This window comes from Hyperolius riggenbachi, chromosome 1, assembly GCF_040937935.1.
Source record: "Hyperolius riggenbachi isolate aHypRig1 chromosome 1, aHypRig1.pri, whole genome shotgun sequence".
Lineage (NCBI taxonomy): Eukaryota > Metazoa > Chordata > Amphibia > Anura > Hyperoliidae > Hyperolius > Hyperolius riggenbachi.
In genome coordinates this window covers 630,681,641-630,803,536 of record NC_090646.1, presented here as the reverse complement: position 1 = coordinate 630,803,536, position 121,896 = coordinate 630,681,641, and the positions used below count along the sequence as shown (strand labels likewise).

General features: G+C 45.2%; 1 protein-coding gene across 1 annotated transcript; it reads right to left on the bottom strand.

The window, feature by feature from the left end:
- Positions 1 to 662: 662 nt before the first annotated feature.
- IL7R (interleukin 7 receptor) lies at positions 663 to 95,109 on the bottom strand. The gene is made up of 11 exons (XM_068271841.1): positions 95,002 to 95,109; positions 48,469 to 48,595; positions 43,952 to 44,088; positions 39,879 to 40,014; positions 35,582 to 35,718; positions 28,327 to 28,481; positions 21,469 to 21,510; positions 12,767 to 12,932; positions 11,869 to 11,962; positions 5,602 to 5,674; positions 663 to 1,765 (listed from the first exon to the last, which is right to left on the bottom strand). The coding sequence occupies exons 1-11, from the start codon at positions 95,105 to 95,107 to the stop codon at positions 1,265 to 1,267; spliced, it is 1,674 nt and encodes a 557-aa protein (XP_068127942.1). The 5' UTR covers positions 95,108 to 95,109; the 3' UTR covers positions 663 to 1,264.
- Between the last annotated feature and the right edge of the window lie 26,787 nt (positions 95,110 to 121,896).

The window sequence follows — 121,896 nt, the reverse complement described above, 5'->3', positions numbered from 1 at the left end:
CTATCAGTAGACCCCTTCAAACTTGAACCCCTAGATCAGGGGTCAGGAACCTTTTTGGCTGAGAGAGCCATAAACTCCACATATTTTAAAATGTAATTCTGTGAGAGCCATACAATCAGGGCCGGCCCTAGACTTTTTGCCGCCTGAGGCAAACGTCGGAAAAATTGCCACCCCCATCCCCCCCAACCCGTGAGTGGGGGGCCACCGAGCTGGAGGGGGTAGCGGGCAGAAGGGGGTATTGGGCACAGCGGTGGGGAGGGAGTAAGACCCCCCCCCCTTGCCTGCATCCCCCTATCTGCTCTCCCCCTCCAGCTTTTAGTCGCTACAGGTAAGAGGCAGCGGGCGGGCACGACTAACCTCTTCCGCGTTCCAGCGTGCGTTCCACTGTCTCACTTCCTGCAATGCCGTCCACTTACAATACAGTGGGCGGCATTGCAGGAAGTGATGAAAATAGAACGCATGCTGGAACGCGGAAGAGGTGAGTCGTCCCCGCCCACTGCCTCTTACTAGTAGCAGCTAAAAGCTGGAGGGTGAACGCAGATAGGGGGACCCAGGCGAGGGAGGTGGGGTTCGACCCCCCTCCAAACCGCTGTGCCCAATACTCCCTTGCTGCCCGCTACCCCTTCCAGCTCGGTGGCCCCCCACACCCACGGGCAGGCGGGTGTCGTCCCCCCAGAAGTGCCGCCTGAGGCATTTGTTTCATCCCGCCTCATGGGCGGACCAGCCCTGCATACAATATGTTTCAAACTGGGACAGTGCGCATGTGCAGCAGAGGGCTCACATCCCTATTGCCATGGTGATGTGTACAGAGTTGATCCTCCGGGCAGCGGAAGTGTCAGACACAACTTCAGCTTCTCTTGGGTTTCAGTAACATCTGCAATTTCCCTGAGAGCCAGACAGAAGAAATACTGACTAACAGCTTGTACAATTGGCTAGCTAACTTGGGGGTTGATACACTTTGTAGGATGAGATCCTCTCACTTTGGCCCAATAGGCTGCCTGTCCAGTGACAGGCAGCCTATTGGGCCAACCAAAGTGTGGTGATCTCGTCCTACATAGTCACTGGACCTGACAGAGTGGGACAATTGGAGTGGCCATTCGTTTTGGAGGGAGCACAAGTAAGTTAGCAGTGCACGCTACAGCAGTAGCGTGCCTACTTTGAAAATTGTAGTTTAGTGAATCATCCCCTACTGATTTGTCTGTGAGCCAGATGTAGCCATCAAAAGAGCCACATCTGGCTCCCGAGCCATAGGTTCCCTACTGCCCTAGATATTAACGGACTGCTTTACAGTATTGTTTGGTGTCTTGAAGGCAGACATAGAAGTGGACATGGCAATATAAAAATCATCCCAGCAAAATCCTCTCAATCCATTGTTTGGCTGTTTTACCACATTGGAACTAGCTACTGACGTCACCGGACTGCCGCTTGCGTTGCACTTAGAGATCCAGTCACTAGAAGACAGTATAGCTTTCTCAAAATTTCCAGAATTCCCTTGTGAACTGTTACCCTGAGTTTCACTGGCAGTCATGTGACCCGAGGGCTCACTGCATGGTCCAATGTGGCTAAAATTAGTGAAAGGGTCTTTGCTGCCCACTTCTGGTGAGGTTGTGCCATTACATGTGTTAATGCCAAGCTGCGCTTCCCTTTGAGTAGTTGTTGAAAAGTTCTGAAAATTGTCTTCTGTCCTCACTTGTGCTTTCATATAATCTACTTTATTGATAAGATAGTTATCAAAATAGTCAGGGTTGAAGCTTATATGGATGTGCTGCAAGATAAAAAAAAAATACTGTTAAAGAGGCACTGTAATGACATATACCATGTTTCCACCTAAAGTAAGACATCTCCTGAGAATAAGCCCTAGCAGGAATTCCTAGCATGCTTGAAATATAAGCCCTCCCCTGAACGTAAGCCCTCCTGATCTGTTGTAAAGTTATAAGCAGCAGTAGCACTTCACCTCTTCCCAGGACACAACACTTATCCTATCATAGCTCTGGAGAGCCTGACTGAGAGTTCTCTGCCTGAAAGAAATAGACACTCTAGGTGGCCACTATTGGTTCAATTTCTAGCGAAAAATCGTTCGAGCGATCGGAAATTCTGATCGGACGAAAAATCGTTCACTATACCATCAACTAACCAATCATTGCCTCCTATCTATCACGACCAACAAGAAAATCCAAATTTTGGTTCGACGAAAATTCAATTGGACGATTGTTTTTATAATCATTTATTATCGATTGTGCCCATCAACTGAGATTATTTACAACCAATCCGATCAGAATTTCTGATTGCTCAAACGATTTTTCGCTAGAAATTGGAACGTTAGTGGCCAGCTTTACTCACATGAGCAGCAGAATCAAGTTCTTGTAAGTTAGAGTCAATATCTGCAAACCACAAGCTCTGTGTATGCTGCTTGTGTTTCAGCATGGCATCCTACCTAATAAAAAGGCAAGTGTCCCTGCATCCTGTCCCCGTGCCAGTGCTTTTGCGCTACTGCACATGTCCTGCACTGACACAGCCTTTGGGACAGGGTGCAGCATGGGCAGGAGGCCGGCCGAGCATGTGGTCGGCGAGCGGGCGGGTGCGCACGCGCAGTAGCGGGCGGGTGTGCGCACAGACAGATCTAGAGCCTGTTTTTAAATGGGCATGGGTCACTAGTGCAGTATATACATTTTGTATGGGAAAACTACCAGTGTTTCCCTAAAAATAAGACATCCTCTGAAAATTAGCCTTAGCACATCTTTTGGAGCAAAAATTAATACCAGACAGAGTCTTATTTTTGGGGAAACAAGATAGTAGAATAAACTACATTATTCAGGATGCCCACTTTTACATTATTATCCTGGTTTCAGCATCAGAAACAGCTCCTACATCTATATTAGTATGTAACAATGCCCTCCCTAGCCTAGGCTGTTTAGCTATGTAGAATACTCCAAGGGGAGGGGGAGGCACTCACATTCTCCATGCCAGGGGATGGGATCCAATATCCCTCTGGGGCGGAGGGGAGTTTAACAGGCTGGAACGTGGTGTGGTACCCAGGCATTCTCCCCTTTCTTCCACTTGTGCTGCTTTATAATGATCAACTGAACGACCCTATTTAAAATTTAGTTCTCTATGCCTTTTCAAACACGGCATACATAGTATCAAATGTATGGGTTCTGGAGAACTTGGAAAATAGTGATCACTACATAGTAACAATTGACCTGATACTTTGAGCAAGGGGAGCAAGTAAAGCCATACATTTTACAAAAGTCAACACAGGAGCTCACTAAATCTTGTAGACTGGGCATAGGCATTCTAAACAAAGGCCCAAGGCACTGGGTAGTTTTGAATGTGTAATATTGTATCCTATGTTTTCTACAAAATGCCTTCCTAAAGTCTATCAAAATCACCTGTTATATAGCTTTGAATCTGAGTTTGAAAGGGACCTCCATTTGGTCTACTAGTGCTTACTACTCAATAATACAACTTAAAGCAATCCTGAAATGGAAAAAAAACTCAGCAGAAATAAAGACCCTTTAAACTTTCCTGCAGTAAAACCTTATCAAAGCTGTCTCTCATTGCTTCTTGGCTGTTTAAGGGCTCGTTTCCACTATAGCGAATCCGCATACAGGCACCGCATGCGGATTCGCATAGGGCATAGGCAATACAAGTGGATGGGATTGTTTCCACTTGTGCGTCGTGCGGGTGCGTTTTGTTGTGCGGGGAAAATTTCTCGTGCGGCAGGAATGTGGGCGAATCGCCCGCAATGCTTTTAATAGGGAAATCGCATGCGGCTTTGTCATGCGGTTTTCCCCGCGATTTCGCATACGATTTCGCATGTAAGGCTATAGAACTTTACACAGGCAGTGACATGGTTAAATTCGCCTGCTTCCTAGCCATGCGAAATCGCATGCGAAATCGCAGGGAAAACAGCATGCGGAAACGCATCCGCATGCGATTTCGTCCGCGGTGGAATCCAGGCGATTCCGCAATGCAACAGTGGAAACGAGCCCTTAGTGCTTCAAAAAACAGGACTGTATTGGTCCAAGTTGGTCAAATAGCTCAGAGAAGCTCTTTTGCATGGATAACAAAATACGTTGTTTTTTTTAACTCTTCCTGTACTGGAAAACAATATGGAAAACAAAAGTTTGCCTTCTTAAAACAGAAAGTATTTGCAATTATTCAGGTTGGAGTGAGCATATGATGTCTCCCACAATGCATCACTGCTGAATATGCAAATGATCCATTGTTGTCCCTGTAAGCAAATCCGCTGGAATGCAATGATGTGTCAGCTTGTTAAATATACACAGCCACAATAATCCAACATACATACAGACTGTTTTGGATTGGATGATCTTTATCACTACATGGCTCTAGTCTATGGGGTAGTAGGACTTGAGGATCAACCAATCCAAAACAGTGTGTATGCATGTTGTTGGATTATTGTGACTCTGTATATTTAACCTCCCTGGCGGTACGCAGGGGGATTTTTAGAATAAAACTTGTTTTAAACAGAACCTGTACTTTAAAATTCTTACAATAAAAACGTACCATTCTATTCATTATGTTCTCCTGGGCCCCTCTGTGCTGTTTCTGCCACTCCCTGCTGCAATCCTGGCTTGTAATTGCCAGTTTTAGGCAGTGTTTACAAACAAAAGACATGGCTGCTAACCAGCTTGTGATAGGCTGAGAGAAGCTCAGTCTGTGACTCATACAGAGCCTGCAGGGGGCCTGGAGAGGGTCTGTATAGCTTCTATCCTATCACAAGCAGAGCAGCACATTCCAGCCTGAGTGCCTGAGCCTGACAAAGCCATCAGAGGAAAGAAGATTAGATTATATAACAGAGATAATACAGCCACTGTGCAGCTAGGAAAGGCTGCAGTAAGACAGAGCACATTAGAACAGGTATAGGAACTTATAGGATAGAAGAAATAAGGCTGAACATTTTGTTACAGAGTCTCTTTAAACTTCGTAGCTAGCACTAGGATAGCTACCTTTGTCCCCCAAGTCCCCGGCACCTATCTGCTCCCCCGCGGCAATATTTACCCAGCCGTGATCGGAGAGCTGCGGCTTCCCAATTAGCTTCACTCGTCGCCATATTGGACATGACGTCATCGACGTCATGACGTCATGCGCAGTCCTGATCCTCCCCATAGCGAAGCCTGGAGCTGATTGGGAGGTTGCGCCATCGCGGGATCCCTTGAGGGGCACAGGTAGCTAGCCAAGTGCTAGCTGAAGAATATTGAACACATTTTATGAAAAAAAAATCCTCCCGGGCCATGCGATCCCCTGCGGCAGCTAGCCTGATACTGTGTCGTGCGTACCGCCAGGGGGGTTAACAAGCTGGCACATTCTAGGGAATCTGGAAATGTCTTTAGTTTACAGGGACAACAATGGATGATTTGCATATTCAGCAGTGATGCATTGTGGGAAACATCTCGGAGCTCACTCCAACCTGAATAATTCTGTTTGAAGAAGGCAAACTTGTTTTCCATAGCATTTTAGTAAGGGGGCTTTTTGGTCTATTGTAGCCTCTTACACACTCCTGTTTACACACTCCTAGGAGTTCTGGCTCATCATGAGCACGTGCCTACAGTGCCTGTAAGCTGTGGACATACATACCTTTGGCTTGTGACATAATTTCTCCAATGCATTTTTATGGTCTGGAATTTCTGGCCAAATCACAGGCTTTATTCTGGGAAAACAAAATGCATTTAATATTAAAGTTTAAGCAATCCACTACCCAGTGGCGCAGCTAAGGAGCTGTGGGCCCCGATGCACTCTATACATAACAATTTATACAGCGCACCAAAACCTGCCAATGGCAACTACAGTGTCAGAGGTGCAAGAAGGGGATGGCGAGGAGTTTGTTAATGATTACCACTATTCAAAGTATCTGTAGAGGTGATTATTACCAGCACAGGACCAATAGAGAGCTAATACTGTGGGTGAGGGGTGGGCCCTTCAGGGCCCCTCTGGCCCAAGGGCCCCGATGCAGTCGCAACCTCTGCAACCCCTATTGCTACACCCCTGCCACTACCTAATAACATCTAGTACAGATGCCTCACTTACCTTGTTTTTGAGCTGAACTTGATTTCTGCAAAGGCTACAGAGGCTTTGGCCTATGGGGGATACAGCACTTGGGAGGGCTGCACATGCAAATGGAAAAGCCTGGTGCTATAGTTCGTGTGGTTAGCCATATGCTCAGATAAAATACTGTTGCTGGGAAATGGCTGTGCCATAATAACATGTCCTCATTCCAGGCTAGGCCTCTCCGTGAATCTTTGTGCGCATACACCACTTATCGTGGCTTTAACCCTTTCCCTGCCAAGCACGTACTAGGTACATCGTGGCTGGAAAAGGTTCCAACTGCCAGCAATGCAGCTAGTAAGTTATTTGGCTTTTTCTCCCCAGGGAAGCAGTGGAGAGAGGGGCCGACGTCTTTCTTACCTCCCTCCACATGGGCTCCCCTCCTCTGCCACCCTAAGTGCTGGAGCAGCGGTCGGTGTGTAATTACTAGCTTCATGCCGCATGCCTCCCGCCGGCAGCTGTCTCCTATCTCCTCTCTACTTCCTGTATGACTCACAGATACTGCACGGCTGCACTCCAGCATTGCAGGGGGGCCACAGGAGGGGGACCCATGTGGAGGGAGGGAGGGAGGATGATGTCGACCCCCTCCCCACAGTGGCACCTATACCTGCTATCTATACTGGAGTTCCTATACCTACTACCTATGCTGGGGCAATTATACCTGCCAGACTTGGCGCAGGATACAGCCGGTATATGGCTGATCCTGCTGCTGTACAAGTTCCCGGCCGCACTAAATACTATTCCCCCTCCAGGCTGCCATGGATGGTGGGGAATGAAATAATTAGGCTTCCAGCAATTGCTGGAAGCCGAATTATTGTGATTTAAAAGTGACTTCAGCTCCATCTTCTGACGGCGCCGGAGTTACTCTGTGTGCACTGCTATAGCTGTAATACCTATTACAGCCTATAGTGGCAGCAGTTGTGCCCAAATCTACATGCGCTGTAATTTAAGCACTCGACTGGTTGAACCTATATCTGGCTACCTGTACCGGCACACCTATTTCTGGTTACCTATACTGGCTGCACCTATACCTGGCTACTTGGACTGGGCCATCTATTTCTGGCTACATATACTGGCTGCACCTATATCTGGCGCACCTATTCCAGGCTACCTATACTGGCTGCACCTATATCTGGCTACCTGTACTGGTGGCACCTATTCCAGGACAAGAAAAGTGGGGTACCAATACATATCCAGTATCGTTGGATTCAGCAGAATCAGGGCGTAATTCTTCTTTGAAAAAAAACACAACAGACAAATATTTTATTTTTTCTTTCACCTTTTTTTTACATTTTTCACTCAAAAATGTTGTTATATCTCCAGAAAAGTACAACACTTTGTTTCAGTGTTCAATTGATTACGGAAATAAAAATATATAATATGTCCAATTTCATGTAGGTTTTCTTATCAAAAATCAAGTAAACCTAATGAGTGCAAAATGTCTAAAAACTGCTTGGCAGTAGGTGTTCGTTTTTAGGATAAATAGGCTGGCAGGAAAAGGGTTAAAGTGAACCCAAGGAGAACCTTGGGTCAAAAAACACCTACTTACTTTAACTAAAACTAACTATGGCTGATATTGTGGTGAAAACCCTCCCACAGTGTGATGTTAGGCCTGACATCTTACTGTGGGAGCCTTGTTGCATTGTGGGAAATAACAGCTTTTTCCAACTGCCAAGCAGTATAGCAAGTATCTCCCTCTGTGCATATGTATATCTACAGTATAAAAAAAAAAAAACTTTTAGCCTATCGCAATGTTAGTGGGTGTGGTTATAGATAATGGCAGTTGGTGCTGTCTAGTTTTTTTTCATGTCTTCCAGTAGTAAAGATGATAACCTGCAGGCTGATTGTGGATCAAACAATATGAACAAATTACATGGCGAATATCAATAATTTCTTAATCTCTCTTGTGTTTATCTAACTTCTCACTTTGCAATGTATTTATTTATTTTCTTTACCCCTTTTTTGCTAAAGTTCCTATTTAAAATTAGGATTTTTAACATTATGCATCTTTTACTGCCTCTTTTCAAGTTCAGCTGAACACACAATCATTTCCAGCTCCACTTTCTATGCTCTCTACAAACAAACTGTACCGAACCGAAGTGTAAGGAAGGTTATTTTAATGTACGTCGCCACTCAAAAAGGCTGTTGTGACACCACTACTTAAAAAAACATCTCTAGATCCTACCACACTCGCCAACTACCGCCCAGTCTCACTTCTCCCATTTGCATCCAAACTAATTGAACAACAACTAATTGATAAATAATGCAGAATTAAGCAATTATTTATCTGCTAACTCCCTACTTGATCAGTTCCAGTCTGGCTTTCGCTCCAACCACTCCACGGAAACGGCCCTTACCAAAGTGGCCAATGACCTCCGTACAGCCAAATCCAAAGGTCAATTTTCCATACTCATCCTTCTTGACCTGTCATCAGCATTTGATACGGTTTACCACACCTTACTCTTACAAATACTTTCAAATGTAGGAATAAAGGGCCTTGCTCTCACATGGTTATCTTCCTACCTCTCTGGAAGGTCCTTCACAGTCTCCTACTCAGATCAGATCTCTTCTCCTCATGCTTTGTCTGTCGGGGTTCCCCAAGGCTCTGTCCTTGGTCCCCTCCTCTTTTCCATCTACATGCGCGGTCTTGGTGACTTAATCAACTCATTCGTTTTTCAATACCACCTGTATGCAGACGATACACAACTCTACCTCTCGGACCCAGACCTTAACTCCCTCCTCAAGCGTGTTCCTGACTGCTTGTCTGCTATATCCTCCTTCATGTCCTCTTGCTTCCTAAAACTTAATATGAGTAAAACGGAACTAATAATTTTTCCACCGTCTCTGGCCACCTCTCTGCCTGAAGTAACTATAAATGTTAATAACACTCCCATCACTTCAGTTCCCAAAGCACGGTGCTTGGGGGTAATATTCGACTCTTCTCTCTCTTTATTCCTCATGTTCACTCCATAACCAGCTCCTGCCATCTCCAACTCAAAAACATATCTCACATCCGTCCCTTTCTCACTCAAGACACAACCAAAATGTTAATACATGCTCTTATAATTTCTCGTCTGGACTACTGCAATGTACTACTTTGTGGACTACCTTCTAACAAACTGGCCCCGCTCCAGTCGGTACTGAACTCAGCTGCTCGTCTCATTCATCTTTCTTCTCGATCTTCCTCAGCTGACCCTCTCTGTCAAGCTCTTCACTGGCTGCCAATTAACCAGAGGATCCAGTTCAAACTCCTAACCCTAACCTACAAAGCTCTCCACAATCTCTCTCCCCGGTACATATCATCACTCATTTCCAGATACAAACCCAATCGCAATCTCAGATCTGCACACGATCTTCTGTTGTCCTCCTCTAGAATCACCTCCTCACATTCCCGCTTACAAGATTTTGCACGCGCTTCACCCCTTCTCTGTAATCCCCTACCACAACACATCCGTCACTCTCCAACCTTTGTTACTTTTAAACGCTCTCTAAAAACTCATTTGTTCTGACAAGCATATGCGCTACCCTAGGCCACTTTCCTTTGTCCTAAGACCAAATTGCACTCCTACTAGGTATCCTAAAACACACTGCCTTTATATATTTTATAGTATACTACCCCTCCTCTTGTTTCCCCCCATTCCCTTTAGATTGTAAGCTCGCAAGGGCAGGGCTCTCTCCCCCTTTTGTGTCTTGGAAATCATTATACATTTTATTCATCATGTTACTTTTATCACTGTCATTACCACTTCTGTATTTTGTACTCTGTATGCTGTATCATTTTTTGTATTTTGTCACTAATTACAGTGGTGTGAAAAACTATTTGCCCCCTTCCTGATTTTATTCTTTTGCATGTTTGTCACACTTAAATGTTTCTGCTCATCAAAAACCGTTAACTATTAGTCAAAGATTACATAATTGAACACAAAATGCAGTTTTAAATTATGGTTTTTATTATTTAGTGAGAAAAAAACCCTCAAAACCTACATGGCCCTGTGTGAAAAAAAATTGCCCCCTGAACCTAATAACTGGTTGGGCCACCCTTAGCAGCAATAACTGCAATCAATCGTTGGCAATAACTTGCAACGAGTCTTTTACAGCGCTCTGGAGGAATTTTGGCCCACTCATCTTTGCAGAATTGTTGTAATTCAGCTATATTTGAGGGTTTTCTAGCATGAACCACCTTTTTAAGGTCATGCCACAACATCTCAATAGGATTTAGGTCAGGAATTTGACTAGGCCACTCCAAAGTCTTCATTTTGTTTTTCTTCAGCCATTCAGAGGTGGATTTGCTGGTGTGTTTTGGGTCATTGTCCTGCTGCAGCACCCAAGATCGCTTCAGCTTGAGTTGACGAACAGATGGCCGGACATTCTCCTTCAGGATTTTTTGGTAGACAGTAGAATTCATGGTTCCATCTATCACAGCATGCCTTCCAGGTCCTGAAGCAGCAAAACAACCCCAGACCATCACACTACCACCACCATATTTTACTGTTGGTATGATGTTCTTTTGCTGAAATGCTGTGTTACTTCTACGCCAGATGTAACGGGACACGCACCTTCCAAAAAGTCCAACTTTTGTCTTGTCGGTCCACAAGGTATTTTCCCAAAAGTCTTGGCAATCATTGAGATGTTTTTTAGCAAAATTGAGACGAGCCTTAATGTTCTTTTTGCTTAAAAGTGGTTTGCGCCTTGGATATCTGCCATGCAGGCCATTTTTGCCCAGTCTCTTTCTTATGGTGGAGTCGTGAACACTGACCTTAATTGAGGCAAGTGAGGCCTGCAGTTGTTTAGATGTTGTCCTGGGGTCTTTTGTGGCCTCTCGGATGAGTTTTCTCTGCGCTCTTGGGGTAATTTTGGTCGGTCGGCCACTCCTGGGAAGGTTCATCACTGTTCCATGTTTTTGCCATTTGTGGATAATGGCTCTCACTGTGGTTCGTTGGCAGGGGCGTAGCAATAGGGGGTGCAGCGGTAGCGACCGCATCGGGGCCCTTGGGCCAGAGGGGCCCCGAATGGCCCTCCCTCAACTACAGTATTAGCTTTATATTGGTCCTGTGCTCATAATAATCACTTCTATATATACTTTGAATAGTGGTAATCATTAACAAACTATTCCCCATCCCCTTCTTGCACCTCTGACATTGTAGTTGCCATTGGCAGCTTTTAGTGCGCCGTTTCAATTGCTATGTATAGAGTGCATGGGGGGGCCCATTGTAAAACTTGCATCGGGGCCCACAGCTCCTTAGCTACGCCACTGTTCGTTGGAGTCCCAAAGCTTTAGAAATGGCTTTATAACCTTTACCAGACTGATAGATCTCAATTACAGTACTTTTGTTCTCATTTGTTCCTGAATTTCTTTGGATCTTGGCATGATGTCTAGCTTTTGAGGTGCTTTTGGTCTACTCCTCTGTGTCAGATAGCGCCTATTTAAGTGATTTCTTGATTGAAACAGGCGTGGCAGTAATCAGGCCTGGGGGTGACTACAGAAATTGAACTCAGGTGTGATAAACCACAGTTAAGTTATTTTTTAACAAGGGGGGGCAATCACTTTTTCACACAGGGCCATGTAGATTTGAAGTTTTTTTTCTCACTAAATAATAAAAACCATCATTTAAAATGATATTAGTGTACACCATTGTCTGTATTATGTACCCCATGTTTGTTTCTTACTTTGTACAGCGCCACGGAATATGTTGGCACTTTATAAATCAATAATAATAATAATAGAATCCATCCACATTTGGAAGCCAAAACAATATTTTTGTCTGGAATTCTGATTTGGTTATAATGTACTATTCTCACCTGTTTTTCCAGAAACATTTAATCAATACGATGATGACAAGGAGTACAGCGAGCACAACTGTCAGGCACACGACGGGCAGGAGTATGTCTTCACCTTGAATACAGAGATGGCAGGAAAGCATGTGAATAAAATATACACATAACATGGTGATAGGTCTGGCGCACTTCTAAGCTGCTGACAATGGACATGAAACTTGCATGTAAGCCAGATCTATTAGATTCTGAATGATCATATTATTAGCGCTAACATCTTCTGTAGTTCTGTACATAGTACTTGTTATGAGTGTGGAAAATCACGGTGGCCACACTTATTGTAGGAAATTATTGTGGCCACACTTGTTATGGGTGTGGGAAATCATGGTGGCCACAGTTATTGTAGGTAATTATTGTGGCCACACTTGTTATGGGTGTGGGAAATCACGGAGGCCACACTTATGGGTGTGGGAAATCATAGTGGCCAAATTTGTTATAGGTGTGTGGGAATTCTTGGTTGTCACATTTGTTATGGGTGTAGGAAATCAGGAAGACTACACTTACTGGTATTTTGGATGTGGGAAATCATAATGGCCACACTTGTTATGGATGTGGGAAATCATAATGGACAAACTTGTTATGGGTGTGGGAATTCATGCTAGCCACACTTGTTATGGGTGTGGGAAATCACGTTGGCCACAAATATTATATGATCCCTGGTAGAAACATCCCTAGCCTGTGGGGTCACCACAGGAAGAAGGGATGTGAACAGAACATTGGGGATGGGTATTAAATTTCAGCTGAAAATTATTCCCCATAATTTGTAATTTGTTATATCTTAGGCTACATTAATTTTCAAGTAGTTTCATCATGAAACTTTGATAAATAAATTTTATTGTTGCCACTCAGCAAAAACTTTTGTTACCTTTATCAACCGTGTCCTTGACAGTTACAAAGGGGACCGTATCACTCCATTCACTCCAGGGACCATCATAGTAAATTCCATTTGGCTTAGATCTAACTCTTGCCTCGTACTGTGCTGAATTGTCCAGGTTCTTCTTTGGGATGTCTATGTCATTACCTTCAAAACACTAAGCAGTACACGTGTTTGGTTATATTTCACTGATTATTTGGTCTCTGAAGTACACATGATCATTGTTGCTTGCGAATGTTCGGCCAAAGCCATTTTTGCATTGAAAATGCTATTTTCGATTTTTGAGAAATTTTTACAAAAGAAGGCTTGTATTTTCACGTTTTTGAGATTTGCGAAAAAAATTTGTTATTTTACCACAAAAAAAGGGTGCAAAGAACAACAAAACAGAAAAACAATATTTTTACTGCAACAATTTTTACAGCGAAAATGCAAAAAAAATTATATTTATTCCACAAAAATTCTCGAAAAATTTGAAAAATAACATAACTAATTTTGGATGGAATTTTGCTCATCACAACACATCACAACCCAACCTGAACTCCAAAAATAAAAATGAAAAAACATTTTGAAAATGCATCCAGATGAACACTCTGGTTGTAAGGCATATGGAGCAGTGCTGGGCCGAAATTACGCATTAGCGTAATTACGCATCGTAATTCACTACAAATGCACCGTAAGCGTTACGTGTAAGGTTACGGTATTACACGTAATTAATTACGCGTAGACCGTAGGTTACGTTATTACGCGTAACAAATTATGTGTAAGACAGTAAACTCCTATTGAAATTACACAGTCTGCCGTAATCGCGTAATATTACGCTCCCGTATAATATAAAAAAGCCGATGACTTTAAGGGTTAATAGCAAAGCCCCTTTAAGTGCTAAGAGCCTCAAATTTGGAGAATATATTAAGGAGATCAGAAGGAATAAGAGGAAAAAAATTTTTCAAAAAGACCTTATAGTTTTTGAGAAAATCGATGTTAAAGTTTCAAAGGAAAAATATATACATTTAAAAACCCGCCGACTTTAACGGTTAATAGCAAAGCCTGCTTAAAATTTAGGAACACCAAATTCCCAGGGTATATTAAGGGGATCAGTGGGAATAAGAGGAAAATTATTTTTTTCAAAAAGACCTTATAGTTTTTGAGAAAATTGATTTTTAAGTTTCAAGGGCAAAAATGTCTTTTAAATGCGGAAAATGTCAGTTTTTTTTGCACAGGTAACAATAGTGTTTTATTTTCATAGATTCCCCCAAGTGGGAAGAGTTTTACTTACTTCGTTCTGAGTGTGGGAAATATAAAAAAAAAACGACGTGGGGTCCCCCCTCCCAGACCTCTTTAACCCCTTGTCCCCCATGCAGGCTGGGATAGCCAGAATGCGGAGCACCGGCCGTGTGGGGCTCCGCACCCTGACTATACCAGCCCTCATGGTCCATGGATTGGGGGGTCTCGGAAGGGGAGGGGCAGCCAAGCTTTCCCCTCCCCCTCTGAGCCCTTGTCCAATCCAAGGACAAGGGGCTCTTCTCCACCTCCGATGGGCGGTGGAGGTGGAGGCCGCGATTTCCTGGAGGGGGGGTTCATGGTGGCATCTGGGAGTCCCCTTTAAACCCCTTACCCATTTCCTTTAAGAGTTAAAAGTAAATAAACACACAAACCCTTAGAAAAAGTATTTTAACCTCTTGAGGACCATGGTGGTAAACCCCCCTAGTGACCAGCCTAATTTTACCATAATTGGCCACTGCAGCTTTAAGGCCAAGCTGCAGGGCCGTATACCTCTGCACACAAGTGATCTCCCCCCCCCTTTTCTCCCCACCAACAGAGCTCTCTGTTGGTGAGGTCTGATCGCCCCCCCCCCTGTGTTTTTTTTTTTTTTTATAAATATTTGTTTGTTTGTTTTTTTAATATTTTTTGCCTTTTTCTTTTTTTTTTATTCTAAATCTCCTCCCTCCCCCCAGCCGGCCAATCACGGCGATCGGCTGTCATAGGCTTCTGCCTATGAGAGCCGATCGCTCTCTTGTCCCCATGGACACGGCTGTCCCCAGTGCAGCGCTGCTGCTGATCGCAGCGCTGCACATGTAAATACACGGCGGTTTCGCCGTGTAACAGTCTCCCGAGCGGCGATTGCCGCTCGGAGACTGAAGGCGGAGCTCAGCTCCGCCCACCAAGCGGGAGATGCGCGTGCACCGTGCGCGCGATCTCCCGTAAACTGCTGCCCCAGGACTAATTGGCGTTAGCTGGTCCTGGGGCTGCCGCCGCGGCCACGCCTACTGGCGTGGCGCGGGCGGCAAGCGGTTAATTGAACAAAAAACATAACCACGAAAAAAGTCCTTTAATATTCTTAATTAACCATTAATACTTACCTGTCCCTTTAAAAGCCAGTTCCCACGCAATATCCTCGGAAATTGGCTAATCAGTTACAATGTAACAAAGTTATTACAATGTAACAACTTTGTTACTTTGTAACTCCACCGCACCCGACATCTTTCGCCGCTCACCCGCCGGCCGCCGCATACACTTACGCTAAGTCCCCGCCGGCTCCCGCCGTCCACTCCGCCCACACCTGTCACCCATATACATGCTGGCACCCATGGGTGCCAGCATGTATATAGGTGACATGTGGGAGAGGCGGGGAGGGCAGCGAGAGCCGGCGGGACTTAGCGTCCTGCACGGACCCGACAGAGCTCTGAGCTATATAGCTCAGAGCTCTCTAAGCATCTTTGTATTTGGGCTCCAAGGAGCCCCATCGGTCCTTAGCAGACCAATGGGGTTCCTTCTGATTTGAAGGAACCCCATTGGTCTGCTTAGGACCAATGGGGCTCTTTGGAGCCCAAATACAAAGATGCTTAGAGAGCTCTGAGCTATATAGCTCAGAGCTCTGTCGGGTCCGTGCAGGACGCTAAGTCCCGCCGGTTTCCCGCTGCCCTCCCCGCCTCTCCCACATGTCACCCACATGTCACCCACATGTGGGTGACAGATGTGGGCGGGGTGGACAGCGGGAGCCGGCGGGGACTTAGCGTCCTGCAAGGACGCGTAAGTGTTGCGGCGGCTGAGCGCCGAGTGATGTCGGGTGCGGCGTAGTTACAATGTAACAAAGTTGTTACATTGTAATAACTTTGTTACATTGTAACTGATAGAACATTTCCGAGGATATTGCGTGGGAACTGGCTTTTAAAGGGACAGGTAAGTATTAATGGTTAATTAAGAATATTAAAGGACTTTTTTTGTGGTTATGTTTTTTGTTCAATTAAAATACTTTTTCTAAGTGTTTGTGTGTTTATTTACTTTTAACTCTTAAAGGAAATGGGTAAGGGGTACAAGTACCCCTATACTCCTTTCTCCTGGGAGGGGGGGTGGGCATCTGGGGGACCCCTTTTTAAAGGGGACTCCCAGATGCCACCATGAACCCCCCCCAGGAAATCGCGGCCTCCACCTCCACCGCCCATCGGAGGTGGAAAAGAGCCCCTTGTCCTTGGATTGGACAAGGGCTCGGAGGGGGAGGGGAAAGCTTGGCTGCCCCTCCCCTTTCCGAGACCCCCAATCCATGGACCATGCGAGCTGGTATAGTCAGGGTGCGGAGCCCCACGCGGCCGGTGCTCCGCATTCTGGCTATCCCAGCCTGCATGGGGGACAAGGGGTTAAAGAGGTCTGGGAGGGGGGACCCCACGTCGTTTTTTTTTTATATTTCCCACACTCAGAACAAAGTAAGTAAAACTCTTCCCACTTGGGGGAATCTATGAAAATAAAACACTATTGTTACCTGTGCAAAAAAAACTGACATTTTCCGCATTTAAAAGACATTTTTGCCCTTGAAACTTAAAAATCGATTTTCTCAAAAACTATAAAGTCTTTTTAAAAATGTTTTTTTCCTCTTATTCCCACTGATCCCCTTAATATACCCTGGAAATTTGGTGTTCCTAAATTTTAAGCAGGCTTTGCTATTAACCGTTAAAGTCGGCGGGTTTTTAAATGTATATATTTTTCCTTTGAAACTTTAACATCGATTTTCTCAAAAACTATAAGGTCTTTTTTAAAACATTTTTTTTCCTCTTATTCCTTTTGATCTCCTTAATATATTCTCCAAATTTGAGGCTCTCAGCAATTAAGGGGGCTTTGCTATTAACCCTTAAAGTCGGCGGCTACCTAACATTGATCCATGCGTCAACTTTTCCGCTTGGGAGCATTGCCTTACGCATTAATTGCTAGTAGGAAATTATGCGTAAGGCAATAACGTAACAACCTGCATTACGGTATTCTTACGCGTAATTGCGTAAGGGCTATGCGTAATTACAGACATGAACCGTAGATAAATGTCTACGCCGTAAGCATAATTCCGTAATGCGTAATAGCGTAAAATTACGCGTAATGATCCGTAAGCGTAGTTTTTTCCATTACGCCCAGCACTGATATGGAGTTCCTCTCTTGCAGGAAGTGACATCATTGTTGGCAAGACCCTAGAGTAGTGTACTTGGGAGACACATGTTCAAGCTAGCCTTACTTGGGAGACACGTGTTCAAGCTAGCCTTACTGGAGGTCTTTAACTGTGTATGTTGAGGGGAGGGGAGGTACATCTGTGTCCACACAATGTTTTCATTGTAAATCGCATAGGACTGTATACTACTATTTCCACTAGATTGAGGGATTGGGGGCATCTTTGTTAAAGAGCACTTCTGGCCCAAAAAAAGTTTGAATGGCAAAACATACAGTATATGCAGTCTATGCACTGTGTACTGTTAGATGAATATATAAAGTTTACATCTGGTACATCGTAGTGGAGAGAACAGACTCACGTTTATATCTGTAGAAGCACTTCCTTCTTTCTCTTCATGCTGAAGCTTTGCTAAAGTATACCCTCAGCAGTGTGCCCTCCCCTCTAGCCTGGTCCCTCCCCTGCCCCTCCCTCCCTTGCTCGCTGCCTGCCTGGATCAAATTACATGTCTTTTCACAGAGAGGAGAGACAGGAAAACTGCTGCAGCCTGTCTTATCCTATCTGTTTGCTGCAATTGTTATTTCAGATGTCTGTCAGCCTGTCTGGATTAGATCACATGGACATGACGAGTGGAGTTTTGACATCAATCCCCCAGCATCCTTTGCACCTATGCAGGGGTCTAGTCCTGAGATAAGAGGTGAGTGGACACACCCTAAAAATCTCTGCGCCGCGCACCGAAAATGTGCATGGTCACGCAGAAGAATGTGGGCGTGGTCATGGGTAGGGCCAAATAAAAATGACTTTGGCAGTGGTGTAAAAGGTCTGCCGGGGAAGTTTGAGCTCTGCCGTAGTCTATCCCCCAAAAATAGATGTAACCTGACAGCATTTCACCAAAAATATATGTAATCTGGCAGAAGTTCCTCCAAAATACAGATAATATGGCAGTGCTTCCCCCAAAATAGACATAATTTGGCAGCAGCAGTTCCCCAAAATACACATAATCTGGAAGCAGTTCCCCAAAATACGCGTCACCTGGCATCGGATCACCCAAAATACACGTATCACCCAAAATACATGTAATCTGGCAGCAGCGGTCCCCCAACATACACAATCTGGCACCAGGTCCCCAAAATACACATAATCTGGCAGCAGCCGTTCCCCAAAAATACAGATCTGACAGCAGTTCTCACAAAATAGGTACCCCCAGTATAGCTAGCCAGGTCTATAGGTGTCCCCAGTATAAGGTAGCCATGTGTATAGTTGTCCCCAGAATAGGTAGCCAGGTGTATAGTTGTCCTCAGTATTGGTAGCCATGTCTATAGGTGTCCCTAGTATAAGTAGCCAGGTCTATAGGTGTCCTCAGTATAAGTAGCCATGTGTATAGTGTTCCCCAGAATAGGTAGCCAGGTGTATAGGTGTCCCCAGTATATGTAGCCAGGTGTATAGGTGTCCCCAGTATATGTAGCCAGGTGTATAGGTGTCCCCAGTATATGTAGCCAGGTGTATAGGTGTCCCCAGCAAAGCCAGGTGTATAGGTGTCCCCAGCATAGCCCGGTGTATAGGTGTCCCCAGTATAGCCAGGTGTATAGGTGACCCCAGCATAGCCAGGTGTATAGGTGTCCCCAGTATAGCCAGGTCTATAGGCGTCCCCAAAATAGGTAGCCAGGTGTCCCCCAGCAGGGGGAGCAGTGCAAAGAAGAGGGAAAGAGGGAACGATCATGGGCACAGTGGTGGGGAAGGGGGGACGTCACCTTGGGGTCCCCCTCCCTCGCTCTCCCCTCCAGAACTAAGTCTTGTGCGGTGGCTGGCAGCGGGCGTAACTTACCTCTGTCTCGTTGAGGCGCGGGATGGTCTCTCTGCATTTGCCGCTAGTCTGGTCTGGTCTAGACCAGAGCAGCGGCACCAGAACTCCCGGCGCTTGGAACGAGACAGAGGTAAGTTCCGCCCGCTGCCAGCCGCCACACAAGACTTCATTCTGGAGGGGAGAGCGAGGGTGGGGGAGCCCCAAGGTGAGGGCTTGGGGCCCCACCGCTGTGCCTATCACTCCCCCTTCTCTGTGCTGTCTCCCCTCCACACATGCTAGGGTGGACGACGTCCACTCTCTGAAAAAAGTAGGTGGACGTCGTCGACCCACGTTCACGCCCGACTCGACTGCACCTATGGTTAGGAAAGAAAAAAAAATCTTCCTGGCCCAATTTCACACTGGGGGCGGGGATTTCAAGACCATATGTGGAATACAGGCCCTGGGGGTGAGAAAATTACACTTTATTATGAGTGATTTTATATATCTTGGCAACTTTTTAGGTTTAAAGCAAACTGTAATTTATAATTTAGGTACCTTATTTTTCGCCTTAAAGTGGGGGAAAGGTCCCTGCTATTTTTGGATCGATTGCAAAAAAATGTGCATTCGCGACCGCATAAGTGTTTACACGATCGCAACGCGCAAATGCATAGAACAGGGGCTTTTTTGGTGCATCTTATATAGAAAGAAATACAGTACTCTTTAAGGTTTTGTTGACCCCTTCAGAGTTTTTTCAATGAGGTCCGGTAATGTGTAGTTCCGTCTGTGGTGAGAATGCCTGAATGTAACACTTTCCACATCAAATGAGACTTTTATGCTGGGCATACACGGCACGTTTATGCGCCGGCATCGAGCCAGAGGCTCGATGCTGGCGCATCACCGCTCGTGCGCGCGGATCGATTCCCGCTCGTCCCCACAGACACTTCCTTCTCAGCGCTTATCAGTGCTTCGTTTTTGCCTATTGTCCGCCCGCGGGGATCGAGTCGGGAATCAATCCACGTGATGATCGGACATGTCGGAAATTATCAATCGAGCCATCAGCGGCTCGATTGATAAGAAGAATCTGGGCCGTGTATGCCCAGCATTAAACCTGAAAACCTTGTAAAAATTTGACTATGTGTCCTGAAGCAGCCCTTATCATTAATTTAATAGCAGCCATTGCTGGTGGGCTACTGCTGCATTACTTGTACAGTCATACTCATACCTCCCAACTTTATAAGGTCAGAAAGAGGGACACTTAAGCCACACCCCAAATCACGCCCCTGCCACACCCCACCCCTAGTCATGCATACTATAATGATTTCATAAGAAAAATATGTTGTTTTATAATTCAAAACTCACTGGTCAATTTTACCCTGGTTTATTTTCCTTCAAATTAACATTTGAAAATAAGAAATTTATCAATTTAAAGGATGGAAATAAAGTTAAGAGCCAACTAAACTCATCTTTTTTGGTAGTAAAATACAAATATTTACATAAATCTGTACATGAGTCCTGAAAGACAAATGAGGACGAAAGAGGGACAGAGAGACTGGCTTCCAAAAGAGGGACAGTTGGGAGCTATGGCTAAGGCCACATATACACATCAGACCATAGTCTTTTGAAAATGAAAGATCACAGACCATTTTTACCCCCATCCATGTAGTATGAGAGCCATACCTACACAGTCTATTCTATGGAGCTGAACTCCCCATCAGATAAAAATCTTTGCAAGATGCTGCATACACAGATGCTGTACAGACACAAAAGATCAGTATCTGCCAAAGATCTGTTCCTGCCAAACATCCGTTCCTGCAAATTGCATTCATAGTCTATGAGATCTGCAGATCCTCATACACACCTTGTTTAACTGACATTCATCTGCAGATCAGACAATCCTCTGCAGATCTGAAAATCTATCCTAGTGGATCTGATCTGCAGATGAATGTCTGTTAAACAAAGTGTGTATGATGATCTGCAGATATCATAGACTATGTATGCATTTTGGAGGAATGGATCTTTTGCAGGAACAGATCTTTTGCAGATACTGATCTTTTGAATGTCTACAGCATCTTTGTGTGCAGCATCTTGCAAAGATTTCTGTCTGATGGGGAGTTCAGCTCCATAGAATAGACTGTGTAGGTATGGCTCTCATACTACATGGAAGGGGGTAAAATTGGTCTGTGATCTTTCATTTTCAAAAGACTATGGTCTGATGTGTGTATGAGCCTTAAGACTAAGTTGGTGTGGAACATAGTGCAAACTTTCAACTCTGGAACACAAGTTGTTGACCCTGAATATGTTTAAAGTAGTGTTTTATTTGACACTGATCAGAGAGCTCCTGCACAAGGTGGAACAAGCCCTGCCACTCAGTTCCTGCACATGACAAGCTTCTGGTTCCTGGGTGGGTGTGGCCTTTAATGCCATGGAAATGACCCCACCCCCTGCAGGAAATATACTGTCTTCTGCATTTAGATTACACACACTCACCGACTTGTGTTTTCCGCTGTTTATTGTTTCTTGACCACAAACCTGCAAGAAATATTATTTGCATGAGGTGGTTTTTTTCTGGGCATGAAAGTATTTTACAAAGGAAAAAACAATTTAGTTAGTTCTGTTGTAAAGCAAACCTGAAGTGAGGTTAAAAGCTCTAAACTAAACATGGCTGTATGTACAGGGGGAAGGTTCTCACTAAGCATGGTCAATAAGATGATAATAATTACAGCCTGCAGGCAATTTGAAAGCAAATTGCCTGCAGCTTGGAATTGGGCCAATTGGATTTGACAGGAAGTTCTGTTGATTGGACCAGTTCTAAGCTGCGTACACTTTGCCTTAAAGAGGATCTGTAACTAAAAAAAACCCCTGGGGGATCCTAATGAGGCTTTCCCCTCCTAACCTGCCTCAGGGATGGCTTCCCCGAAACCACAGCTGTGGCGCAGGCGTAGAAGCACCTGCAATATTTATCTACCGCGATCCAGTGCAGGGGCAGTAGTGGCTTTCTGATTGGGCTCAGGCAGAATTAGCTAAGCCCAATGGAGTTCGCTCTAATGTGCTGGAGCAAGTCGCCTCCCCCTGCGCAATAGAGCAGACCCGAAAGAGCTCGGCTATTTCTGACTGAGCCTGATCAGAAAGCCACTAGTGTGCCTGCGCTGGATTGCCAGTGTTCGGGGCTGCTAGCGCTGGATCCCGGAGGGTGAGGGTGACAGGGGAAGCCTCGTTAGGATCCAAAGGCTTCTCCCTCACAAGGTAAGTAGCCCCGAGGGGAGGAGGTTGGGGTGGTTTAGTTAGGGCCTGTCTGTGTTTTCTGCACAGGAAAACTGAGGACCAATGTTAATCAATGGACTAGTTCACACTTGAATGCGTTTTTTTTACATGCAGAAAAACAACTGACAGCAATGCAAAGCTTTCTCAGCTGTGAGTGCAAAACTGTGACAATTCATGGAAAAAAATGTATGCACAGGAAAACTGACAAGTGGAGACAGGCCCTTACAGATCCTCTTTAAGGGCTGGTGCACACCGAGCGGCTTTTTGGGCGTTTTCAGATCCGCTTGCGGCTGCGGATCTGCTTGGTCAATGTATCTCAATGGGGTGGTGCACACCAGAGCGGCAGGCGTTTTGCAGAAACGAAAAATGCCTGGGTGAGGCATTTTTTGGATTGCGGATGCGTTTCTGCCTCAATGTTAAGTATAGGAAAAACGCAAACCGCTCTGAAAAACGGCACTTCAGAGCGGTTTTGCAGGCGTTTTTGTTACAGAAGCTGTTCAGTAACAGCTTTACTGTAACAATATATGAAATCTACTATACTGAAAACCGCAGCAGCAATCCGAAAAACGCTAGCAAAACGCCTCATAAAAATAAAAAAAAGCGTTTAAAAATCTGCTAGCGTTTTGCGGATCTGCTAGCGGGTTTTGGTGTGCACCAGCCCTAAATCACCAAATCTCTGTGAATCTCTGTGGAGCACCAAATCTCAGAGAGTCTCTGGGGATTATCAAATTACCCTGAATACCTGTGGAGCTCCAAATCCCAGTGAATGTGTGTGTAGTACCAAATCTCAGTGAATCTTTGTGGAGCACCAAATAACACTGAATTTCTGTGAGGTACCAAATCACATTGAATATCTAAGGAGCACCAAATCTCAATGGATCTCAGTAGAGCAAAAAATCTCAGTGAATCTCTATGGAACATTACATCTCAGTGAATCTCTGTAGAGCAACAGATCCTGATAAATCTCCGTGGAGCACCAAATCTCAGTGAATCTCTGTGGAGCATTAAATCTCAGTGAATATCAATGGAGCATTATATCTCAGTGAATCTCTGTGGAACACCTATTCTGTGAATCTCTGAGGAACATTAAATCTCAGTGAATCTCTGTAGAGCACCAGATCCTGATAAATCTCCGTGGAGCACCAAATCTCAGTGAATCCCTGTAGAGTATTAAAGTGCCTACACACGCCATATTTTCACAAACGACTGGTCCGTCAGATCCTCGCGCTGGGCAGACGTTCTGCCGCTCAGCGGATCTGTCAAAAACAGTCTTATCACACGTCCTACTGTCGGCAGAGTGTCCGCCCAGCGGGAGGGTCTGACGGACGAGTCGCCTTTAAACCTCAGTGAATCTCTGTGGAGCACCAAATCTCAGTGAATCTATATGGAGCACAAAACTCAGCGAATCTCTGTGGAGCAGCAAATCTCAGTAAGGGCACTATAGCACCAAAAAGCGTTTTGCAGGTCATGTTTGTTTTTTAAAAAATGCTTCCATTGACTTACATTAAAATCGTGTTAACATTGCGGCAAAATTGTCGTGATTGTGGTTTTTCAAAATACCACAATTTTACCTCTTTGTAAGTCAATGGAAGCATTTGAAAAAAAAGAAAAATAATAATGTTTTTGGGTGTGACAGGGCCCTAAATCTATATGGAACACTAAATCTCAGTGAATTTCTGTGGAGCACCGAATCTCAGTGAATCTATAGGAGCACCAAATCTCAGTGAATCTCTGTGAGATGAAAGATATCCCAGGTACCATACTTATCTGGGGCTTCCCAAAGCCCCCTTGAGGCCCCTCAGTTCCTCGCCGTCTCCCCTGGTGGCTCCTGTCCCCCGCAATACGGCCCGAATGCCTGGCCCAGTCGCATTTCGTTGCCCATGCGCGGCCCGGCGGGCCAGGCTCGCTCTCCCCCGTCACACTCCTGTATCTAGGAGTATTCTGCGCCTGGGCAGTAGTACTGCACACCTTCCAGCCGCAGGAGCGCAACGGGGGAATGCACCTAGCCGGGCCAAACATGCCCAACGAATCATGACTCGGCCAGGCATTCGGGCTGTATTGTGGGGGACAGAAGCCACCCAGTGAGACAGCCAATGACTGAACAGCCTCAAGGAAGTCCCAGGTAAGTATAGACTCTGAGATGGCTTTCATCTCAGGTTTACTTTAATGCCAAGAGTTCTATTTTGGTCTCATCTGACTGCAGCACTTTCTCACAAGTCTTCTCTGAATCATATAGATGTTCAATGGAAAACTTAAAGCAAATCTGCAAGCGAAAAAAAAAGTTAAGAGTTACATACTTACCTCAATAGTGAGAAGCCTCTGGATGGTCCAAAAGCTTCTCAGACCTTCCTCGAGCCCCCCGCTGCTTTCCTGGAACCCTCTCCTTCTTTTAGCTGCGCTCTTATCCACGAATGAACACATCCGTACTGGGCATGCACAAGTAAAGTCCATGCATGCCCAGTAGAACAAAGATGCTGGTGTGCAGAGGAGGAAAACATATACGAGTGGCTTCTACTCATGGGGCATGCACAGAACTTACTAACGCCCAGTACAGATACGCTCATGCACGGCAGGAGTGCAGCCATCAAAAGCATACTCAACAAGTTGAACATGTTGAATATTTTTAGAGAGACTCAGTGCTGAAATGGTGGGCTGCAGGAGGATCAGAGAAGCCTCTGGACAATTGAGAGGCCTCCCATTTCTTTGGTGAGTATCTATTTTTTAATCATTGCCTCACTTCATGTACACTTTAAGTTGGGCCTCTGCATGTGCCTTCTTGAGCAGGGGGACCTGGTGGCCACTGCAGTATTTCAATCGTGGGCATAGCAGACATAACCAGGGGTCCCATGACAATTTTGCTGGGGAGCCTCCTGGGATCTAAACTAAAAAGCTCACCCCATGTACTTGTGGGTGGATTCGTGACCTTCCTCATTGCCATCCTCAACCCATGAAGTAAGATCTGGCATGGAGCTCCAGATCAAGGGTGATTGATGTTTATTTCATATTTCTATCATTTTTGAATAAACACACCAACTATTGCCACCTTCTCACTGTAATGATCGCTGCTGCAGCAGCTATTACTGGAAGTAGTAGTGCTGCAGCTCAGGCAGTTCTGATCTATTTCCATGCAAACTGCATAGCTTTGTCTGTCTTTCCCTGCTGTCAGCTTGTGACTGATTATCATTCACCTGTGTGGGAATCTGCATGTCTGCTCCCATTGGATGACCTCAGTATAAAGATCTGCTTCCTGCAGGGTTTCCTTGGGTTTTCATAGCTTCAGCTTAAGCCTGCCTTGCTGTCGCTTCAGCCCCCGATCGTGTTTCTTGTTCTAAAGATACTTTGCTGGTTTTGCATCATATATTGGTTCATTGCCAATATATATGCATACCAGCACGTTTATTATTTTCCTTGTATTTGTGTTACGTGATACATCAGTGTCGCTGATGTATACGTACACGAACTGTTTATATCCTGTGTTCAGTTAGTCAGTTTTCCAGCACGTTTTGGTAGTTTGCGCGTACCGTGAACACCCGTGCTGAGCTAGTTATCCTGTTCCTGGTCCTGTTTGTGGATTGCGTTCATCTCTGCGAGGAGATAGCGAATCCTTCTGAATCCTGTTCTGTTACTGTTTGTGGATTGCGTTCATCTCTGCGAAGAGATAGCGAATCCTTCTGAGTCCTGTTCCCTGTATTACTCCAGTCCTAGTCAGCGTTCCTGCTTATGTCATATATCGGTTCATTGCCGATATATACATATGTTAGTCAGACGTTACAAATAATTTCATTGATAGCTGTAATTGTAATACGCTAGGAAAACATACTTATTGTATATTTATCTGTGTTACGTTCATCTATCTTAATCCTGCTATTTTCTGACTATCCTGTCCTGTCTTTGTGAGGCACGCCATCGCCGCATCGCATTGGCTGCCTCATTCCAGTCTGTCTGGTTTTGGACGCTTGCTGTCGCTAAGTAGCCGCTAGCTAGCAAGCGTTCATTCTGTCTACCTGTCCTGATCTCCTCAGTTCTGGTTTGTGCGCTCAGCGCTACTTTGCGCTGAGACGTTATAACGAAAGCATTGTTTGTGGCTGTCAGATCTGCACCGGCTCTGTGCGCCACAATCTCCTATTGGAGTCAGTCCTCCCCTCCACTATACTAGGGATAGCCTGTTTCCTTGTGCTAGTGTGTGTACCTCCTCCACGCCAGCTCATGCGTTGCATGCGTTGCATGCTGACTGTGGAGAATACACCACCAAGCCTTACACTCACCAAGCTTCTTGCTAATGGTCTTGTAGCCCATTCCAGCAATGTGATTGCCTAAGATAAGATAGATAAGGTCTACAATCTTATCTCGAAAGTTCTTTGACAGCTCTTTGGACTTGCTCATGGCGATGGAAAGATTGTAAGAAACAAATTGACTCAGTAGACAGGTGCACTTTATATACGTAATAAGTTGAGCTCAGGAGTATCTGTAATTGATTGATTGTAAGTAACCTGTGTGCCATACAGGCTCGTAACCAATGTTTAGGAGATAGAATTCTGGATAGTTTGTAGGGGATCAAATATTTGTTAAAGCGGACCGAACTCAGAATGTCCTCTCTGCTCTAAAAGCTACACAACAGCATAATAACCAAAATATTTATTTGTTACACCTGACACAAATCCTTAAATACTGTATTTTTTGGACTATAAGACTCACTTTTTCTCCCCAAAAATTGGGAAAAAACGTCACTGCGTCTCATAGTCCAAATGCAGGGAGTTCCTGACTTGTGCACGCCTGTCAATACGAACCTCCAACCCACCGCAATGTCGGGACTCCCTGTACTGCGCCCATGCAGAGGAGGACACAGGGGGACAAATAGGGGACAGGGGGACACACAGGGACATAGAGGAAAACACAAGGAGGACAGAGGCGGTCACATGGGGGGCACAGTAGGACACAAGGGGGACACAGGGATACAGGAGGTGCAAGGGGGCATGAGGTACAAAAGGGGGAATATTCAACAAGATGCCCCTTCACCATGGATGCACCAGGTTTAGCATATATTTTTTCCCCTGGTTTTTGTCCTCTAAAACTAGGTGCGTCTTATAGTCAAGAGCGTCTTATAGTCCGAAAAATATGGTAAATCTGCACAGTTTCTACTTCCTGATTCATGGAAGCAGACATGTTGTTAACCTCCTGTGCTTTCAAATGACCTTATCTGCAATCTCTGCCATAGGCAGTCATGTGACACATGGGGAAGGTCAAATTACAATTTGTGATTAGACACAAATTAGGGGCAATTAAACAGGCTAAACTCTCTAAATACATACAGGGTGCATTTCTCTATGTATTTCTTCAGTCCTGTGCAAGAGTTCAGGTCCACTTTAAACTCAATGACTTGCAAATCAATGTATAACTTTTTATGTCATGCATTATTTTTCTGGATTTTTTATGTTGGTATTCTGTCTTTCTCATTTAAAGTGACACTGAAGCGAAAAAAAAACACCCAACTTATGATATAATGAATTGTATGTATAGAACTGATAATAAATAGACCATCAGTAGCAAAGAAATATTCTCATATTTTTATTTTCAGTTATATAGCTGCTGTTCTATAACATTGCATCATTCTCTTATATTTGCCCTTTAAAAATGACACTCTGTATTTGAAAGATGAAACAGAGCAGAGCTAATGGCCCTTTGAACTTCCTGGTGAAAAACCTTAAGAAACAAGAAACAGTGAGAGACAGGTTTAGATACGTGCTTCAGAAAATAGCATTGCTCTCTGACTAAATTAGTCGGAGAGCTCGGAGAGGCTCTTTTACATAGATAACAACTGAAGTTTCTTAACTCTTATTGTACTGAAAACAATAAGAGACTCATATCTGTGCTACTAATGACAATCTATTTCTTAGCTGTACTACACATGCAAATCATTATATCATAAGGTGATTTTTACTTCAGATTCCCTTTGATTTTCTTGTAAGTGGGCAGAGTCACAAATTTAACAGGGGATCAAGATATTACTTCCCCCGCAACGCATACAATGAGACACTGACTTGTGACCGCCCTTTATGGAGGTGAAGTGTGCAGACATTTACTCACCGGCCACTCTTTGCCATTCTTGCGTAAGACCACTTGATGTATCAGTGCTGTACGTAAATATTCATTTCCTTCATAAGGTATTCTGATATTTACCACGTAACTCTCCGATTCATTGTTATAAGTGATGGTGAGATTGGTCGGGCGATCAGGCATAGCTGTGATCACGACATAAAAATGTATAAAGTATGATTAACAGGCAACGTATAAAACAGCAGTGGATTTATATAGCTTTCAAGTACCTGGGCTGAATGACAGCTAAATAGGACTTGTGATGGAGCAAAAATATTTTGTCTGAACAGTAAATTTATTCATTAAAGGACAGCCGAGGTGATATGTGACATGATGAGATAGACATGTGTAACATGTGCAGTGCCAAGTACACAAATGTCTATGCAGTGTTTCTTTTTTTCTTTCTCTGTCTGAAAGAGTTAAACATCAGGTATGCAAGTGCCAGTTTCTGTCTGGGTCGGACTGGGTCAGATTATAGCATAACCCTCACTGATGAGTAATTACAGCCATAAAATACTTTCCTGTCAGTTAATGGCTTCTGAGAGCAGTAAATAGATAAAAAAAAGATCAATAGTTCATAGATTTTAGCATACTCCAATGAAGGTAAAAACTTAAAAATAGATTTAAATCTATATATATATATAGAGTAAGTGCCTCAACCTTCAAGCAAGAAGAAGAAGTAGTGCCCTGCCCCCAGGGCCGGTCCAAGCAAGAAGAAGGGGCTGGTCCAAGCAAGAAGAAGAAGTAGTGTCATATCACACCAAGGGCAAAGAGGAATAATTTGCATATTCAGTAGCAGTGCATTGTGGGTAACCACAAATGTTCACTTATAGCTGAATTATTGCAAATTTGCTTCTGTTTTAAGAAGGAAAATTACACCAAGCTTTGCTTTTTTTAGTAGGAGGGCTTTTTGGTCTCTTTTACCCTCCTATACATTCTTAGTAGTTTGGGTCACCCTGAGCTGCTTGGTTACTCTGTTGTACTGGTCCAAGCCCTATCTCATACAGCTTTATCAATCCCTGCTATGTACTGATGAAGACCAAATGTCTGAAATAGGCTGTCACATGTACGTTTGATATGACTGTGTAAAACTTAAAGCTATAGGCTTGATTGACTTACCAAGGGTGAAAAGGAATAATTTGCATATTTAGTAGCGGTGCATTGTGGGCAATCACAAATGTTCACTTATAGCTGAATTATTGCAGATTTTTTTTTTGTTTTAAAGAGAAACTTTCAGGCTGTAAAAGCTAATTTAAACCTCTATTCTCCTGTGTTAAACAGTTTAGAAGGAAACCAAAAGGCAATACTGAAGTTGAAAATCTCTCTTACTTTTGATGTGTGCTGAACAGCAAGCCTGTTATTCCCAAGCTCGTAAGGAGGACGACAGGCTGCATAACATACTGCAAAGCATTCTGGGGCTGCTTCTCCCCAGTGCACTACCTTGGGTCCTCCCCTCATTTCCCTATCACGCCCTAAGGCTGTGAGAAGTTACAGGCTCATGTTACAGCAGCCTAAACTCACAGCACTGAAAAATCACAGGGCACAAGTTCTTAGAGTATACTGCATGAGTCCGCTATTGTTCCTAGCCACATGGCTAATTAATATTCACTGCACAGTAGTATTGTCTGATCATGAACCATTAGGATCTTTTTTGTGAGTCGAATCATCAGGAAGCAGGGAGGACATGACATCACAATTGGCTTCATAGGAGACAGACAAACATGGAACCTGCCATGAGCTGTCAGGAGCATCATTCTCTGCAAATACTATATAAAAATTCTGTGAAATCCAAACGTGGACAGTGAAATGCATATGTAATGTAAGTACAGCCAATCAGGGCCGGATTTCTGCAAAGGCCGCAGAGGCCATGGCCTAGGGCGATAAAAAAAATCAGAATGATAAAAGGGCGGCAGGACCTGAGAGAGATAAGAGGCTGCATGTCAAAATAAATCATTTCTCCTGAAGCCGCCCTGCTTTGCTGCACACACAGTCAGAATTCCAGAGCTCTGTGCATTTTCCTTACTTCTTGGTGTGCGATGAGACAGAGCTATCGCCTGAACATACACGCTTCAGTTTAATGCCAGGGGTGTAGAGAAACATGGATCACAATGTAGACACCATTTCTGATCCAGTAAGGAAAACATTTTAACAGAATTATTTCCACTTTACAACTCAAGCTGGGCTAAACAATGTATTGCTGGTCAGACTCTGTTAATGACTTGAGCCATTCCTTCTCATCTCTCCCCCTGGATTGTAAATCTTAAACAGAAAGATAAGGGTTTTTTTTTTCTCCTTAGAGAGATTTATGACAGCCCGTTCTAAGCTAAATCTTAACCCCTTGCTGGCTCATTTTAAAAGGCAGCTGTAAGGCTTGGTGGTGTATTCTCCACAGTCAGCATGCAACGCATGAGCTGGCGTGGAGGAGGTACACACACTAGCACCAGGAAACAGGCTATCCCTAGTATAGTGGAGGGGAGGACTGACTCCAATAGGAGATTGTGGCGCACAGAGCCGGTGCAGATCTGACAGCCACAAACAATGCTTTCGTTATAACGTCTCAGCGCAAAGTAGCGCTGAGCGCACAAACCAGAACTGAGGAGATCAGGACAGGTAGACAGAATGAACGCTTGCTTGCTAGCTAGCGGCTACTTAGCGACAGCAAGCGTCCAAAACCAGACAGACTGGAATGAGGCAGCCAATGCGATGCGGCGATGGCGTGCCTCACAAAGACAGGACAGGACAGTCAGAAAATAGCAGGATTAAGATAGATGAACGTAACACAGATAAATATACAATAAGTATGTTTTCCTAGCGTATTACAATTACAGCTATCAATGAAACTATTTGTAACTTCTGACTAACATATGTATATATCGGCAATGAACCGATATATGACATAAGCAGGAACGCTGACTAACACTGGAGCAAAACAGGGAACAGGGCTCAGAAGGATTCGCTATCTCTTCGCAGAGATGAACGCAATCCACAAACGGTAACAGGACAGGATTCAGAAGGATTCGTTATCTCTTCGCAGAGATGAACGCAATCCACAAACAGTGACAGAACAGGATTCAGAAGGATTCGTTATCTCTTCGCAGAGATGAACGCAATCCACAAACGGTACCAGGAACAGGATAACTAGCTCAGCACGGGTGCTCACGGTACGCGCAAACTACCAAAACGTGCTGGAAGGCTGACTAACTGCACACAGGATATAAACAGTTCGTGTACGTATACATCAGCGACACTGATGTATTAACGTAACACAAATACAAGGAAAATAATAAACGTGCTGGTATGCATATATATTGGCAATGAACCAATATATGATGCAAAGACCAGCAAAGTATCTTTAACAAGAAACACGATCGGGGGCTAAAGCGACAGCAAGGCAGGCTTAAGCTGAAGCTATGAAAACCCAAGGAAACCCTGCAGGAAGCAGATCTTTATACTGAGGTCATCCAATGGGAGCAGACATGCAGATTCCCACACAGGTGAATGATAATCAGTCACAAGCTGACAGCAGGGAAAGACAGACAAAGCTATGCAACTTGCATGGAAATAGATCAGAACTGCCTGAGCTGCAGCACTAATACTTCCAGTAATAGCTGCTGCAGCAGCGATCATTACAGCAGCAAAACTGTCTGCAGTAGTATGAGATAGACAACTTCTCTATAATTATAATTGCAAATGTACTGTTGTATACTTTTGTATTGTTACATTCTGTTTTGTATACCAAAAGTAATAACATACACTAAAAATTAGAAACCGTGTTGGCAAACAGTAAAAAAAAAACATGTGAAAGAATCAGTACAATAAATAATATAAAATAAATGCAACAGATCTGTAATTACAGAAGAGCAGAGAGGGAGATGAACACTGCTCTTCTACTTCATGCCTGGTACACACCATGCAATTTCCCATCAGATAGACGGGTCGAATCGATTATTTCTGACAGGTCTAATCTGATTTCTGATCATTTTGCTAATCAACTTTGTATAAGTGATCGGAAAATTGATTCAACCCATCTATCTGGTGCGTACCAGGCATTAGGGACTCACTGCTCTGACAGGAAAAACAATCATTCTTCATTTTGAGTCACTAAAACAGGCATTTCCTCCTGCAAAAAAGTGATCGTTAGTCAGGGTGTTGGACAGAATGATATTGAGTGAAGGTGCATACACACATCAGACCATAGTCTTTGTTCCTGCAAAAGATCCGTTCCTGCAAAATGCATTCATAGTCTATGATATCTGAAGATCCTCATACACACCTTGTTTAACAGACATTCATCTGCAGATCAGACAATCATCTGCAGATCTGAAGATCCATCCTGGTGGATCTGATCTGAAGATGAATGTCTGTTAAACAAGGTGTGTATGATGATCTGCATATATCATAGAATATGAATGCATTTTGCAGGAATGGATCTTTTGCAGGAACAGATCTTTTGCAGATACTGATCTGTTGCATGTGTACAGCATCTGTGTGTGCAGCATCTTGCAAAGATTTCTATCTGATGGGGAGTTCAGCTCCATAGAATAGACTGTGTAGGTATGGCTCTCATACTACATGGAAGGGGGTAACATTGGTCTGTGATCTTTCCTTTTCCAAAGACTATGGTCTGATGTGTGTATGCACCCTCAGTGTGTGTGTGCAGCGGTTGGTGGTACCGGGCCTAGGGCACTGGGAAGTCCAAATCCGGCCCTGCAGCCAATATTTAGCTACTGATATATGTGTTTTTTTTTCTCTGAGACCCTATACCTAACAGCTCCTCTTTAAGAAGGCAAATTACACCAAGCTTTGATTTTTTTAGTAGAAGGTCTTTTTGTCTCTTTTATCCACCTATACATTCCGAGTGGTTTGGATCACCCTGAGCTACTTGGTTACTCTGTTGTACTGGTCTAAGCCCTATCTCATACAGCCTTATCAATCCTTGCCATGTACAGATGAGGACCAAAAGTCTGAAGCAGGCTGTCACATGTGGGTTTGATTATGACTGTGTAAAATTTAAAGCTATAGGCTAGCTATACACCAGTGGTTCTGGATGCTTACTAAGGGTGAAAAGGAATTATTTGCATATTTAGTAGCAGTGCATTGTGTGTAACCACAAATGTTCGCTTATAGCTGAATTATTGCATATTTCCTTCTGTTTTAGGAAGGCAAATTACACCAAGCTTTGCTTTTTTTAGTAAGAGGTCTTTTTGGTCCCTTTTATCCCCTATACATTCCGAGTGGTTTGGGTCACCCTGAGCTGCTTGGTTACTCTGTTGTACTGGTCCAAGCCCTATCTCATACAGCCGTATCAATCCCTGCCATGTACAGATGAGGACCAAAAGTCTGAAACAGGCTGTCACATGTGGGTTTGGTATGGCTGTGTAAAATTTAAAGCTATAGGCTTGCTATACACCAGCGGCTCTGGATGCTTGCTTGGCTTACTAAGGGTGAAAAGGAATTATTTGCATATTTAGTCGGCGGGTTGGCTAGTAATTTGTATTTTCCCAGTGAAATGAAATAAATTTGATTGACTTTTCTGGCTCTGCCCATTTTTCTGAATTTGAACCCCAGTCACCCAATGACCAACTGTACCAGGTTTGAGGCTTGTGCCATTAACAGTGCAAGAATGGCAGCAATTTTAGTATTCCCTTTGAAAATCAACAGGTGAATTTTGATTAGGTTTTTTTAGGCTCCACCCACTTTTCTGAATATTAATCCCAGTCACCCAGTGACCAACTGTGCAAAGTTTAAGAACCCTGCCATTAAGTGAAGAAGGGCTGTAGTTTACATTTTCCCAGGGACATCTGTTTTTGACTCCACCCAGTTTTTGTGACCTTGACAAACAGTCACCCAATGACCAAGTTTGTGAGCTTTTGGGTTCCTGGCATCAAAAGTGTATGAATGGAAGCAGTTTATCCAGCAAAGAAATCTGATTGGCTGTTTATGGCTCCACCCCTTCAGTGAATTTGAACCACAGTTACCCAATGACCAATTGTAGCAGGTTTGAGGCCTCTGCCATTAACAGTGTAAGAATGGCAGCAGTTTTAATATTCCCCTTGAAAATCAACAGGTGAATTTTGATTGGCTGTTGTAGGCTCCACCCACTTTCCTGAGTTTTAATCCCAGTCATCCAGTGACCAACTGTGTCAAGTTTGAGAACCCTGCAAAAACAGAATGGCTGAAATCAATCTAACAAATCTGATTGGCTGTTTGTGGCTCTAGTGAATTTGGACCCCAGTCACCCAGTGACTGACTGTATCAGGTTTGAGGCCCCTGCCATTAACAGTGTAAGAATGGTTGCAGTTTATTTTTTTCCATGTAAAAAATGTAGTTGTTGTTACCGCCCACTTTTTCTAATTTTGACATACAGTCACTCAATTACCAAGTTTATGAGCTTTGGGGTCCTTAATATCAATAATTTGTATGTTCTCATTGAAATTAAACAAATCTGATTGTTTGTTTGTGGCTCCGCCCACTTTCTGAATTTGAACCCCAGTCACCCAGTGACCAATTGTAGCAGGTTTGAGGCATCTGCTATTAACAGTGTAAGAATGGCAGCAATTTAAATATTCCCCTTGAAAATCAAAAGGTGAATATTGATTGGCTGTTGTAGGATTCACCCATTTTCCTGAACTGTAATCCCAGTCACCCAGTGACCAAATGTGCAAAGTTTGAAGTCTCTGCCATTAACAGTGTAAGAATGGCTGCAGTTTAAATATTCCCCTTAAAAATCAATAGGTGTATTTTGATTAGCTGTTGTAGGCTCCACCCACTTTCGTAAATCTTAATCTCATTCACCCAGTGATCAAGTGTGCCAAGTTTGAGAACCCTGCGATTAACAGTGTAAGAATGGCTGCAGTTTACATTTTCCCATTTGAAATGAATGGCTGACATTCGATTGGCTGTTTTATGCTCCGCCCACTTTTCCTAGATTTGTAACCTCAGTCACCAAGTGACCAACTGTGCCAAGTGTGGGACTCTGGCTTGAATACTGTGAGAATGGCAGCCTTATAAATTTTTTCCAGTGACATGAATGGGTGAAATCTGATTTGCTGTTTGTAACTCCGCCCAGGTGTGCAGGGGGGCGCGAGACCCCCAGAACATATCGTCCCAGGTAGTACACGCACGCACGCACGCACGCACGCACGCACGCACGCACGCACGCACGCACGCACGCACACACACACACACACACACACACACAAACACTGATTTTATATAGCATGATGTTTCATATGGTATATCTTACCAATCCTCTCTATAACATACGTCTTGCAAAATTTGTGTTCATTCCAAACCATGCAAACATTGTGATTGCTGAATAGGGGACGGTTGGTCCAAGGCTCACGTTCTTTTATTGGTGTCCAGTTCTCTGTACCAACTTTTCTGCAAACAAAAAATATTTTCACAAAGCTGTTACAAGATTTCAGCTACCAACAATAATTCTGATGTGACTTTATACTATGTGAAGGTGCCTTTTGGTACAGCAGGAGCTCTTTTAGCACTGAGCTTGCATTTACAGGAAGTTCCAAACTCCCTCTATTGGAATCATGGGAGGATTCAGTAAGATTATGATGAGCAATGGTACCCAGCACATATATTATCACCAGGCCAGGCCCTGTAGCTTGCTGTATGCTTGATTCAGTTATGCTTTAGTTTACTTGCAAGCGCTATGCATAGCATTATGTGCTGTGGATGGCTGAGCATTCTGGCCCAGCTACCGCAGTGCACAACAAAGCATTCCAAGGTGATAAACAATAAATAAGTGGGGAAAAAAACAGTGTGAGGCTCCACCCTTTTGTGCTTGCCCAACCCCTTACAGCTCAGTTAGTTGGCAGTCAGCTGAGAGAAAAACTCAGTAGGCAGTGAGGAAGGGATATGCCTTGCAAGGAGGGCAGATATTGTCTCCACCTCCTGACAAGAAACTGCACCCGTTGATGCAGTGTCCACTGCTGCATCTACCATGACGCAACCTGAGGCAATTATTTCAGAGCAGCACACCCTAGAGGTGGCAAACTGATAAGGGTCCTCTAATGACTGCATGTGCCCACCACATAGATAAGGAATTACAGCATACAAGCTTTGGAATTTGTTCACTGACCCTGCTCCTCAAGGTTCGTAAAAAAAAGAGACATCTGTCGCAATCTGCAGCAATGTTCTGATGACTTCATGTACAAATTTATAGGCAAAGCAGAAGACTTTATAGACTATCCCTTTCAGTCAGCCCTCTAAAGACATTACTTCGATGCATTAACACACAGGCTTATGACCTTATGGTGTATGATTACGGACATAAAGGAGAGGGTAATGGCAACCTGTATTACATCTCTGGAGATCAGAGTGATTGAATCGCCTGGAATCGACAGGACATACCGTATATACTCAAATACAAGTCGACCTCATGTATAAGTCAACTCCAATATTCAACCCTCTTAAGCTGGAATTTTTGATTGACTCAAGTATAAGTCTACCCAGCAAAGTTAATGGCTGCAAGGCTCAGGAGGAGTTAATGACAGCACTGCATACAGTTTTGCAGCCATTAACCCCTCCTGTCCCTTAAAGGGGAACTGAAGAGAGAGGTATATGGAGGCTGTCCTGTTTATTTCCTTTTAATCAATACCAGTTGCCTGGCAACCCTTCTGATCCTCTGCCTCTAATACTATTGGCCATAGCCCCTGAACAAGCATACAGCAGATCAGGTGTTTCAGTGGTTTAGACTTTAAAGTCAGATCTGACAATTCTAGCTGCATGCTTGTTTCTGGTTTTATTCAGATACTACTGCAGAGAAATACACCAGCAGGGCTGCCAGGCAACTGGTATTGATTAAAAGGAAATAAACAGGACAGCCTCCATATAGATCTCTCTTCAGTTCCCCTTTAAGTGCAGCCAATACCTCCTTTAGGCCCCCAAGTGCTGCAATTCACTCTCCCTCCTGCAGCCCAGTATTTCCCCCCTGCCCCTTTCCTTGTTAATTGCTGTGGCCAGGACGGTCAGACCTGTATTTTCTTGGCATTTCCTTTCCTTAAAGTATCCCTTACCACTGGGTAGATTACTGCAAATGGGAATGTCACTATTAGTACACACATTACTCAGTGTGCTTAGTGTTGCTTGTGACTCGTTTATAAGTCGACCTCTATACTTTTATGATGGAAATCCGACCTAAATTTCTAGACTTATACTCAAGTATACAGTATACAGTATTAACATATGTATGGGATCAAATGACCCCAGCAAATTTCTTAAAATTTGGGACAAGTGGTCTTCTTGGATAGCACCTGAACCTCAATGAGCAGCTGAATCCCCAGTATATTTTCAGTCTAACAATGGAATCTCTGGACCTGGTTAGATGGACTGGCATTATAATGCAGTCTTTTTGTACTGACGTTATTGAAGTTTTTCATTTTGTGGAGCGATTTACTTTATATATATATATATATATATGCTCTGTTCCTACTCAGAAGGCTCTGTTGTGGTTGTTATCAAATTGATTGACTGCTGTTGATGACATTTTTGTAAAGTGTAACGTTAACATTCATATATACATGAAATTGGATGTGGGTGGAGCCTAGCCTACAACAGCCATTAAAAATGCACCTATTGATTTTCAAGGAGAATATTTAAAGAGAACCTGTACTGAGTAAAATTATTTAAAATAAACACGTGAGGTGACATCAATTGAACATTACATAGTTATCTTGCCATCAGTTCCTCTCAGAAGCTCACCATTTTCTTCTGACAATAATCCCTTCCAGTTCTGACAACATTTTGTCAGAACTGAAATATATCAGTGTGATACAAGTCTGAAGAGCTTGTGTGAATGACTGGCTGTTAGGAGGACGACACATTAGCAAGCTAGTCTGTAGGCAGATAGGACATATTTTTGTATCCCTTAGTGTAGCGATGAACCATTCTCCATAGAAAACCATGGACAGACCAAAAGGTTATTTTAGGTTAGGACAACATGTTGTTTGCGCTGCGATCACACAGTGATCACGAGGGATGAATTATACTTCCACGTTGTGGATAGGCTGAAGGCCGAACACACCCTATCACAACAAGTACTGAGCATGCGTGGCACGTGATATGGTTATATAACATTGTGTTGCAATAAGCGCGTAACCCTGAATTAACTGTTTCAGGGATTGCACAACTTAACTAGAACTAGTCCTGTTCATGAAAATATTGACTATAAGTCATCCAACCGTAGTGAAGCTCATGCCTGTGCATCCCCAGGATGCAATAGGGAAAATGGGTGGAGCTATGAGTATAAGAAAGAGAGATTTCCCTTGCTCTGATGGGACTCTCCACTACTGACGAGTTGTGTGATGTTGTGTATGTGCTGCCTCCTGACGATCGCTGGTCCCCCGATACGGAGTGATGATGCAATATCCGGTAATGTATTGATTCTTTACTCTATTACTTATCCATGATTCACTGCTATACCTGTAAATAATGTAAATAATTGAATAAATATCCTAATACAGTGTGAAGTTGTAAGCTATGTATTTACCCGGCCTATAGGCTGGTGTGAGTCGAGTGTGAGGCCTTAGCAACGCCAAAAACATAGCAATACAATTAGTTGCTGTCAGTTACAGCTGAGAGGAGAGCTGATGTGTCCATGTTTCCCTATGGCTCAAGTGGGCGATGTTACAGTTTAACTGTGTGCTGACCAGGAAGCTGTTATGGTGTAATGGCCATTTTCAAAATGGAGGACAGAGAATTCCCTTGATCACAGTGGACAAACAGGATGCAGGAGAGGAGAAAAAGATTGAGGAGTAGACTACATGGGAGGTACGTATGACCTGTGTATGTTGATTTTCACTTTTAATCTTCAGTTCAGGTTTTCTTTAAACTGCTAACATCCTTACACCGTTAATAACTGAGGTCTCTAACCTGCTACTGTTAGTCATTGGATAACTGGGGATCAAATTCAGAAAAGGGGGTAGTGCCACAAACAGCCAATCAGATTTCTTTGCTTGATAAACTGCTTTCATTCTCACATTATTGATGCCAGGAACCCCAAAGCTCACAAACTTGGTCATTAAGTGACTGTGTGTCAAGGTTACAAAAAGTGGGCCGAGCCAAAAACACAAGGGCAGGGTTCTTAAACTTTGCACAGTTGGTCTCTGGGTGAGTGGGATTTACATTCAGGAAAGTGGGTGGAGCCTTCAACAGCCCACCAAAATTCACCTAATGATTTTTAATTGCTGCCATTCTTACGTTGTTAATGTTAGAGGCCTCAAACCTGGTACGGTCGGTCATTGGGTGACTGGAGTTTAAATTCACTAAGGGGCTGGAGCCACAAACAACCAATCAGATTTGTGTCATTTCCATGGAAGATTTTTAAATGAATGATGCTAAGGACCCCGAAGCTCACAAATTTGGTCATTGAATGTCTTTGCGTCAAGGTTAGAAAAAGTGGGCGGTGCCATTAAAACCAAATACATACCCAGGCAACATTGGGTCTTCAACTAGTTCTTAATAAAAACTGAAGATAAAAAAATATATATATATCAGAATTTCCCAGTGACATAAGGTATGCTTACCCTTCCAAGAAGCTGACATCTGCTGTACTTTCGGAAGGCCTCTGAGTAACATAGCAAATCATTTCGTATTTATACAAACGTATCTTGGAGAAACACTCAAAATTCATTCTCACTTCTTGTTTCGGTTGTTTTCTTTCTTAAAGACAATAAACATTATGTCTTTATCATTTGACCTAAGAATGCAAAGTAAGATACAATTTATCCATTGTGTGTGACATTGTGTGTGTAATGCAATGGAGCAGACAGCATTGGAGCCCCTGAACCTGAGCGGCCCATCATGGGCTCTCTTTCAACTGCTGTATTAGGTCTTTATTAGGGATATGGGGGTTGATTCACAAAGGTTACTTATTTTTCATCTTAACTGTTAGGAGTGCTAATGCGTGAGATAAACAAATAAGGAGAGATAATTCATGAGATAAATATATAAGGAGAGCTAAACCATGAATTATGTCAAATACGGAGAGCTAAACCATGAGTTATGTCAAGTAAGGAGAGCTAAACCATGAGTTATGTCAAATAAGGAGAGCTAAACCATGAGTTATGTCAAATAAGGAGAGCTAAACAATGAGTTATGTCAAGTAAGGAGAGCTAAACAATGAATTATGTCAAATAAAGAGATCTAAACTATGAATTATGTCAAATAAGGAGAGCTACACCATTAATTATGTCAAATACGGAGAGCTAAACCATGAGTTAAGTTAGATAAGGAGAGCTAAGCCATGAGTTAAGTTAGATAGGGAGAGTTAAATCATGAGTTAAGTCATTTAAGCAGAGATACATTGGGCTTGATTCACAAAAGAGTGCTAACTGTTAGCACGGCCGTTTTCGCTCGAATTTTCGCATTACGCGCGATTGCGAATTTTTTGCGCTAAACGATAACCTTTTCGTGCGCAAACACAAAAATGATATCAATTTCGCAGTACAATTTGCGTTTGCGCGCAAAAACTTTATCGTTCCGCGCGAAAATTCGCGATCGCGCGCAATGCAAAAATTCACGCGAAAACGGCCGTGCTAACAGTTAGCACTCTTTTGTGAATCAAGCCCATTGTGAGTTAATAAATAAGGCAAGATCATTTAACAGAAAAGCTTTGTGAATCAGGCCCTTGGTTGCAATGATCACTTCTATATGTACTTTAAATAGTAGTCAGGCCCGGATTTACCATAAGGCACTGTAGGCATGTGCCTACAGGCACCTGATGATGGAAGGGTGGCTCACTCCCCTCCCCTAGTGCCTCCCTCCCTCCTTCCCTATGCAGAGTCTCAAGCAGAGCATAAATCAGAGGTTACTCACCCAACTCTCTGCATTCCACTGATGAGATCTCTCTTTAGTAGTAGCGGCACCACTAGCTACTTACTACTACTGAGGGTACCTCTGGCTACCACCTGTAGCGATGACGGGAAAGGGAAATAAGGGAGAAGTGACAGTTGGGTTAGCCAGCACATCTGTGGCGAAGTTTGGAGGGTGTTTGTAGGGACATGGAGGGTGGAGTCTAGGGTACCAGGACATCTGTGCCTATAGGCTGCTGTGATGTAAATCGGGGGCCTGATAGTAATCATTAACAAACTATATACCGAAGAAGAAGGAAATCCTCTGGATCCTATAGAGGCTCCCCACGCTGTGCTCCAGTCCCTGTCGCTGACCGCGGACCCCCTCCCCCTGAAGATAAGGGCTTGTCAATCCTCTTCAAGCACCAGTGCGCCCATACTGAGTCTGCGCGAGTACGGCCGCACCTGCGTGGTCAGCTGGAGCTGCTCGTGCTACTGTGCAGGCGCTGTCGTTCTATCTCGGTTGTGTAAAAATCAATTCTATTCTTGCAGCGCTATGCTGAAGGAACCAATTGCAAGAAGAAGACATGTAATCCAGAATCCTTCCTCAAAAGGACAACTGAATTGGGAGGGCTATGGAGGCTGACATATTTATTTCCTGGTAATTCTTAAAAGGAAATAAATATGGTAGCCTCCATTTACCTCTCAATTCAATTATCCTTTAAAGAGTACTTGTCTAAATGTCTAAATGATAGAGGATGGGGAGGGGGTTGCAGGGTTAAATACTCACCTGTCCTGATGTCCTCCCTCCAAGCAAGTGATCACTCCACCTCCCATCAGATTTGGGCCTTGGTGATTTTCCTAAAACTGGCTACTGAGACTCTGGCGACAACCACCTGCATGGCTGCGGCTTGGCAGCCATGGCCATGTAGGCAGAGGTTGCCAAAGGATCTCTGGGAACATGGCCGCCGCCATACTGCAAACAGTACAGGACAGGTATGTATTTAACTCCGTGACCTCCTCCATCCATTCTCATTCAGACAGAGCCTGGCCTCAAGTACACTTTAAAGAGAGACTGAAGTCTCATAAAAACATGTTTTTATATTAAAAATCTCTTTAACATGATAGCCCTAACTAAAATGCTGTACCCCCGCAGCTGCACACTACCTAGATCCCCCGGGCAAACTGCGGGGAGCGCTTCCGTGAAGAGGCAGAGCTTTTGGCTGTAGCTCTGGCTCTACACGCATCCATCGCTGCTGCCTCCGCCCGCCCCCCTCAGTCTTCTTTCACTGAGAGGGGCGGAGGAGAGGCAGAGATACGCACGGATTGACGCGCATGGAAGCAGAGCTGCAGCTGAAAGCTCTGCCTCCCGGGGCAGCAAGATCCACAACCAAGAAAGTTGTGGATTTTGCGGGAGGGTAGTTAGGGGGGATTTAGTTAGAGTTCAGCCGTGGGGATACGGCATTTTAGTTAGGGCAATCATATTAAAGAGATTTTTAATATAAAAACATGATTTTTATGAGACTTCAGAGACTCTTTAAGGGCGGTGCACACCTAAAAGTACTAGCGTTATCACAAACGCTCAGCACTTTTAGAAGTGATTTTTCAAAGCGATTCTAGGCATGTGCCTAGCGATTTTATAGTTATGCCTAGCTATTTATGGAGCGTTTTTGTGTAGCATTTTTTTTTAGATACAGTACAACTGCTAGTGTACTGTTTGTTTTTTTACAAAAACGCTTTGAAAATCGCTCTGTTCTAGCATTTTTTAGAGCGATTTTCCACTTTCCTGTACTTAACATTGAGGCTGAATCGCCTCAGAAATCCTGCAGGACCTGCAATTGAATTTTGGGAAAAATCACATCGCTCTGGTGTGATCCATACAGAAACATTAGCCAAGCCCTTTTGAAAGCGCTGGCGTTTTAAAAAGCGCTCAGAAGTGCTCTGGGTGTGCACCAGCACTTAGATATAACTATTTTTGCTTAGGGAAGTTCTTCCTGCTCAGTCAGCAGGGTGATAGCCGAAACTATGAGACGATGTAGTTTTGGGGTGTCTTCTAACACAGGTTAGAAAAACATCCTCATCAAGGCCCATACACATACTAGACTAAAGTTGGCTGAGGCAGCTGATAATTAACAACCATCTCAGCCGATAATCAAGCATGTGTATGGCAGCCCCACCCCCAACCCATGAGCGATTGGCCCAGCGGATCAACTCACTTGACCAACGGCCAACTTCATTGTTCACGCCGCTCCCCACCCCCCACGTGACGTCATGCACGTGGGCTCCGTAGGTAATTTACAGAGATTGGGTGAGCTACCGGTAATTTACTTTTTGAACTGCCGATTCTACACTAAGTTAAAAGAAGGGGCTCAGCAAATGTATTTTTGAGCATGCTACAGGTACTCTTGTTTAGGAGGAGGCTGGTGTCCCCTTCTTTGACTTTATTCCTGGCACCCAGGAGGCTGCATGTACCAAGTCTTTATACCGGGGTTCTTTCTGCTGATTACAGGTCCCAGTTAGGGATAGTCAATGAGAGGCAAATAATTACGAGTTGATGTAAGATTATGCACATTTTGTATGCAAATTTATAAGTCCAACCGAATTTTACCTCAGCAGGATTTTATTGGTTCATTTTTAAGCTGCATTCATTTGCATACAAAATTTGCATAATAATGCATCAATTCGAAATTATTTGCATCTTGTTGACCATCCCTAGTCCCAATATGCCAGCAGACCACGATGGGACATGTAGCTCATGAGTCCATTATCTGCTCTTCAAGTCTGATGTTGCGTATTATATATCTTACCTATCTTTCTTATATCCAGACTCTTGCAGACTTTCTGCTCATTCCATATCATGCACACGTTGTGTTCCTCTTCAGACGTTTGGACAATTAAGGGCTGATGTTCTCCTCCTCTTGCACAATCTCTGTCCTTTGTTGTGCTGCAAAGATGAAACATTTTCAACAGCCATCATCTTCTGGCAGTCTCATAATCCACCCCTTCTACTGCACGTGCCATTTTTAAGGCCCCTCCACACTGCATGCACTTTTTTTCTGAAGTGCATGCATTTTGCCGATCACAATAACATAGTAATCGCAGTGCCATCTACAGAGTAGTGCGATCCATTTTTAACCCAATAGCAAATGTAGTTCCTGTTGCATTTTTCCTACATTTGCGATTGGGTTAAATGAATGGGAGCGCATTAAGGGGAGTACATATTATTTGGGCGCCGGACAGTTTGGCGCAGGACGAGCCGAATGACGGTTCTCCCTCCTGCCGCTAAACTCACCAGCGGCGTTAAATACTATTCCCCCTCTGATTTGTCGCAACTCAAGATGTAATTCGTGGTCTAGCAGCCGCCGGACCGTGAATTACCATTAAGCGTGGCGCACAGCATAGCATTGCTTCTATGACGGTTCCCAGCTTCGGCACTCGCCGCTCAGCACTGTGCGCCGAAATAACACTGTGCGCTATAATAACCTGCTTCGCATGTAGGATCGGTTTAAGCAGCAAACGGCCTCCCCCAACAAGCCCCCCCCCCCATAGATGGCTACCGCCCCCCCCCCCGGAGGTCTTCCCCCAACTGCTCCTCAGCCCTGCTCCTCCACCCGCCTGCCTCTTCTCCATGCGGGACATGTTATGTGTAAACCATGGGTCATGTAGAAGAGGCAGGCTGTGGGGATGAAGATGGATCGTGGATAGAGCATGGCGCCGGAACTGGTGAGTTGTTGCAATGCAGCCACACATTGTGCAGGGGCCTCAGGGCTCGGTAAGTATATTCTACCCTACAATGTTCTGCAAACCCCTCAAAACACTGTCCCCATTATCCGCCTCAGGACTTCCGGTTTCCTGAGTTCCAGATAACGGGGACTTTGCTGTAGTGGGAAGCCCCTGGATGGTCCGCAGACTTCACAGACCCTCCTCGAGCCCACCACTGTTGCCCAAGACCCTCTTCTTCTTTGTTACCACGATCCTGTCCACGTACGAGCATATCCATGCCGATCATGTGATTGGTATGGTCCATGCATGCCCAGTAGAACAAAGCCACTTGTGCGTGGAGGAAAAAGCTTTTTACTGGGCATGTGCAAATGGTACTCGCGCATGCCTTGTATGGATGCACTCATATATGGACGGTAGCCTGGCCACAGGGGAATATTCGGCAAGCCCTTTTTTAAAAATGTTTTTGGACTGACTATGGGTATCATTCATAAAGCATTTCCGCATGCGGAAATGCTTAACACCGGTGACTTTCCCGACCACTCAGCATAAGCCCCATTCATAAAGGCTCTTTCCGCATGAAAAGGTGACAGAGCGATACATTTCCGCCTTGTGCGGAGTTTTTCTAGATTAATCTAGAAAAAGTAACAAACACATCCATTCATAAAGATTAGAGCAAGCGGTATCCGGAAGGAAAATACCGCTTGCTCCACAGTAGCGATAGGCGGGCGGAATACATATAAATGAATGGGAGGGACCTCCCAAGCAGCATCAGACAGAGCAGCGCAGGGAGGGAATCGGGCAGCTTTTAAGTTTCCGCATGCCTACCGCCACGCTACCGCCAGCTTCCTCCAGAAAACCTCCGCACTTCTTCCGCAACAGGCAGACTTCTTTATGAATGGCCACCCAGAAGTCTTAATTACCGGTTGCGGAGAAGAACGGTGTTTTCCCGCACTACCGACAGCCTGTTTATGAATGATACCCTATATATATAATAGAGTAAGTGCCTCAACCTTCAAACAAGAAGAAGAAGTAGCGCTCTGCCCCCAGGGCCGGTCCAAGCAAGAAGAAGGAGCTGGTCCAAGCAAGAAGAAGAAGTAGTGTCATATCAAACCAAGGGCAAAGAGGGATAATTTGCATATTCAGTAGCAGTGCATTGTGGGTAACCACAAATGTTCATTTATAGCTGAATTATTGCAGATTTGCTTCTGTTTTAAGAAGGAAAATTACACCAAGATTTGCTTTTTTTTAGTAGGAGAGCTTTTTGGGCTATTTTATCCTCCTATACATTCTTAGTAGTTTGGGTCACCCTGAGCTGCTTGGTTACTCTGTTGTACTGGTCCAAGCCCTATCTCATACAGCCGTATCAATCCCTGACCCTGCCATGTACTGATAAGGGCCAAATGGCTGAAACAGGCTGTCACATGTGGGTTTGATATTACTGTGTAAAACTTAAAGCTATAGGCTTGCTTGGCTTACTAAGGGTGAAAAGGAATAATTTGCATATTTAGTAGCGGTGCATTGTGGGTAATCACAAATGTTCACATATAGCTGAATTATTGCAGATTTTCTTCTGTGTTAAGAAGGCAAATTACACCAAGCTTTGATATTTTTAGTAGAAGGTCTTTTTGGTCCCTTTTATCCACTAGAGATGCGAAGTTTGGATCTTTTCAATGATTCGGATGATTTGAATCGGATCATTGAAAAGATCTTTGATCCAAATCTCGGATCATTTTACTAGGGAAGCATTTGTGGGGGGGGGGGGGTGAAACGACTAGCAGGACAGGACTTTCCCTGCAGTGGACAGACAAAGAAGGGGAGGGGGGTGGACAGACAAAGAAGGGGAGAGGGGTGGACGGACAGAGAAGGGGAGAGGGGTGGACAGATAGAGAAGGGGGGATGGTGGACAGAGACCGGCAGGGAGTGAACAGAAGGGAGAAGGTGAATGAAGAGGGACGAGCAGAGAGCAGAAATGTTTGTTTGCACACAATACCCACATGCTGCAATCATATGCTTTACATATATTTCACCTACATGTGCATCTGTATACTCTGAATGCAAACGTCTCACAGTGAAAGAAAGCATTCCCCTTTTCTCACTTGGAACACATCATAAATTTAGGGAGAAGATAAGTGCAGCTGTATAGAGCAGAGTGCAGGAGGATCATATTGCACAGCAATCACAGTGCCTGTGTTCCAAGCTGTCTGCAGAGTTACTGAGCTGTGCTTCTCAGCCAAAAGTTTCCCATTTGTTCACAACTACAACAGCCAGCCTATAATCAGCAGCACATTGCAGCCAGTATGTGTGCTCCACACATATCTGGCAGTGGCACCCATATCCCCTCTCCCAACTACCTGTCCCTGCAAGGCTGGCTCCCCTCCAACAGAGCGATCCATCTCCGCTCTGCTTCCAGGACCCCGGTGCCTGCTGAGAGAGGGGGGCATGCCGCTCCTGGCTCCAACCCTTTTGATCCGAATCTGTTCATTTTGATGATCCGGATGATTCGACTCACAAAAGAGATTCGGATCAAAGATCCGAATCGTTCATGATCCGGACAACACTATTATCCACCTATACATTCTGAGTGGTTTGGGTCACCCTGAGCTGCTTGGTTACTCTGTTGTACTGGTCCAAGCCCTATCTCATACAGCCATATCAATCCTTGCCATGTACAGATGAGGACCAAAAGTCTGAAACAGGCTGTCACAAGTGGGTTTGATATGGCTGTGTAAAATTTAAAGCTATAGGCTTGCTATACACCAGTGGTTCTGGATGCTTGCTTGGCTTACTAAGGGGGGAAATGAATTATTTGCATATTCAGTAGCAGTGCATTGTGGGTAACCACAAATGTTCACTTATAGCTGAATTATTGCATATTTCCTTCTGTTTTAGGAAGGCAAATCACACCAAGCTTTTCTTTTCTTAGTAGGAGGTCTTTTTGGTCCCTTTTATCCCCCTATACATTCTGAGTGGTTTGGGTCACCCTGAGCTGCTTGGTTACTCTGTGTTGTACTGGTCCAAGCCCTATCTCATACAGCTGTATCAATCCCTGCCATGTACTGATGAGAACCAAAAGTCTGAAACAGGCTTTCTACATGTGGGTTTGGTATGACTGTGTAAAATTTAAAGCTATATGCTTGCTATACACCAGCGGCTCTGGATGCTTCCTTGGCTTACCAAGGGGGAAAAGGGGTAATTTGCATATTTAGTAACAGTGCATTGTGGGTAACCACAAATGTTCACTTATAGCTGAATTATTGCAGATTTCCTTCTGTTTTAAAAAGGCAAATTACACCAATACATTGTGCGACATTGCAGGAAGTGACGACAGTGGAACACACGATGGAATACGGAAGAGGTGAGTCATCCCCGCCCGCTGCCTTTTACTAATAGTGGCGGCTGCTACTGTGCTTAAGCAGGAGGGGGAGGTTCCTGCTGAGCTTAAGCTAGAGGTAGAGCACACATGGGGGACCCAGTTGAGGGGGGGGGGGGTCTGACCCCCCCCCTTCCCGCCGCTGTGCCCAATACCCCCTTCCTGCCGCTCTATCCTCTTATGCGGCGTATGCTACGCCGCGGGTCGGCTAGTAATATAATATATACCTACCATGCGGTGAACTCAACGTTGCCTGTCCTCTCAGGGGGCTCTGGTGTAATGCAGCAAATAAGCGTTTTTTGGGCCGTACTTAAGTTGGAATAACAGTCAAAGCCCATGCTTACTTCCTGTTCATCATCTTAAAGACATAAAACATATTCTGTTACTATGGTATCATTGAGTTTCAAATCCATCTTAATAACAATATTTCAGAATGTTATATACAAATGTACAATTTGAGTCCAAGACAAAGGAAGGTAATATAAACAAAAACAATCAGACTATATAAAAGTACAGAGGTTCTAAAATTAGTGGTAAGTAGACAAAAGGTCCGATTAAGTCTAATGACAAATACGTTTCAAAGGGAATTGTAACATCCAAAAATATTTTTTTTTTATTATATGTAGCTCTTGTTTTTTTTTTCTAAAGTAGGTTCCTAAATGTCCTCCATTTGTTTTTATTTTTATTTGGTCTGGGTGGCTTTGTCTAAGGTTAGAGAAACACCAAGCACAATTTTACCCCAATTTTTTTTTTTTTTTTGTAACTTAAATTTTTATTGAAAGGATCAAGGCATACACACAACAATTATACCATATAGAACATCAGTTAAATAACATACTCAGGAATATACAAGCTGTCAACATTAAAATATTGAAATTATCCTTCCAGTTTTTGTCATAAGATAAGCACATGACAGAAAAAGAAACAAACTAACAAAATCCTCCAATAAGTCCATTATATCCGGTACAAAAATTAAAAGAGACACAATGAAGGAGAGCAAAAAAAAAAAGGATATACATAGGTTAGTCAGATGAGATTTTGTGATTAATATCTCAATAGTCCCATACCTTTAAATAGGAACTCCAGTCATACAGCACCCCCTGAAAAAAATCTGCTTGGAAACCAATAATAATTTATTAAAAAATGGTCCACTTGATCACACTCACGTAGTCTGGGGCATCCTGCGCAGGCACAGTAATTCTGCGCCTGTGCAGAACGATCTAAGCCACGTGAGTGCGAACGCGAGCAGCATGGTCCGGCGCTAGCACAGGCACAGAAGATGCCAACCTGGCAAGGTCTGCATCTGAAACAGAGGGGACCCCGGGCCACCGGCTGGGAGCGGAGCTGCGGCAAGGGACACAAGGCCGGCAGGGGCTGGAGGAAGCCCCAGGTAACTAGATCCTATTTTTTTTACAACTTGAACCTTCCCATTAAATAGCTTAAAGGACCACTCCAGCGGAAAAAAAAGTAAACAGTTAAAATTTGTCCGAATAGTCCATCTCCTAATGGATGATTCTCAGGGTTTTCTTTGTTTTCAAAAGCATTTCCTGAGCAGCAGTTGCAAAGTCTAACTGACAAAATACTGTGCAAGTGAGTAGGGAGGCTGGCTAACATCTTACTGTTTTGGCAGTTAAACTGCCGTTCAAGAAATGCTTTTGAAAACAAAGAAAATCCTGAGAATCCCCCATGAGGAGATGGACTGGTTCAAAAGCTGTTGGTTCTGTCAGATTTTAACTGCTTACTTTTTTCGGTGCAGTGATCCTTTAACCACTTGCCAACCGCGCACTCATAACGCGCGTCGGAAAAGTGGAAGCTGCAGGACCAGCGACGCATATCTGCGTCGCCGGCTGCAGGCTAATTAATCAGGAAACAGCCGCTCGCGCAAGTGGCTGCTTCCTGTCAATTCACGGCGGGGGGCTCCGTGAATAGCCTGCGGGCCGCCGATCGCGGCTCGCAGGCTAAATGTAAACACAAGCGGAAATAATTCGCTTTGTTTACATTCGTACAACGCTGCTACAGTAGCAGCGTTGTACTAGATCAGCGATCCCCGGCCAATCAGGGGCCGGGGACCGCTGTCACACGATAGGCAGGAGCCTGTTAGAGGCTGCACAGGACAGATCCGTTCCTGTGCAGCCTCCGATCTCCGGGGAAGGGAGGGAGGAGAGGGGGAATCCTGCGGGGGAGGGGGCTTTGAGGTTCCCCCCCCTCCCCCCGCCAGCCACACGCAGGCAGGAGCGATCAGACACCCCCCCCCCCCCCAGCACATCATCCCCCTAGTGGGGAAAAAAGGGGGGCGATCTGGTCGCTCTGCCTGGTGTTTGATCTGTGCGGGGGGCTGTAGAGCCCACCCAGCACAGATCAGCGAAATCAGCGCTGGTCCTTAAGGGGGGGTAAAGGCTGGTTCATCAAGTGGTTAAGGCTCAATTCACAGTGAGACATTATGGTCCAGTGTTATAAAGTTATATAACGCTGTTTATCGCACTGCAATGTTAAGACTATGCGACGTTCACAGTGCGCCGTTAGCTTTGCACTGTAAATGTTGAGTTATGTTAAGGCACTGCTGCATATAGGGAAGCATACTTTTCATTGCCTGTATGCTTCACTGTATCTACTTTGTTTGACGTTAACCACTTGCCAACCGCCCACAGCCGATAGGCGGCGGCAAAGTGGACGCCGAAAGGACCGCAATACACCCAAGGGCGTTGCGTCCTTTCGGCATGCCGGGGGAGCGATCGCGTCATTGATGACGCGTGCTTCCCCCGGTAACTGGCTCCGCCCACCCGTGACGACAACCCGCCGGCCGTTCGGAAGCGCCGGCGGGTTGTTAACCCCGCGATCGCCGCTACAAAGTGTATAATACAGGCTGCCTCCTGCCCTGGTGGTCCCAGTGTCCGAGGGACCACCAGGGCAGGCTGCAGCCACCCTAGTCTGCACCTAAACACACTGATCTGCCCCCCCGCCCCCTGATCGCCCACAGCACCCCTCAGACCCCCCCCCCCCCCTGCCCACCTCCCAGACCACTGTTTGCACCCAATCATCCCCCTAATAACCCATCAATCACTCCCTGTCACTATCTGTCAACGCTATTTTTTTTTAAATACCCTAAACTGCCCCCTGGGGACTCCTGAACACCCCCCCCCCTCAGATCCCCCCCCAGACCCCCACCACCCATCAATCACCCATCAATCACCCCCTGTCACTGCCACCCATCAATCAGCCCCTAACCTGCCCCTTGCGGGCAATCTGATCACCCACCCACACCATTAGATCGCCCGCAAACCCGCCGTCAAATCACCTCCCAAGTGTATTGTTTACATCTGTTCTCTTCTCTAAACACCCACTAATTACTCGTCAATCACCCATCAATCACCCCCTATCACCACCTGTCACTGTTACCTATAAGATCAGACCCTAATCTGCCCCTTGCGGGCACCCAATCACCCGCCCACACGCTCAGATTGCCCTCAGACCCCCCCTTATCAATTCGCCAGTGCATTAATTACATCTGTATTTCCCTGTAATAACCCACTGATCACCTGTCAATCACCCATCAATCACCCCCTGTCACTGCCACCCATCAATCACCCCCTGTCACTGCCACCCATCAATCAGCCCCTAACCTGCCCCTTGCGGGCAATCTGATCACCCACCCACACCAATAGATCGCCCGCTGATCCGACGTCAGATCACCTCCCAAGTGCATTGCTTCTGTTCTCTCCTCTAAACACCCACTAATTACCCATCAATCACCCCCTGTCACCACCTGTCACTGCTACCCATCAGATTAGACCCCTATGTGCCCCTAGGGCACCCAATCACCCGCCCACACCCTCAGACCCCAGCCCTAATCACCTCACCAGTGCATTGCTTGCATCTATTCCCCCCACTAATCACACCTTGAGACACCCATCAATCACCTCCTGTCACCACCTGTCACCCCCTAGCACACCTACCCATCAGATCAGGCCCTAATTTGCCCCGTGTGGGCTCCTGATCACTCGGCCAAACCCTCAGACCCCCTTCCAATCACCTCCCCAGTGCATTGATTGCATCTATTTTCCACTCTAACCACCCCCTGAGACACCCATCAACCACCTCCTGTCACCCCCCTAGCACTCCTATCCATCAGATCAGGCCCAATACAACCTATCATCTAAAAGGCCACCCTGCTTATGACCGGTTCCACAAAATTCGCCCCCTCATAGACCACCTGTCATCAAAATTTGCAGATGCTTATACCCCTGAACAGTCATTTTGAGACATTTGGTTTCCAGACTACTCACGGTTTTGGGCCTGTAAAATGCCAGGACAGTATAGGAACCCCACAAGTGACCCCTTTTTAGAAAAAAGACACCCCAAGGTATTCTGTTAGATGTATGACGAGTTCATAGAAGATTTTATTTTTTGTCAAAAGTTAGCGGAAATTGATTTTTATAGTTTTTTCACAAAGTGTCATTTTTCACTAACTTGTGACAAAAAATAAAGTCTTCTATGAACTCACCATACACCTAACGGAATACCTTGGGGTATCTTCTTTCTAAAATGGGGTCACTTGTGGGGTTCCTATACTGCCCTGGCATTTTAGGGGCCCTAAACACTGAGGAGTAGTCTAGAAAACAAATGCCTCAAAATGACCTGTGAATAGGACGTTGGGCCCCTTAGCGCACCTAGGCTGCAAAAAAGTGTCACACATGTGGTATCGCCGTACTCAGGAGAAGTAGTATAATGTGTTTTGGGGTGTATTTTTACACATACCCATGCTGGGTGGGAGAAATCTCTCTGTAAATGGACAATTGTGTGTAAAAAAAAAATCAAAAAATTGTCATTTACAGAGATATTTTTCCCTCCCAGCATAGGTATGTGTAAAAATACACCACATAACACATTATACTACTTCTCCTGAGTACAGCGGTACCACATGTGTGGCACTTTTTTGTGCCCTAAGTACGCTAAGGGGCCCAAAGTCCAATGAGCACCTTTACGCTTTACAGGGGTGCTTACAATTTAGCACCCCCCAAAATGCCAGGACAGTAAACACCCCCCACAAATGACCCCATTTTGGAAAGTAGACCCTTCAAGGTATTCAGAGAGGAACATAGTGAGTCCGTGGCAATTTTCATTTTTTTTTGTCACAAGTTAGAAGAGATGGAAACTTTTTTCCATTTTTCTTTGTCACAAAGTGTCATTTTCCACTAACTTGTGACAAAAAATAAAATCTTCTATGAACTCACAATGCCTCTCAGTGAATACTTTGGGATGTCTTCTTTCCAAAATGGGGTCATTTGGGGGGTATTTATACTATCCTGGAATTCTAGCCCCTCATGAAACATGACAGGTGCTCAGAAAAGTCAGAGATGCTTCAAAATGGGAAAATTCACTTTTGGCACCATAGTTTGTAAACGCTATAACTTTTACCCAAACCAATAAATATAGGCTGAATGTTTTTTTTTTTTGTTTTTTTTTTGGTACTTAAGATTTTTTTATTGAGGAAAATGCGATACAAGAGAATATACAGTAAAAGTATACATATACTCAAGACATGAAAAGAGTCCGAATTACAATTGTCCTCAACAAAGTTTTTCTTTTTTTGAGAGAATAAAATCAGATAGTAAGTAATAGTATACGTATGCACATAAGTACCGTTAACATGTTGTAACATAAACCTTAACACTATATTAATTCTGTTGGATAAGTGGCTATTACACACAGGCATTATCAAGCACTTCCCCTCTCCCCCCCCTGGCCCCCCGCAAGCCTTCTCCCCCCATCCCCTCCATATTCGTCTAGTCGGCCGGATCTTTCCGAAAAGGGAGGTAAAATCTAATCAAGAATTGCTTCTGCCATAACAACATTAATATCCCAGAAATCCCACACCTTTTCAAAAGCAGGCACTGTGTTATTTTTAGTAGCTGTTAGGTAGTCCATATTCCTAAGGAATTCAATCTTGGATCCGACTCTGTCTAATGTCGGGGAGGCTTTAGATCTCCAAAGGGCTGCTATAGTTAACCTTGCCGCGACCAAGATAATGTTAGCCATTTTCTGCGTGGATATTCGGATGTTTGGGATAGGGAGGCCTAGCAGTAAGGTCCAGGGTTCATATGGGACCTCCTTGCGGATGGTTTGGCTCACTAGTTTATGGACTGAAAGCCAAAAGTTCTCAATTCTAGGGCAGAACCAAAATATATGCTCTATTGAGCCCTTGTGACCACAGCCTGTCACGGCCCTGAACGGAGAAACAGGGTTTGACCACAGTTTGCAGTATACAGACACTGGAACCAGGAATTAAGGTGCAAAATAATGTTTTATTGCAAATGCAATAATGCAAGCATACATAAAAGCGTGAATGCAAATATCATACCACATATGCACAGCACACAATATATACACAAATAACCCGGGAAGCAGTGACAAAATATATATAACACCTAACTATCTAACTATCTATTTACAAACGGTGTGCACGAGATATATATGTACAAGCAATTATATACAATAACGCGGTATTAAAAGGAGCAGGCAAAGACAGGTCAAAACACATATCAGGGTCAGCAGCGGTAATTCAGATATATCGAGGTACAAAGGAATGAGCAGAGGCAAAGTCAGGACTAGCAAGGTTCAGCAACAGGAAATCAGATCAAGGAACAGGTTACAAGGAATAGGTTACAGGACTCAGATACAGGAGTGACCAGGAACTCAGACCTACAGACATAGACGTTCTGGCAATCGCTTGGAGGAAGAGGCAGTCTTAAATAGAAGCAGGATGCAGCTGGTGGTAATTAACCAAAGTCCCATAGAGGCCTCTGCAGGGCAGACACAGAACTGCAGTTCCTTAGTACAGGCAGCACACAGCCACCTGCTGGTGGAAGGTGGAACTTCAAGGCTGCTAAATGTCCACAAAGCCCTCTGCTGGTGGCACAGTGAAAGTCCAAAGTTCTCCAAGTAAAAGCTGCCACCAGCAGGCAGGAGAAGGCAATGCATTATTCCTAACATTACCCCCCCCTGAAGGAGCGGCTGCTGTGATAAAAATGGTAAATCTTCGAGCAGGAAGGCAAGTCGGGCGAGAACCTGTACAATGTCAGGCAGGACCCAGAAAGTAATAAATAATGAAGTAGACAGCAAAATGCCAACCTGGGTGGGCAACAATGCCACCCAAAGCCAGACCAGCATCTTTTGGACCGTGAGCAGAATCCCAGGAAATTGGAACATAGACCGGAAACCATCAAACAAGGTATCAGGTTGGCAGGTTTCAGGAAAAGTGGCGGACTGGCAGGTATCAGGCTGGACAGGAGACTGGACAGGATCATCAGGCTTGGCAGGAAACTGGGCAAGATCAGGCTGAACAGGAGACTGGCAGGCACCAACAGGCTTGGCAGGAGACTGGCATGCATCACCAGGCTTGACAGGAGACTGGAGAGGATCATCAGACTGAGCAAGAAACTGGACAGGATCACCCGGCTGAGCAGGAGGCTGGACAGGATCACCAGGCTGAGCAGGAGGCCGGACGGAAAACTGGCAGGTACCAACAGGCTTGGCAGGAGACTGGCAGATATCAGGCAGGACAGGAGCATCAGGCTGGGCAGCAGCAGAAATCTGTGGAGGCTGGGCAGCAGCAGAAGTCTGTGGAGGCTGGGCAGCAGCAGAAGTCTGTGGAGGCTGGGCAGCAGCAGAAGTCTGTGGAGGCTGGGCAGCAGCAGAAGTCTGTGGAGGCTGGGCAGCAGCAGAAGTCTGTGGAGGCTGGGCAGCAGCAGAAGTCTGTGGAGGCTGGGCAGCAGCAGAAGTCTGTGGAGGCTGGGCAACAGCAGAAGTCTGTGGAGGCTGGGCAACAGCAGAAGTCTGTGGAGGCTGGGCAACAGCAGAAGTCTGTGGAGGCTGGGCAACAGCAGAAGTCTGTGGAGGCTGGGCAGCAGCAGAAGTCTGTGGAGGCTGGGCAGCAGCAGAAGTCTGTGGAGGCTGGGCAGCAGCAGAAGTCTGTGGAGGCTGGGCAGCAGCAGAAGTCTGTGGAGGCTGGGCAGCAGCAGAAGTCTGTGGAGGCTGGGCAGCAGCAGAAGTCTGTGGAGGCTGGGCAGCAGCAGAAGTCTGTGGAGGCTGGGCAGCAGCAGAAGTCTGTGGAGGCTGGGCAGCAGCAGAAGTCTGTGGAGGCTGGGCAGCAGCAGAAGTCTGTGGAGGCTGGGCAGCAGCAGAAGTCTGTGGAGGCTGGGCAGCAGCAGAAGTCTGTGGAGGCTGGGCAGCAGCAGAAGTCTGTGGAGGCTGGGCAGCAGCAGAAGTCTGTGGAGGCTGGGCAGCAGCAGAAGTCTGTGGAGGCTGGGCAGCAGCAGAAGTCTGTGGAGGCTGGGCAGTAGCAGAAATCTGTGGAGGCTGGGCAGTAGCAGAAATCTGTGGAGGCTGGGCAGCAGATTGCATAACATCAGGTGAAACAGAAGGCAGGAAAACTTCAGACAGGTTAACAGGTTGGGAAGCTTCAGACAGGGCAACAGGCTCAGTAGTTTCAGGCAGGGCAACAGACTGTATAACTTCATGGATCTGGACCTTTGGCTTAGCATTTGGCTGGGCCGTTGGCTGAGCGCATGGCTGAACCGTTGGCTGAGCACTTGACTGGACCTTTGGCTGAGACCCTGATACAGTTTGTGTGAGCTGGCACTGAGACTGTGCGGACTGGGCCTGTGCGAGCTGGAACTGAAACGGTGTGGGCAAGATACTAGGTTCTGTAGGCTGTATGCAGGTTTCTGTATCTTGAGGCAAAGTCTCTACCAGCAGAGAGCGTGATTCTGCAGACTTAGGACTACATTCTGCAGGCTGGGTGCAGGTTTCTGCAGACTGGATGCAAACTTTTGCAAATTGGATCAGAGTCTCTGCAGGCTGGAAGTGAGGTTCTGCAGACTGAGGCAAAGTCCCTGCAGGCTGGAGGCAATATTCTGCAGACTGGGAACAAGGTTCTGCAGACTGGATGCAAAGCTCTGCAGACTGCGAGCAGGATTCTGCAGGTTGATTTGAAGTCTCTGCAGACTGGAGGCAAGGCTCTGCAGATGAAGACAGAGTCTCTGCAGGCTGGAAGCAATATTCTGCAGACTGGGAACAGGGATCTGCAGACTGGATGCAAAGTTCTGCAGACTGTGAGCAGGATTCTGCAAGCTCTGCAGACTGTGAGCAGGATTCTGCAAGCTGTTTTGAAGTCTCTGTAGGTTGGAAATGAGTTTTTGCAGACTGAGCACAAGGCTCTGGAGACGGAGGCAAAGTCTCTGCAGGCTGGAGGCAAGGCTTTGTAGACAAACAAACGGCGGGACCGGATTCTGGAGCATATAAAGTCTGCAAGAGTTGTGAGAGGAAGGCAAGAGTCTGTATAACAAGTGTCACAGGAACATTAACTGGAGGCTGCACAAAACAGGAGTTGGATGGAGGCTGCACAGGAGGCGAGATGACTGGAGGCTGCACGGGAGGCGAGATGACTGGAGGCTGCACGGGAGGCGAGATGACTGGAGGCTGCACGGGAGGCGAGATGACTGGAGGCTGCACGGGAGGCGAGATGACTGGAGGCTGCACGGGAGGCGAGATGACTGGAGGCTGCACGGGAGGCGAGATGACTGGAGGCTGCACGGGAGGCGAGATGACTGGAGGCTGCACGGGAGGCGAGATGACTGGAGGCTGCACGGGAGGCGAGATGACTGGAGGCTGCACGGGAGGCGAGATGACTGGAGGCTGCACGGGAGGCGAGATGACTGGAGGCTGCACGGGAGGCGAGATGACTGGAGGCTGCACGGGAGGCGAGATGACTGGAGGCTGCACGGAAGGCGAGATGACTGGAGGCTGCACGGAAGGCGAGATGACTGGAGGCTGCACGGAAGGCGAGATGACTGGAGTAATGGAAGCTGTAGGAAAGTATTTGCGTCTGGTTTTGGTGACCACTCTGGAAACTGGAACAGCAGGTTCTCTTGATATAACTGGATACTGCCAGGACCAAGGTGTGGATCTGATAGCGGTTTGTAATGTTGCTGATTTTACAGGTTTTTTAACTATTGCAGGTTCTGAGTTCTGGACACAAGAAGAGATACATGGAGAATGAGCAGAAGGAGGAGAGTGGAAACAGGAAGAAAGGATTTCACGCCAGGCAGTAATCAACATAGAAGCAAATTCACGCTTACAGAGCTTATGCAGCATCAATGACTCAGTTGCACGAACACAGGCAGACACATACAATTCCCCCTTCTCAAAGTAAGATTCATAAAACCCTTGTTTGTCTCTCTTTAAATAACCATATAAGTGATCAATCTGATCAGAGTTAAAAATGAAATCAAATTGTTTTGTAATGGGCGATTGGCATTTAAGCTGTTTAGTAGCTGTGGGCTGAGGATTCTGAATGTGACAGACATTCGGAGGGTTAACTGAAGAATTTTTTACTGGCAGGACTTCTAAATAGGCAGCAATTAAGGCAGAAGCGGATTCATACTTGCAAAGCCTATGCGCAATCAATGTCTCAGTTGCACGTATACAGGCAGACACAAAACCGTCACTTTTCTCACAGTAATACTTAATAAATCCTTCTCTATCCTTTCTCAGAAAATCAAACAAATCATCAATCAGTTCAGAGTCAAAAATAAAATTAAATTCTTCTTTGCTTGGAGACTGACTTTGCAGCTGTTTAACTGCAGTGGGCTGGGAGTGAGTGGCATTCAGAGGGTTAACAGGAGGTGTGCATAATGACAAGATTTCTGAATATGCATTGATCAAAGCATGGGCTGACTCAGGCTTACATTTTCTGTCAGACAATAGACTCTCAACCGCACATTTACATCCAGAAACAAATGCAAAGCTTTGCTTAACCTCCTTGGCGGTAATCCCGAGCTGAGCTCGGGGTATGCCGCCGGAGGTCGCCGCTCAGGCCCTGCTGGGCCGATTTCAATTTTGTAAAAAGCAGCACACGCAGCCGGCACTTTGCCAGCCGCGTGTGCTGCCCGATCGCCGCCGCTCCGCGGCGATCCGCCGCGTGCAGCGGCGAAAGAGGGTCCCCCCAGCCGCCCGAGCCCAGCCGGAACAAACAGTTCCGGCCGGCGCTAGGGGCTGGATCGGGCGGCTCTGACGTCCATGACGTCACTCCGCTCGTCGCCATGGCGACGAGGAAAGCGAAACAAGATAGGCCGCTCATTGCGGCCTATCTTGTTACTTTCGATTGCCGGAGGCGATCGAAAGTACGCTTCCGGAGCGCCCTCTAGTGGGCTTTCATGCAGCCAACTTTCAGTTGGCTGCATGAAATACTTTTTTTAATTTAAAAAAAACCCTCCCGCAGCCTCCCTGGCGATTTTAATAGAACGCCAGGGAGGTTAATGTAAAAGTCAAAAAATGCTTTTCTGTCTCTCTTCAAATAACTATAGTACATGTTAACTTGTTCAGAAGTAAAATCAACCTGGACAGGACTTATAACAGGTAAGGCAGGAGCTGTGGAACCTGCAGAGATAATTCTCTGCCATGCATTTAGCAGAAGGGAAGCTTTCCCATACTTGCATATTCCCTGAGTGATCAGGGACTGGAGGGAATCTATGCAAGCCTGCACGGTCTGTTTACCTTTGTTTGAGTAATGATCAAGAAAATATTCCCTGTCATCCTCAAACAAGTTAATCAAAGCTTCTATGGCATAATTATCAAAAGGTGGATCATAATCGCTGACTATACCTTGGTCAGAATCAGGTTGCATGCAAACATTTGTCATTTTGGGGTATGCAAGATCATTCCAGATCCTGGCTAAATTTGCAATATCTTGTGTACAAATTATTCCTAATTTGACATAACTATATGTCTGGCTAATCAACTGCTGCAATTCAGCTTTAGAGAAATCAGCAAAATCTGCACGACACTCAGCTTCATCCTCATCAGCAAGCAATGCATAATAATCAATTTGTTGCAGATCCATTTTTGGTCATAACAGCCAGGTATCAGTGTGCAGTATAGCTGCAGTGGTCAGTGTATATATGGCCAGAACGTACTGTCACGGCCCTGAACGGAGAAACAGGGTTTGACCACAGTTTGCAGTATACAGACACTGGAACCAGGAATTAAGGTGCAAAATAATGTTTTATTGCAAATGCAATAATGCAAGCATACATAAAAGCGTGAATGCAAAGATCATACCACATATGCACAGCACACAATATATACACAAATAACCCGGGAAGCAGTGACAAAATATATATAACACCTAACTATCTAACTATCTATTTACAAACGGTGTGCACGAGATATATATGTACAAGCAATTATATACAATAACGCGGTATTAAAAGGAGCAGGCAAAGACAGGTCAAAACACATATCAGGGTCAGCAGCGGTAATTCAGATATATCGAGGTACAAAGGAATGAGCAGAGGCAAAGTCAGGACTAGCAAGGTTCAGCAACAGGAAATCAGATCAAGGAACAGGTTACAAGGAATAGGTTACAGGACTCAGATACAGGAGTGACCAGGAACTCAGACCTACAGACATAGACGTTCTGGCAATCGCTTGGAGGAAGAGGCAGTCTTAAATAGAAGCAGGATGCAGCTGGTGGTAATTAACCAAAGTCCCATAGAGGCCTCTGCAGGGCAGACACAGAACTGCAGTTCCTTAGTACAGGCAGCACACAGCCACCTGCTGGTGGAAGGTGGAACTTCAAGGCTGCTAAATGTCCACAAAGCCCTCTGCTGGTGGCACAGTGAAAGTCCAAAGTTCTCCAAGTAAAAGCTGCCACCAGCAGGCAGGAGAAGGCAATGCATTATTCCTAACACAGCCTCTCCAACATCTATCTGACACAGTTGGGAAGATACCATGGAGAAGCTCCGGGGTGCGGTACCACCGGAACATAAGTTTATATATGTTTTCTTTCACTGTCACACATATGGACGTTCGACGGGCATTGTCCCAGATCTTTTGCCACTTAGCAATGTTCATCAGTCCTGGAAGACCATTTTCCCATTTGATCATATACAAATGAGGAGTGAGGGATTCCACAGGGGTCAGAGTCAGAGCTTCATATAGTAAGGAGATCATGCCCTTCTGCCTTTCCGTAGTTCTAGATAAATGTTCAAAAAACGTTGGGGGGGAAAATGTTAAAGTGTGAGAAAGGCTCAGGGCATAATGCCTAATTTGTAAATAATCAAACAGTTTATCCCCTGATATCTTGTATCGATCTTGGAGGGCCTCAAATGAAAGAAATTTATAAGAGGGAGGGGGGCATATATCTAGGAGATAATCCACCCCCAGATTGCTCCAGTAGGTCCGGAATGTGTTAGAAAGGGATCTAGCAAACGAAGGGGAGCCGGTCACTGGGGTTAGTAAAGAAGGGCTTGATGACCAGTTTACATCTGGCATATGCAGCCGCCATAGTGTAATGGTGAATTTTACTGACGATAAAAAAGTACGGAAGGAGGGATTTATCTGATGTGGGTGCCTCCATATGAAAGCTAAGGGGGAGTAGGGGTCAGGGGCGTAGCAATAGGCCCTGCAGCGCCTGCGCCCGCGGGGGGGCCCGCCCCCACCCCCCCTGGGGCCCGCTCGGGGCCGTTTTTTGGGGGCTGGAGGGGTGGCAGCATGAGGGTAAAGCCTTGCCCACAGTCGGCGGGGAGAGGGGAAGTTCCCCCCTCTCCCTCACCTCGGGGCTCTCCCCTCTGCGCTCCCCTCCAGCTAGTCAATGTGTGTGGGCAGCGGGCAGCGGGCAGCGGCGGCGGGATACATACCTTCTTCCTTGCGTTCCATCGCCGCCTTCTAGCGGCTGACGTCACTTCCGGAAGCGGAAGTGACGTCAGCCGCTAGAGCGAGAAGGCGGCGATGGAACGCAAGGAAGAAGGTATGTATCCCGCCGCCGCTGCCCGCTGCCCGCTGCCCACACACATTGACTAGCTGGAGGGGGATTTTCAGGTGTCTGCTGCCCACATTACGATTTTCAGGTGTCTGCTGCCCACATTACGATTTTCAGGTGTCTGCTGCCCACATTACGATTTTCAGGTGTCTGCTGCCCACATTACGATTTTCAGGTGTCTGCTGCCCACATTGTGATTTTCAGGTGCCTGCTGCCCACATTACGATTTTCAGGTGTCTGCTGCCCACATTACGATTTTCTGGTGACTGCTGCCCACATTACGATTTTCAGGTGCCTGCTGCCCACATTACGATTTTCAGGTGTCTGCTGCCCACATTACGATTTTCAGGTGTCTGCTGCCCACATTACGATTTTCAGGTGTCTGCTGCCCACATTACGATTTTCTGGTGACTGCTGCCCACATTACGATTTTCTGGTGACTGCTGCCCACATTACGATTTTCTGGTCACTGCTGCCCACATTAGGATTTTCTGGTCACTGCTGCCCACATTGCGATTTTCTGGTCACTGCTGCCCACATTACGATTTTCAGGTGTCTGCTGCCCACATTGCGATTTTCAGGTGCCTGCTGCCCACATTACGATTTTCAGGTGTCTGCTGCCCACATTACGATTTTCTGGTGACTGCTGCCCACATTACGATTTTCAGGTGCCTGCTGCCCACATTACGATTTTCAGGTGTCTGCTGCCTACATTACGATTTTCTGGTCACTGCTGCCCACATTGCGATTTTCTGGTCACTGCTGCCCACATTGCGATTTTCAGGTGTCTGCTGCCCACATTACGATTTTCAGGTGTCTGCTGCCTACATTACGATTTTCTGGTCACTGCTGCCCACATTGCGATTTTCTGGTCACTGCTGCCCACATTACGATTTTCAGGTGTCTGCTGCCCACATTGCGATTTTCAGGTGTCTGCTGCCCACATTGCGATTTTCAGGTGCCTGCTGCCCACATTACGATTTTCAGGTGCCTGCTGCCCACATTACGATTTTCAGGTGTCTGCTGCCCACATTACGATTTTCAGGTGTCTGCTGCCCACATTACGATTTTCTGGTGTCTGCTGCCCACATTACGATTTTCAGGTGTCTGCTGCCCACATTGCGATTTTCTGGTGTCTGCTGCCCACATTACGATTTTCTGGTGTATGCTGCCCACATTAGGATTTTCTGGTGACTGCTGCCCACATTGCGATTTTCTGGTGACTGGCTGCTGCCCACATTAGGATTTTCTGGTGACTGATGCCCACATTGCGATTTTCTGGTGACTGCTGCCCACATGGCGATTTTCTGGTGACTGCTGCCCACATTGCGATTTTCTGGTGAACTCTACCCACATTACGATTTTCTGTCCCACATTACGATATTCTGGTGAACGCTGCCCACATTACGATTGTCTGGTGAATGCTGTCCACGTTACAATTTTCTGGTGACTGCTGCTCACGTTATGATTTTCTGGTGAACTCTGCCCACATTATGATTTTCTGGTGAACTCTGCCCACATTATGATTTTCTGGTGAACGCTGCCCACATTACGATTGTCTGGTGAATGCTGTCCACGTTACAATTTTCTGGTGACTGGTGCCCACATTACGATTTTCTGGTGAACTCTGCCCACATTATGATTTTCTAAAGGCCCACATTACGATTTTCTGGTGAACTCTGCCCACATTACGATTTTCTGGCCCACATTACGATTGTCTGGTAAAATGCTGCCCAATTTACAATTAATTTACAGTGAAACGCTGCCCCATTACGATTATTTGGCACCTATGGGGGGGGGGGCCCCATCCAAATATTCGCAGGGGGGCCCAGTGATTTCTAGTTACGCCCCTGGTAGGGGTGCATAGTTTCTTTTTCTAGAGAAACCCATCTCGCATGCGGAGGTCGTTTAGTCCATTCTACAATTTGTCTGAAATGGGACGCTAGATAATATGCCTTCAGGTCGGGTACCCCTAATCCACCCCTTTCTCTGTCTGCCATCATTACCTTACGGGACACTCTGGGCTTTTTATTCCTCCAAATAAAGCGAGAAAAATCAGTTTGTAGGAGTCGGAGGGACGTCAGAGGAACTTTTACTGGTAGGGTCTGGAATAAGTATAGGAGTTTTGGTAGAGAATTCATTTTTAGGGCATAAATACGTCCTATCCATGATATAGGGTACTGCATCCATTTTTGAAGATCAAATTTTATTCTTTTAAAAAGAGGGGTGAAGTTGAGCTTAAATAATTTATCATATGATGAAGCAATATGAATCCCTAAGTACTTGATGCTCCGAGACTGCCACTTGCATGGAAAATTTAACTTGAGCAGCTCGACTGACTCCTGTGGAATATTCAGTGGAAGGGCTTCCGTTTTGTCTGTGTTTACTTTGAAACCAGAAATCTGTTCGAAGTGGGACAAGACCTTTAATACGTTTGGCAGAGATATATGGGGTTGGGTTAATGTGAGCAATACATCGTCTGCAAATAGCGACAATTTGTACTCTGAGTCTCCTACCCTGATACCCCTTATATCCGGGTTAATTCGTATTGTCTGGGCCAGGGGCTCTATGCTTAAAGCAAATAAAAGCGGGGAAAGCGGACACCCCTGGCGAGTCCCATTTTTTATTGTGAAAAAGTTAGGGGGGGAGTAAGGTAGTTTCAATGCGGTGGATGGATTAGAGTACAGAGATCGGATTGCCGTGAGGAATGAGCCCCCAAAACCAAACATCTCAAGTGTCTTGAATAAGAAAGGCCAAGAAAGGCGGTCGAAAGCCTTCTCCGCGTCCAAACTTAGGAGCAGAGAAGGCTCCCGACCGCGTCCCATAATCTCAAACAGGTCAATGGTTCTACGGGTGTTATCTCCCGCCTGGCGGTCTTTTACAAAGCCCACCTGATCCCAGGATACCAAGGATGGCAGGATGTCATTCAGCCTATTAGCTAGGATCTTCGTAAATATTTTTAAGTCAGAATTCAGTAAAGCAATGGGTCTGTAACTCTGTGGCTGCTGAGGATCCTTGCCCTCCTTGGGGATAACCGTAAGAAATGATCGTTGAAGGGAGTCAGGAAGGCTTTTCCCCTGTAGAACCAAATTCGTTAGCACCACCAAACGAGGGGAGAGAGTTGACGAAATTTTTTTATAATAAAGATAAGGGAAGCCATCGGGTCCCGGGGATTTTTTACCTGGAAGGGACTTCAGGACCTCTAGTACCTCTTCTAGTGTAATCGGATCGTTTAATAACTTTAATTGTGCCTCTGACAGCCTGGGAAGGGACAGGGATGAAAAAAATTCTAGCATTTTCTCTGAATGGTTTTCTGGAGACAAACTCTGAGGGAGGGAGTACAGTTGCTTATAATAGTTTGCGAAAGTTTCTGAGATTGCTAAAGGGTCTGCAGTTATGGTACCATTAGGTAGTCGCATAGAGTGTACTATCCGCGAACTTTGTTGCTGTCGAAGTTTTCTAGCTAAGAGAGTATGTGGCTTATTCCCTTTATCATAGTAATGTTGTTTCAGCCATGTTAAGGATTTTTCAACCTGGGCTAACTGCAAACCATTGACTTTTTCTTTCGCTACCAGAAGTGCAGAATAATGTCTCCGATTAGGCCTCAGCTGATGCAGAGTCTCAGCTCTACGCAGCCCAGCCATGGCCTCCTGGAGAGCCTTAGTCTGCTGTCTTTTACGCCAGGAAGCCTCTGAAATTATGAACCCTCTTATAAAGGCTTTATGGGCCTCCCATAATGTAGAAAACTCCGTCACTGAACCCTCGTTTAGTTCAAAAAATTCCGAGAGTTTGTCTTTTGTGCGTTGGACAAATGACTGATCGTTCAGTAGAAACTCATTCATGCGCCAAGTTGATTGTTTAATGTATTTAGAATTGGGGGATAATTGGAAGGTAATCGGAGAGTGATCCATCCATGTCATTGTCTGAATTTCCACTTTACCCAGGAGAGGCAGCAGGGATCTACTACCCAGGAAATGGTCTATTCTGGTGTATACTGAATGTGGGGATAAATAGAAAGTGTAACCTCGTTCAGTGGGATGTGTCACACGCCATAGGTCCAGGAGATGGTATTCTCTTGATGTTTGTCGGAAAAGGCGGGATAGGGAGTTTATTTTACGTTGAGATATGTCTGCCGCCGGTGCGGATCTATCTACACAAGGGGACATTACCATGTTGTAATCACCTCCCAATAACCAGGGCAAACTAGACATGGATTCCGCCTTGGTAAGCACCCTGCGGAAAAAATTTATTTGATCAGTGTTAGTGGCGTACACATTTCCTAATAAAAGTTCCATCCCCTGAATCCGAGCATGTAATAAAATATAATGTCCCCGAGGGTCTATAACTGAGGTGAGGATTTGTACTGGGGCATTACGATGGATCAATATAGCCACCCCCGCCCTCTTAGTCGGGGCTGAAGCATAAAACACCTGTGGATAATTCTGGGATGACAAGGACGGATGGTCCAAAGCTTTAAAGTGTGTCTCTTGCACTAAAATCACATCTGCATTTAAACGTTTGGCCTCTCGTTGTAGTAAATGTCGTTTACGGGGGGTGTTTAGGCCTTTAACATTTATTGATACTATACAAACCATTCAGAGATTGGGGGGTATGGACCTGCTATAATACAGTATATCTAAGGGGGAGGAGAGGACGGAAAGTCCCGAGCCAAGCCTGTGAAAGTAAGAGTTAGTAGCATCCAACAGTATAACTATAAACCAAAATAGGAACAAGAACCAGGAACCCATTTCTGGGAGCACCATCTGGAAACCAGGTGGCCATGACTGGGGTTTATCACCATCATACCAAGTCATGGAGAGACCAAAAAAGTTATCACACACTGAAGCAACAAATCTAAAAATGAAACAAAAAATAGTCCCGCCCAGAATCATTGCTGGGTCGCGGGGTGGTCTCCATAAGAGGGGTACCATGCCGTAGACCAAGGACCGAGAGTCCAAGGGGATCAGTCCCGCCCGGACCATTCAGATTCTCATTGCGGAGATCAAGGAAGATCAGGGAGGCCTTTCCTCCCAGGGAGAGCTGCTCCATAGAGGGGAGGAGTTCTGGCTTCTGGGGTGCGAGGACAGTTTTTGGGGGACCGTTTCCCATTCAGTTGTAGGTCTAATACGTGGGGGCTTGGGTGATGCAGCTAGCTCAGATATAGACGCTTCCCCCCTAGGAGATGGAAGGGCAGCCGTCTGAAGGCCTAAGGATTTTAAAAAGGCGTCTGCGTCATCAATATCCTGCAGTACAAAAGTACGGCCCGCTTTAGTCACAATAAGTTTAAAGGGGAAGCCCCATTTATACAAAAGTCCCGCTTCCCTGAGGGCATGAGTAATTTGTCGCAGGTTTCTCCTCTTTGCCAATGTAATTGGAGATAAATCATTGTAGATTGAAAGTGAGTCACCCTGGAAGGATATTAAATGCTGATTCCGTGTGGCAGTAGTTATCAACTCTTTTGACTCGAAGTAGTGCATACGGAGAACTATATCCTTTGGTGCCTGTGAGTTTCGAAGTGCGGAGCCTAAGGCTCTGTGAGCCCTGTCCATTCTCCATGTTTCAGGTTCCTGATCTGGTACTAAAAAGTTGAACAGGTCTACCAGGTATGGACGGATGTCAGCTGCTTGGACTGTGCTAGGGACCCCCCCTAATCCTGAGGTTTTGCCTCCAGTCCCTGTTCTCATGATCTTCCTGAGCCAAGCGGAGGGATTTAATGTCAGCCTGTGTTTGTTCGTGTTCGTCAGCCAGTAGATTATAGTTTTGAACCATCTCATCTACTTTCTTTTCCAGGGCATCCGTGCGCTCTCCAATACCTGTCAGTTCGTTTTTAAGCTCTGATACTGCTGCATTTAGCATGGTGTTAATAGTGGTGAGGAGAGATGACCTGTGTTTTTCCAGGGCCTGCTCAAGCATGTCTGCAGTGAGGTGGGTTAACTGGGGTTGTTGTGAGGAGGTCTGGCTCGGGGAGGGTGAGGAAGGCACAGAGTCTACATCCCCTAAGACGTTTTCCCCCTTGCTAGGCTGGGGTGACCTGCTACTCACTGTGGCACTGCGTAGTTCTTGTTGTGCAGCCGCTTTCTGTGTCCCCTGGCGGCCGGCGCCATCTTGGCTCTTGCGCACACCGTCTAAGAAGCGGTCTATGCGTGCTGGCTTTGCCTTCTGGGCGTCCGTTTTTGCTGCCTGTCCCCTCTTCATCATCTCCGCAGGCTGTGGCTGTGGTTCCCCGGCCGAGACGAGCGCTTACTGTAGCGGAGTGCGGGGATTAGATCCGGGCGTGAGCGGAGCTCCCCTAGTTAGCGGCCATCTTGGTCTTAGCCGCGCATGTGCCCTCCATGTTTTTTTTTTATCAAAGACATGTAGCAGAATAACTTTTGCGCTCAAATGTATAGGAAATTTTAATTTATTTGAAAAATGTCAGCACAGAAAGTTAAAAAAGTCATTTTTTTGACAAAATTCATGTCTTTTTTGATGAATATAATAAAAACTAAAACTCGCAGCAGCAATCAAATAGCACCAAAAGAAAGCTGTATTAGTGACAAGAAAAGGAGGTAAAATTCATTTAGGTGGTAGCTTGTATGACCGAGCAATAAACCGTGAAAGCTGCAGTGGTCTGAATGGAGAAAAAGGCTCTGGTGCTTAAGGGCAGGGCCGAGCCTGGGCGGGTGCTGCGGGTGCAAGGCACCCAGGCGCCTGCCTCTGAGAGGCGCCGCCCGGCCGCCGCTCTCCCCCTGTGGCCGCCGCTCGCTCGCTCCCTCCCTCCCTCTAGCCGCCGGCGCCGCGTCAGACCTCGATCAGGCGGGCGGGCGCTAGGACCTAGCACGCCGCACTGATATGCGGAAGTGACATCACTTCCGCATATAGAGCGGGTGCGCCTGGCGCCTTCTTACTGGTCGGGTCGCCCGCTGATTGAGGTCTGAAGCTGCTGCAAGGTGAGGAGGGAGCGGCGGCGGCAGAGGCAGCAGCGGCGGGAGGGGAGGATTGGGTGCGCTCCTGTCACTACCTAAACGGGGACCCTATACCCCCTGGCTACCTATCCTGGGCACATATTACCCCCTGGCTACCTATCCTGGGCACATATTACCCCCTGGCTACCTATCCTGGGCACATATTACCCCCTGGCTACCTATCCTGGGCACATATTACCCTCTGGCTACCTATCCTGGGCACATATTACCCCCTGGCTACCTATCCTGGGCACATATTACCCCCTGGCTACCTATCCTGGGCACATATACCCCCTGGCTACCTATCCTGGGCACATATACCCCCTGGCTACCTATCCTGGGCACATATACCCCCTGGCTACCTATCCTGGGCACATATTACCCCCTGGCTACCTATCCTGGGCACATATTACCCCCTGGCTACCTATCCTGGGCACATATTACCCCCTGGCTACCTATCCTGGGCACATATTACCCCCTGGCTACCTATCCTGGGCACATATTACCCCCTGGCTACCTATCCTGGGCACATATTACCCCCTGGCTACCTATCCTGGGCACATATTACCCCCTGGCTACCTATCCTGGGCACATATTACCCCCTGGCTACCTATCCTGGGCACATATTACCCCCTGGCTACCTATCCTGGGCACATATACCCCCTGGCTACCTATCCTGGGCACATATACCCCCTGGCTACCTATCCTGGGCACATATACCCCCTGGCTACCTATCCTGGGCACATATACCCCCTGGCTACCTATCCTGGGCACATATACCCCCTGGCTACCTATCCTGGGCACATATTACCCCCTGGCTACCTATCCTGGGCACATATTACCCCCTGGCTACCTATCCTGGGCACATATTACCCCCTGGCTACCTATCCTGGGCACATATTACCCCCTGGCTACCTATCCTGGGCACATATTACCCCCTGGCTACCTATCCTGGGCACATATTACCCCCTGGCTACCTATCCTGGGCACATATTACCCCCTGGCTACCTATCCTGGGCACATATTACCCCCTGGCTACCTATCCTGGGCACAGAATACCCCCTGGCTACCTATCCTGGGCACATAATACCCCCTGGCTACCTATCCTGGGCACATATACCCCCTGGCTACCTATCCCGGGCACATATACCCCCTGGCTACCTATCCCGGGCACATATACCCCCTGGCTACCTATCCCGGGCACATATACCCCCTGGCTACCTATCCCGGGCACATATACCCCCTGGCTACATATCCTGGGGACACTGGCTGTTTGTCATTATGTGCATTTGCTGGTGAAAAGCAGTCTCTTGTTATGTGAATTTGCTGGTGAAAAGCAGTCTCTTGTTATGTGCATTTGCTGGTGAAAAGCAGTCTCTTGTTATGTGCATTTGCTGGTGAAAAGCAGTCTCTTGTTATGTGCATTTGCTGGTGAAAAGCAGTCTCTTGTTATGTGCATTTGCTGGTGAAAAGCAGTCTCTTGTTATGTGCATTTGCTGGTGAAAAACAGTCTCTTGTTATGTGCATTTGCTGGTGAAAAGCAGTCTCTTGTTATGTGCATTTGCTGGTGAAAAGCAGTCTCTTGTTATGTGCATTTGCTGGTGAAAAGCAGTCTCTCGTTATGTGCATTTACATGGGGAAAAGCAGTCTCTCGTTATGTGCATTTACATGGGGAAAAGCAGTCTCTCGTTATGTGCATTTACATGGGGAAAAGCAGTCTCTCGTTATGTGCATTTACATGGGGAAAAGCTGTCTCTTATGTGCATTTAGTGGGGAATTTTTGTCAGTAAAAATAATCTTTTGTCAGTAAATTTTTAGGTATTTGTCAGTAAAAAATAACGTGAAAGGTTGGCAACACTGGCAGGCTGTGTGGCGCAACGGGAAAGATACAGGCAGCCCACCTTGGGCTTGGCAGGGGGGAGGAGCCGATGTCAGCGAGCGAGAGTAGGGTGGCCGCAGGCAGCCATAAATACGCAGTGTGTGACTGCGTCGCACTCGCAGAGCCTCTCAGCCTGAGTCAGTCCAGAGACTAGCAGACTGTCACTCGCAGGAAGCCAAAGCCAGCCAGGAGCAAGCCCATGGAAGAGGGGTAGGAATGGGGTATCACATGCATGCGTAAAGAGGTGGAAGGTGTGGGTGTGATTAGGAAGGACATGGGTGTGGTTATGTGGTTGGGCGTGGTTAATTTAACCACTCCCATAGGCGCCAGAGAAAATCTTGCACCCAGGTGCCAGGCACCCCAGGCTCACCCCTGCTTAAGGGGTAGAAAGACTGTGGTCCTCAAGTGGTTAATGTGCGTTAAAACTTTTTTGTGTTGTAATTTTTCGTTGCGACTTTTACATTCCACTGTGAACCCAGCCTGGAAGGCTTTAAATAATTCAATTTACTCATTTCCTTAAAGTATATTGTGGGGAGGAATGTGAGCAAACCGCACTGGTTGACCAGAAGCATTCAACCATACCTCAGGAATTCAAAGATAAGCGATTCACTAGCACTGAGTTTTCATGGTAATAAGCCAGTTTACAAACATTTTTTAGAGGCTTAAAGAGAACCTGAACTGAGAATAAAAAGTCAAAATAACCATATACAGGTCATTCTTACCTCCTGTGTAGTCTACTACTCAATCTCTTTCCCCTCTCCTGCGTCCCATTTGTCCACTGTGATCAATGGAATTCTCCATCCTCTATGTTAAAAATGGCCATTACCCCATAACAGTTTCCTGCTCCGCACACTGGTAAACTGTAACATCACCCACTTGAGCCATAGGGCAACATGGACATTACCTTGCACATTCAGTTGTAACTGACAGCTGCTGATATATAACTGACAGCAATGAGTATATTTCAGTTCTGACAAAATATTGTCAGAACCGGAACGGATCACTGTAAGAAGAAAATGGTGAACTTCTGAGAATAATAATAAATAATTTTCCTTGCTTCAGGTTCCCTTTAAAGTAAACCCGAGGTGAAAATAAACTGATGAGATAAATAATTATATCTATCCCCCTACTCTTAAAAATTAAATTTTTTTAAGAATCCCAGGGTTGTCTTTAATATTTAAACATTTGCAAAGTAGGTTGAATGTTTTACTATATCTAATCAGTGGCGGCCTATGAAGTGTCCCAGAGTTAGAAAAAAGGTCAATAGTTCATGTATTTTATCTCTTGCTGCCCTCAGAAGTTGTATTCTGCCAGGAAGACTTTTATGGCTCTAATTTGCATATCAGTGATATTTATTATATTCCCGACAAGACAGAAGCTGTCACTTCCATGCCTAGAAATTAACTCTTTCAGGCAGCAAAATAAAACAAGTCAAACATCCTGGTTATTATTACCATGTTTTGCACTGTACATACACATGTTTACCTCATCGTGCCACATGTCGACTTGGTACACTTTTATTAAAGCAAACGTGAACTGACAGAAGACCAAATATGAGGTGGCTTCTTCTGAGCCCATATACTCTGTGCCATTTGAAAACAGCTGTAAAAAGCTATTTCCCACAATGCAACAAGGTTCACAGACCAGAAACTGCCAGGACCATGGTCCCCACAGTTTCCTGTGGGAAGGGGTTTCACCACAATATTAGCCATACAGAGCCCCCTGATGATCCGTTAGTGAAAAGGAATAGATTTCTCATGGGAAAGGGGGTATCAGCTACTGATTGGGATGAAGTTCAACTCTTGGTCACGGTTTCTCTTTGATAATTTCTTTTCTTTATCTGACAAGACATCAGTCAGCCTCCAGCTGACTTTGAGCAGACTTTACACCAGGAAAGCTGCAGGTCCTGATGGTGTGTAAGGATGTGTGCTCCAGGCCTGTGCTGGCCAACTAGCAGAAGTATTTACACAAATATTCAATTCTCTCTCTCTTTCCTTAGTCCCCTCATACCTGAAATCCACAACCATTGTGCCAGATCCAATAAACCTAGGATAACCTTAATGACTACAGGCCAGAGCCATGGAGACCAGGGAGGCAGATGCAGGGCCGGATTTGTACTTTCCAGTGCCCTAGGCCTGCTGTCACCAACCGCCCCACCACCACCACCAAAAAACATTCTGTAGAACACTCTGACTAGCGATCACTGGTTTGAATGGGCTCATTTCAGTTGTGCTGCTCTGCCTCCCATTGAACAAATATTTTCTGTAATTTGCGCTCCTGCCCGAATGTGCACAGCAGCCGATAGTGTTCTGGGCATGCATACTTGAGAAATGACGCTGATGTATGACCGGTACTTGTCAAGAATGCATAACACTGTACCGGCCTCGGTTGCTGTGCACATCTGGGCAGGAGCGAGAAATTACAGGGAGCGCGAGTGGCCAGAGCATGCGCTTCTTTGTCCTCTGTGCAACTGGCTGTAGTCGGAGCCACAAAAAGGTGGCAACTGGCAGGGCAGTGCAATGGAGAGAAGCCCATCCAAAACAGAGACCTACTTTGGATGTTCTGTTGAAATTAGAGTGGACCTAAACTCAAAACTTCCTCTCTGCTCTAAAAGATATGCAACAACATAACCTTTAAAGAAAAAAACATTTCTTTGTTACAGCTGATACAAATCCTGCAATAAATCTGCAGTGTCTACTTTCTGCTTTCACGGAAGCAGACATATTTTTAACATTCTGTGCTTTCAAATGAGCTTAGTTGTTGTGGCGTTCAGGTGACACAGGGTAGAGATCAAATTACAACTTGTGATTAGACACAGATGAGGCGGAATTAGACAGGCTCTCTAAATACATACAGGGTGCATTTCTCTATGTTTTACTTCTGTCCTGTGCAAGAGTTCAGCTCCACAGTAAATCATCTGAATGACATTAATTTATATTTGATGAAAAAATCTCTGCAACTCTTCTGAATGCTGAATGTACATATGGTGGTGTGCTCTAACATATTGACAGTATACAGGAACAAAGTCTGAAGAAGGCTTATTAGCAGAAAGCTTACTCGTTTTCTTTTAAACCAATAAATGGTATCATCCTGATTAGAAACTCTCTGCTTTCGCTGATGGCTAAGATGGTGCAATGCTCTAATGCTACAGGAAAGCAGAAGGATGCCAAACCATACACACTAGCATAGAGGTAGTAACAGCTCAGGTGACAGTGTAGCAGTGAAAGGGAAACAGCATTTTTATTCCTGCAGTTCTCACAGATGGTAGGAGCTGAAGGACAGAAAATGAGTCAGGAAAGAGTTAACTGAAACAGAGAAGAGATCACTGGCTAGGAAGGAAAAAAAAGAGAAATGGTCATAAATTAGGGTTAGATAAGAAAAGAATTAACAACTGCTGGGGTCAGTGTCACAGCTGTAAAGAAGAAGGTGAAGAAACTAGTTGAGCACACTGATGTTTGTTAATGCCTGCATTAAAACTCAGCGGAACTTAGTTCTATCTGCTTTGTAATGAAAATCCCTGGCATTTCTCACAACAGCTTGTATCATCATACATTGTCATCAGGCGACAGCAAATGCTGATTGTCATAACACATCAGGAAGTGAGAGAGAGATGCAGGTATTGGGGAACTCTGGAATTCAGCTATTAGTGCAGAACAGGGCGCTGGCTGGCTGCGCTGTGGGACCTGAAGAGATGTTTTACTTTGACATATGACCTCTTCTATCTCCATGTCTTGCCGCCCTGATCTTATCTGATTTTATCGCCTTAGGCCATGGCCTTTGTGGCCTTCCCAGAAAACCGGCCCTGGGAAGATGGTCCTCCTGTGTGTGTCACTGGATCCTAGAGAAGTGACCTACTTCACCCCTGTGCTGTGCATGAGCCCGCTCCTCACCCCTCCACCACATCGCCCCAGACAGTGACCCACCTCTCACGCCCCTAAAAGCAGGCCTGCAGTGCAGTCAGGGAGAAGATAGAAGATGTGTTGACTATGCAAAGGAAGATATTCTCGCTTTATTGGCATCTCTATAATTTGTGTACAGATTTCTGAGTCATGACTTTCCCCAAAAGGGACTTTCTCTGAAACAGCTGTAACAAGTTAGTGAATAATTGCAAACCTATCTATTCATCTTCACTCGCAATGGAAAATCTGACAGGGCAAACAAAGCTTTTAAACATCATTGAATTACCACTTTAAAATATGTTTTACATTATAGTTCAGTGATGAATCACTGTTTTTGTTTCATCAATGTTGAAATGCTTTTATTTCGGTGTATGTGTGACAGCGGGCAGCAATTTTATGAAGTGCCTGTCTGAAGTATCATTATGTTAGGGCTGCGCTCAGCAGCAGAAGAAAATACCACAAACTGCAGCAAAAACTGAGATGAAAACCAGGAGTATGAAAAAAGAAAATATTCACTGTCAATAAGTGCAAATGTATACAAATGAGTAATGGCAAATTCCCTTCGAAACCAGCATAAGACACAACGATCCTAACTAACTATACAAAATATACAAGTATATATACAGATAGGGATGCTTATTCGGATTTCGGGAATTGAAATTTCCAATCAGAAATCTGTATTTTCATCGGTGTTCGATCGGAACTCGGAAATCAGATTTCTGCAAAATACCCCATTACCACAATTCGGTAGTTTCAGACCAGTCACAGAACTCGGAAGAATTGGGCCAATCAGAGGATGCAGAAAACAACTTGGAAATATTTGGCCAATTAGGGAATGTAAAAAGTTACTAAAAAAAGGCATTTGTTCCCCAAATGTCTCCCTGGATAGTATTTTGGGTCCTTCAGATAGTAGGATTAGGTAGCACTGGTGCCCCCATGCTCCCTCCCAGTGCCGGTTCTGTCATGAAGCAAGGTGAAACACTTGCATCAGGCACAGAGATTACAGGGGCAGAATTTTTGTACTGGGAGCAAAGTGAAGAGGTCATCATTGGGGAAAAGCAGCTTGTTGTGCTGTGTGAGGAGTCTGACAGTGGGTGAGGAGAGGAGAGACAGGAGAGCAGCAGTGTTTCATTTGAATTAAATGAATCAGAGTAAATTGTTGGATGCTGTGCGATCATTCCAAATTGGGAAGGGGGAGGGGGCGCATCCTCACAAGTTTGCCTCAGGCAGCAAAAAAGTCTAGGACTAGCCCTGCTCCCTCCGATAGTAGTATTAGGTGGTATTTGTTCCTCAAGCCTCAGTATTAGTATTGCCAGCCATTGTCATGTCTATGACTTATTCTCATACTGCAATGTCATGTCTATGAGTTATGTCCTGCTTTTTCCTCTTCGCAGCTGCCACGTGACCCACGGCTGCTGTGAAGAGGAAGGAAGCAGGACAGCGTTTCCCTGTAATGGCGATATACATCGTCGCTACAGGGAGTCGCTGTCCTGCTTCCGGAATGCCGCTCCAGGACCCATGCCGCCTGATGAACCTGCTTCACCTGGCGCCATGGGCCAACCGCAACTGCAGACATCTGAAGTAAAACGTAGACTAGATGCCCAGAGATAGATATAATTAGGTGGAAGACAAAAAATTAGCATTGGGCACTATTCTTCTTTTGCTCCAGTTTTCTTTGCACCTGTCTTAAAAAGAAAAGCAGCAGCCCCAGTGAGTCCACACAGTTAGTTATGGTTATTTCCCTTTTGCTACTTCCTGTAACACGCTTGTACATAACGGAAAGTCCTCCTCTGCTGTGAATGAAGTCTTGCAAGCAGAAAATCTATTACCAGTGATAGACACAACTGTCTACTATTGTAACCATAATGAAATGTCTCTTAAAGTGAAATGCCTTTAAAAAAAACAACTAAAATGCTTTAATTTTTCTATTATTCTTTTTCACTTCAAATTAAAGTGAAAAAAGCAAAACAAAAACTGATTGTAAACTCAAATTAAACTTCTCCAGAACACTGGCTACCACCATAACAACTGTACTTTCTCTGGAGTGTAGACTCCATAGAACTTCCCAACTTCCTCCATGATGAGTAACTAGCTGTACAGAGCAGGAGCCCTTGTTATTCCTATTAAACCCAGAATAATCCAGTGATTGGAAATGGCTTAGGACGCACGTACATTTAAAAGCACCGCATGTTAAAATGATTGCAAGATGTACTCAACACAGGGGCGTAATGCTAGACCCTGCAAGAGATGCAGCTGCAGGGGGGGCCAGGAGCCACGGGGGCCCCGTTGGATAGAAGTTTCTTTTCCTTGTCCTGAGAGACTGACAACTAAGGAATTGGAGAGAAAAAACGTACTGCTCTCTGCTCAATTGTTCTAATGACTGCATCTGCTCAGTCACTGATAAGGAATCATGCAAAGTTTTGCTGACAAAGAATTTTATACAGTCCCTATTCAGTGTGCAGCAGACTCTTGTGTACAACGCCCAGCCCCCAACCTCTCTACCAAGTGCTGTGTACTGTAGTGATGCTGGAGGTGTCTGCAGAGCCAGTTCTGCTCCATCAGAGATGGACGGAGTGGGTGTAATAAGCTGAGGCTGGGAGCACACTCGGCGGTCAGTTTTCTGTATGCATTTTCTGCACACCATGTGTGTCTGTATGTGTGAAAACATGCATGAGTTATCACAGAAGCTAATGTATTTGATAGAGAAAATGCATGCAGTGCTTCACTGCTGTCTGATTTTATCTGCATGGGGGAAAACACATTCAAGTGTTCACTAGCCAATTGAATAACATTGGTTCTCAGTTTACTTGTGCAGAAAGTGTGGGAGAGGGGACCCCATCCAAAGTTTTGCAGGGGGGCCCAGTGATTTCGAGTTACGCCCCTGACTCAACAGTAAAATATTGGTAAATGTACCAATACTCTACTATGTGCTTTTATCGATTTTCTACTATCACTTACCCTAACCCAACTCTCACATTACCTATACCCTACCTACACCCAACACTAACTCCCTTCCCTACCTACACCTAACACTAACCCTTTCCTTATCACCTTTCTCTCCCCCGGAGGCAACCCTCCTGTCCCCAGTGTTAGAATGTAAGTATACTTGAATTCTAGGCCTCAGGTACTAAAGTCTAGTAAAGACTTGAGATGCAGGGTCTCGAGAGAATGCTATCCTGCTGTCTACGCTTGCTAATTAGAATACTAGCTTCATGTCTGTATGCTGTAAATATATGTGATGTACATAGGACATGGGAAAGACTGCTTATACTCTGAAGGAATCAACATGTAACACACGATGCCTGATTGCTGAATAAACCCCTTAACCTCCCTGGCGTTTTGATTATGCGCAGCCGCATGGCTGTGCATGGTTTTTTAAACCTAATTTTTTTTTATCATGTAGCTAGCCTAACGCTAGCTACATGATACCCCCCTCCCTTCCGATTCTTGCTGATCAAGAGGGACAGAGATCCCAGTAATGATAGGTGATTCTGTGCCTATATCAAGCTCCACTGTGCCCACAAAGTCTGCCTGATACTGCTATAAAGAGGAGGGGGGGGGGGGGGGGGGGTGTCAATGACTGCCTAGAACTGTTTTCTGGTGAGGAAGTATTACATACACAATTTAGCATGATTGATTTATGATGATTAGGGCCCTTTTTCAAGTTTGAGCAGCACCACCCCCTCTGCACAGCCCTGCTCGAATCCCTCAATCCTTTGCTGGATCCTGCAGAACCTCATTGACAAGGACCTTGTCAAGTAGTGCACAGGGCTGCTCACTCGGGCTCTGCTTTTTCCACCGAGCCTGAGGGACTACATGCTACTACACAGGCGCAAGGTGCTCTGAACCTACGCAGTGTGGCCACGCTCGTTCACGAACAGAACCGATGCCCCAAACTTCACCTGAGATCCTGTTGTAATATGTCACTATCCTGCTTATTGTTGATAATTCTGCATAATTTTGTATCATCTGCAAAGGCGACTACACTACTCTTTATACCTTGATTTAATAAGTACATTAAAAAAGCAATGAACCTAGCACTGACCCCTGTGGTACCCCACTGCTAGCAGATTCCTACTTTGAGTATGATTTGTTTGCTACCACTCTTTGTGGTTGATTCACTATAACAAATAGCGTGCCTTATCAGAGTTGACACGCCTTACCAGAGTAGCATAGCGAGCGATACAAACTTATGCCTGCTAATTGGCAATGACAAGAGCTCCACTCGTCCTGCCCTGAGCCCCTGTGGGTCCAAGCTCTTTAAAGGACATTAACCCCGCAGTTTGATTGGCCCAACAAAATAACAAATACAAAATTAAAGACTAGCAAAGGTCTGTTGTTTCTTAGACAACTAATAGATAATGAATACATTTTACAATCTGACTAATTAATTGTATGGAATACTGGGGGGGGGGGGGGGAACAAAGACAACGGGAGCCCAAATAGTGCAGTATGTCACGGAAAAAATGAAAATTCAAAAAGGGGGGGGGGGGTTGGGGGAAGGGTTGACAAAGGAATACTCACAAAGGTGGGTTGCACAAGGGGCGCCCCAAACGCGGCTTGATAGACAGAGCGGCACTTTACTTGGCCTGAGGAAGTGGGCTGGGTCCCAAGAAACGCGTTGCCAGTGCTTAATTATTATTACATTTCTTTTTCTAAAGTGATTTGTCGTCTATGAGCTAAGCCACCTCCTCCTTTCAAATTTTATTGTTTTTAAAGTGTTTTCTATACCTATTGGGCGCCTCTTCACCTCCTGTTGACTAATTAATTGCCAAATGTAATACTCTCCAGTCTCACTATTATAAATGCCATTCAAGCACAGTTTACAACAACAACATTTGTAAAGCGCTTTTCTCCCATATTACGCAAAGCGCACAAGCAAGTCTCAGACCAGTAAATTGTTGGGATGGGTTGTGCTACAGAGTAAAATCTACATATTCAATGTGTAGCCTTTTAATCGACTTTAACACTGGTCTTTCAATGTGGATTTGAACACTTACAGGGATGGAGCTGTCTCCATTGGGTGTGGTAAGGATTTCCAAAGGGCAGGAGCAGTATGACAGAAAGCTCTGGGTCCAATGGCTTTGAGGTGGACGTCGTTGAGGGTGACCATGACCAAGTTATTAGATCTGATCCGAGGTTGTGGGAGGAGTGCTGCAGCTGAAACATTTGATTTCTGAAATGTAAGGGTGGCCATACACTGGCCCGATTCGCGGCCGTTTCGGCAGCAGATTCGATCCTGGGATCGAATCTGCTGCCAATCGTTCGCGCTAAACGCACCCGCCGATCCGATTTCCTCCCGAAATCGGATCGGTCCGTCGATCGCGCCGTGCGGGAAATTACCCTCGATCGCCCGCGGGTAGGGAGCGCGTTGCTAGCGGCGGCCGATCCGATCAGGTATACATTACCTGACGCTGGCTCCCGGGCATCTTCTCCGCGTCTTCTCCGCATCTTCTCCGCGCTGCACCCGCTCCATCCCGGCGCTTCCTGTCACTGCAGTGACCAGGAAGTTCAAATAGAGGGCGCTCTATTTGAACTTCCTGGTCACGGAGTGACACAGGAAGTGCCGGGATGGAGCGGGTGCAGCGTGGAGAAGATGCGGAGAAGATGCCCGGGAGCCAGCGTCAGGTAATGTATGCGCGGGGGGGGGGGGGGGGGGGACAGGCGGCAGCGGCGGCTCCACAGATTGTGATCGGTTTCAGGCTGAAATCGATTCACAATCTGTTTGCAGTAAAGGCAGCCATACGATCCCTCTCTGATCAGATTCGATCAGATAGGGATCTGTCAGCTGGTCGATCTAATGGCAAATCGACCAGTGTATGGCTACCTTAATTCCCTATCAATTAGAGCACCCAGACTGCACACAAGCAGAGCTACTGTATTTACATGAGAGCTCCCAATCCTCAGTGGTGCTGATTCAGAGTGAAACTGATTTTATGTCAAGGTCTGACCTCCGACGACAAAAATCTCAGTTTTTTCAGTGTTAAGTTTTGGTCAGTGGTCATTTATCAACTCCTATAGCTCAGCTAAGCAAGTGTTCATTTTTAGGGTAGCCACTTGAAGGATATCGGTTAGTATAGCTGAGCATCTTCAGCATATCAGTGGTACATTAGATTAAACCACGTGTCGATCATTTTTAGAATGCCATTTGTGAAAAACAAAGAGTATGGAATTGAGCCCTATAAACCCCATATTGTAATGAAACATGGTTGGACAGAAAGGAAAGATTCCAACGATACTCTTTGTGTTCTGCTAGACAAGAAGGATCTGACCAGCGTTTTCAGGGCCATACGTGCTGATGTCAGCCATACGGGCAGTGTTTGCTATAAATCTTAGATTTACTGAACACAGTACCCATTATCACAGGGAATCCCTGCGCCAACATGAATGTGAACACTGGCACTGTGTCCTGGATATTCCAACCTTAACGCATACTTCCCAACTTTTTGGGATGAGAAAGAGGGACATTAAGCCACACCCCTACCACATCCCTGACCATGCCCCGTCACACCCCTAGTCATGCATACCATAAAGATTTCATAAGAAAAATATGTTGTTTTATAATTCAAACGACACTGGTCCTTTCTATCCTGGGTCATTTTCCTTCATATTAACATTTTACAATTAGTAATGTATCAATTTAGAGGATGAGAATAAAGTCAAACACATTTTTTTAGTAGAGAAGTATATATATTTACATAAAAAGAGGGACAAAGTCCTGAAAGAGGGAAAAATGAGGAGGATAGAGGGACAGGGCTCCCAAAGAGGGACAGTTGGGAGCTATGCCTTAAGGCCAGCGTCTTAGGCATTTTTTGGGCTCTGCTGTGCTTCAAGTGTACCAGAGATGACATACTTACATTTTTATACATACCTGGGGCTTCCTCCAGCCCCATGACCACTGATCGCTCCCACGCCGCCGTCCTCCGCTGCCTGCAGCTCCAGTATCATGTCCCATAACTTCTTCCAGTCGCGGCCAGTCTGACGTAAATGAAGTGCGCTATTTACGTATCTCTCCAGCGGCTGCTGGAGAGATACGCAAAGAGCGAACTTCCTCTTGCACAGACTTGCCGCGACTGGCTGAAGTAACGGAACCTGATACTGGAGCTGCAGGCAGCGGAGGATGGCGGCATGGGAGCAATCCATGGTCATGGGGCTGGAGGAAGCCCCAGGTATGTATAAAAACTTAAGTATCTGTCATCTCTGGATTCCTTTAAAGTAAACCTGTACGAAAAAAGTGCTCCTGGGGGTACTTACCTCAGGAGGGGGAAGCCTATGCATCCTAAAGAGGCTTCCCCCTTTTTCCCAAGTAGAGGGGTCCAGCGCTGGGACCCCCAAGATCTCCTTTTCTGAGCTGCACACATGTGCAGTAGCGGCTCTCCGCTCGGGCTCTGGTGGAAATACCCGAATCCGATCCATTCCACTTTACTGGGCAGGCACTCAAATTATTGTGTGAGACTGTTCTGGGGAGCCAGCGCTGGATCTGGATGTCTGTGGAGGAGGGTGATAGCCTCATTAGGATCCAGTGTATTTGCTAGAGAACAGAGGCGCCAACAGGATAAAAAGTGATAAAAACTTTAAACTTGCTACGGAGGCAGTGGTGGACTTACCTGCGGAAAGCAAACCAAAAAACAGTAGCTCGGTAGAAACATGAATAGCGCCTCTGTGTTTCTACCGAGCTACTGTTTTTTGTCCCCTATTCTATTGCCTGATGAAGCTGGCTGTGCCTGCGAAACGCGTTGCATTTCTTGGGGTACTCTTAATAAATCCAATTGTTTGATTCAGACAGTTGTTCGTGTCTGCTTTCCGGAGGTAAGTCCACCACTGCCTCCGTAGCAAGTTTAAAGTTTTTATCCTGTTGGCGCCTCTGTTCTCTAGCAAATACACTGTGTATACACCCTGGTGGAGGGGTGACCTACCCCTACCTTTCCGATCTACAGAGAGCGACATCTTAATCCTGAGTGAGGACAGGATGGGAGGGGGCGAAAATTTTTACACTCCTGCCCTGGGAGCAACGTTGTCTAGAAGCCGCCCCGATACCATAAACTTTGTATTAAATGTTAAAGGATACCCGAAGTGACATGTGACATGTTGAGATAGACATGTGTATGTACAGTGCCTAGCACACAAATAACTAAGCTGTGTTCCTTTTTTTCTTTCTCTGGCTGAAAGAGTTAAATATTAGGTATGTAAGTGGCTGACTCAGTCCTGACTCAGGCAGGAAGTGACTACAGTGTGACCCTCGCTGATAAGAAATTCCAACTATAAACACTTTCCTAGCAGAAAATGGCTTCTGAGATCAAGAAAGAGGTAAAAAAGGGGAATTTCTTATCACAGCTTAGTTATTTGTGTGCTAGGCACTGTACATACACATGTCTATCTCAACATGTCACGTGTCACTTCGGGTATCCTTTAACATTGAGTCTCAAGCAATCATACTTATCAAGCATCAGCAGATCCCTGTCTGTGCCAGATAACCAAGACTCTACTGTAATTACTTCAGAGAATCTGAGGGATCTTGCCATATACTTCCAATGGGGCTGTGGGTCTGGGTACAGACAATAGATGTTTATTAGATGGGTAAGGCATTATATGAAAACAGTGATGACAGGTGACTGCAGTAACATGCATGCTTGCTCAGCTGGCCAGCTGCTCACTCTCTATAGAGCAGAACTTGAGAAGGGGATTTCCAGCTGCAGGGGAAGTACAGGAGGAACTAGTCGGGTAAACCTAGCCTGCTAATTCTAAAATCCCCTCATAGTGCGTTCCAGAGAATGGGCACAGCTCATGCAATTATAAGATTATTTCCGTGTCTGACCACAAAATGATTGATCCCAATGTGTACATAGCATGACAGCAAATAACAGTATGTGCCGCCGGCAACATGTAACATTACAGGGTTAGCATTCAGGTGCCAGATCGTATCAACACTGCTGGTGCTGAGAGCTTTTGGCCGATCGCAATCCTATGGTTTATGAAGTTTTCAACACTCACAATATCCTTCCCTCTCACACAAATTCTTCTCTCATACTAACTTTACTCTCACACTAAGGGCCTATTTCCACTAGCGTTTAGGATGCAAGGCGATCCATTCTCTCACATTAACTTTATTCTCAACCCCACCCTACTATCACACTAGCCTTATTTTCACATTAACCTTATCCTATTACAAATCCTACTCTGTCACTAACTCTACTCTCACACAAACCATTTTCTCACACTAACTTCATTCTCAAAAACACCCTACTATCACACTAGCCTTAAAGGACACCTGAACCTAGATGGATAGTTGCCTGGCATCCTGTTGATCTCTATGGCTGTAATAGTATCTGAGTCTCAGACCTGAAAGAAGCATGCAGCTAATCCAGCCAGAGCCAGACTTCAGTCAGGGCCATCCGATCTCCATGCTTGTTCAGGATATATGGCTAAAAAGTATTGGAGACAGAGGATCAGCAGGACAGCCAGGCAATGTGCATTGTTTAACCACCTGAGCGGTCTGGACGAGCTCAGCTCGTCCAACACCGCCGGAGGTCGCCGCTCAGGCCCTGCTGGGCCGATTTTCATCAAATAAAAAGCAGCACACGCAGCCGGCACTTTGCCAGCCGCGTGTGCTGCCTGATCGCCGCCGCTCTGCGGCGATTCGCCGCGAGCAGCGGCGAAAGAGGGCCCCCCTAGCCGCCTGAGCCCTGCGCAGCCGGAACAAAAAGTTCCGGCCAGCGCTAAGGGCTGGATCGGAGGCGGCTGACGTCAGGACGTCGGCTGACGTCGATGACGTCACTCCGCTCGTCGCTATGGCGACGATATAAGCAAAACAAGGAAGGCCGCTCATTGCGGCCTTCCTTGTTTATTCTGGGCGCCGGAGGCGATCGGAAGATCGCCTCCGGAGCGCCCTCTAGTGGGCTTTCATGCAGCCAACTTTCAGTTGGCTGCATGAAATAGTTTTTTTTTTATTTAAAAAAAACCCTCCCGCAACCACCCTGGCGATTTAATCAGAACGCCAGGGTGGTTAAAAGGAAATAAATATATCAGCCTCATATCCCTCTCAGTTCAGGTGTGCTTTAAAGAGACCCTGTAGTGACATGTAGTAGAATGCAGTAAATTTATTCAGAACTAGCTGATGACCCGGCGTTGCCCGGGTATGTATTTGGCTGGTGTCGACTCCACCCACTTTCTCTAACACTAACCCATAGAAATTAAACAAATCAGGTTGGCTGTTTGTGGCTCCGCCCTTCTCCAGCAGTTGAACCCCAGTCACCCAATGACTAACTGTATCAGGTTTGAGGCATCTTCTATTAACAGTGTAAAAATGGCAGCAATTTATATATTACCCTTGAAAATCAACAGGCAAATTTTGATTGGCTATTATAGGCTCCACCCACTTCCCTGAATATTAATCTCATTCACCCAGTGACCATCTGGGCAAGGTTTGAGAACCCTCCATTAACAGTGTAAGAATGGCTGCAGTTTATATTTTCCCAGTGAAATTTGTATTTGCCTCTGCCCATTTTTATGTAACCTGGACACACAGTCACTCAATGACCATGTTTGTGAGCTTTGGGGTCCTTGGAATCAATAATTTGTATTTTTCCAGTGAAATGAAACAAATCTGATTGGTTGTTTGTGGCTCTGCCCCCTTTTCTGAATTTGAATCCCAGTGACCCAATGACCAACTGTACCAGGTTTGGGGCTTGTGCCATTAACAGTGCAAGAATGGCAGCAATTTTAATAATCCCCTTGAAAATCAACATGTGAAGTTTGATTTTTTTTGGGGGGGGGGAGGGGGGGAGGGCTTTGCCCACTTTTCTGAATATTAATCCCAGTAACCAACTGTGCAAAGTTTGAGAACCCTGCCATTAACAGTGAAGAAGGGCTGCAGTTTTTTACCCAGGAAATCTGTTTTTAACTCCACCCACTTTTTGTAAGCTTGACACGACTGTGTGACCAAGCCAATGACCAAGTTTGTGAACTTTCTGGTTCCTGGCATTAAAATCGTGTGAATGGAAGCAGTTTATCCAGCAAAGAAATCTAATTGGCTGTTTGTGGCTCCGCCCATGGCCGGATTTCAGGCAAGGCCATATAGGCCATGGCCTAGGGCACCAGGAAAGCAAGGGGCGGGCTGTAGGCAGAAGGATGGTAGTAGCAGTTAGCCTGCTGAACGTCCATCCTGCTACACAGAGTTTGCACATAGCGGTGGGTGGCTACCAACAGCCAGATCTGGCAATCAGGGGATGAAGGGGCAGCAAAGGGCACTTACAGGGATTTCCGAGCTGCCTGTCTCTTACTGAATTTGCCAAGGAGCTTACAATCTAATCCCTGCCATCCTGCCACTAACTGTCCTCAGTGGAGCTTATAATTTTATCCCAGCCATCACTTCACTAATTGTCCTCAGAGGTGCCTACAATCAGAACCCTGTCGTGTTGGAGGGGGGGGGGGGGAGTTTAGGATACTGTTGTCAGGGGGCAGCTGGTGATAGCGGGCCTTGGCCGGTAAAAAATTCAAATCCGGCCCTGGCTCCGCCCCTTGAGTGAATTTGAACTCCAGTCACTTAATGACCGACTGTAGCAGGGTTGAGGCCTCTGCCATTAACAGTGTAAGAATGGCAGCAGTTTCAATATTCCCCTTGAAAATCAATAGGTGAATTTTGATTGGCTGTTGTAGGCTCCACCCACTTTTCTGAATATTAATTCCAGTCACTCAGTGACCAACTGTGTCAAGTTTGAAAACCCTGCCATTAACAGTGTAAGAATGGCTGCAATTTTCCCATGTAAAAGGTTAGTTATTTTTGGCTCCGCCCACAATTTCAAACCTTGACATATAATCACTCAATTACCAAGTTTATAGGCTTTGTGGTTCTTGGCATCAATAAGTTGCATTTTCCCATTGAAATTAAACAAATCTGATTGGCTGTTGGTGGCCCGTGCCCTTTTCAGAATTTCAACCCCAGTCTCCCAGTGACTGACTGTACCAGATTTGAGGCCTCTGCCAGATTGTAAGAATGGCAGCCATGTAAATAATCCCCTTGAAAATCAACATGTGATTTTTGATTGGCTGTTGCAGGCTCCAATCACTTTTCTGAATGTTAATCCCAGTCATCCAGTGGCCAACTGTGTCAAGTTCGGGAACCCTGCCAATAACAGAATGGCTGGAATCAATCTGATTGGCTGTTTGTGGCTCCGCCCCTTTAGTGAATTTGGACCCCAGTCACCCAATCACTGACTGTATTAGGTTTGAGGCCTCTGCCATTATCCGTGTAAGAATGGTAGCAATGTAAATATTTCCCTTGAAAATCAGTAGGTGAATTTTGATTGGCTGTTGTAGCCTTCAGCTTCACCCATATTTCTGAATATTAATCCCAGTCACCCAGGGGTCAACTGTATCAAGTTTGGGAACCTTGCCATTAACAGTGTAAGAATGGTTGCAGTTTATATTTGCCCATGTAAAAAATCTAGTTCTTGGCTCTGTCCACTTTTTGTAACCTCTACAGTCACTCAATGACCAAATTTGTAAGCTTTGGGGGCTTGGCATAAATAATTTGTATTTCCCAGTGAAATGAAACAAATCTGACTGGCTGTTTGTGGCTCTGCCCCTTTTCCAAATTTAAACCCCAGTCACCCAGTGTCCAACTTTACCAGGTTTGAGGCATCTATTAACAGTGTAAGAATGGCAGCAATTTAAATATTGCCCTTGAAAATCAACAGGTGAATTTTGATTGGCTGTTGTAGGCTCCACCCATTTTCCTGAATATTAATCTCAGTCACCCAGTACCTAACTGTGCAAAGTTTGGGAATCCTGCCATTAGCGGTGTAAGAATGGCTGCAGTTTATATTTTCCCAGTGAAATTTGTTTTTGGCTCCACCCACTTTTTGTAACCTTGACACACAGTCACTCTATGACCAAGTGTGTGAGCTGTTAGGCTCCTGGCATCAAAAATGTATGAATGGAAGCAGTTTATCCACTAAGGACATCTGATTGGCTGTTTGTGGCCCCGCCCCTTTAGTGAATTTGGACCCCAGTCACACAATGACCGACTGTAGCAAGTTTGAAGCCTCTGCCACTAACAGTGTAAAAATGGCAGCAGTTTGAATATTCCCCTTGAAAATCAATAGGTGAATTTTGATTGGCTGTTGTAGGCTCCACCCACTTTCCTGAATCTTAATCCCAGTCACCCAGTGACCAAGTGTGGCAAGTTTGAGAACCCTGCGATTAACAGTGTAAGAATGGATGCAGTTTACATTTTCCCATTTAAAATGAATGGCTGAGATTTGATTGGCTGTTTTATGCTCCGCCCAGTTTTTCTGGATTTGTAACCTTGGTCACCAAGTGACCAACTGTGCCAAGTGTGGGGTCTTTGGCTTGATTACTGTGAGAATGGCAGCCTTTTCCATTTTTTCCATTGACATGAATGGGTGAAATCTGATTTGCTGTTTGTACCTCTGCCCACGTGTGCAGGGGCGGTGCGAGACCCCCAGAACATATCATCCCAGGTAGTAAGGGATCTGTATAGCAAGTTTCGTTCAAATCGGTCAAGCCGTTTTCGAGTGATCGCTGCACATACACACACACACACATACATCTGATTTTATATATATAGATACCAACCTGTATGGTAATTTTTCTGGTTTCAGCATCAAAAACACTTCCTATATTTCTATATTGCTGTATATTGAATGTAGCTCCGCCCTCCCAGTGATGTTAAAAGGAACTCGAGGTGAGAGATCTATGGAAGCCGCCATATTTATTTCCTTTTAAACAATACCAGTTGCCTGGCAGTCCTGTTGACCTTTCTGGTCAGTAGGATCTAATTCTGGGAGTGAGAATACCCCATGAGATATTTTAGATATTGATAGATGGCTCGACAGATAATTTCGGATACGTCCGATTCCATTTAGATCGTTTTCCTGATTGATTTTCTCATAGAAGTGAATAGAAATCAATCAGAAAAACAGAATCAGAAAATTGATCGGAAAACTGATTGGCCAGTAAATCTGCCCAAAAAACCTTGTTGTGTATTCCCAGAAGTAATCATACACCTGAAACAAGCAGCTTATCTTGCCAGATTTGTCATAGACATCTGATCAGCATCCTTGGTCAGAGACTAAATGTATTAAAGGGACTCCGAGCACCTCTCATGGGCACGCCTTTAAGCCAGACGACTTCCAACAAAGTCGTGCTATGACCCCTCTGGAGGAGCCTCTTGCAATGGCCATGCGTGTCACTTCCTCTTCCTGCTTCATTCGGTGATGCACTTCTCTAATAGAGAAGACAGGGGTGACATAGCCAAGATGGCAGCCAGGATTTTTAAATTGAAATTGAACGAAAACTATTTGGTGTAGAATAGCACTAGGTACAGAAAGGTATGCATCTTTAAGTACTTTGCAGTACTCGTCAGAGTCTTAAAGAGACTCTGTAACAAAATTTTCAGACTTATTAGGCTGGAATGTGTAGAATGTGCAGGACTGCTTGTGATTGGATAGAAGCTATACACACCCTCTGCAGGCCCCCTGCAGGCTCTGTATGACTCACACACTCTGCTTATGTGAGCCTATCACAAGCTGGTTAGTTTGTTTGTAAACACTGCCTAAAAAGGGCAATTACAAGCCAGGATTGCAGCAGGGAGTGGCAGAAACAGCACAGAGGGGCCCAGGAGAAAATAAGGAATAGAATGGTATGCTTTTTGCTGTAAAAATTTTAGAGGACAGATTCTCTTTAAAGGCATGCCTATGAGAGGTGCTCCGAGTCCCTTTAAAAGGCAGAGGATCAGCAAGACAGCTAGGCATTGTGTATTGTTTAAAAGGAAATAAACATGTCAGCCTCCATATTCCTTCTCACCTCAGGTTCTTTTCAATTCAAAAATTACAATTAATATTTCTGATTGATTAATTTATAACATTTGAAAAAAACTGACCAATCTATCACACGTCTGTTCAAATTTTCCCCAATCATGAACATTTATATCATGAAGATTTAAAACTCTAAGAAAACCAACAAGAAATTCACAATCTATCCAACACCCAAACAATATTTCATACGTCAAAAATGATCAAAAAAATCAGCCACTCTTATAAAAAAGAAAGGGAAATTCTTTCTTGGGTGAATTCTTTTTTTAAAAAATGCTTTTGATTTTTCTGTACAACTGATCGCTTTTATTGAATTGCCGTAAAATTTTATTAAATCGTGTGGCTACCTTTACCTTTTAAGGTGGCGACACACAATACAAGAAAATGATTTAATTTTATAGCAATATGAGAAGAACAATCGGTTGTACATCGAGTGAGATATCTGATCTTTTTTTTTTCAATTTTAGTTGATCTGAAAGTCAGAAAATCTGATTTCCAATCGGTTTTCCGATTGATTTTCCATAGAAGTGAATAGAAAAATTGTTCGGAATCAGATTGGATCTGTTTGAAATAGTCGATCTGACAGTAAATCTGGGCTGGTGCACACCAGAGCGGTTCTGAAGTGTTTTATAAAACGCTTGCAGGGGGGAAACCGCTTGGCTAATGAAAGTGAATGGGATGGTGCACACCACAGCGGTTCGTTTTTCCTCCAAACGCAAACTCCCGGGCTGCAGCATTTTTTAGATTTCTTAGGCGTTTCTGCCTCAATGTTAAAGTATAGGAAAGTGGAAAACAGCTCTGAAAAACGCTAGATCAGAGTGGTTTTCCGGGTGTTTTTGTTACAGAAGCTGTTCAGTAACAGCTTTATTGTAACAATATTTGTAATCTGCTACACAAAAACGCTCCAAAAACACTAGGCATGTTTAGAAAACTTCTCTAAATATGCCTAGAATCTCTCTGAAATCTGCTTCAAAAACCTTTAGCGTTTTGTAGATCTGCTAGAGGTTTTTGGTGTGCACTGGGCCAGAAAGTTGTATCATGTGTACCTAGCATAAAACAGACAGACACCTGTCCACAACTCAGGTGTGACGGCTGGGGTGGGATTGGAGAGACAGAGAAGGGGGAATAGCTTATAACAATCCTTTACTCAATTTTTCCCAAACTTTCCCCCTTAGTATTCTCTTGGGAGATCATTTTTTAATTGTTTTCTTACATTCAGCTCTTTGCAGATGAAAAAGTACTAAAAAGTAGGTGAAAAAGAACTATCAAAATTAATTTAATTATTTCCTTGCTTGCTGGGGGCTTTACAGGCATTTTACTGACAAACTATGAAAATATCACCTAGTCGAAATCTCATGAGAAATTATAAATTGAATAGAGAGCTCCTGCAATCTCTGTACATGAAGAATCTCCGCTCATGTAAATGCAGTGCAAGAACCCTCAGTACGGTCAAGGTCAACTGTTTTTTTTTTTTCAGCGCATAGCATCCCACAATGTTTATTCATCCAATAGGATGTTGGATTCAGGGAGTGACGTCACCAGGGGGGTGCGGTAGGTGCGGACCGCACCAGTTGTCACCAGCAGAGGCGGTGACCCCAAGGTCCAGGTTAAGGGAGAGTGGAGTAAGACTATGTAAATATAGACCACTTTTAGCTACAAATAAGTATTATTGGTTTTGTTTCAAAGTAAGAGGGATAATAATTCAGCACTCAAGAGGCTTGATTCACTAAACCGTGATACCTCAAATATCACACCTTATGAAATTATATCACACCTTATGAATATATCACACCTGGGGCCTGATTCACAGAGCGGTGCTAACAATTAGCACGCTGGTGAAAAGCCCTTTATCACGCTTAAACTCAGTTTAGGCATGATAAGAGTAGGTGTGATAAGTTTAGGTGTGATAAGTTTAGGTGTGATAAGTTTAGGCATGATAAGTTTAGGTGTGATAAGTTTAGGCGTGATAAATTTAAGCACCAACTGGGTTAGCACCGCAGTGCACAGCTGATCAAAAGTTTTGCGATAGCAAAGTCTGGTGCAGTTCGCATAGAGTTTAATGGCGCTGCTTTGCGTGCGGGACTTTGCACGCGATCTAAACTTATCTAAACTTATCACGCCTAAACTTATCACGCCTAAACTTATCACGCCTAAACTTATCACACCTAAACTTATCACACATAAACTGGCTTTTCACCAGCGTGGTACAGTGGTTATCACGCCTAAAGTCTGTAACTGGGTTAGCACCGCTTTGTGAATCGAGCCCCTTGTCAAAGTCAACGTGCCTTATCAGAGTAGCATAGCGAGCGCTACAAACCTATGCCTGCTAATTGGCATTGGCATTTAGCCTGCCCTGAGCCCCTGTGGGTTTGTAGCGCTCGCTATGCTACTCTGATAAGGTGTGATACATTTTCATAAGGTGTGATATACTTTCATAAGGTGTGATATCTTTGAAAAGGTGTGATATCTTTGATAAGGTGTGATATACTTTCATAAGGTGTGATATCTTTGATAAGGTGTGATATCTTTCATAAGGTGTGATATTTGAGTTATCACGGTTTAGTGAATCAAGCCCAAGATGTGCTAAAACCCACAGTCTCTGCACCTAAGACTGACAATGGGCAAAAAATAGGTTTTGGGTCAGTAACCCCAGTAGTCATAAAAGAAGCTCTTTTCTTGAAAACGTTTTAAAAATCCATAGAGGAACGCTATGCATAGCAGCTTGGCTAATGACTTAACAAAGGGCAATCACCCAAAACAGCGGCTGTTGCCTGATGCGCCGGCTTCTTCTCATTCCTCTATGGATTTTTAAACGTTTTCAAGAAGAGCTTGTTTTATGATTACTGGTGGTGCTGACCCAAAACCTTTTTTTTGCTTTTTTTTTTGTTTAGCTTGTTTAGGTTGGAGGATTATTGGGTAATAGAGGAGTGACACCATGAGTTTCCACACTGGGTGACACCAACCCTAGGGACACCTCTGGATCCATGGTCACCCCTGGGTAGACCCCACAGCAGCACAGGGCCGGATTTACCATAAGGCACTGTAGGCACATGCCTACAGGCGCCTGATAATGAAAAGGTGGCTGATTCCCCTCCCCAAGTGCCTCCCTCCCTGCTTCCCTATGCAGAGTCCCCAGCAGAGTGTAAAATGAGAGGTCGCTCACCCAGGTCTCGGCATTCCACTGACCAGATCTTCCTCCAGTCGGGGCACCTCTAGCTACTTAATACTTGGAGGCACCCTTGGTTACTTAATACTGAGGATAGCTCTGGCTACCTAATATTAAGAAGCACCTGTAGCTACCTATGATGGGCAAGGGAAGTAAGGGAGAAGGGACAACTGGGACAGCCAGCACACTTGCGGCACGGTTTGGTGGGGGTTTGTAGGTTCATGGAAGGCAACATCTATGGACCCAGGACATATAGGCTCCTGTGATGTAAATCCGGGGCCTGCAGCAGCAGCAGCAAACATTGTGTGATACTCATCAAGAAACAGTGAGATAGAGGGGGCAAGTGGGTATGACCCGGTTGAGCACAAATCACAGATAATGAGTATTATATCAGAAAAACTTTATTCATACAAATATATAGATATCATAAAAAAGACCATAACATTTAAAAATGTGCCCGCCCCGCACCCCCAAACATCCTCCCCACCAGGATGATCAGCTAGCTAACCTGACCCTGCTATCTAGTGTATACCAAAATCCTGATTGATAGAAAACAAGGTAACATGCCCATCATTTTAGATGGAACCATTATTGTGAAGAAACACTGGATGTCAATCCTCTGACAAATCACATCCGCTGCTTTGCAGACACTACAGAAGCACATCAACAGCACATCCAGTGCGATCAGTCTGTAGGGTAATGATCCAGTTAGTTGGCAGCCATGCACCTATAGTTCCATGTGAGGTGGAGTTAGTGTAGCAAAGACATAGCATCAGCAGTTCAGCAAGCGTGACCCATCCAGCCTTGCACAGGCTTGCAACAAACAGGTCAGGTAAACATGCAATGATATGGTTAATCTGTCTGGCACCAGCCTGATTCACCAACAGCGTAGTTCCATGCAAAAAGCCAAAGCCAAAATTCAGCGCGGTTGCTTAGCCACAGCCGCTAGTCATGCAAAGATGTTGGTCCAGCCAAAGGATAAACACATGTGTCACAGGATACACCCTGTGTCAGAGCGGCCTGCTCCGTGTAGCTGGGATGCAGATATGAGAATAGCATCAGGCAGGCATGCTGAGCAGAGTTCATGTCCCAAAGGGACTGGCTTACGTGTCCCAAGAGTGGCTGATGGGGTCAGGCTGGAATACTGGTGTGTCCAGAGAGTCCACAGAGTCCAAAGACTATCACTGGGTTCGCGTGTGGGAGGAAGATAGAGGCCGGGACGCAGCACATGCGTCCTCGACCGGTTTCGCGGACTTCCGGCTTCCACTGGAGGCTGTGCGTCACTTCAAAACCTTCCCCGCTTGGAGCTCTTATCCCTCCGGCGCCGGCCAGGCGTCACCGATGGGCCGGCCACGCCCGCCCAGGCGGCCAATGCCAGGGCGGATGGGCGGAGCAGGCAGACACGACGGCAGGTCACCATAGCAACCCGCCGGCGCGTCCGCCACACCCCGCCCAGCCGCCCGAACGCCGCAAACGGGGCGAGCGAGGCGGGCGGACAACACGGCAAAGAGCAGCCGGTCCAAAAAGGACCACGCACCGCCCCCAAGCCGCGACATCCACCAGGCCCCATCCGCCCCAGGCGGCACCACCAGGGGGGACGGGCGAGGCCGGCGCAGCAGCGAGCCAAGGCCGGACAGAGAGGGGAAAGAGCCCCACCAAGGTATCCAGATCAAACAGCAAATATAGAAAATAAATAAAAAATGAAAAATGCATGATGAACCCCAAAGGAAACTTAACAAAACGAAAACAGAAAATAAACCTAACTTAGGTAACAAACGGATTGATGGTTAATATTAGCCCAAATCTAGAGTTTAAACAAAGAGGTATATCTACTTGCACACCTCCTTATATTATAGATGCACAGGGCATCTCTAATCGTACAGATTAGAATTTAAATTTAATAATCAGGGCTAGACAATGCAAAAAATTGTGATGATACTCTTCAGTAAATAGGGGACTTTAGTGAGATAGTAATAACAATAATAATTCCAGTATCTGCATAGCGCTTCTCGTCTGTCGGACTCAAAGTGCGCACTCAGCAGCGTTAGGGGGTCTTGCCCAAGTACTCCTTAATGAATAGATGCAGCTTACTGAAAAGGAAGAGTCAAGGTTTGAACCCAGGCTGCCTATGTCAGAGGCAGAGCCTTTAACCATTACACTATGCAGTCACTAGTAGCAGAGCCTCCTCCTCAGTATAGCACACACCACACATGAGGCACCTACCTTTTAGGTCAGCATCGTCTCCGCTTTGCTCCATGGTTTGCTCCACGGTTTGCTCCAGGGATGAGCACACCAGTAGAAGCAGAACCGCCACTGCTGTGATGTGCATTGTGTACCGTGACAGGACGAATGGTGCTTCTGCTGATCTGCTGCCAGTAAGCACTTCTTACTAACCACAGAAACCTGTATTTACCAATCAAGTTGAAGGAGGGAGGAAACTACAAAGAATGGGGGGGAAAGATGCTGAGAGAGATGAGTGTCTGATGAGCAGCACAGATGAAACTCATCACACCACACAGCACCCTCGCACTGTAAAGAGAACCAGTAGCATCATGCCAGTGGCGTAGCTAAGGAGCTTTGTGCCCCAGTGCAAGATTTACATTGGATCCTCCAAGCATTCTATACATAACAATTCATATGGCGCAACAAAACCTGCCAGGGACATCCACAGTATGAGAGATACAAGCAGAGGAGGGGAACAGTTTGTTAGCCTTTTCAGCCGCGCGGACGTGAGCTTCACGTCCGCAGCGGCAAGTGCTAGAGCCGCAGGGACGCGCTAGTCACGTCCCTGCAGTTTGGGTGGTCTGCAGGCGATCGTGCGGGCAGATGTCCGCAATCGCGCTGCTGCTGCTAGCAGAGGGGATTGGCTGCAGGGGACTAAAGTCCCCTGTGCCAATCCGAGCATGTCCGCCGAGAATAAACACTGTTTTTGTTAAAAAACAGTGTTTATTCTGTAAATGGAGCCGCCGCACTATCTCCCGCCGCGATTTCCGCCGGTTTCCGCCGCCCGATCATTAAATTTATGAATGGAAACAATGTTTCCATTCATAACTTCCCCGCCGCCGCTGTGATCGGAGGCTTCCGATGGAAGCCTACGTCACTTCCCTGGTTACAATGTAGTGATACATTGTATCCCCCATTAGCGTACTTTGTACGCTAATGGGATATTTGCTCAGTAGGGACATCTTGTGGCCAAATAGTATAACACACCTACCGAGTTTGGGGAATAAAAATAAATGGTTATTTATGTCAAGAGGACATAAAATTAATAAATATTGGGCTAAAAATTTGTGATGCATGTAAAACTGAAAAAGTGCACCTTTATTTCCAAATATAATATTGTCACCATACATTACACTAGGGGTATAATTTTAACGTTTAAATAACGAAGGCAAATGGCCAAATACAATGTGTGGATTTTAGTTATGGTAGCATTAATTATTTTAAAACTGTAATGGCTGAACACTGAAAAATAATGCATTTTTTTAATTTTTTTCTTATTATTCCCATTATAGTACAGTTAGATTAAAATAATTCTTAGCATAATTTACCACCCAAGGAAAGCCTAATTGCTGGCGGAAAAAACAAGGTAAAGATCATTTTGTTGTGATAAGTAGTGATAAAGTTATTGGGGAATGAAAGGGAGAAGCGCTGACAGGTGAAAATTCCTCTCGTCCATAAGGTGAAAAATACCCGCGGGCTGAAATGGTTAGGGACTACCACTAGTCAACGCATATATAGAAGTGATCATTACCAGCAGGGCTGGATTTTTAATAAGACACTGTAGGCTTGTGCCTACAGGCACCTGATGATGGAAGGCAGTCACTTACCTCCCCTAGTGGCTCCCTTCCTCCTTCCCTCCTCCTTCCCTATGTTATGCAAAGTCCCGAGTGGAGTATAAATGAGAAGTTACTCACCCAACACTGCATTCCACTGAAGAGATTTCCCTCCAGTAGAGGGCAACTTAATACCAGGGCCGGTTCGCACATGAAGCAAGGTGAAATATTTGCATCAGGCGCAGATATTACCGAAGCATGTTTCTACTGTGTTTACACTAACAGCATGCAGTCAGAGTAGGAGGAGAGCGAGGTGAAGAGGGAATCATTGGGGAAAAGCAGCTTGTTGTGCTGTGTGAGGAGTCTGACAGTGAGGAGGGGGGAGGCAGGAGGGTAGCAGTGTTCCATTTGACTTGCACAGCAGAAGGAAGGAGGTGGCACTGCTGTCCTGACTGAGGAGGAATGGAGTGGCTGAGGCTGAGCAGTTTTTTTTTTCACAAACTCACAGCCAGCCAGTGTGCTATTGTGTTGAGCTGCAGCATGTCATGTGAGAACATTAAATGAAGCAGAGTAAATTGTCAGGTGCTGTGCGATCATTCCAAATCAGGGGGGCGCACCCACACAATTTTGCCTCGGGCAGCAAAAAGTCTAGAAGCGGCCCTGCTTTAATACTGAGGGAGGGTACTTCTGGCTACCTAATACTAAGGGGCACCTCTAGCTACCTATGATGGATAAGGGAAGTGAGGGAGGAGTGACAGCTGGGCCAGCCAGCACACTTGCAGTGAGGTTTGGTTCATGGAGGGCGGAGACTAGAGTGCCAGCCTGGACATCTGTGCCTATAGGCTCCTGTGATGTATATTTGGCCCTGATTAACAGCACAGGACCGTTGAAGTGATAATATTGCCATTGAGGGAGGGCCACTAGTGGGCCCCTCCAGTCCAAGGGCCTCTGCATCCCCTATTGCTACGCCACTGCCAGTGGCTCTGTATTATAAAGATAAGTATTATTTACAGAGTAACTTGCTTTGGGCAGGTCTGCATTCACACATTTACATTTTTTGACCCCCCAAGGTCAACTTTTGACTTTTTTGTGCGCTTACTTCCACCTGCCATGTGCAGCCTGTATTCCATTTGCCCCTCACCATGTATAAAAGCTCCCACTCATTCCAGGTGCAGCCCCCTCTTCCATGTGCAGCTTTCCTTTGATGTGCAGCTTTCCTTTGATGTGCAGTAGCTTCTTTTAAAAGCTCAAACACCAAATTCATTTCTGTGGTGTTCACACTCTGGCCTGTAGATGGCACTGTTCTATTGGTATTCCTGCATAAGATTATCTAGACTTTTGTGGATTGTTTGTTCCTGTTTCGGCCTGGCTGCAGACACGGAGGAAAGCCACTGCTGGAAGCAGGAAATTTGGGCGCTCGTATCGGCGGAAGTGTGTGGGCACTGCCGGAGGCGCCCATTCATATATCGGTCAAAAATAAAATACAGCAAACGTCCTCTAATTGTCGCCATGATTTGCATTGTGGGCGCCCCGCTGCCCGATATTGATCAGGTGCCACAGGCGCCCAAATGTCCCACTATAACCATTGAATGTGCTTATGGCAGCACCGGAAAATTAGTGTATTTGTGAGGTTTTTTAGCTAGCAGAAAATATTGGTATTTATTACCATTATTTTACTATAAATAAAACTAGTTTTAGTTAGTCTGCATCTGTGACTACTGAACACAACAATTTTGCACTTAAGTAGCTAGAGGTGCCCTCGAGTGAAGGGAGATTTGGTCAGTGGAATGCCAAGAGCAGGGTGAGTAACCTCTCATTTACACTCTCATCAGGACTCTGCATAAGGAGGGAGGTGCTAAAGGAGGGAAGCAGCCGCCTTTCCATCATCAGGCACTTGTAGGCACGTGCCTACAGTGCCTTATGGTAAATCCGGCCCTGTGCACAGTGATAGGAAGCGCTCATTGACAAGCGATTGGTTTCTCTGTGCTGGTGCAGTTTGGAGCTTGTCCCTGCAGTTCTGCATCACACAATGCCACTAAGGGGAACTTCCTGGTTTTAGCATGCGACTGGAGAATCCCATTGAATATGAAGAGGGATGAGGAACAAGGGGGACTACGAAGACAACGAGAAGCGCCACAAAACCTTTGAAAAGCTATTCTATCCCACCATCTTCATTCTTTTTTTTTTTTTGTCCTCAGTTCAAGGGTACTCAGGGTACTTTAATAATCATTGCTTAATCATTAGGGCGAAATTACGTGGAACGAGTGATGTGCAGACGCGCTATAGGAAGCAGTGTGTGCTGTTCAGTGTTCATAGAGAGGGGAGCAGGGACAATGGAGCACTGTACAAGCAGGAAGCTTCCAGCACAAGGCAAAGTACAAGTGGGCTTGTATGTCACTCATCAGTTAGCAATGGGTGGGGAAGGATATAGGCAGAGAGGCTTCATTCATCTATGTTGCCTTCTCTTGCCGATGATCTGCATGCTGCTCTCCACCCTTCCACTTTCACAGCTGAAATTTGAGCTGTGAAGGAAGAAGTGTCAGGAAGATGGAGAGTGGCGTGCAGAACATCTGTGAGAGGCAGTTTTGTATTGGGGTTTTTTTTGGTGGTGGGGGTGGTTAAAGGAGTTCTGCGTCTGCCTACGTAGTTCGCCGCGGCCCACGTGGCCGTGATTGACAAAGGTGACCACTAATAATACAATTTTCTGAATGATTGATTATGAATGATTCTTATTATGAACGATCGTAAATGGTCGTTTGGGACCACAAATGGACAAAAATCGCCTAACCAATCCAATCAGATTAATGAAATCTATATGAATTTCGGTTCGATCCCGTCAATCTGATCGGATTGGTTAGGAGATTTTTGCCCAGGGCTGGGCCGAGGCAGAGGCGAGAGAGGCTCCAGCCTCAGGGCGCAGTATAGGAAGGGGCGCACAACTCACTCAGCTAGCATTCCCCTATTGTGTTTGAAGCAGAGAGAAATAAGAAAAGGGAATACATGGCAGCAACTGCAAGCCGGATAACTAGAGATTAAGGTGTTCGGGGCCCTGGGGCGCCTCTTAGTCTAATAGCAATCAGGGATGGAGGGGCGCACTTTGGTGTCTCAGCCTTGGGTGCTGGAGGACCTTGTTCCAGCTCTGTTTTGTCCATTAGTGGTCCTAAACGATTGTTTATGATCATTCATACGAAGAATCGTTCGTAATCGATTATTCAGCAAATTGTCTTGTTAGTGGCCCCTGTAATAAAGGTGGACTTTAACCAGTGGCATAGGGATCACCATAGCAGCTATAGCAGCTGCTATGGGGCCCCTAGTCAAGAGGGCCCAGTGGAAATGGCAAGCAGGGATCAGTGGGCTAGGTAATGCAAGCAGAGCAAAGGGGAGAAGTTATCTATACTGGGTCTACCTAATACTGGGGGCCCCTCTAGCTATTTATATTGGGGGACTATTACTGGAAGACCCTCTGACTATCCATATTGCGGGGCTACCTAATATTGGGGGTACCTAATTCTGGAGGCGTGTCTCTGGCTGACTTAAACTGGCGTGTGTGGGAGGGCACACAGGTGTCTTATTTTTTTGTGGGGGAGGGGGGCAGAAAATATCTTGCTATAGGACCCCATAGTTTATAGCTACACACCTGACTTTAACACCTGGTAATCTAAACTGTTTGAATGCAGGAACCAAAAGCACAAGGAACACCGACGTCAGTAAGTCGAAAGTATTTTTAATATCTTTGTTTGGTTTTGGGTTTTTTTTTTTTTGGTTTTTGGTTTTTTTTTCTTTGTTTTTTGTTTTTTTGCTTTATTTTGATTAACTTTTTTTTTTGTAAACAATTATGCCCTATTTTAATTTTTTTTTACCTAAATACATGATTGAAAAATCATTTGGCCAGTTGTTTATTCCCTGAAGTATAAATATCTATACATATCTAAACACTTTGCCTCTGATCACAAATGTATTTATTTAATTAAATATTTATACATACTGTAACTGTGCAATTTTGTGCACTTGCAATTCTGTTTCAATGTGTCAGGAATAGGTAATTATGATTTCAAAATTGAATTGATTTTGCATAATCCATTGGAAAAGCCAAAATCTTTCAAAAAGTGCTTTTGGTTTTTAAGAAAATTGTTTTTAAAAAATTCAAAGAAAAAATGGTAAAATTACATTTTGCTGTGGTACACATATATAAAGAGATCTGCATAGACATTTTCTGCATTTTAAAAAAGGAAACGAGGGCTGAGTGTTTATTTGGTTGTGTGAAGACAGAGAGAGCTTTCAGTTCCCTCCTTCACATCAAACCTCATCAAAGGAGAATTGCAAGTTACATTTTTACACTATATGTATTGGGATTGTATAGCAACTTCCTACCATGCAAACACTTTGCATGTCTTGCTGTAAACAAGCTGCAAGTCCACGCTGCTCACAATATCACTTTTTTTTTAAGATGATGCCTAAAAGGGAAATTCCTTTTTTGTCCTAAAATTTCCCTAAGCATCAGATTAAAGTGAACTTAACCACTTCACCCCATAGGGGTTTTTACCTTAAAGAGAACCTGTACTGAGTAAAAATATTTAAAATAAACACATGAGGTAACTTCAAATGAACATTACATAGTTACCTTGCCCTCAGTTCCTTTCAGAAGCTCATCATTTTCTTCTGACAATAATCCCTTCCAGTTCTGACAATATTTTGTCAGATTTGAAATATATCAGTTGCTGTCAATAAAATATCAGTTGCTGTCAGTTATAGCTGAGAGGAAAACTGATGTACCAGGTAATGTCCATGTTTCCCTATGGCTGAAGTGGGCGATGTTACAGTTTAACTGTGTGCTGACCAGAAAGCTGTTATGGGTAATGGCCATTTTCAAAATGGAGGACGGAAAATTCCCTTTATCACAGTGAACAAACAGGACACTGGACAGGAGAAAGACACCGAGGAGTAGAATACATGGAAGGTAAGTATGACTTGTGTATGCTTATTTTGACTTTTAATTTTCAGTTCAGGTTTTCTTTAACAGACAAGAGCAATTTTCACCGGTCAGTGCTCCTCCCTTTTGTTCGCCAATACATTATTACTACTTATCACAACAAAATAATCTATACCTTATTTTTTTCACCACCAATTAGGCTTTCTGTGGGTAGTACATTTTGCAAATAATTTTTTATTCTAAATGCATTTTAACAGGAAAAATAAGGAAAAAAAATGGAAAAAAATCATTATTTCTCAGTTTTCGGGCCGTTATAGTTTTAAAATAAAACGTTCTCCTGTGGATAAAACCCACACATTTTATTTGCCCAGTTGTCCTCATTATTAAACCATTTAAATTATGTCCCTATCACAATGTATGGTGACAAAATATTATTTGGAAATATAGGTGTTATTTTTCAGTTTTTTTTTTTTTTTTTTTTTCAGTCCGGTCCATAATTACAAGGCCCTAGTACTAAAGCCGTAGTAAAGTAATAGTAATATACCCTCATAAAATATAGAATAAAAAAGCTGAGTCCCTAAGGCAACTATTTATGTAATTAATTTTTTTTAAACTGCCTTTTTTTTTACAAGTGTTTTTTTTTGGGGGGGGTGGCGTGTGTGTGTGTTGGGGGGTTGCTTTGGAAGTGTAAGTTATTAATTATATTAATATTTAATACGTGTATGTGTATGTATGTGCCTGTATGTGTAATTTTACTTTTTGGCCACTAGATGGCGCTAGTGAACACTCTTCTGCTTTATAGGAAGTGTTCACTTTTTTTTTTTTACATTTTACTAACTATGACCAGGGCAGGATTTACCATAAGGCACTGTAGGCACGTGCCTACAAGCTCCTGATAATAGAAAGGCGGCTCACTTCCCACCCCCTAGTGCCCCCTCCTTCCTTCCCTATGCAGAGTTCCGAGCAGAGTGTAAATGAGAGGTTACTCACCTCGGTCTCAGCATTCCACTGACCAGATCTCCCTTCAGTTAGGGGCACCTCTAGCTCCTTAATACTGAAGTTCCTCTAGCTACCTAATACTTGGGAGCACCTCTAGCTACTTACAGGGAATCTGAAGTGAAAATAATCTTGTGATATAATGAATTGTATGTGTAGTACAGTTAAGAAATAGAACATTAGTAGTAAATGAAAGAGCCTGATATTTTTTCCAGTACAGGAAGAGTAAAAAAAACAACTTCAGTTGTTATCTATGTAAAAGAGCTTCTCTAACTTGCAACTCAACTTGCATTGGAGACAGTCCTACTTTCTGAAGCACTTATACATCAAAGAAACAGTGAAAAACAGCTTCAGATAAGGCTTTACTGCAGGGGAGTTCACTGGGTCATTAGCTCTGCTCTGTTTCATAGTTTAAAATACAGAGTGTGGTTTGTAAACTGTAAATTTGACCCTTTTCTTTACTATTAATGTTCTATTAATTATCCCTACTACACATACCTGACGTGTTTCTACTCCGCCACCATTGAATCGATCCTCTGCTCTTCCATCTTGGACTGGTATCCAGGCGCCACCATTGGTGACAGGCATAAACTACAGAGGGTCATTAGGTCAGCAGCAGAGAGGATCATTGGAAGGCCCCTCACCCGCCCTTCTATACAGCTCCAGATTTCGCTCTTTCAGCACTGAGGATTGCCAGCTACTCCTCTCACACAGGTCACTGCTTTTTAAGCTCGCTTCCATTGGACCGGAGGCTACGGGCCATTTTCACCTGAACCAATAGACACAGGAACTCTCTTTTTTCCTTGGCTGTCAGCCTCCTGAACTCTCTTCACATACTGCCCTCCCCCCCTCCCCAAGCAACCAGTCAACCTGCCCACTTGATTAGCTGATCAGACTTTTTTTTCTGTGCTACCTCTTGTGAACTTTTTGTATTGATTGACTTTTTTGTATGATGTATACTGTGTTTAGTTTTTTAAATTGCATGTTGTGAATCTACTTCCCCTATCTATCCTCTACTTGAGCTATGTATTGTGCCAAACCCATTTCTGAGCATGACCCTGTCATGCTTGGTGAAATAAATGATTCTGATACAATTGATTATATCATACTTTTTTTTTTCGCTGTAGTGTCACTTTAATATTGAGGGTACTTCTGGCTACCTAATACTAAGGTGCACCTGTAGCTACCTATGACAGGTAAGGGATAGCAAGGGACAGGTGATAGCTGGGACAGCCAGCACCCTTGTGGTGCGCAGGGGTTTGTAGGTTCATGAAGGTTGAAGTCTAGGGTTCCGGGACATCTGTGTCTATAGGCTCCTGTGAGGTAAATGCGGGCCTGTCTGGTTGCCAAACCCAATTGCAGGCACAACCCAGTTGTGCTTGGCGATTAAATAGATTTCTAAATCTAAATGGAAAGCCACAGATTTGATAGGGTTGATCTGATTATACTAATGGATAGAATTTTCTATGCTAGTGTTGAAAACCTAGACTGTTATAATGCAGTATGGGAGAAATGAATAGACTTTCGGAGCTCCTGAATTAGGGATTTTTTATGTCTGTTACTACTAGGACTTCACATTTTTTCATCCCTTGATTTAATCCTGAATATTAAGGTTTTATTGCATGCTTTTTGGCTTGGCTGTTCTCTGTTCCATCTTTGAACTTTGCTATTGGTTGTTTTTAGAAATCTGATGTAACTGCAATTGTATACTATTATGCTGTGTTAATAAACTCTTCATAGTTATATTAAAAAATGATAAATGTTTACAGTACTAAAATAAAACCAATTAAAATGGGTTTAAGTGTTTTTTAGGAAAAGTATCTTTGTATTTCGGTCTGCAACCAGCTAAGAATGAGATACCACACAATTCAAAAAGTTGGACAAAAGGGGGAAATTATGAAACACTTGTTCCACTGGGCTAAGTCCTATATTTACCATATATATACTCGAGTATAAGCCGAGTTTTTGAGCCCCAAAAAGTGGCCCAAAAGTGGGGGTCTCGGCTTGTACTCGCGTCATGGTCTGAGCCAGGGCATGTGCGCACTAGTATAGTAAGGAATTGCGTTCCCCCACGTGTCCCCCGGGCTAATTGCAGAGCAGCACCTTTACACAGGGAATCGGAGTTCCCCCACGTGTCCCCGGGGCTAATTGCGGAGCGGCACCTTTACACAGGGAGTCGGCGTACCCCCACGTGTCCCCCGGGCTAATTGCAGAGCGGCACCTTTACACAGGGAATTGGCATTCCCCCACGTGTCCCCCGGGCTAATTGCAGAGCGGCTTCTTTACACAGGGAATTGGCGTTCCCCCACATGTCCCCCGGGCTAATTGCAGAGTGGCACCTTTACACAGGGAAGCGTTCGCTTACCGATCTGTGCTGAGAGGAGTGAAGCTAAATCCCGTCGGCAAGGATCCGTAAGTGAACGATTCCCTGTGTGTAAAGGTGCCGCTCTGCATTTAGCCTGGGGGACACGTGGGGGGACGCCGATTCCCTGTGTAAAGGTGCGCTCTGTAATCAGCCCGGGGGACATGTGGGGGAACACCGATTCCCTGTGTAAAGGTGCGCTCTGCGATTAGCCCGGAGGACACGTGAGGGAACACCGATTTCCTGTGTAAAGGTGCCGCTCATCAATTAGCCCGGGGGACACGTGGGGGAAGGCAATTACTTCTGTATACTGCACTAGCTTGTGCGCACATGGGTGGAGGAAGAGACACTGGTGAGAGGGAGGAAACTATCACAGGCGCATACCACTCCAGCGAGGAGAGATTTTGTATATAGCAGCATCATCAGTAGTTCGCTGTGCATCATTTTGCTTATGTCGGGGTCTGGGGCCACTGCTAGAACATACTGTATGCATACCCGCATGTGGCATCACTGATGCCTGTATGTGAACTGATCTTTTTTTAGGCCTGGGTAAATGGGGACAAATGGTCTCAAAATGCCCATGATTAGTGGGGTAGTGTGAGAATCTGCTCAGCTGCCTGTGCAGACAGGCAGCTTTTTGACCACTGTTCAGGTCTGCATTCTGCAGGTCTCTTTAAGAGAGACCTTTTGTCAGTTCTGCAGCTTGCTGCAGAGGAATTTGCATACGTTTATCATGCAAATTGCCTAGCCACATCCATTGTGGGCTTGCTCTATAAGTACTATCTGTTTCCCACAAGGCTTGGCTGGGCATAAGGACTCCTTCCTGTGAAACACTCCTGGAGGAGTGTCAGCCATGCTCTTTGTTTGAAGATCAGCTTAGAGTAATTCCTGGAACTTGCACTAGGCAGGTTTCCCTAGTGCAGTTAGGATTGTTTATCTGTTTTGTTTGTCTGTTGCGATGGTCCTGTCCCAGCGACAGGAAATCGTTCTGTGTGTCTGGGTGCTAACCGCAACAGCGGTTGTTGCTGGTAGCCCCTTCTGATCTGTTTCCCTGGATCGTGCTGGCCTCTTTTCGCTAGTACTGTGGATCCTTCTGTTCTGCCTCCCTGGATCGTACTAGCATCCTGCGCTAGTGCTGTGGATCCTTCTGCCCTGCTACTCTGTACCTGGATCGCACTGGCATCCTGCGCTAGTGCTGTGGATCCTTCTGTTCTGCCTCCCTAGATCGTACTAGCATCCTGCGCTAGTGCTGTGGATCCTTCTGTTCTGTCTTCCTGGATCGCGCTAGTCACTTTCGCTAGTGCTGTGGATCCTTCTGTTCTGTCTGTCTGAATCGCACTTGCCCTAGCGTTAGTGGCAGTGGATTCCTCTGGTCTGGATCTTGGAGCTAACCTCGGCTGCGGTCGGTCGCTGCTGGTTACTCCTTCTGTTTGTCGTGTGCTTGGATCACACTGCTCTGACAGCAAGAGCAGTGGATCTTTCTGATACCTGGTTTGCACTGGCTCTGACGGTAAGAGCAGTGGTTCCTGTTTGATCGATTCTCGTTGTCTGTCTGTTTGCGTGCGCTTGCTGGTGCCTGCAGTAAGGTAACCGTGTAGCAAGCGCGTTTGTGTGGTGTCTGTCTTGTCTTGGTTAGTTAGGCGTGCTTGTCTCTATTGTGCTTATCACGTGGAGACCGAGCACGAACGCGTGCACTGTTGCGAATGAGTGCGGTGCTCGCGTTCAGTTAGCGTTTGTTATTTTCCTTGTTATTCTCATTGTATTATTTGCTGTGCCTTTGCTAACCTCGTATTCTGTTCTGATCTGCCTTGTGTCACGTCTGGCGATCGCACCTCTCGCGGTCGCGTTCCTAATTTCATATCTGCTGTTGTGTGTGCACTGTCGCGGGGTGGCGACTAGGTTGGCGCACACACATACAACCTGTCCCTTTGCTCGTTCTCATTCGCAATAGCCTCTCTTGCGATTGCGTTCTGCGCTTCGTACAATTCCTGTCTGGCATTTGTGGAGGTACAGAGGATAGGTTCCTCTGCACTCCCCAGCGCCATCTGCCGACAGGAATTTCCCTCTACGGGTGCGTAGCACCTTTTGCTGGGTTCCTGCAAATATACGCTTGTGGAGGATTTCCGCCGTATCAGCGCACGCGTTGTGTGCTGATCACGGAGAAAGTTCCACAATCGTTACAGTATGACCAGCCCAACCAAAATTCCCAGTGTAGAGGGAATTTCTGATTTGTACGATTTTGTCGAGTTTGGGTCCTGTGTCTTTAAGAGCTTTAAAAGGCTAAACTCAGAGACCAAAGCAGAATTTCTTTCTGAATGTGTGAGGTTTTGTCTGAATCCCACCTTTCAGATTACTGATCCGTCCACATCGGCTCTTCAGTTTGCCTATGTGCTCTTAAAAGACGATTTGTTCACCTGGGCGTATGATGTGCTAAAACACAACTCTTGGAATGGTAATCTGTATCAGTTTCTTGCAGTGATATTCTCTCATTGGTTTAAACTGCCTGGCTTACCACCTGCTCTGATTGAATGTGTAGCTGCTGATAAGTCAGCTGATCTTTCCCTTCCATGCAAAACTTTTCAGTATGACAATCAGTTCAATGTGTCTGTTGCCACTTCAGGTTTTAAACAGCAGATATGCAAAGTGGCTAAAAAGAGAAAAACTAAAAAACGCAAGCATAGCAAGCGGAATAAAACACTCCCTATTGATGTTTATAATGATGTTGTTCCGTCTCCGGCTTTTTTGCCCCAATCCAAAGCTTATGTGGATCCTGCTATAGGTAGGATCGCACACTATATTAAAGCAGTTAAAATCTGTTCTTGTTCCTGAACTCCACCCATATGGAGATTATCTAGATACTGGCCTGTTTGAACCCTCATTTGCTTCCTGGGATGTTGGGGCCTTGCTGGAAGAATTCGATTTTGATTGGAAAGCCTTTTGCGATTTTTACATTGCAAAAAGCGAAGATGTCTTGAATGATTGTCTCGATTCTATGTACCTTTTGATTGATTCCGATGAATGCGACGAGAGTGATGTGGATCTGGTGATTTATGTGTGGCAGACGATTTTGGATAACTTGCACACACACCAACCAATTGATTCCAATAAAGAGACATCGTTGTCGGATGATTGTTCCTGCCTTTCTGGGGTAAAGCATGAGGGCCCTTTTCCACTAGCAATCGCTAGCGTTCACGCTGAACGCTAGCGATTGCTGAATCGCAATTACCGGTGATTCCCGGCGATTCCCCAACGTTTGCGGCCGCGATTTTGCTATGCTATGCACTGCATAGCAAAATCGCGGCAAAAGTCGCTCCGCGGCGCGATCGCGATCAAGTAAAAAATGAATCGCGGTAGTGGAAATTACCTACCACGATTCCTATGTTAAAAAGCAAACCATAGCGATTTTAAAATACCTACCGCGATTTCTATGTTAAAAAGCAAACCATAGCGATTTTAAAATCACTAGCGGTTTGCGGTTTTGCGATTAAGCAGTCGCAAACGCCCTAGTGGAAAAGGGCCCTGAGAGTCTTGACTTTGCGCAATCTGAAATGAATGAGTGTACCACTGTGGTTGATTCCTGTGCGAATCCTGAAGGATTCTCTCCTGACAGTGTGCAGTTTTAATCTGTGCGATCTGATGCCTGTCTCTCGAATGTTCCTGCAGATTGTGATCGGCATGAGCCTGCCGGTTTCCTCAAGGATGTGTGGGATCCTTTTTCATTTAGAAACAGATCTTTGAGATCTTCCGTCTGTGACCCTGCTATGGGGAAAATTTCTCGACTATGCAGCGTCAAAAGTAAAATTAATATGCCTAATAAAGTTTATCCTGTTGATGTCGCTATTTCTTCTGCTAATGAGTCTCTGTCTCACCCTGTTTACACCTGTAAGGGCCCGTTGCCTGGTGACACTTGCTCCAGTGTTTCTGTTCTGAACACCTTACAGTCTGCTCCGCAGATAGCGGAGGTTTGCGCTATGGAAGCGTCAGTTTCACAACCTAAAGTGATTTTTGATTCGCAGGTTTTGCTTTCTGACTCCTCGGATTCGACATTGTTAGCCGAATCTAAGAGTGAGACAGCGCCTCGGTTTTGCGAATCTGATGCTGAACCTTCTTTGCCTTATTCAGAGACGCTTTCTCTGAACCTGTACCATGAATGAAAACATGTTTTCCTTTCACACTTACGTTTGTGAGCCCCTTTCTTGCTCTGAGGGAAGTGCTGATTCTGCACCCTGTACTCTGGATGACTCAATGTGGCCTTGCTTAGAATTCCCTGCAGTGTCCCTAGAGGCTCGTCTAGGTATTGCCACTATACTCACCTGTTTTTCTGCAGTTTTGGAGTTACAGGCTAGTTTGACTGCCACACAGAATTCTGGGTACAGTGAGAATGAAGTTAGGGAGTCAGTGTGTGTTCCAGTAAATATTCCTGTACATCCCGCTAATTATGATGAAGTTCAGTCTCAGGTTATGGTGGAACCATTCCTGGGACATCTGCCCTGCCTGCAGGAGGTATTTAATGTTCAGCCCTGTAACATGGATACTTTAGAATCCTGCTTAGAAAACCTGGAAAATGATGTTCCTGAGGTCTTGTTTGATGTTCTGGAGGTCTCCGAGTTCCTCCCAAAGGGTGCAGAACTTGTAGGAGATGTCTCCTGCCCCCCAAGTCCTTCTGAGGTGTTGCCCTCTTCCGTAGGCATTGCTGCCTTGCTGGCTACCTTTTCAGCTCTGGTGGAGCTTCAGTCATGGGTAGTCAATGATGAATTTCTGTCAGATACCATTACAGTCATTGAGATCTCTAAGCCTGAGACCGAGTCTTCTTTTGAAATACCAGTACCTGTGACCTCTACTCGTGATGATTTTCTGCCCGGTCCTGGTTTTGGTCTGGTCGCGCCGGACACTGAGGTGGGCAGTTCCCCGACATGTCCTGAGGTTTCTCCTGTGCTGGTGTACCCCAGTGTGCTCTGTGACCCAGAAAGCCCAAGTGTGCCTCGGTTACCAGCGTACTAAGATGCTTCCTCGGTGGAGACATGTTCTGATTTAGCCTGCCTGCTTGCATGCCCAGAAGTGGTCTCTGAAAGTCCTGATCTTGATGGGTCTCCTGCTAATTCTGAATCTGGAACTGTCATAGGTTCCATGGGGGTGCTTGGTAGCTCTCCATGTGAGCCTGGTGAGCATTCTGGCTTCTTGGAATCTCTGCGGAGCTTCAAGGCGTTCTGGGAGATTCCGAGAGAAGTTTTGCTTGGTACCCTGAATACGATCAACAGCGGCTTTTGTTTTGAAAGAAACACTTCGAACAGGTTTTGTGGCAGATTTGGTATTTTCGGACGCTCCTTGGAAGGTGGTGGGTATTGTCTGGAGGGTGTCGATGGCTTCTTCTCTGGTATCCACAGTCCTGATGGGTGTTACGCTGAGACTTGTAGTGCTGATGGGCATGTTTCGGTGGCTTCTGTTTCCGATGAGGTCGGTTTCGGGTGGACTGACTCTGGAATTGGACCTTGTCGGGCTGTCCCGACCTTCATGAGTCTTCTTTTAAAGTGGTTTGGAGATATCAGTTTTGAGGGTCGTCTGGAATTCGACCCTAGAAGGGGGGGTACTGTGAGAATCTGCTCAGCTGCCTGTGCAGACAGGCAGCTTTTTGACCACTGTTCAGGTCTGCATTCTGCAGGTCTCTTTAAGAGAGACCTTTTGTCAGTTCTGCAGCTTGCTGCAGAGGAATTTGCATACATTTATCATGCAAATTGCCTAGCCACATCCATTGTGGGCTTGCTCTATAAGTACTATCTGTTTCCCACAAGGCTTGGCTGGTCATAAGGACTCCTTCCTGTGAAACACTCCTGGAGGAGTGTCAGCCATGCTCTTTGTTTGAAGATCAGCCTAAAGTAATTCCTGGAACTTGCACTAGGCAGGTTTCCCTAGTGCAGTTAGGATTGTTTATCTGTTTTGTTTGTCTGTTGCGATGGTCCTGTCCCAGCGACAGGAAATTGTTCTGTGTGTCTGGGTGCTAACCGCAACAGTGGTTGTTGCTGGTAGCCCCTTCTGATCGGTTTCCCTGGATCGTGCTGGCCTCTTTTCGCTAGTACTGTGGATCCTTCTGTTCTGCCTCCCTGGATCGTACTAGCATCCTGCACTAGTGCTGTGGATCCTTCTGTCCTGCTACTCTGTACCTGGATCGCACTGGCATCCTGCGCTAGTGCTGTGGATCCTTCTGTTCTGCCTCCCTGGATCGCACTGGCATCCTGCGCTAGTGCTGTGGATCCTTCTGTTCTGTCTTCCTGGATCGCGCTAGTCACTTTCGCTAGTGCTGTGGATCCTTCTGTTCTGTCTGTCTGAATCGCACTTGCCCTAGCGTTAGTGGCAGTGGATTCCTCTGGTCTGGATCTTGGAGCTAACCTCGGCTGCGGTCGGTCTCTGCTGGTTACTCCTTCTGTTTGTCGTGTGCTTGGATCACACTGCTCTGACAGCAAGAGCAGTGGATCTTTCTGATACCTGGTTCGCACCGGCTCTGACGGTAAGAGCAGTGGTTCCTGTTTGATCGATTCTCGTTGTCTGTCTGTTTGCATGCGCTTGCTGGTGCCTGCGGTAAGGCAACCGTGTAGCAAGCACGTTTGTGTGGTGTCTGTCTTGTCTTGGTTAGTTAGGCGTGCTTGTCTCTATTGTGCTTATCACGTGGAGACCGCGCACGAACGCGTGCACTGTTGCGAATGAGTGCGGTGCTCGCGTTCAGTTAGCGTTTGTTATTTTCCTTGTTATTCTCATTGTATTATTTGCTGTGCCTTTGCTAACCTCGTATTCTGTTCTGATCTGCCTTGTGTCACGTCTGGCGATCGCACCTCTCGCGATCGCGTTCCTAATTTCATATCTGCTGTTGTGTCTGCACTGTCGCGGGGTGGCGACTAGGTTGGCGCACACACATACAACCTCTCCCTTTGCTTGTTCTCATTCGCAATCGCCTCTCTTGCGATTGCGCTCTGCGCTTCGTACAATTCCTGTCTGGCATTTGTGGAGGTACAGAGGATAGGTTCCTCTGCACTCCCCAGCGCCATCTGCCGACAGGAATTTCCCTCTACGGGTGCGTAGCACCTTTTGCTGGGTTCCTGCAAATATACGCTTGTGGAGGATTTCCGCCGTATCAGCGCACGCGTTGTGTGCTGATCACGGAGAAAGTTCCACAATCGTTACAGTATGACCAGCCCAACCAAAATTCCCAGTGTAGAGGGAATTTCTGATTTGTACGATTTTGTCGAGTTTGGGTCCTGTGTCTTTAAGAGCTTTAAAAGGCTAAACTCAGAGACCAAAGCGGAATTTCTTTCTGAATGCGTGAAGTTTTGTCTGAATCCCACCTTTCAGATTACTGATCCGTCCACATCGGCTCTTCAGTTTGCCTATGTGCTCTTAAAAGACGATTTGTTTACCTGGGCGTATGATGTGCTAAAACACAACTCTTGGAATGGTAATCTGTATCAGTTTCTTGCAGTGATATTCTCTCACTGGTTTAAACTGCCTGGCTTGCCACCTGCTCTGATTGAATGTGTAGCTGCTGATAAGTCAGCTGATCTTTCCCTTCCATGCAAAACTTTTCAGTATGACAATCAGTTCAATGTGTCTGTTGCCACTTCAGGTTTTAAACAGCAGACATGCAAAGTGGCTAAAAAGAGAAAACTAAAAAACGCAAGCATCGGAATAAAACACTCCTTATTGATGTTTATAATGATGTTGTTCCGTCTCCGGCTTTTTTGCCCCAATCCAAAGCTTATGTGGATCCTGCTATAGGTAGGATCGCACACTATATTAAAGCAGTTAAAAAATCTGTTCTTGTTCCTGAACTCCACCCATATGGAGATTATCTGGATACTGGCCTGTTTGAACCCCCATTTGCTTCCTGGGATGTTGGGGCCTTGCTGGAAGAATTCGATTTTGATTGGAAAGCCTTTTGCGATTTTTACATCGCAAAAGGCGAAGATGTCTTGAATGATTGTCTCGATTCTATGTACCTTTTGATTGATTCCGATGAATGCAACGAGAATGATGTGGATCTGGTGATTTATGTGTGGCAGACGATTTTGGATAACTTGCACACACACCAACCAATTGATTCCAATAAAGAGACATCGTTGTCGGATGATTGTTCCTGCCTTTCTGGGGTAAAGCATGAGAGTCTTGACTTTGTGCAATCTGAAATGAATGAGTGTACCACTGTGGTTGATTCCTGTGGAATCCTGAAGGATTCTCTCCTGACAGTGTGCAGTTTTAATCTGTGCGATCTGATGCCTGTTTCTCGAATGTTCCTGCAGATTGTGATCGGCATGAGTCTGCCGGTTTCCTCAAGGATGTGTGGGATCCTTTTTCATTTAGAAACAGATCTTTGAGATCTTCCGTCTGTGACCCTGCTATGGGGAAAATTTCTCGACTATGCAGCGTCAAAAGTAAAATTAATATGCCTAATAAAGTTTATCCTGTTGATGTCGCTATTTCTTCTGCTAATGAGTCTCTGTCTCACCCTGTTCACACCTGTAAGGGCCCGTTGCCTGGTGACACTTGCTCCAGTGTTTCTGTTCTGAACACCTTACAGTCTGCTCCGCAGATCGCAGAGGTTTGCGCTATGGAAGCGTCAGTTTCACAACCTAAAGTGATTTTTGATTCGCAGGTTTTGCTTTCTGACTCCTCGGATTCGACATTGTTAGCTGAATCTAAGAGTGAGACAGCGCCTCGGTTTTGCGAATCTGATGCTGAACCTTCTTTGCCTTATTCAGAGACGCTTTCTCTGAACCTGCCCTGTACCATGAATGAAAACATGTTTTCCTTTCACACTGACGTTTGTGAGCCCCTTTCTTGCTCTGAGGGAAGTGCTGATTCTGCACCCTGTACTCTGGATGACTCAATGTGGCCTTGCTTAGAATCCCCTGCAGTGTCCCTAGAGGCTCGTCTAGGTAATGCCACTATACTCACCTGTTTTTCTGCAGTTTTGGAGTTACAGGCTAGTTTGACTGCCACACAGAATTCTGGGTACAGTGAGAATGAAGTTAGGGAGTCAGTGTGTGTTCCAGTAAATATTCCTGTACATCCTGCTAATTATGACGAAGTTCAGTCTCAGGTTATGGTGGAACCATTCCTGGGACATCTGCCCTGCCTGCAGGAGGTATTTAATGTTCAGCCCTGTAACATGGATACTTCAGAATCCTGCTTAGAAAACCTGGAAAAATGATTATTCTGAGGTCTTGTTTGATGTTCTGGAGGTCTCCGAGTTCCTCCCAAAGGGTGCAGAACTTGTAGGAGATGTCTCCTGCCCCCCAAGTCCTTCTGAGGTGTTGCCCTCTTCCGTAGGCATTGCTGCCTTGCTGGCTACCTTTTCAGCTCTGGTGGAGCTTCAGTCATGTGTAGTCAATGTTGAATTTCTGTCAGATACCATTACAGTCATTGAGATTACTAAGCCTGAGACCGAGTCTTCTTTTGAAATACCAGTACCTGTGACCTCTACTCGTGATGATTTTCTGCCCGGTCCTGGTTTTGGTCTGGTCGTGCCGGACTCTGAGGTGGGCAGTTCCCCGACATATCCTGAGGTTTCTCCTGTGCTGGTGTACCCCAGTGTGCTCTGTGACCCAGAAAGCCCAAGTGTGCCTCGGTTACCAGCGTACTCAGATGCTTCCTCGGTGGAGACATGTTCTGATTTAGCCTGCCTGCTTGCATGCCCAGAAGTGGTCTCTGAAAGTCCTGATCTTGATGGGTCTCCTGCTAATTCTAAATTTGGAACTGTCATAGGTTCCATGGGGGTGCTTGGTAGCTCTCCATGTGAGCCTGGTGAGCGTTCTGGCTTCTTGGAATCTCTGCGGAGCTTCAAGGCGTTCTGGGAGATTCCGAGAGAAGTTTTGCTTGGTACCCTGAATACGATCAACAGCGGCTTTTGTTTTGAAAGAAACACTTCGAACAGGTTTTGTGGCAGATTTGGTATTTTCGGACGCTCCTTGGAAGGTGGTGGGTATTGTCTGGAGGGTGTCGATGGCTTCTTCTCTGGTATCCACAGTCCTGATGGGTGTTACGCTGAGACTTGTAGTGCTGATGGGCATGTTTCGGTGGCTTCTGTTTCCGATGAGGTCGGTTTCGGGTGGACTGACTCTGGAATTGGACCTTGTCGGGCTGTCCCGACCTTCATGAGTCTTCTTTTAAAGTGGTTTGGAGATATCAGTTTTGAGGGTCGTCTGGAATTCGACCCTAGAAGGGGGGGGTACTGTGAGAATCTGCTCAGCTGCCTGTGCAGACAGGCAGCTTTTTGACCACTGTTCAGGTCTGCATTCTGCAGGTCTCTTTAAGAGAGACCTTTTGTCAGTTCTGCAGCTTGCTGCAGAGGAATTTGCATACATTTATCATGCAAATTGCCTAGCCACATCCATTGTGGGCTTGCTCTATAAGTACTATCTGTTTCCCACAAGGCTTGGCTGGTCATAAGGACTCCTTCCTGTGAAACAGTCCTGGAGGAGTGTCAGCCATGCTCTTTGTTTGAAGATCAGCTTAAAGTAATTCCTGGAACTTGCACTAGGCAGGTTTCCCTAGTGCAGTTAGGATTGTTTATCTGTTTTGTTTGTCTGTTGCGATGGTCCTGTCCCAGCGACAGGAAATTGTTCTGTGTGTCTGGGTGCTAACCGCAACAGTGGTTGTTGCTGGTAGCCCCTTCTGATCGGTTTCCCTGGATCGTGCTGGCCTCTTTTCGCTAGTACTGTGGATCCTTCTGTTCTGCCTCCCTGGATCGTACTAGCATCCTGCACTAGTGCTGTGGATCCTTCTGTCCTGCTACTCTGTACCTGGATCGCACTGGCATCCTGCGCTAGTGCTGTGGATCCTTCTGTTCTGCCTCCCTCTATCGCACTGGCATCCTGCGCTAGTGCTGTGGATCCTTCTGTTCTGTCTTCCTGGATCGCGCTAGTCACTTTCGCTAGTGCTGTGGATCCTTCTGTTCTGTCTGTCTGAATCGCACTTGCCCTAGCGTTAGTGGCAGTGGATTCCTCTGGTCTGGATCTTGGAGCTAACCTCGGCTGCGGTCGGTCGCTGCTGGTTACTCCTTCTGTTTGTCGTGTGCTTGGATCACACTGCTCTGACAGCAAGAGCAGTGGATCTTTCTGATACCTGGTTCGCACTGGCTCTGATGGTAAGAGCAGTGGTTCCTGTTTGATCGATTCTCATTGTCTGTCTGTTTGCATGCGCTTGCTGGTGCCTGCGGTAAGGCAACCGTGTAGCAAGCACGTTTGTGTGGTGTCTGTCTTGTCTTGGTTAGTTAGGCGTGCTTGTCTCTATTGTGCTTATCACGTGGAGACCGCGCACGAACGCGTGCACTGTTGCGAATGAGTGCGGTGCTCGCGTTCAGTTAGCGTTTGTTATTTTCCTTGTTATTCTCATTGTATTATTTGCTGTGCCTTTGCTAACCTCGTATTCTGTTCTGATCTGCCTTGTGTCACGTCTGGCGATCGCACCTCTCGCGATCGCGTTCCTAATTTCATATCTGCTGTTGTGTCTGCACTGTCGCGGGGTGGCGACTAGGTTGGCGCACACACATACAACCTGTCCCTTTGCTCGTTCTCATTCGCAATCGCCTCTCTTGCGATTGCGTTCTGCGCTTCGTACAATTCCTGTCTGGCATTTGTGGAGGTACAGAGGATAGGTTCCTCTGCACTCCCCAGGGCCATCTGCCGACAGGAATTTCCCTCTATGGGTGCGTAGCACCTTTTGCTGGGTTCCTGCAAATATACGCTTGTGGAGGATTTCCGCCGTATCAGCGCACGCGTTGTGTGCTGATCACGGAGAAAGTTCCACAATCGTTACAGGTAGGTTATATGTAACAGCAATATAGTATGTGGTCATGACTACCTCCTATTCGTAAAGATGTCAGATGCACTGTTGTACATGGTGGTGACTGTCATCTACAAGCTATCAGGTTAGGTGTACTGTAATATGTGGCAGTCACTGGCTCCACACTGTAGAGGTGGCAGTTTATACAGGTGGAATTTATACTATGAGTAACTCCTTCCATCAGGTGAAAAATAAACTGTAATCTGCAGCAGTGTCAGTCTTCACACTAAAAAGGACACTGCATTTTCTACCCTTGGCCTATACTCGAGTCAATAATTTTGTCCAGTTTTTTTAGGTCAAAGTTGGGGGGTCGGCTTATACTTGGGTCGGCTTATACTCGAGTACATACGGTACATAAAACTGTCTATTATACAGATCAGATAAGTCACTATACTTTATTATATGTGAGTGAGAGCACAGGTCAGTAGTCTTGAACCCAGCTCTCTCACACATCTCAAGACGGGGGTCTTTGCTTGTCCCCCCAAGTGCTCATACAGGTGCAGCTATCCATACGTATGCACAAAGGAGCCCACAAACCCTGTGTACACGTCTCCTTTGTCCAGTGGAACAAATGTTGCAACCAGCTAAGAATGACTAAAATGTTAGTGGCCCATATACAATTAATTTTTTCTCTTAAGTTTTCTCCTAGGAGATAAATTTTCAACTTTTTTTTACAATTACTTTTTGGCACTTTGCAATTCAAAAAGTAACAAAAAGTAGGTTAAAAAAAAGTACTATTAAAATTATTTTGAGTGGCTTAAAGGGCGTGAAAATATAAGAGAAAACTTAGGAGAAAAAAGTGAATTGCATATGGGCCAGTATCTCAAATATATCTTTGCCAACAATGTTCTGTGTACTGTTTGAAGTACAGTAAAACCTTGAAGTGAGAGTAACTTGGTTTAAGAGCACTTTGTAATACAAGCAAACATTTTTGTGAAATTTTGACTTGATATTAAAGCAATGTCTTGTCATACAAGCAAAAAAAAAAAAAGTATACATTCGTTGCCTTATTACAACTGAGCTGATAGTCCTTCTCCCTTTTTGGATTGTACTTAAAGTGAATGTTTACCGGATTAAAAAAGAAAAAGTCAGATACTCACCTAAGGAGAGGGAAGGCTCGGTCCTAATGAGCCTTCCCCCTCCTCTCCCGGTGCCCGGTCCCGCGCAGGATCCCTCGTGGCAGTATTCGACCAGTTCGGTCAAATACTGCCACTTCCGCATGCCTTCGAGAGCTTTCGGAAGCCTTCGGGAGCACTCGGGCTCCCGATGACGCGGCCGCTTCATACTACGCATGCGCGAGCACCCTCTATGACGCACTCGCGAGTACGTAGTATGGAGTGGCCCGTCTTTGGAAGCCCGAGTGCTCCCGAAGACCTCCGGAGTCCCTGTGGCGGCGGACGCGAACGGGGGAGCCAGCGCAGCACCGAGGGCACCGGGAGAGGAGAGGGAAGGCTCATTAGGACCGAGCCATCCATCTTCTTAGGTGAGTATCTGACTTTTTCTTTGTTAATCCGGTACCCATTGGCTTTAATTGTACTTAATCTGAGTGTAGAGATTGTGCAAAGTCACATTTTCTTGAAATCCTCAAATGTAACTTGGATAAGTAAAATGTAACTTGTAACTTGTAAAATGTCATTGGATAAGTTCCTTGTTGCTATAACTGTTTTTGGATTGTGAAACAAATCAACTGGGTTTCCATTAATTCTTATGGGGAAGTTCGCTTTGATATAACAGTGCTTTGGATTACAGGCATGCTTATGGAACAAATTAGGCTCACAAACCAAGGTTCCACTGTACAACTTCCATGGAACCATCCAGAGATTCTTGCAGGATAGACTAGTCGTCAACACCTTTGGATGACCGGAGGGGATGGCCATTGTGTCTAATTGTTCATTTTCCCTTTAGAGGCCATCGTGAAACTCAGACCTGGAATTGTCCCATAATGAATTTTAAGATTAGACCTCAGGATCTGGGGTTGGAACGTGGTCCTTTGCTGGAACAGTTCTATCTTGCATTGTATTTATTTTGCCACCTGATGTATTTTCTTTAGTTCTGCAATGTAGGCTGTTATCTCCTTTCCCTCCCAGGTTCTTTGTAAGCAGGAAGTGGTTTTGTGAGATTTGATCTAAGAATACAATGTTGTTGAGGTAAATATTTTTGTGCATGGTACTTTTACCCACTTTAACTCAAGCGCCATTCTGGTCGACCATTTTTAACCACTTTACCATCACCAGTTCTCACATCACTGAGTAAAATATCATTGTTTACTTTCAGAGGTGTTAAAATGTATTAATTCATAGCTCCTTCATAGTTTATCCAGCACAATCTTGGTAACATTATTTTTTGTTTCTATTATTATTATTATTATAAATGAGGGGGGGGGGGAGGGGGGAAGGAAGGCAACATACAAATATTTAATCCCAAAAGTAAAAAAAAATCCATCCATAAATACAGAATGAATTTGTTTTCTTCCAAAAAGTTTTTTCTCTTCCCCTTTTTCCTGACAAAACAGAAAAAAAAAGAAAAGATTTGTTTACCCCCAATTTTTTTTTTTTAATTTATCTTGGAAGTAAAGAAACCACATTAACATTTCCAATTTGGTAGAATGTTTGGGTTTCAGAAGATTTACAATGCACACCTTACTTCCGTACTGCAGTCAATCAGTCTGCTCAATTACTGGACTAGTTGTCTTCTGTTTTTGTTAGTCCAACATTTATGACCTTGTACCTTATGCCTGGTACATACAATGCAATTTTCCATCAGATTGATGGTTGAATCGGTTATTTCCGACTGGTCCGATCTGATTTCTTTACCGCAAAGCCGCTACAGTGAAGTATCGCGGTAGAGCTGGAAGCTGTGGTAAATAGAAAGAAAAATCCACAGGGACACTGGGAGCCCTTATGGTGTATTATCTCTGGGTACGTGGTCAAACAATAAGAGTAGTACTACTCACAAGAGTAGGTTGCTTGATGAACCACTCAATCGTGCATGTGGGGAAGTCCCGTCCCCACTCGGTCTTTTCCTACGATTGGTCGCCAATCCTTGAAAGATTATTCAGACACTTCTATGAAATTACTGCTCCACACAGGACACTCCTGTGTCCCATAGTGTCTCACAGATGACACACTACGTCCACATCGGGGACCATGGCAACTCACTGCTAGACCCATATGAGTCCCTCCTTCAGGCCCATTCTCCAAGTCAGCCCCATATACCTTAACACCTACCCAGGCATATTAACCCAGTACAAACCCCACCAGCTCCCCATACATCTCATATAACTATGGTCCCATCTGGGAACATAGGAGCTTATACCCCTACTCCTGTTCTATAATACAGCACCAGAGCAGACGTTTTATTCATGTTGTCCCACCACCAATCCAATACCTATATACATTTAAGAATACCATCATATATATTATTAATTATGCTTTTACTTATCATATATGGTTGTACTAATAACATATCATGTTGTATATATCTGTATCAATATTTTTATTGTTTTTATATTTTTGTATATATCTTGTTTTTTTCTTATCATGAGATACTGAGTGTCAAAAATCGTTTGTTTTTCAAGCACCCTATTTGACCTGAGGAAGCGGTTTGAGCCACGAAATGCGTTGTCTGAAGTGCTTGTTATCAATAAAATAACCATATCTTTTACAAAATTGGAAGTCTCTTTATATAAGGTAGGCAAACATTGTTTTATATATATATATATATATATATGTATATATATATATATATATATATATATATATATAGACATATCTGGAAAGCATATCTAAACACAAGGGCACCTCCTACTGTTTCTATCCCTTTATCGTGGTAGAGATACATCACTTTGTTAAGCCGCACCCGTTGCTTAGTTACGCACGCTAAGCAATTGCTTGATGCTATTTTGCTTAGTGAGTCAACCCCATTGATTGGTATATTTATTTCTTTTATTAAATTATGATCGTTAAATATTTTTCCAATTTTGCCATATCAATTTGTTTTTTGGACTTTGCAGTAACATTGTTACAAATGGATTATTGCAAGAGGATCATGCTCTCTGGAACTCTCTACAAAACATCAGGGCCACTGCCCACATGCAAGGTTCTCGACATAGACAGCTCCAAATGGCCGCCTTGGCCAAGAACTGTCTAGCACACATGTGTCGAACTCCAGGCCTGGAGGGCCAGATCCCTGCCAGTGTTTAGGATGGACTGAGAAAGCAAGGAATGTGTTCTACCTGATGGACCACGCCTTTCCTGATTCAGACCCACCAATTCATTTGAGCTGTATAAAAAATATGTGAGGATCTCGGTCCTCGTAGGACCGGTTTGACATACATGGTCTAGCATGTGTACAAAGTTCAAGTCCAATCGTTGTTCAAATTTCTGACACAGTACAGAAGGCAGGAAAGACTGTTTTAATAATCTTAGAAGTAAATGAAGAAAACAACAACAAGTATTTGATAATATTTGATAATAAATTGCAATAGCTGATCTTGAGAGTAGGGATGCGCAGGCTATATGTGTATATGTGTTTTTGCAGCAACAGCAAGTTCGTGTACAACAAGATTTTCTTGAATTTTGTGGCCTAAATTCACCATGAGACAAAGTTGTTTCTTTCTTTTTTTATACCCTGCAACATTTTTCTCCCACAGTTTAGTTTCCTGCACACTTATTTTTGTTAGCCCATAAGAAAATGAATTTGCATCTTTGCATTCATATCCACAGCATCCATCTAAACATATGCAAAAAAGTTGACAGAATAGAACATCTTCAAAAAAAATGGTGTACAAATTTCAGATTTACTATCATTTGATAATAATTACACAAAATATAGTATTTTTGTGAACATTTTAGGAAAATTAAGTTAAGTCACATTTTTTAATCTTTTAGATCTTTTTTATTTAAAACATTTCATGTTTTTTACTTTAAAGTCTAGGTTCAGCTACAGTTCTTACTTGCTTTTAACTGGTTATTTTGTTAAATGAATTATGCATATAGATGCTGAAACAAAATGCAGTTTGGAAATTTGATTGGAAACCTGATCAGACCTGTTGGAAATTATCAATTGGAACTGTAAATCTGATCGAAAATTCAAGGTGCAGAAAAGGATTAAGATAGAAGGGAGTCCTAATATAGCAGTGTTTGCCCACTGCTGATGGTCAATGGCTTTTTTAGTAAAGTTTGGTAGGGGCTAGCATGTGCTATAGGCTATGGAAAACGCATATG

What these genes read in the sequence shown, in the direction of transcription:
- IL7R (XM_068271841.1), bottom strand. Translation starts at nt 95,107, where the DNA reads ATGCACATCACAGCAGTGGCGGTTCTGCTTCTACTGGTGTGCTCATCC. An exon ending in AGACGATGCTGACCTAAAAG is followed by an intron (nt 48,596 to 95,001) that starts GTAGGTGCCTCA and finishes TATGTCTTTAAG; the next exon opens with ATGATGAACAGGAAGTAAGC. An exon ending in AATTATGTCACAAGCCAAAG is followed by an intron (nt 1,766 to 5,601) that starts GTATGTATGTCC and finishes TTTATCTTGCAG; the next exon opens with CACATCCATATAAGCTTCAA.